The 117,472-nt window shown below is 37.2% G+C and overlaps 3 protein-coding genes across 6 annotated transcripts; 1 reads left to right on the plus strand and 2 right to left on the minus strand.

The window, feature by feature from the left end:
- Nucleotides 1–4,583: 4,583 nt before the first annotated feature.
- On the minus strand, nucleotides 4,584–7,323 carry LOC102231459 (interleukin-1 beta). The gene is made up of 5 exons (XM_023343260.1): nucleotides 7,240–7,323; nucleotides 6,853–7,099; nucleotides 6,051–6,215; nucleotides 5,248–5,384; nucleotides 4,584–5,140 (listed from the first exon to the last, which is right to left on the minus strand). Exons 2-5 carry the CDS (start codon nucleotides 7,070–7,072, stop codon nucleotides 4,919–4,921), a joined length of 744 nt encoding a protein of 247 aa, XP_023199028.1. The 5' UTR covers nucleotides 7,073–7,099; nucleotides 7,240–7,323; the 3' UTR covers nucleotides 4,584–4,918.
- Nucleotides 7,324–24,602: 17,279 nt separating this feature from the next.
- LOC102233020 (metal transporter CNNM4-like) lies at nucleotides 24,603–63,641 on the minus strand. Of its 4 annotated transcripts, XM_023343695.1 has the most exons (8): nucleotides 62,230–63,641; nucleotides 46,782–46,925; nucleotides 46,515–46,649; nucleotides 43,661–43,830; nucleotides 34,183–34,279; nucleotides 33,167–33,229; nucleotides 26,253–26,443; nucleotides 24,603–25,616 (listed from the first exon to the last, which is right to left on the minus strand). In XM_023343695.1, the coding sequence occupies exons 1-8, from the start codon at nucleotides 63,611–63,613 to the stop codon at nucleotides 25,362–25,364; spliced, it is 2,439 nt and encodes an 812-aa protein (XP_023199463.1). In that variant the 5' UTR covers nucleotides 63,614–63,641; the 3' UTR covers nucleotides 24,603–25,361. The 4 variants fall into 4 exon arrangements, with proteins under 4 accessions (XP_023199463.1, XP_023199465.1, XP_023199464.1 ...); XM_023343697.1 differs by lacking the exon at nucleotides 33,167–33,229; XM_023343696.1 differs by lacking the exon at nucleotides 33,167–33,229 and having other exon boundaries at nucleotides 26,253–26,446.
- A 3,926-nt stretch (nucleotides 63,642–67,567) lies between these two features.
- On the plus strand, nucleotides 67,568–114,408 carry LOC102231291 (phospholipid-transporting ATPase ID-like). Its single transcript, XM_023344153.1, has 28 exons — nucleotides 67,568–67,738; nucleotides 82,051–82,131; nucleotides 83,860–83,921; nucleotides 84,825–84,938; nucleotides 87,095–87,193; nucleotides 91,665–91,726; nucleotides 93,834–93,906; nucleotides 94,927–94,997; nucleotides 95,106–95,188; nucleotides 95,736–95,894; nucleotides 95,979–96,067; nucleotides 97,083–97,270; nucleotides 97,349–97,557; nucleotides 97,722–97,765; nucleotides 98,482–98,647; nucleotides 98,715–98,903; nucleotides 99,131–99,246; nucleotides 100,142–100,306; nucleotides 100,398–100,509; nucleotides 101,298–101,403; nucleotides 101,491–101,623; nucleotides 101,708–101,891; nucleotides 102,363–102,586; nucleotides 102,674–102,757; nucleotides 103,183–103,428; nucleotides 103,519–103,657; nucleotides 104,420–104,550; nucleotides 113,610–114,408. Exons 2-28 carry the CDS (start codon nucleotides 82,089–82,091, stop codon nucleotides 113,937–113,939), a joined length of 3,621 nt encoding a protein of 1,206 aa, XP_023199921.1. The 5' UTR covers nucleotides 67,568–67,738; nucleotides 82,051–82,088; the 3' UTR covers nucleotides 113,940–114,408.
- The last annotated feature ends 3,064 nt before the right edge of the window (nucleotides 114,409–117,472 follow it).

Genomic DNA, 117,472 nt, shown 5'->3' on the forward strand with positions numbered 1-117,472 from the left:
ATGATTAGAATAAAATCTTAATAATATGGGAATAAATTCATTATTTCAAGAATAATGTTGCAATATTACAACTTTAATCTTGTCATATTGTTTTATTGTAGTAATATTAATATTATGACTTTATTCTCATATTAGAAGTTTGATCTCATTATTTCGACTTTATTCTCATACTTTAATCTTATAATTTTATTACTTCTTCTCATAATTTAAAGCTTAATTTCTTAGCGTGGCCTTAGCCTAATTACCCATGGAGTGTTGTAGAAGATTTTCTTGGTTATTTTCTCGTGTGTGTGTGGTAATGTGGCCTTGTTTTCTTTTTCTTTTTTTCGTTAATTAATTTCTTAGTTAATTTCTTGTTTCTTACATTGATATTTGGATTGCTTGTTATATTTTGAAGTAATTTACTTTTCTTATTAGATTTAGTTTGGGTTAACTTCTGTTGCATCTTTTTCTGATCTTGTGTTGCTTTTGAGGTGACATTACCACTCATACCCAGAAATTTCTGTGCTGCCCACTGCAGCAGCACAGGTGTTCTCCATTAGCTAAGCAGCGTGCAGACATGGAAGCCGGTAATAAAGAGGTAGCTGTGCAGTTGAAGCAAGAGACGGAACCGGACAGATCACAGGTGTAGGAGCAGCAGGGCAGCGGGACTGGTGGACTGGTTGCCGCAGTGATTCATCCAACTGGTCGCCGTCGAGAAACGGACGACCGGGTGTTGGAGCACGAGTGGCCGGATCGCCGCCGAGATGTGCTGCTGTGAACCGTCAGGATGTGAAGTCTTTTCACCAGACATTATTCATTTTAAATATGCAACCAGCATGTTAGTTATCTATATTTGATAGTTATTATTGTTGTTGGGGCTGCATGATTATAGAAAATATTGCGATTGCAATATCAGTTTCAAAATTTCAATATTTGCTTCTTCTCTTACTCATACCTCATACCACCATATGCAGAGGACAGTCATCTGCATATGGTGTGAGCATCTCCTGTTATGAGACTGTCCAGCTGGATAAATGTTACATAAACATGAAAAAAATAAGTTCATAACACTTGAAACATACTAGCCAACAATTATTGCATTCCCAACAGTCTTGCAATATGAATATTGCACACTGATAATGTGACGACTATATGTTGGTGTCATATTATTGTGCAGTCCTATTTTAAATCAAAACTTCAGAATGTTTGAGTTTATTGACACTCCATTCTGAGTAAAAGTATAGTTAGTTTTCCTGATTGATAATAGCTTTGAGTTAATAATAGCACTTACGCACAAACACGCCCTACCTTCAGAGAGGTTTTAACAGCAGTCTGATTGTGAGATTCCCCATGGAGGGATTGCCTGAAGAGAAAAACAGCAATTAAAGAATCTTGGTCCACAAAACACATAGTTGATGAAGTTATGGGTCAGAAAATTAGAATAAGAACCGAATGTGTGAAGAAAACATAATCAAAAAGTCACTGAAAGTATAAAAAGCAGCATGAACCTACAAGAGAAGAAAATACATTTTTCAATGACATCAAAAGATTATATTGTACAAACATGATAATATTGCATAAACTGATAAACATGATCAATAAATCACATATCCATAAAAAATAATAAGTGGGTTCTGATGTGGAATAAATGCAAACCCTACAGTGTAGTTGTCTTTGTTATGCATTTCCACCAGCAGATTAGGGCCACAAAAACATAAAAATATTTTATGAATATTTATGATGCATAAAATAATCCAGGTCAAGTTTGATCATTCATAAAGTTGCCGTTTTCAAAACAGGACCAACTTCAATTGTTTTTAAAGACTTAATCCACTTTGTGACGTTCAAATAAACAGCGAACTAGTCCTTTACTCTAATGCTCACATAAAAGCTAACAGTGAATTGCTAGGTTAAGCATTGTCCTAGCTTGTTTATTTCAGTATTAGTCTGGAACAAACTCACATCTAAAAAGAACCGTCGTTTTAGACTTTGAGTGAATCCAAACAAACACACAGAAAACAAGAAGGTAACGTGTCAGTTATTTCAGCTAACGTTCACTAGCTATCTACTAGCCAAAACAAGCCGAAACAGATACATAAATTAGCAGTTTGAACAAATTAAACCTGCCGACCTTTTCTGGAAAGCAACGCTGCCGACTCACTCGCTTCCATATTTACTAAAGTTAACTTCCTTATTTCCACTTTACTAAAACTTTTAAGAGTTTAGTTTCAGAAGTGCTAAATAATCAGACGTTAAACTGAGTCCATAAGAACTGAGCTCGCGCATCCGCATTTGAAACTACCGCGAGTGTTCTCCTCCTCTTCACTGATTGGACAGTCTGAACGTTTGAATAAAAAAATTGTTCCAAGGACAATACGCTTGCGCACAATTATTGTGCTGATTGGGGGAAAGATGTAAACAAACCACGAAAAGAGGACAGACGTTTCTGGGATTCTGCATTTTTGCTCCGGAATAAAAAAATGAACAAATACATACTTTATATTTAGTTAACATGTTAAAAAAGGCAATTACGATGAAAAACATTTTGTGCAAAATTTGGGCGTCTTTGTTAGAATAAACTCTATATGCTTCAAGCCTATGATAGATAATATTTGTCAAGGTTCATGAAATAAAAATCTGATTAAAATGAGACACATACAAAGCAAGATCTACAGAGTTCAATTAAATTGTATTTTATGGATATGTCAGTTGAATAATTAAACAAATGTGATTCAACATACAAAAATATATACAAATACAAAATATAAAGTAATGTAGAGTAATGATCATGTAAAATGGATGAGGATTATTTAACCATTTTTGGTTGTGTATGAACTGATGCTGCTGTATATAAAGTGCAATGCAAAAGTACTCATACTTTTGCATTTTTTAATTTGTATTAAATTGGTCATCTAAAAAGTGTGCATTTGTATAATTAGTGGATTAATTGTTTTCTAATAGTACATTGAGATGTTGCGTGACTTCATTATATCTCTGCCACTATGTTTAAGTCAGCTGTAGTGCTAGTGATCCTGCAGTAACAACTTTCTCTAATTAAAGACTAATTATTCATCTTTTCACTTTTTGTCACATTACCTTTTCACAGACACTAACTTGGTTGTGTATGAACTGATGCTGCTGTATTGTGCAAAACACAATGTCCAGTTTACATTTTATTTTTTTATGTATGGAACCTCAAGTGAATCCAGCAGCTCCAGGCATTGCATCATAAACACAGAGAAAAGTCAGGAAAAGCCTTAGAATGAGGCATGAGAGACAGAACCAGGCAGAACCACAAGTAAACCTGTATGGTTCTGATAGGAACATCTGGACCAATCTGATCTCTGATTTATGATGGAGTTTGATTATGAAGGGCTTTATATGCGAGAAAGAGAATTTTAGATTCTGTTCTGAATTTATGAAGAGAAGTAAGTAAGGACCTGGTGGATGATACGAAACAACAAACTAAAATAGTTCTTTGCATCTAGGATAATGGAAACAAAGGTTTTTAAAAGTTTGGGAATCTCTGCTTTACCAGACCAGTCAATCCAGACCACATGATTGAAATCTGCTGCCATCTAGCGGCAGCTTCCTGACATGCACAATAACTGATCACCATCTGTTACACAGATTAATATCCTGATTTTAATTCATTGATATTAAAATTTAAAAGATTCTTGAACAAATATTTCAATTCCTTTATAAAGAAGAACATAAAACATTTTATTGCCTAAAGTAGCTTTCCTTTAGCGACCGCTTGATTAGCTGTAGCAAAGGATGAATCTGTAGCTAAAAAAATACCGCTAACATTTTAGGATGATCGTCCAGTGATCTGTGGGTCGCCGGTTCGAATCCCCACTTCGACTCTCTGTTGTGTCTGTGGGCAAACACTTCAAAGGCCTGCTCCTGGGGCCACCAGCAGGTGGCGCTGGAGCATGACATCAATAAGGTGTAGAGCTTATCTGTTGATTATTTTTCTTGCATTAACTGATCATTAATTGGATGCAAATGGTCCTTAATGGGGCATTTTTACTTCTTTTTCTTTCTTTTTTTATTTTTACATAATTTAATCAGGTGAACCTAAAACTGACACTTGAGAATTTCTGGGTAGAACATTATGACATTACACCCAAAGTAGATTTTACTTCTTAGATGCAAATATGACTAATTTTTGAACAGTTTTGGCTTAATTACTGCTCTGACTATGTTGTTTGTTCAGTAAATGGCCATTTTTGTTGAGTCTGTATACTGAGTTGATTGTCTGGGTAATAAATTCATCTCGGTTAATAATTGATTCAGCTCTACCGTTGTTACTCTGTAGCCTTTCTACAACTGAAAAACAAAAGTCAGGTAAATCATACTGGATTAGCTGACCTTTCTTTACGGGAAATCAGTACCGCTAAAATGTATGGCAGGTTCAAAAGTTTAAAGCTGTTGGAGGTTGATCCAAATATATCTATATATTGTTTCTCATTTAAGTTAAGGAGAATAAACACATTATATGTATGTTTTAAATGACAAGTTGTGCTCACTCTGTAGAGCAACTACATGTTGTACTGTAAATAATACACATAATACATAAATAATATATATATTTTGGATCTTTATTTAATACATTTGCATGTTTTCTAAACAGTGATTAACAAGCGGATTTCCAGATCATGAATATAAAATTACCAGTTTTGCATAAATACATAAATAAATATTAAAAATCAAGTCATAAATATTAAGCCAAACATATTCACACAGTAATGCTTCTTGGACGGCACAATGGCGCCACCTTGTGTAGAAATTTGACAAAGTCAATACATTAGGCAGTATCCTTTCTGTACTTGGTACATACAGTGAAATACTACGTTGAACACACACGTCCATCCAGCAGAGTGTGGTTGTCCTGTTAGCGATCCAACTGATGAGCGCCTCCTTCAGGCCGGGTTCAGCTCTGCCGCTGGATGGAGAAGGTTCTGTAGCGGGAGGCAGACTCCTGGCACATGGCCACAGGTCGGTTGTTGTCGGTGGCGGTGCTGATGTACCAGTTTGGGAAGAGAGCGGACATCAGAGTGCTGATGTTCACCGCCATGTCCCGTTTGTAGAACAGGAAGCGCCTCATGTCGCTCTCTACGCTGATCTCAGAGAGGCTCGCTTTGTCCTCCACTTCCTGGAAATAAACAACAAAAAAGATCAGTCAGAAAGTTTTTCACTGGAACTTTCAGATGATTTAATGTCTGCAGATCGCTGGCGGTGGGATTAGAGGGAGGAGCTTACCTCCAGATGCAGCGTTGGTTTGTCGCCATCCTTGTGGCAGGACAGGTAGAAGTCAGTGTCTCTGATGCCCAGAACCACAGGCTGGCCCAGCCCAGTGTCGGGAGTCAGGTGAACGTAAGTCGCCATGTTCAGGTAAACTGAGGAAAAAATCAATAAAATATGTTAATAAATGAAGAGAAGTCATAGTCACTGCAAAAATACAAAATATTAAAAAATTATTTTCTGGTCTAGTTTCTAGTGCAAGTATATTAGTGGACTTGAAATTTAAAAGAATAACTTACAAGTAATGTTTCAGCAAGAATTAGAAGATTTTTTTTAATTAAGTAATTCTACAATATTGTTTAAAAAAGTTGCAGATTAATTTGATGAAGTATTAGTATCAACCTGTAAAAAGATTTCCATTATTACTTTATTTGAAGAAATACTCATCAAAATAATCTGCCAATGAAGCTGATACTTTTTCATCAATATTAAGGAATTATTAACTTAAAACAAGCTCCTATATGTTGCTTAAAAGTTACTTTTATTTAGTTTTGACTCATATCTCAAATGTACTATGATAACTGCACTAGAAACTACATCAAAATACTTGGTAAGATTTGGGGTTTTGCAGTGCTCTCTATATTTTCTGTAAGTTTATTTGAAATTATAAATGTCTAAGCAACACAAACTATCAATTTAGTTGCATCTTAACTTCTTTTTTCTTCAGTTTATTCTTAAAATTAAAAACTGAGGTTATGCAAAGTCTAAATATCTGATCTGACAGGAAGAGGGAAGTTTGCAGAATTAAAATCCGGTTTTACCTTTGCGGCTGTCGTTGCCTCCCTGCAGCATCACTGCCAGAAGCTCCATGTTGTTCCGGACCAGAACCAGGCTTCTTTTCTGTCCGTCTGTCACAGAGCAGGGATGTTCTTCCCTCCTGCTGAACTGACCCGGTCCAGCTGAAGTCCTCTCAAAGATGAATCTCTCTAAATGAAGAAGTACGCCTGGTTAGTTTGCTATTATACTTTTTAAAAATGGACCAATTCCTAATTGCACTTTCTGAATCATTTGAAAGAAGGTTTGCTGCGGTTTATTTTTTGCATGTTTGACCATCGTAGTCACATAATTGTTTTAGTCAGAGTCAGTTTCTTTATTATTTATTTTACATTGGCTGTTCTGACTGAACAAATTAAAGTTGTATTTACATGTTTGACCAAGATTGTGAAGCTGTTAATTGCATTTAAAGGTGCTGTATTGGTGCAGAGTTTTTTTCAATCAATAAATTGAGAAAAAAAAAACATTCTATAAAGAATTGCAATTTCTTGTCCTGGAAATTTAGAATCGATTCAAAATGTTCAAAAGTCAATTTTAGTCTGCTTAATTTTGAATAATATTTAGAAATTTTCTTTTTATTTAAGATAAAGGAAGGCAGCTAGGCTAACATTACACTGGTAATAGAAGGTACAGAATTTTATGCATAAACTTATTTTGTTTAAAGTGTGAAATCGTAGGGTATCAAATCAGTAAGCAAATGTTTATTTCAAACAATTGGCTTAAAATGAATGTCCTATTTGTTTGCACTATCTTTTCTCTTGTCAGTCAAATAATAGAATCTGAGCTTACCTTCCACCACGCTCTCCAGCATGATGCTGAGCAGGCTTTCGTCGCTGAAGTCGGGGCTCAGGACCGACTCTGACATGCCGGCCTTCAGCCTCTCCATGGCGATGATCAGGTTGGCGACGCACCTCATGGATGGGGGCTGATGGGAAATCTCCAAATCTACTCCTTTGGGCATCTTCTTGGTCCACATCTGGCTGATGCTGCAGTTCTTCTTGGACTCCATCTGGATTGTGATTTGAAAACAAAAGTTCTGTAGGGAGAAAAAAGACCAAAAATTAAATGTTGGTTAAATTCAAGCTTGTAGAAACCAGCAGAAGCTAAATCAATACCCTACTTTAGCTTTCTAGGAATATTTGCAGCTGAAGCTCCAACAAGTAAAGGCCAGTTTACCTGAAGAAGGCGACTGAAGAGAAGCTGTGCTGCTGGGTTTGCTTTGTTATCAGTGGTGCTGATGTTCTGCCTGTCTGAGCTGACCTGCTGGCCTTTTAAAGACACGGAGAGGGAAGTTTTCTCAGAGCGGATGTGGGACGGCTCACTGCTGCGCTCACTGGTGATGCAACCTTGTACTTACTGAGGATGATTGCAAAATAAAGTGCAAAATAGTTAAGAGCAACAATAAAACCTGCTCTGACACGTAGGACTCGTCACACGACAACATGCGAACCTTCAGGGCCGGTTTCTGTTTTACAGCTCAGAGTAAATAATACCTCGATCTTCCACTTCATGGGCTTCCACTGTTTTATAACCAGCTGGCAAAGCAGCAGGAGTTGGTACTAGAAGTGAATCTAAAAAAAGAAATAATTTCCCATTTTTAGAACAAATTTTAGCAGCAGCTTCCCTCCAAAAGAAAGTTTACATAAATGTAAAACCCAATAAATTAAAATTAAAATCTGTGTATATGATATAGAGCTAGGTAACTAGATAGATGGACCACATCACAGTTCATTCTATAATGTGTGTAAAAATGTATACATAATTTAAAATGCATATACATTATATTGTATATACATTATATCTATAGTACATAATGATAACTCCAAAATCATCTTGAAATTATGATCTTGTGATCTCACTCCAATGGCTGAATAACTTTAAAATCCATCCAATATTCATTTGGTAAACAGAGCGCTGCTGTGTGACGTCAACCATCTTCTTCTGCGCATGCCGGTCGCTTTGGGGTCTGATTGGATGTGGAGTCGGACCAGGACTGGTGGGATTGGGATGTGATGCGCTTTGCTAGCGTTACCATTAACCATATCATTGCACAATTTGATATTTCAAGCATAAATTCGCTTAATGGAAAATCGACCAATTAAAAAAAAAAAACGTTTTTCAATAAAAAAAGTTTTGAGGTGATTGTTTTTGGCTCCATCAAATTATGTTCACTTCACAAAATTGCAATGGAAACAATTGTTTCGGCGTCATTTAAGTCATATGATTAACAACCGGACGCTGCCTTTAATGAAAACCACGAAGAAGAAATCAACCGGAAGTATTTGGAGGATCTTGGTCCTGCATGTTTTTTACATTAATTTATCTCGTGAACAAACTTATTTACATGTCATTTTAATTATTTTTCTTATTTAGTAGAAACACCGCAATTGTGAAATTGTGCTTAACGAAGTACTGGCATCGTTTTGTGCACATTTGTAATGGAACAGACTGCTTTCATAAGCTCATATTTATAATTTTCAGCCGTTGTTTACATCCAGATTCAGAAGGTCTGGCTTCTTCTGGGGCAGAATTAGGACCCATGTAAAAGACGATATTAAATGACTGGTTAATGTTTTAACAAAATAAACTTGAAGTACCTGCGACATCCTCTTGCTGCTAAGCTAACTGCGACTTCACAAGGAAAAGTCATTTCTTCTTATTATTATTATTATTAATGGCGGTTGGCAAGCAGCTTTTAGATGTGCATTAGCGCCATCTACTGGAATGGAGTATGAAACGGGATGCTAAATGTAATACCATAGACATGAATATCTATATTACACAGATTTTAAGGATACTTCCGGCTGAACATATCAAAATAAAAGCACTAACCGTTCTGTTCATTGAGAAGTTTAGCATTTATTTACTTACTAAAACGTGCCTCATTATGTTATAATCTACTTGCTAAATTTGAACAACTTTACTATTAAGAATTGAGAATAAAGGTAAAATGTTTCCCAATACTCTTAAAAAATCCAGTTCAGTGTGAGAAGAAAACCCTCTTCTCACTTAGACTCTCCCTTGACTTAGACTTGGATAACTGACATGTACCAAGTTGGTTTAGATCTTTTTTCTCCCCTTTGTAGATAGAATCTCCATTTGAGACTGATATTAATTATTTAACCTCCATATCAAAATATATTCATGAAACAGACCTGCAAATGTTTAAAATCTTAATTTTATACATATATTCATGTAAAAAAAGTACTAATTATGCAGCAATACTGTCTGGCCAGCATGTTTTACAGGAAACCTGATCCCAGTTTGTAACTGGAAAACCTTTGTCAAGTTAAGATTTAGTTTTTTAGTTTTTCACTGTGGTAAATTACAACTTGACCTGCCAAGGTTTGGTTTTAGGATGTGTTCACACCAGGAAAATCCTTTGGTCCGCTCGTTTGGGCCGAACCAAACGGACTTTATTTTATTCGTTTGGTGCAGTTTGCTTTCATATTGTGCTGTTTGGAATCAGACTATAATTTGTAAATAATATTAAAGGTGACAATCTTTGCTCCTACTGGACGGAGCACAGACCCAAAGAAAACAAACTTTGGAAGTTGTGGGTTTCAGTACAGTCAGTACGTGCAGTGGTAGTGTCAGCGACAACGAAGAGCTTATTTTTACTATGCTGCCAGGCAACGGTGGCTGGTGAAGTCCAAAAAGACTTGGATGGGATCGATTCTGGTCTGTATTTGTTCACACCCAAGGCGAACAACACCAGGAGTCATTTTGAAGTGGACCGAGACCAAATCAAAAAGTGGGTCTCAGTCTGGTTGTTTGGTCGGCATTAGAGCTGGTTTGAGTGTTTTCACACCTGCACAAAATGTCTGGACCAACGAGGGAAATGAACTCTGGTCCTGTTCAAGCAAAGTAAATGTGTTATTATTATTATTATTATTATTATTATTATTATTATTATTATTTATTATTATTATTATTATTATTATTATTATTATTAGTAGTAGTAATAATAATAATAAATTCCTGCGTAGACTGTTGGTCTGCTACGCCTCCAAACTTCTGCTCTTAAACATTTCTGCTGAAATTTTCTTATTTACTGGACACATTTGCTCTGTAAGTTTCCAGATTGGTTCTCGTGTTCCAGTTTGGTGTTTTATGTAAAGCTTCATGGGTTTTTAGCAGAGCTCAGGTCTGTTTGCTACCTATATTTTCTCTCCATACTTGGAACTGTAAAAAAACTCATAAAAATGATGATATATGCCCTTCAAGTTTATTTATAATGTGACTAAAGACCATGAGAGTTTGGTTGAAATGTTGTCAGATGACTTCTGAAGAAGGAAGAAAATAAAGTGAAAACTTTCTGCTATTAAAATATATCTCAGGAAAAGTTCATCAAGTGCAATTACAAATTTTCTCCAGTTTCATTTTCTAATTGTTCTACGTCTTTGAGTGTCTCTGTGTGACTTTGTGGTTCTGTAAATTTGAATAAGAGAATTTCCAGCGGTTTTCCTGACCCTGTTCATTGTTTAGAGTTGCTTAACATCGGCTGCCTCTTTATTTCCTCATCTGGTGTCAGACAGAGGAACTGCGTCACTTCACAGGCTGAAAACCAGCTGGCTCCGGTCCAGCAGGATTCCCACCGCAGAGCTGCATGAACCGTCACCCTGGGGGTTTAGCTTTCATGTAGAGAGCAAAATAAACATTTAAATAAACAACAACAACACAACAGCCAAGCTAGTAATTTACATTTTTATATTCCAGAATTCACATATGAGAGAAGAAAACCGCTAACAAAATCATTTATTTTCTTTCGTGGAGTGAGTTCCTAAAAACGAACAACAACTAATATGAGGGTCATAAATACTGGCAGAGAAAACAACAACAACTAAACCTGCAAATTATAGCCACTGTTAAAGCTAAGTAGTCATAAAATACAAGCTATTGCATCATTATCAAATATTAACATGAGTAAATTATTAAACTTTTACAAAAGATAAGAATGTCTGACCCCAGTTTTGACCAAAACCAATTTAGTATTATGACTTTATGACTGTTGCGTCAGTATTTCCTGTCACTGGTGAAACATCTCAGCTGTTGGGACGCGGACCTGATCTCCACCTCTGGGGCTTCAGCTCTGTGACAACAGGACTTCATATAAGAATGTGTTAAACTGCTAAACGTACTCATAAAGATGATCTAAAAACTGCTTTTCATATAAATATCCATTCAGTATTTGTAGGTGCAACAGATAAAAACTAATTATTAAGATCAGCAGACTGTTTATGGAGAATAAAAAACGGTTTACTGTGGAGATATTCACTGATTTAAAAACCACCAGAGAAATCTGAACTGTTTTTCCCATTAATGAAGGTTTGGTAGATTAAACTAAAGCTTAAACCTTTGTGGTTGTTTCTGTGGTTCTGGTTGTATGTTTGAAATAAATAATACATTTAATTTAGTTGTATGTTTTGTCAATATCGACTTTTTATATTTTGGATATTCATCCTGTGTTATTCTATTTTCCCCCTTTTGCTCGTTTTTTCTTCTCTTTCCTTCATTTTTTCCTGTATTCCTCTTCTCTTCTTTTTGCTACTTTCTATTTTTCTATTAATTAGTTACATTATTGTAACTTTTTGTTGGTTCCATAAGAAGTTCTCCATGTTTCATATCTGATAAAGAAGTTGTATCCAAACAGAGTTTCAGGATATCGACGTTGTCATCAAAGGCCTGAGAGGCGTTTCCTGGGAAACGCTGCTGTAAGTGAGTCAGATCAGAAACAAATGATAAGGCTGAATGTGTTTCAGGTGACGCATGGAGGGGAAAGAGTTGAAATGCTTTTAGTGACAAACCTGCAGAAAAGAGAAAAACGTCACAGTGCTGCAGGGTGGGTGACAGAGTCCACAGAGGTCGGAAGGTCAGTAGGGGTCAAACTGATGACGCTCTGAATAATCACTGCGCTCGTTTTATAAACCCAACACAGAAACAAGCTGCAGCCTGAAAACCAGCAGAGCCGCAGCGAACCGGCGCTTCATGTGAAGCGAAACGCTGAAGACACAAACAGGATCATCAGTCGGACATTTTTCTGTAATATTCAGACTTTCTGAATTTGAGGTTTCCATGAGCGATGAGGCCTGTCGCAACAAATCAGTTAACTGCAGGAATAATTTATTTATGATGATAACATCTTCAGTTTGATGCTTCGGTCTCAACTGGCCATTTTTTAAGGACATTGTTTTGTTTACAGAGACTTCATAATTCATTTTCTTTGTTGTTTCATTTATTTATTTTGAATATTTAAAATGTCTCCCAGTTCCAGTCTTAAATGTTCATTAGAATTTAAAGTTTATTGATCTTTGAGAATCTGTTCTTTATTATTAGGACATTATATTACTTGTAAATTGTCTAAAAACAGAAATATTATCATCTATCACAATAACGTCTGGGCCAATTTATCATCCAGTAAAATGTGTAATAGCGACAGATCTGTATATGAGTCATAATAAAAAAAACAACAGACATAAATGCTCTGAACAGATCACTGCGTGTGATAAATCAATATGTTTGACATTCACTTTTTGACCTGAATTACTGAGTGACATGAGTGTCACCAGCAATAAAACACGCCGAGTAATTATCTAATCATTTTATGCAGTTTCAGTTAAAAACTTTAAAATTCAAAAATATCTGCCGTCATGTGTCAAACTCAAGGTTTGAGGGCCAAATCCGGCCCGCCGTAGCTTTTTATATGGCCCTCTTGACTACATCAATAAGTCCCTCCAGTTTTTAACAGATCAACAGAAAAACAAAATCAACAAATCCCCACTTTATTTCTGATTTTATTGAAAGTTTTTCTCAAAATTGGTCTAATACGTTGGGTTTAAATAATTGCTGCCTCGGCCTGATATGGCGATGAATAAAAAGTCACATTTAACATCACATTTTAGCGGAAATGTTGTAAATTATTTTTTTACAAATATTAGTAAATTACCACCACAAAATCTATGATTTTGATTACCAGAAAACACAAAAACAATCATGAAATCCTGGAGGGACAACTATTTATTGATATTTTAACAGTTTAATGGAAGCATCAATGCATTCTGGCACAACCGGCCATTTAAGAACTGTCAGGTTTGTTATTTGGCCCAAAATGAAACAGAGTTTGACACGCCCGCCATAGAACATAAACTGTCTAAGACTTTAATCTTATATAAAATGAACCAGACAGAGAGAGACGCAAACGTTCAGTCTGACGTCTCGTTTGAGAAGAAAACCTGGAAAATCTGGACTGTCAACATCAAATCAAACAAAAGCAGTGGAAATTTCTGATTTGTCTCAAGCCAACATAATTTGAGGATGTGTCTGCAGCAGGTATAATGATCCGGGCGTGGTGCCACCGCCTGCTGCGGTTGATCCTGCATGAATCACTCACATTTAATTGCTGCTGTGTAATGTAACAGATCGGGTTGGCACTGGGAAATTTGTTTCTACGCAGCAGTTTCACACTTTCACATCTCCCTCAAAGTTCAGGACAAATAAGGAAGCAAGTATTCGCAGAGGTGACGCAAAGCAGCTGCTGAAGGTTTAAAATCTGTGAAGTCACACATGGCAAAGCGTGTGAGCAACAACGAGGGATTTTTTCAGCTATTCACACATCTTCAAACTCCTGATACTAAATAAAGAAACAGCTTTGACTAATAAGTCTGCCTACAGTGGAATATACAATGGTTATAAATACTATAATACACAAAAAGTGAGAAATTCTTAGATTATGTTTGGACCTCCTGTTGTTACTCATCTAGTTACTTCAACGTGGCGTACTGCTGCGTCTCTGCGTCACTAAATGAGTAACACTCATCAAAAACAGAAGTTGAGTAAGAAAAAGGAAAAAATAAACAATTTGGTCAAAAACATCAAAGATAAATGACGAGTAAACAGTTGGATGATGAAAGAATCTGAACTTTATACCACAAGAACAATATGGGCCAGGACCGCGGGTTGTTTTGGTTTTTATGTTTGCTTTCTTACTTCCTTATTTATTCATAATTAGCCTTGGTTTCTGTTTTTACGTTTGACCAGCCTTTCTTAATATTTGTGTATTTTTTTAGGTTCATTCAGACCTCTCCCTCAGCCTGCCTTCTGCTCTCTCCTCACAGCTGCACCCTGTTATGCCACCGATCTGATCGCCCCATGACAGTCTGAGCAACACAGATCAGATTTTTACAAATGTGACCCAATTCTCTGGATTGGGTCACATTCCAATCCAGATAAACTTGATTGGTTCATTAATTGATTGAAGCAAATTCACAAACATATAGAGAAAAATATCTCAGGTTTAATAGTCCAGAGAATTGGATGTGGTTCTAAATCCGATCTTTTTAAACATAATCTGTACGGCCAGGTTGCAAACATCCGACCTGAACGTCTTTGACACTCGACAAACGTCACTATTCTGCATCCTGATACGTGGAAACTGGAAGAAAAACAACAACCATGGCGGACGGGTAATCCAGATTAATTTGTTAATGTGCTGCTTTTAAAATCGCAAGATACGCTCCATCGTTAGCATCCATAATTGTGACATGACAGTGACGTGACAGCGCCCCCTACTGCACATGTTTGACACTTTCAGGTCGTTTCCTGTTCACATTAGGAGATCATATACAAGTAGCTTATGTTTGGAAATGTGAACAACCACAGAAAAAAGCATGAAGGCCTGCAGAGTGAACGCAGCTGAAGTAAATGATACATGAACATGAAGACAGGTTGTGCTTCATAACAGAGCAGCAAAGCGTATGAGGTCACAACATGCCTCCACTCGTTTTCGCATCCTGACATTTTATAATGTCAGTGGAGTTTAAAAGATGGAAAAGGAGCGGTGACTGGAAGGAAAAGAGTAAAGCTCCGGAAACAGACGCAGGTAAATGTGCAAAATTTGGCAACTTTTTCACAAAAATGAGCTTAGGATGTCAAATGAGGATGATGAAAACTGGAACAGCAAATTCAATTGTGGGCCGTTGCATCATTTAAATATTTTTATGATGCTACATAACTGTCTTCTAGTCAGAAGAAAGATGCCACAGGTCCAGAGGTAGGATTACTCACTGACTGAACATTATTAGAAATAATATAATGATTTTTAATGAAACGTTCCCTGAACCGCCAGATGATTACAACTGAACTGAAATGGATCTCTCAGCTCCTCTGGTTCTGGTTCTGCTCTGCACCCAGAACCAGAACCAGAACCAGAACCAAACATGGAGAAAGCAGCATTCTGGGAGTTTGTACCACGAATCTGGAACAAACTTCCAGAAAACTGCAAAACAGCTGAAACACTGACTTTCTTTAGATCCAGACAAAACCCTCCTGGTTAGAAGCTGCGTTTGAAACATAAAACATGAAACACTAACCAACATGTTTGATGTAACGATGACTTTGATTTTGGCTCTTGACAAAATGTAATTTGTTTGTTACTAGTTTTATAATTGGTAAAGTACTTTGAACCAGCTTGTTGCTGAAATGTGCTATAAATCAACTTGATTGATTGATTGAGAGGATTAGGATTTTCACAATGTGACTTATTGTCCTGGCTTTACACTACAAAAATGCAAAATTTTACCAAGTATTTTGGTCGAGTTTCTAGTGCAAATATCTTAGTACACTTGAAATAAGACAAAACGGACATACAAGTCACTTTTTACTGAGATACATCAGTTTGTTTTCAGTCTAAAATTCCTCATTATGGATTAAAATGGACTAATTCCATTGGCAGATTATTACACTTCTAACAAGGCATTTTTACCCTTTTATAAAAGAAATAATCTGCCTGGCAATTTTTCATCAATATTAAGGAATTATTGATTTCTTGTTGAAAAGTTACTGAGTTTGTAATCCGAGCCGGATGTGGAGGGCAGAGGTTCTTGTGAGGGAAGTTTCTTACGACAGCAGTCATGTAACGGCACATGTCCAAACTAACAGCGGTCGTGATAATGGTTGGTTTCAGTCGTGGCATCATAAAGGTGGTTTCATCACATCCTGTTTACACACATTCCTTTGCTGCTCTCTTTGTTTTGCGTCTGGAGTCAAACTGGTGGAGTTGCTTTCGCAGAAAAAATTCCCAGTGATGACACAAGTTTCACCTCACCTCTGGGAGTTTTATGGGCTCTTATTTCACCCACTTCCCAGAGCAGCTGCATTTCCTCTTCTACAGGTGAGGTGTGTCTGGAGGCTGAATTATCTCTTGATACTACAGTTACCATCAGTGTGAAGCAAAAACAGGAAATATTATCATTTTATACTTGCTGGTGTCTTAGCAAGAACTCATACAGTGAAATAGGTTGAAAAATGTCAAAGAAAACAAGAATAAAAACTTTCAAACATTTGTAGCGAGGGCTGAAACAAGAAGGTAACAAGTCAGTTCAAAGTGTTTTAAAGTTTTTTTAAATTAAAAGTTTGGTGATTTAGAAACTAACTAAAGTATTTTAAAGTTTCTTATTCAACTTTTTTTTGTCTGTTAAATGTTTTAGTTAATTTCCAGGAACAAAAATGAGACATTTCTTCTAAAAATGAAAAATTTTTCTGTGTTTATCCAAGTATAAAGGACAGATGTCACTGGATGTTTGTCACATGGCTTACTAAGAAAAATAACAGAAAAACTCTTTGTGCTGTACTTAACATTTACTGTTTAAGAAAATATAAACTGGCCATACGACTACTAAAAGTATTCATCTGCACCACAAATGGCCCTCGGGCCGCACTTTGAGCACACCTGATTTAGAGTTACCAATTAAATGATGGCTCTGGACTGAGGAAGGAAGTCAGAGTACCAGGAAAGAACCCAAACATGCACAAGGAGAACATGCAGAAAAACCCCAAGCTGGGATTTGAACCCAGGACCTTCTATCTGCAAGGCAGCAGCAACATTTTTAAATAGAAAATAAAAACAAAACCCTCTAAAATTCTAATTTACATCTATGGGTGTCGGGGTGTGTAGGCGTGTGTGTGTGTGTGTAACAGGTTTTTATATCCTTATGGGAACCTACTTCTGTCTACAATGTGGGGTTGTGGGGACCATTGCTCTTTGTGGGGACATTTTCTTTGTCCCCATGAGGGAAATTGTTGTTTTTGGGTTAGTGATTAGGTCTGATGGTTAGGTATAGGGTTAGGATTATGGTAAGGGTTAGTCTGTAGAAATTAATGGAAGTCAATGTGAAGTCTCCACAAGTGATGAAAACATGACTGTGTGTGTTTTCTAAAAAATAAATGATATAATCATCAAACTGGTATTTTGCGGTTAGGTTTTAGTGATTAAAGTAAAACTGGAGATCATACAATAAAATATGTTTCTGTCTCAAATTGGTGACTGATATTTTTATGATGTAAAGCACTTTGAACTCTTTTTGCTGAAATGTAAAGATAAACTTGATTGGTTCATTAATTGATTGAAGCAAAATCACAAACATATAGAGAAAAATATCTCAGGTTTAATAGTAATGCTCTTCATCCTCAAACTCAGTAAGACATAAATTATAAAACAATATTTAGACACTTCTCTCTCTTTTTTAACAGAAAGTATAAAGCATAACCAGTTTCCTCAAATATCAGCTGTTTCATTTACATGAAAAATAAATTCAACATAATTACAGACATTCTTAAAAAAACAACCACTTATGAATACATTCACAGATTAAAATAAAGCCAGAATCTGAAGCAGGTGTGGTGACAAAGGGAAATCAGGTCCCAGCAGTCTGTTGGATTGAGTTTGATGAATTCACCATGAAAACCTTCCAGCAGCTTCCAGCGCTGAGGCCAAAACACAGAGTCATGGTGCGGCATCAGAGCGGCGCTGATGAAATCCCAGCCAGTAACTGGCTGTAGTTTTGTAAGCGTGTTGCAACTGCAGCTGAGCAAGGCAGTTTGGTAAATTCCTCAAATCTTTGAAAATACTGCATTGATTGCTAAAGTGCTTTTATTTTTAACAACGGAAAAGGATTGTTTTTTTGCTTTTCTTGCTCAGATTTTCTAAGAAGCGCACAAACTGAAACGTGACTGGATGAGGCCGGTTTGTACTGCTTCTTCCAATTATATATATAACTTACCGGTTTGTACTGCTTCATCCAGTTATATATATAACTGGATGAAGCAGTACAAACCGGCCTCATATATATACTGTATATATATACAGTATGTATATATATTTATATATAAAATCAGTGACGTGTGGTCAGGGGAGGCAGAGCCTCACCTGTTATCATGAAGAATAATTTAATGATATATAGCTATTTTCATCCTGTGTTTTGTAGTATAAAGTATTTTTTTTATTTAGCTTTACCAATTATGATTATTTTTTCTTCAAAATCACTGAATTTTCACATTTTTCCATTCAAATGCTCGGAAGCTGGTGAGACAGCAGCGAGTTGAGCCTCACCTGGGATTGCGCAACCTCTCGCTAACTGCCCTTCTGAGAGCATGCTCCTCCTGTCTGAACGTCGCCAATAAAATGGTTAAAAAGCATATAATATGCTTTTTAGCCATTTTCCACCATTTAGCTAATTTATATATTGTATAGTGTTTTATGTCACCAACTGTGTGTGTAACGTGATTCTTGTGCTGAGCAGCGATCAGAAACCAGAGAACAGATTCGAGGTGAGGCAGGCAGTTCTCTGGCCTCATGGCAGGGGGCGCTCATGATCCCAGACATTGTGACTCCACAACTGCAGAGTAAGAGACAGTAACAGCGAGTTAGAAATACAGTAAATAAGTGAAGCTACACGCTTGGCTGCTCATAAAGATGATCTTGAGTTGTACTTCAACGGGTTTTCCGTTTGCTGTGCAGCATAGCACTAAATTAAGAATATCTGCATTTCCAACTTTCATTGAGTTTACAGAATTATTCTACCATACAGCACGGCTATGGATGGCATGTGAAATAGTCACTTCAATGTTGTCCGCATGTGTGAAATTTCCATATGTTAACAACAACATGCAGGAGTTTAATTAAGTCAGTGCCTCACTAGCCATGACCTCACCGCACATCACTGATATATATATATATATATATATATATGTATTGTTATATATACTGTATATTATTTCTACAATTGTACAAGCAATTATTTTAAAGCTTTATTCACTTCAACCCAGAAGAGGAGAACGTTTTGACTCTTTATGTTGACATGAAGTCAAATAGTTTCATAAAATTTTTAAAACTATGCTTCTAAACAGCAATAAAACACATTCAACAATGCAATTGTACAGATTTTCAACAAGTTTCACAAACTCAAAAATAAATGCACAGTTACCAAATTTAATCACTGCTGTATCAATACACAGCAGAAAAAGCAAAAATATACAGCTTAGTTTCTGAAATCAACTTGAATAGAACATTACAAAGTTACTTGAGGAACACAAACTGATTTACAAAATTATAAAGACTTCAGTTTAGAAAGAAACTCAGAAATATAAATCACAAAAGATGCAAATAACTATTCTCAGACTGGAGCTAGAAAGCAAACAAAGGTTTCTTAAGGCACAGGAATCTAAAACTCCTGAACAGCAAAGTCAACAACAAGCAAAAAGCAGCTGCCAGAAAAGCTTTACAGAGCAGGAATTCATAATGTGCTGAGTCATGTTTTAATGCTGCGAAAAGCAGCATTTCTATCTGAAATAAAGGGAAGACCAAAGTTACTGCAATTTATCAACTGTACAAGCAATTATTTTAAAGATATTTTTAATGTAAATACGATTTTTATATTGTAATAATATTTACATTTATCAGCCACCACTATGACTTGAACTTCAGAAGCTAACTGTAAACATCAGGAGGAAAAAGCAGCTGATTAAAAAATGTGATCCGTCTGCCATGCTGAGCAACGTTAGCTTAATGATTCCTTCTGCTGATCTTCTCATTCATTCATGTCTCTTTTCTAGTTCTAATTCTCACTCAGCAAAAATATAGTGAAAACATGTCTGATGGAGAAAGAACTGTTGGTTACACAGACAAAACAACAACTAGAGAGCTAAGCTAACATTAGCAGGCAGTATATATGGTTAGCTCAACGTGTGTTTAGCTAAGAGTTGAGAACGCTCATGCAAACATGAAAACTCTTGAATTGCTATAAAAATTGTGTGTGAGATATTTTAGGTGATTAAAATTCTCTTTAACAGAGTCTGTGCAAAGCAGCTGTTAGCACAGCTTGATAGTTAAGCAGTTAGCTTAAAAGCTGCAGCTTGAGTCTCAAAACCAACATAATGTTGCTTCTGATGTGGGAATGAAAAGACATCAGAACAGAACATTCTAGTTGTAAATTAGAAAACCAGCTGGATTTGCTAATTGTTGTGGTGCTAATTGAATTTAGCAAGATAAAGTAATAATATATTTCTCTCCCTCTTATGCATTCAAACACAAAAGGACCGTACTAATGTTTCATAGTATTATGTGTGCTTCTGGTTTAATGAGATAAAGTAAAAAAGTGGTAGTAAATATAAGGTTGTTTCTGTTATTTAATTTTTAGTTCAGCTTTTTGTGGCAGGTTGGTTTTGGGAAACTAAACAAATACATATATTTTTTTTTCGCATAGTATCCATATTAAGATGATAGCCAGCAGCAGCTCTGGGAAAATAATTTGCAGCTGATTTTAGAAACTGTTTTCTGAAACAAACATTTTGAGTCACACTAGCTAAAACAGGAAGGCACTACCATATAAGGATGATGGCAAAGAATTTGGAAATCTCTCAGGGAAATCACAGAATGATTTGTTTTCTTGACAAAATAAGCAAAGAAAATGTGGAAATAATTCAATTGGGTGTGGTGGCTAATCAGCCACAAAGGAAAAAGGTTAGAGAAAGCTCTTTGTTACGAAATGATCTACGACTGTGAGCTTCACGGAGATAAACACAGAAAAGCCAGATTTCTCTTCACCTCCATAGAAAAACAACTTTTGTCCCAGGATAATAAAATGATTTGAATCTGTGACTTAAGAAAAAGAACAATAAAAACACAGTGAACACAACACAACATGGTTCATGTCATGGCTAAGACTGATTGCTTGAGCAAAGTCAAGCTATGGAGGCGGAAATGGGTGTTGCTTGTAAGAATGTTTTGACACCTTGGTTCGATTGGGGACCAAAGACTGCAACATTTGTTCAATTTCCAGCTGCTGTGGTTTTCTTTCTCACTGCTCTGAGTCAAACCAACTAAACCCTTTGAGCAAGCTGTTCCCCTCCTGGCCTGTGGGGGCGCTGCACCACGAACCACTGAAGGAAACAACACACAAACCGCTGAAGACACTGAGCACAACTTCCTTTTTCACGAAATGTAAACAAAAATGGAGTGGCGTAAGATTTTAGCGGTTAGAGGATTTCTTTTGTCTTTGGTAAAAAACCATGAGTTATTTCTTCTGTTAGCGCTACACTCGCGTGTTTGCTTTGGTTGTATTTACCCAGAATGCCCTGCTCTGTAGTCTGCTTCCTGCTTTTGGATCGGTATCCGGTCTGATTGGCGTTCACTTATGCATTCGAACCGCACCAGAGTTCACTTCAACCAAACTGAGAACACGGTTTGAAGGCAAACCAGAGTTTATGTGGAGAAATGTGAGACTTGCAGAATCACACACACATAAAGTCGTAAAAGAACTTTGACTGCTGATACCCACAGGCAACAACACAGGCCAGACTGGAGAATCTGCACAACAGGAGCTAATTTCAGTGCCCTGATTTAGTTTTTGTTAAAAGGGATCAAAATGGCACCTTTACTCTATGTGGGGCAGGTTTGCTGGGTTTTCAAGCTAAGGTAAACACCACCTTAGTTCTGATTGTACAATAATGATTATGTTTAGAAGAGTGTGACTTTTAGCTGCTTCCATTCACCACTGCATTTTTTTTACAGTACATAAAGCGGGAAATTCTGGTGACAGCAGTTCGTGGAAAAGGTAAAACTGCTGAACACGTCAGGGCCGCAAAGATAACGAAAACCAGATAAGAAATTACATTTTAGCATTTCAGCTCAGAATGCTTTTAAATTCCTAGACAGGGTGTCGGTCGGTTAGGTCTCCAGGTTTTTTCATCTTCAATAAACTAATAACCCTTCGGTTTATGTGTAAAGATTCAAACTGGAGACTTTAACGCTTCTTTTGTCTTGGGTAGAAAGTGTGATCTGTATTGATCTAAACACATAATTCAAAATCTGCATTTTTCCCTTTTTTACATATTTCTTCAACTTTGGACGTAAACATTTACTGTACTGTCTGATCTGAACACAGTTAAAAATGAAAAGTTATTAAAATGCCCTTTAGCAGGCAGCTCAGGTCCAGATTATGTTGATGAAAATCACTTTGAACTTTCACAGAAATCAATTTCAGAATGAAACTGGTGACATAAAAGGGACTCAAACAATTTCTTCACGTAAACTCCAGCCAGCTCCTCAGCACTGTGTCATGTGTTTTCATGTATTGCTGCAGCAGCGGAGCCTGACGTCTACTCAGTTACCAAGTACAGTAAGGAATTTTTTCTGTTCCTACCACAAAAATCCAAATGTAAACAAAATTAGACACAGGAAGTTTTAAAAACACAAAACATCCCACTGAACTCAAAAAGGAGAAATGATTCCATCATTTTCTTATAGCTTGGTTTCAGATACGAACTGAAAATGCAAGGAAAAGTGATCTTCAGTTCCTCTTTTGGGGCAGAAAGAAGTAAAGTTTTGTTTGACTTTACATTCATGAGGTTTAAGAGGAAAATTTTCACTTGACAGTGGGAAAATAAAACGGAGCAAAAAGGAACAAAGATCAGGGAAAAAAAGCAAAAACTTCTTTAACAGCAGAAAATGTGAAACTGTCTTTATGTTCCTAAACATAAATAATGTTTAGAAAAACTCTTCAGTTTTATAAAACATCACAGAAAAAAAACATCACAAGAAAGGTAATTATATCAGTTTTATGATTGATTCTCCTCTCAAAATCTCTTTGAAAGTTACAGCAAAATATAACTGGAGTGTACGCAGCTCAAATTGAAAAAAAAAAAAAAAAAGCACTGATAATAAATGTACAGAACAGTTGAACATGAAAGTGACACAATGCAGCTGAGTGTTTCAACTTCGTGGTTTCATATAGTCATCCCACAGTCCTCGATTTAAAAACAAAAAAATTCCAAACAATAAATGCAAATAATTGCAAAAAAATTACATTTGTTGCGCCTCAACGGCAAAAATATATACAAGTATTAAAGTAAATAAATAAAGTCTCTGATTTCTTTAAAGTATTTTCTTAGGAGGTGACACAGCATCCCTCTTTTGGTTTCTGATCCCACCGAGCGATCCCCGTTTTTGGTCACACACACACACGCGCACACACGCTTTCTCACTCACACACACACGTACACAAAAATCAAAAGAAAAGTCCCGGCCTCTTTCCAAAAGAAGGAGTGGGTTCGATAAGTCTCTTAGCTCTCAGGTCGACTCCTCTCTGCGAAAACCGGCACCTGATTTCTGTGGATTTGGCCTGAATTCAGCGTTAAAACAAAATGAAAGATTTCACAGAGACAAGAGCAGCCACGGTTAACGTACCCTACACATTTCTTAAAACATTCATTTCGTTTATGTTGATTGTCTTAATCAAAATACAGACTGGCTGTCAATCAGTGTGAATTTCTTCACAACTTCAGGATATAAAGGCTCTTGGTTAGTCACTGGAAACAAAAAAAACTAAACGAGGATGAAACTGCCATCGCAGTTCATCCGGAGTTGCAGAGAAAACAAAAAGTTTATCAATAAATATGCAATAAGAAATCTTTATGGAACATATATTACTTTGTCTGAACTCCGACGGATCCTCTCTGTCTTCTGGAAGCTGATTGGAGGAGGTGGATCAGACTGCTACAAATGCTGCGACGCCATTGGTTCACTGCTCTTCGATACGGGATTGGTGGAGGCAGGAGGGCGGAGTCTCCCTGAGTCTCTGAACTGGAAGCAACACGGAAACCGGGGGCGGCCATTACGGCGGCCGTGACGGGATAAAAAGGTCAACTTCCTGGTTTCCACAGACGGCCGCTGGGTGTTCAGCCTGCTTGCATGGTGGATCAAAATACACTTTTGGTGGGTTTTCTTCACGATGAGCCAAAACTTTACAGCAGAAATCCACAAAACTAATTTATTCCAAACCGATCGGCTAAAACCGCAATAAAACAGGGAAATTTACGTTCTATTCAAGGTGCTTCATAGAAAAATGACTTTTTGAGGAGATTACAGACTTCAACTGCATCCACACTGAAAAATAAACTAAATATTATCAAGTATTTTTTAGTGGAAATATCTTAGCATTCATAAAATACAATACATTAACTTACAAATAACTTTTCAGCAAGAAATAGGAGCGTGCTTTTTGTTTATAAATACTTAATATTGATGAAAAATTACAAGTTCCACTGGTAGAATATTTCACTTAAAATTTGGGGAAAATATTTTGTTATAAGTGAAATAATCTGCCAATGGAACAAGTACTTTTTAAAAATAAATATTAAGGAATTATGAACTTAAAATAAGCTCCTATATTATGCTGAAAAGTTACTTGCAAGTTAATTTATTTTATTTCAGGTGTACTAAGATATTTTCACTAGAAAATAGACTAAAAAAATACTTAGTATAAGTTTGTTTTTGCAGTGCAAATAAACCCTGATGCTGATTTGATGGATATTACAGTTTTAGATATGAAATCACACAATTTCACTGATATTAGTTCAGCATAAAATAACTCAAGAGATCCAGATATTTTATCTTAGTTCCCATGAAAAGAGACAAAAATAACTTTTCAGCAAGAAACAGGAACTTATTTTTAGTAAATAATCCCAATAAAAAAAAAAAGAAGAACTCGTTCCACTGGCAGATTGTTTTATTTATGGGAGAAACGTCTTGTTTTAAGTCAAAACAATATACCAGTAGAACTACTATTTTTCATAAATATTAAGGAATTATTAACTAATAATAGCCTCCTTTATATTCAAATCTACATAAGATAAGTAACTTTTTGTGTTTTTGAGAGCAAATAAATTCTGATGCAGATTTACAGCATTAAATATAAAATCTGACAGGTATTTTAGGTTTCTGGGTGTGTCTTGCTTCTCTTTCTTGCTGAATTATTGATATGAAACTCTTCTATTTTCAGTCTGAAAGAACTAAAATGATCCAGGTCAACAGTTTTAAGTGGCTGTAATGTTTTGGCTCATCAGTGTTTGGTATTTTGAATTCCCGCATATTTACATCATATGCGTGCATGGCTTGTCTCTTTGGGACTTTAAGGTGTGTTTGGTGCTGACAGCGCCCCCCCCTGGAGGGGAGGGGAAGCTCGGGGTCAGACACTGTTGTCCAGGTGGTTGTGATGATGGTTCGCCGTCGGCGGCGGCGGCGTCTGCTCGTTCAGCAGCAGCAGCAGCGTCTTCTCGTCGGTGCCGTTCTCCATGATGGCGGAGTCTGCTCCCAGGTCCGTGATGGTGATGGCTGCCGGGGGCGTGATCTCCTCCGGGTTGTAGAGAGAGCTCTCTGGGGACTGAGGCGTGCTGTCCAGGCGAGACGCAATCAGGCCATTCTGGTACTGCGAGCGTGTGATCTGAGGGAGATTTAGAAAAATGTCAGGGAAGAACACATGAATGTTTTAGTAAATGCACCAGGATGAGCCAAAAGGATATTTTTCATCTGCTTTAAAGTTTAACTTTGTCAAAAAATTTAATAAAAACTAGGAATGCACCGATCCACTTTTTCTCTTCGGATACCAATACAGATATCTGATAAATCAATCAATCAATTAGGTTTATTAGTATAGCACATTTCAGCAACAACGTAATAAAAAACACATTACTATACAGTCAACAATTACGAAAACCAGAAAACATTTCATAGTTTGTCACGTGTCATCGTTACACATCAAATATGTTTCATTTATTATGACTTTTTATGGTTGAAAAGCCAAAATAAATGTTTTTAAACCATTTATTATTGATCAAAAGCAACTCTAACCAGGTGGTTTTTAGCCCTCATTTAAAGGAACTCAGTGTTTTGGCTGTTTTGCAGTTTTCTGGAAGTTTGTTTCAGATTTGTGGTGAATAGAAGCTGCCTCTTCTCCATGTTTGGTTCTGGGGATGCAGAGCAGAACCTGAACCAGATTTGGGTCGGAGAACGTAGATATTTACTGACAGATCAGTAAAGATGTAGCCTTCCTCTGATTTGTTGGCCGTTCTGGACCCACCTTGACGAACTGCAGGTCGGTGAGCGCCCGGACGTTGAAGTCGGGGGTGTAGTGCTGCGAAGCCACGCTGCTGTTGAGCTGGCTGTTGAGCTGGCTGTTGCTCCCGCTGACGGCCAGGGAGTCGGTCCGGTCCGTTCCGCTCAGAGACGCCGTCCGGTTCAACCCGCTGAGGTGGGACGGCGAGCGAAACTCTACTAACAACACAACAGAAACTCAGTCAAATCAGCTCCGGATCAACATTTCAACACAGAAACATTTAATTTGACCTGCAGACACTTTAAAACCGGTGCAGACTGGGTTCATAACTACTGCACTGCAAAAACACTAAATCTTACCAAGTATCTTTAGTCTGTAGTGCAAATATCCATGTTCACTAGAAATAACACAAAATTAACTTTTCCGCAAGATGCAGGAGTTTGTTTTGAGTCAATTGTTCCTTAACCTTGATGAAAAAGATCTAGTTCCACTGGCAGATTATTTCACTTATTACAAGACATTTTTCCCATGTTAGAAGTGAAATAATCTGCCAATAGAGCGAGTACTTTTAAATCAAAACAAGCTCCCATTATTTGCTGAAATGTTGCTTGTGAGTTAGTTTTGTCTTATTTCCACAGTGTACTAAGATATGTTTATTAGAAACTGGACCAAAAATACTTGGTGAGATTTTGAGTTTTTTCAGTGTGGTTCAAAGATGCAGTGCAGGTTAGGACTGATGAGGAAACAAGGTGTGGAGAATGCAGGAAACGGCAACAGAAACCGTCAAACCAACCATAAACGCATCAGGATGAGGGGTGCAGTGGAAGCAAACGTTTATTTACTCAAACTTTATGCCACCAGTCAGTGACGCAGAAAACGTTCCATCTAAAGTGACTCTAAAGTCAGGATCTCACATCAGCCACACGTTACAATTTCTTCAAAGTAAAGCAGATTAAAGCTGTTTTTAATTCATCATGTTAGGATTTATCTGCGATGACACAAAGATAAGTTACAGAGTTTTAGATTCCAAACTTCAAACCAAATAAAAATATGAAATAAATGCATCAGGCAGCAGAAATTTCATTAATATTCCGTAACACATTAATGATTAAATAAACCTTTAATCCTTAAAATGGGACATAATCCCCACTCTGCTCCAGGTAACGACAGGTAAAAAAGAATTAAGACATTCATTTTATATTGCAGTTTAGTCATTAAATTAAAAACAAAAAGGTAGGCAGAAAAAATCTGTTGTGAAGAAATCCCAACAACACTGGACTTTTACCGGCTAGTTTCAGTTTGCACAATCCGTCCAGCTGATCCTGGATCTACTTTATACACACTAAGCTGGCTCTACACACGCTAAACTAGTTTTACACACACTAAGCTGGCTCTACACACGCTAAACTAGTTTTACACACACTAAGCTGGCTCTACACACGCTAAACTAGTTTTACACACACTAAGCTGGCTCTACACACGCTAAACTAGTTTTACACACGCTAAGCTGGCTCTACACACGCTAAACTAGTTTTAAACACCCTAAGCTGGCTCTACACACGCTAAACTAGTTTTACACACACTAAGCTGGCTCTACACACGCTAAACTAGTTTTACACACACTAAGCTGGCTCTACACACGCTAAACTAGTTTTACACACACTAAGCTGGCTCTACACACGCTAAACTAGTTTTACACACACTAAGCTGGCTCTACACACGCTAAACTAGTTTTAAACACACTAAGCTGGCTCTACACATGCTAAACTAGTTTTACACACACTAAGCTGGCTCTACACACGCTAAACTAGTTTTAAACACACTAAGCTGGCTCTACACATGCTAAACTAGTTTTAAACACACTAAGCTGGCTCTACACACGCTAAACTAGTTTTATACACACTAAGCTGGCTCTACACACGCTAAACTAGTTTTACACACACTAAGCTGGCTCTACACACGCTAAACTAGTTTTACACACACTAAGCTGGCTCTACACACGCTACACTAGTTTTACACACACTAAGCTGGCTCTACACACGCTAAACTAGTTTTACACATGCTAAGCTGGCTCTACACACGCTAAACTAGTTTTACACACACTAAGCTGGCTCTACACATGCTAAACTAGTTTTACACACACTAAGCTGGCTCTACACACGCTAAACTAGTTTTAAACACACTAAGCTGGCTCTACACATGCTAAACTAGTTTTAAACACACTAAGCTGGCTCTACACACGCTAAACTAGTTTTATACACACTAAGCTGGCTCTACACACGCTAAACTAGTTTTACACACACTAAGCTGGCTCTACACACGCTACACTAGTTTTACACACACTAAGCTGGCTCTACACACGCTAAACTAGTTTTACACATGCTAAGCTGGCTCTACACACGCTAAACTAGTTTTACACATGCTAAGCTGGCTCTACACACGCTAAACTAGTTTTACACACACTAAGCTGGCTCTACACACGCTAAACTAGTTTTACACATGCTAAGCTGGCTCTACACACGCTAAACTAGTTTTACACACGCTAAGCTGGCTCTACACACGCTAAACTAGTTTTATACACACTAAGCTGGCTCTACACACGCTAAACTAGTTTTACACATGCTAAGCTGGCTCTACACACGCTAAACTAGTTTTACACACACTAAGCTGGCTCTACACACGCTAAACTAGTTTTACACATGCTAAATTAGCCTTTAGAGCTTCCTGGAAAAGGAGTGTAGCTTCCTGCCAGAGCCCATCAGGTTTTTATTTAGATATGAGATATTTAAGATTTGACTGGTGCAAGTTCTATTGACGATATTTTGAAAGTAAATACACAAGAAATAAGACAAAACTAACTTTTCAGCAGATGTAGGCGCTTGTTTTAAGTTAATAATTCCTCAATGTTGATGAAAAAGTTCTAGTTCCTCTGGCAGATAAATGTATTTATAACAGCAAAATTTCCCCATGTAACAAGTCAAATAATCTGCCTGTAGAACTAGAACTTTTTTTATCAATACTGAGAAATTATTTACTTAAAACAAGCTCCTATATCTCGCTGATAAAACTAACTTACACGCAACTTTTCTTAATTCAAATCTAACTAGAGAATTTCTAGAAGTGTCTTTTGACGAGCCAAAATTTCTTGTAAGATGAATGATGGAGATTTCTTGAACATTTTTTAATCTGCACAACTATTCTAGCTCAGATATCTTTCGTGTTGTGCCATTTTCTAATCATTTTGTCCAGAACAGCCACTGACTGTCAGCCCAGCAGCATCACGAGGGAGATTTATGTGCTATTTCTTAATTCAGATAAATAAAAATGTCCTTTTGAAGATATCTTAAATTGTAAGTGCAGACAAGTACAAAATGTCACACAGAAAATTTTCAGTTTGCTTTTATAGTCATCAGAAATCACAGATTCTATCCAACATTGAATGATGCTTGAAACCCATTCTCCTAAATGTGTCTTACACACACACACGCACGCACGCACGCACGCACGCACACGCACGCACGCACGCACGCACACACGCGCACGCACACACACACACACACACACACACACACACACACACACACACACACACACACACACACACACACACACACACCCAACCTTACCCTTACCTTTACCCTAACCATTACAAACCTAACTCTAACCCTAACCAAAACTCAATTCACACCTTAGCCCTAAATGTGACCCCTGACCCCAAAACAGCGATTCCCCTTATGGGGCCCAGGCTTCGGTCCCCATAAGGAGCAGTGGGTCCCCACAACGTAGTATCTGTCAGGAAAATGGTCCCCACAAGGTATTAGAAACAAACGCACTTCACACACACACACACACCCACGCCCACACTTCACACACATGTCCGTTCACCCAGTGCATTATTATTATGATTACCGGTTGATGTGTGTCGTCCAGCAGGGGGCCTCAGTGAGTCATAGGAAACTGTTTTACCTGGACACGTCAACCAAGTTAGTTTCCCAGGAATGAACCGGGACGTTCATCCTGGTTTTCCACAGCTAGTTTCACAGTTAGTGGTTAGATTAGACTGGATTAGCAAACTCATCTTATTGGGAGGAGATTTTGGTAATCCAGCAGGAGATTTTTCTTTCTGGTTAAATCAGAAAACTGCTTTTATAACTCAAAGTAATGACAGAAAAATCATAAATATTCTCTTTAGAAGTTTTAAATTAGCCTCCCTTTCAGAGAGTAAAAGTGACAAAAATCATCATGGATTTTTATTTTAGTAATGGAAGGCTGGAAGGTTTTCTTCCTAATTTTCTTGAAAATGCTTAAAAATACTAAACTTATCTTGAAAAAGTTATTTTTTTTAATTAAAACAAGTATAATAAAAATTTAAAGTTCAATTCAAGATCAATTTACCAGCAGTTTAAATTTAAAAGGCCACTTGTGATTTTAAAATATTTATGTTAATTAGCAGCAAAAAAATATAGCATTTTTATTTGATCTTTAAACACAAAATAAAATAGAAATTTAAAAAACTACTGGTTATTTAAAAAAGGTCAAACATTTTTACATTATTAATATTAATTGCTGTTATTGATTATTAGCCTATTAAATGTATTAAAGGTACAAATTCAGATTTGTTTCAGAAGTCTTACTGCATTGGTTGATTTAGCTTTTTTTTTTTTACGTTTTCAAATTTATTTTGTACAAATGAAAAAAATTTAAAAAGAACTACAATATAGGTGAAGACTTCTCTGAGTTCTGAAAAACCAAATGAATAAAAAGGTCCTTTCCTCAGGAAAGATGAAATTAAACAAAATCTTTGATTAATTGGTGGGAAAAAAATGCATATTTTCTGAATTATTTTGACAAATTAACTATTTTTACAAACATTTTTTGCATGTATTTAACTTTTGTATGAACCTAAAGTTGAACAGTGACATTCAGCAAACAGAATCATGGATTAGGAAGGAAAGAAAAACATTTCTGATGTTATTTTGTCATTCTTGCTCATTTCCAGCTCATCTGGTGTTAAAACCTGCTGAAAAATCTCCAACTGGATCTCTAAGAGTTACAGTGAATAACATCAGGAAACTAGTTTCTGTTTGAGTTAGTGTTTTTAAAATGGAGCGATCGCAGAATTGACCCAATTCCAAATAAAAACGTTTCAACAAACCATCTTCTTTCATAACTACAGCACTTATGTGGGAATACATTTGGAACTGGGTGGAGCTTTAGAGACAAAAACTAAATCCTACAGCAGCAGTCCTGAAAGTATCTAAACTATCATTAAATGAATAAACGAAACAAACATGTTGATGCTTCATTCATAGAGAAATAATCAGTCAACTAGAAGAAGATCCATCTAGAAGCGGCTCGACGGTTTTATTCCTGGAGGGAAATCAGTCATCATGTCGTCCCTCTAAAACAAAGCTGATATTTTGGCAAACAATTTGACCAACAGTCCTGAAAACTGAGGAACTCTTCATGTGAATTATTCACATTATACACAATACAGTTGGTTTTTAAGTGTTGTAAAGTGAGATGGTGCTGTTGGGTTTGTGTATTGGTAAATGTTTGGGATGTTCACTCCATGAAAGACAATTGTTTTATTATTTCTAAATCATCTTTCTCACTGCAGCGTGACGGAGTTCAGATTGGCGGGCAGCAATAACCGCTCACTGCTGATGTTTTTGAGTTCAGACGAGTGTCGGGACTTTACCGGGACAATTTTAATTCATTCATTACATCGATTTTAACATGCTAAAACCTTTAGTACACTTACATTTTTTTGTTTGTTTTTTAACAGTGGGAACCTTTGTATTGGCACGTTTCTGGTACGCCCATAAATCCGACGCACAACCAACATCTACAAGCACAAAATAGGATGGACACAAAGTTGCTTCTCTTGAGCAACTAGGCGTTAATTTTTGCTGAACAAATGTTCTACACTACCACCTACTACACTGCAAAAACACTAAATCTTACAAAGCAATTTTGGTCTAATTTCTCCTGCAAATATCTTTGTTTTGTCTTATTTCAGGTGTACCACCTTAAAAGTGGCTTTTCAGCAAGAAATAGGAACTTATTTTAAGTTATTAATTTCTTAATATTGCTGAAAAAGCTCTGGTTCCACTGACAGGTTATTTCACTTATAACAAGGGAAAATCTTTTGTTATAAGTTTAATTATCTGCCAGATGAACAAGTAATTATTTTTCCATCAATATTAAGAAATTATTAACTTAAATAAAAGTCCTATTTCTACCTGAAACGTTACTCGTAAGTTAGTTTAGTCAAGTGTACTCAGATATCTGCACAAGAAACGAGACCAGAAATAAAATTTTGTGTTTTTGTGCAACTAAATCCTGAAGCTGATTTGATGGGTAACAGCCTTAAATATAAAATAATAATTTAACTGGTATTAGTTTGGATTTCTGGGTTTAGTTTACTTCTCATTCTTGCTGCATTAATGAGATAAAACTCTTCTTAGCGTAGATTTTCATCCTAGATTTTGTGTTTTTGAGAGAAATCTCCAAACACTGACACTGATCTTCTGAAGAGCGATGTTTGTTTTTCCAACACGCGGCTTCAGAATTATGGTTTAAATTTTGCAAAATATATTGTTTCATTTTATTTTGAATCCTAAAACCAATAAACCTTCAATTAAGGAGAGTTGTTAGAAAGTATAATCACTGTTACGGGACAAATAATTGTTTGCCAAAATGCAGCTTTTATGCAATCCTTAAAGATTAAACCTACAGTCAGTCGCATGAGAGACAGAGCAGGAACTGTGGGTTAAAACCTAAAAGAAGTGACAATAATCAGCTTTTTCTACAGACTCTATGGGTTAAAACCTAAAGAAATGACAATAATCAGGTCTTTCTACCGACTTTGTGCCCTTTGACCCCCCACCCAACCTGAGCTCGGTGTTAGGCCACCCAGACATGCCGGCTTTTACCTGGCAACCGAGAGAACAGAGAAAACCTCTTAAAGGAGAGGAGGCGAGGGCGCGGCGCGGCCACTGAGAGGATAGCAGAGAGGGGAGGTGAAAGGGAGGGTCAAAGGTCAGGGAGACAGGTCTGCACAGAGTACAGGGGACATGCAGAACCCTGGAGACGCTCTGCTGATCCCACAGAAACCCAGAGAGCCCACAGCATGATGCTGCTGCTGCAGAGCTGGAATAAAAGCGTGGGTGTCGATCAGGGGTGTCCAAAGAGTGGCGCGGGGGCCATTTGTGGCCCACAGCTGCAGTTCAAGAATAAATCAAATCTGACTTTGCTGCATCCAAATCAGCTTTTATTAAATTCATTAAACTCGGTTAAATTAGCAAACATTTTTGAAGGATAGTGACCCAAATCCGGTTTTTAAAACAATTGTTCAATTGAGCCCAAAAGAAATTGAAAACTAGACGCCTTTCTTTTAATAAAGCAAACGTGCAAAAAAAATAATTTTACTTTTAGATTTACAATGAAAATGCCCCACAAACAAATTAGGCTACATTATTTGCTTGATTTTATTTTACTTTTTATTTTTCTTGGCATGGAATAACTTCTGACCCAACATGAGAAAAAGTTTGGACACCCCTGATGTAGATGCTGAAGAGGGAAGAAAGATTACAAAACAAAAACTAAAATAATTCTTCATTTTTGGCTTTTTTTCCTTATAAAGCTCCTGAAACAGAGAATAACTGCAAATTATATGGAAAATATGGAAGTGAGGAAATCAGAACATTAATGCCTTTAAATTTATGTTCCAGTTTTTGCTTTTAAAACACTTTTTAGCATCTTGTGAACCCATCCAATGTTTTGCTGAACCAAATAAAAAGAATTGATGAAATTTCAAGAATTGAACAACTCTTTCATGTTGCCACAGGGTGGCAGTAGAGAGCCATTTTTTAAATAACTCTCTCAGGTGTACGTGAAGTGGGCCAGGAGCCGGTTGTCAGGTTAAAGCAGAGGAGGTTTGTGGACTCACCCAGAGTGGAAGCATTGAGTGCCATGACGCCATAATACGAAAAAGCTCCGGCTTCAAACTTCATGTTCTCGTTTCCGGCCTCCACCTCCACTCGACCCTGTGGATTTAACACAGAGATGCTGTTTTCAAAACAGAAACGCCAAAAACAGCAAACGATTCCTCTCAAAACTGAACAATATGAGGGGAAATTGTATGTTTTTCCAAGAGGGTGTTTGAGTTTTGATGAAAATACACCATTTGGCCTCTAGATGGCGCCACATCTCTAAGTAAATCCCAATGTTTATCACTCCGGAAACCGTTCAGAGGGATGCTGGATAAAAATATGAGGAAAATAATGAATTTAGTGGGTGACAGAGGACAGACTGGGGGTTAAAGAAGCTGATGTACTGGTACAGAGCGTTGGCCCAGTTCAACCAGCTGGAATGTGTGACTGCAGCAACAACGCAGCACAGTTAATCCATCCAACCGTCCCCTCCTTCCTTTCATCGCCTATGAAAGCAGGACAGGTGGGAAAATTAAAAAAACACAAATTTATTTTAAACATCATCTTTCTACACATTATTTCTCTCGATATTTAGATTATATTCCTAATTCTTTGGACTGTATTGACTAAAGTTTTGAACTAATCACAGTCCATCAATCAATCAATCAAATTTTATTCGTATAGCACATTTCAGCAGCAAGGCATTTCAAAGTGCTTGACATCATTACAAACACAGAATCACAATGCAATATAGAATCAATCATTAAGTCAAGTTCCATCAATAAATTTGTAATTGATTACATTTCAAATGCAATTCTAAACAGGTGGGTTTTCAGTTGAGATTTAAAAGAAGTCAGTGTTTCAGCTGTTTTACAGTTTTCTGGAAGTTTGTTCCAAATTTGTGGTGCATAGATCCATCACATCATCTGCTAATATTTAAACTCTATAAAACTTCAGACGGTTTTAAGTGAGGAAAAAAAAAACCCCACTATGCTACAGCAATTTAAAGGGAGATATGAAGACTCCACACACTGGAGATAAAAGTTAATAATTCATCAAAATGATCATAAAGTAGCCATATTACATAAGAACATTTTTCCTCCAGTAAAACATAAAAGGCTGAAAATAACCTCCAGCTATTTTAGGATGTTAACTCTGCTGTTACAAAGTAACAGGAGGGAAGCTGTTCATGCTGTAAACACTGCTAACATCAAGCTAAAGCTAAAGCTACAGCTACAGCTACATTACAGCACAGAACCGAGCCAAACCCACTCAGTGGACAAGTTCTGCTCCTCCAATTATCAGATCAGTTCTTTCTAAACTACAAATGAGAAAAATGGAAACATGTTCTGGAGTTGCTCTTATTGTGGGGAATTATCAGCTTTGACATCCATCCACATATGCATTTTAAAGCTGCATCTAACGTTATCTTAGTAATTACTCTGGTTAATCAATTAATCTAATAAAACGTTTATGCAGATTTTTCACTTAAGCCCTTTTTAGACAATATCAGAAATACTTTAAACGATGCAAATAAACCCATAACTCAATTCCTTTTTTGTAGAAAATAAACATTTTAATAACATCATTCCTTTGGTGAATCACTTGTGGCGAAGGAGGAATCTGCAGCTGAAAAGTATTTCTAACATCAACATGTAAAATAAAATCCTTTTCTGCTCGACATCAGAGCAGCGCAGGGCTGATCTGGTGATTATTGGATTAACGGATTAATAATTGGACAAATGGTGACTAATAGATCAATCATTAATCACGATTAATCCAAATAAATGGTTCAGCATTAATGCATTTATAATATATATATATATATATATATATATATATATATATATATATATATATATATATATATATATATACTGTATACACCCACAATACATATATTATGGGTGAATATATTAGTCCATTTTATTAGCTTTAAATGGACTAATATTCACCCATTGGTCCATTTAAAGCATATTATTATTATTATTATTATTATTGTTGTTATTATGTAGAGATGAAGTGTGCAGTTCAGGGCTTTCTGCATGAAGGATTCAAATAGGTTTTCTGATGTAGTTTAAAAAGTATTTTGTGAAGTTTTTACATTCTTAATTACAACATTTTTATTTATTTTAAATGTATTTCCTACATTTTTTATTGTCCATCTTTATACTTTATTAAGTTTATTCATAGTACCTTCTTTTTTTTGGATACTTGCTGCGTAAACATTTTAGTCATTTGAAGCTCAAACCAACAAACTGTCATCCTGGTAATCTGGTGTTAGACTTTTGTTTCCACTCTGACCTCGTTAACAGAGTTGAACTCTGACCTGCTTCGGATGCTTTGGTGGCTTTTATTTACGGCGTTGGATCATGTTTGTCCAGGTAAAAATGTAGCAAATGTGACATTTCTAAGCTAACCTAAAAGCAGACACATCCTAATCTAAATGTTTTTAATCCTCATCAACTGAAACTTAAAGTGCAAAAAATTAGAATAATCGGTGTTATACGTCCAAACTGATTAGGGTTACACCTCCTGCAGAGAAGATTTGTCATCTGAAAGCCACTGAGTCATCAAGAGGAAAACATGAGCAGATGTTCTCTGGCTGCAATGATTTATTATTAAATCAACCAGAAGCACCGAAAATAAAAACATCCACATTCCTCTGCTGCTTCCAGCTCCTCAGAGCTCCTGAAACATGACTTAATGTTTGACATGCGGCTAACAGTGAGAGCTGAGGTCATGTTTTCACTGCAACACGTGGACAGGACTGGCACCAGCCATGCAGGCGTGCCATAAAACGACTCCCACTCCGCTGTTTACTGGGAGCAGAAACAGAGGCGCTCCAGTAAAACCAGTTCCTCCAGGGTTTATCCCGTCTGCAGGTGTTTTAATCCAGAATAAAGTCTCATTCGTCTGTGAGATTTGAACACAGAAAGCCAGTAGGCATTTTTTAAAATAGTCTAACCTTTATCAATTATTCACACACATCAGGAGTGACTCTCCAGCACTCAGTGGCCAAATGTTCAAAGATCAATAATTCCTGCCTTTATTCACCTGACAACCTTTACATCAAAATCACATGATAAATTGAAACAAGCTCAATAATTTCCATTTGCATTATTTATTGCTTTCCTTTCTTTTTTCTCTTTTTCTACCAAAAACTGGCAGATGAAAGTATTCAGTCTGGTGCTTTGATCTGAACTAGACCTTTAAGGACAATTTTGTTTTAAGAAATGTCTAAATTCATTTAATTTGCTTTTTATGTTTATTTATTTGGGATATTTAAAATGTCTTCCAGCCAATCCAGGAGCTCCACTCATTTTCCTTGGCGCTGATTGGCTGAACCCCCCAAGGATAAGATAAACCTTAGACATTACTGTCTGCTAGTGCTGATACAGTTTAATATGAGTGTATTGAGGCATATTAAAGTAGTTTTAAAGTTTGAACTTGAACGCTTTAATTTAGATTAATTTATTACAGATTTTAACGCGTTAAAAATCTCAATGCAATAAATCACATTTTTAATTTTGATTTTTAAATATTTGCATTGTCATGTTTCTGGTACGCCCGTAAATCTGACGCACAAGTGACATCCGCAAACAACAGTGATGCACAACGAAGCTGCTTCTCTCGGCTTCATTTCTGCTTCTAAAACGATTTGATTGGACGCTGGAAACTCTATTGTTGTGTTCAAGTTGTGCTAAAAGCAGCTAGCATGTTAGCGAAACTATTCAGGCCTAAAATAGCATCTGAATGCTAAACATGTAGCAGCAGCACAGATGCTAACGCTAACGTCAGCGTCCACAGTCCACATTTCTACAGAAGGTCCTGAAAGCTGATTGGCTAGAATAACACCTTGCTCCCATCTGATGGCTTAATAAACTAAATAATGGATTAAAAACTACAAATAACTTTTATGTTGAGTTTATTTGTCTATTTATTCAATAATGTAGACACTTAAATGGTTTTTGAATTGAAAATGTTGCTTATTGTCGATAAATTGTTTGATTAAAATGCGACTAATGAATTACAGACTTTGTAATTAACTTAATTAAAGCTTGTAATTGAGTCTCACCACCAGTTTGAACTATTAAAATACGAAGTTATAAGCATCTTTAGAAGGGCTCTAATTTATTCATGTACACCCTTTTCAATAGGCTGTAAACAGACTGACAGCCATGTTTATGTCAGGATTTGGATCAAATTAATCAACCATTAAGATGATCAAATCTTATTCAGGATTTGTTTGTGTTATTTTTCGATTGTCTAATGCGATGACAGACCTCTGATTGTTTGGTTATTAATTAATTTTCCACATTTACTCAAGGTCACAGCAAAACATCCAGTGGAACCGAAACAGACAAAATTACCAGCACTAACACAAAGCATGGTGAAATATTTGTCCATCTGCAAAATGGACAAATATTTGCAGATATTTGTCCATTAATATGGACAAATATATTTGTCCTTATATATCAAATCAACAAAAAAATCAACAAAGATATTGTTGATTTTTGTTGTCCCAAAAATCAACTTTTGGGACAACAACTTCCAACTTTGTAACTTTGGCACAAAACGTTCTGGTGCTAAACAAACCATTGGCTTCAGGAGGAATCACTATATGTTTTTAAGTATAAAAAAAGATGAATCACAAAAATAAAGTTCATCATGATATGTGCATCAATTAGCGCTAACGACAAATTCATACAATACTAAGAAAGGATGGGACCTGAGAAGGCAGCTCAACATGTTGAGGATATAAAAACATCCATCTTCCTGCCTCCATGCTGCCTAACATCACCTCCCTCCTTTAATAATCTGTTCTGTCGTCATGGTACGGATCTTATGATCACAAGATGATTTTCTTATGATCATCTATCATAAGATAAATGATCTTATGATGACTTTATAATCTGACACTATTTGTTTAGCTAAAAACTTGGTCAAAATGACTCAATCTGACTGTAAAGAGGAATAAAATGGAGAGTGACTAAAAAATAGAATAAAAAAACAAAACAAAGAAAACCTTGGTGAGGACAAGAGCTGCTTTCCGCTCACTCCAACAAGACGATTTTAGAGCTAAAACAGCAGGTTTGACCTTCCAACCGTAAATATTTAACCTTTATTTTACCAGAATAAAAACCAATTTTCCAAAACGTCCAGGCCAAGAGGCAGCAACAAATACAGCACAAGAACTAACACCAACCCAGTGCAGGTTCATTTCTAACAACAAACGCCCTTTACCTCCACTTCATCATGACCTCTAGTACTCTTTAGTCTCCAAGCCTCATGCAAAACAAATGACTAACAGCAGCTGTGGCAAATCTGAGGACCGGTCAAGTGAGCAGACACTCCCAGATCAGCCTTTCTTTCACAGCAACTAAACATGAAGATAACGTGTCTTTATGCACCAATTATTACTGTTACTTCATCAGCTGGAGGGTCACTGAGGCCTGTCTTCTGTCCCGCCCATCAAATGTTTACTCCAGCTCCAAGTTTAAGCTATTGTGACAAAAAGCATTTTAAGATCTGAAAACCAATGTTTTAATTTTTAATTTACCATTAATCACTTTATATTGTCAGGTTTTAGATTTTTATTCCCAACCTGGGAAAGTGTCAGAAGATTCTGAACCAAATGTCTAAAACTTACAGACAGAAAACTGTAAATTGGTTACAATTTATGCACATATATTATGAACTAAACTGTAAGAAATAATATTCCCATCTCTCCGGTGCAGTAATGCAGCTTCAGGTTCAAAGTGGAGGTCAGAGAGTCGTTTAAGAGCCCTGAACCTGCAGGTGGGTCATGGCTAAAGTTCAACATGCAGCATTATGAGTCATAAACGACCCGATGGAGAACTGTTTGTTCCTGTTCAGGTCCTTATCCACAACATGAGCAAACATAATAGCTGATGTCCTTGCAGGTTTACACCACTGGCCTCTTTGTGGCCCCGGGTGATCGATCATGATTAACAGAAAAGAAAGAAAATCTGCGACGGCAGGAAAGGTTTTAAAAAAAAGAATTGACTGTGAGAAAGTAGAGCTTGGGAAAGTTTAATAAAGTGTGAGCTGCAGGAGGGAAGCTCAATATGGCGTAAAAGAAAAGAGGTGAGGAGGTTCATAAAGTCCTCAAACAGCTTAAAATAAGCCTAATTCCACTAGATTACAACTTTATTTGTCTACAGATTACTCACCGTTTTAACATCTGAATCCTAAAATCTACAACTGAGAGCTCAAGAAACCACGAATAACCATCATGTTTAGAAATGAAGTTAAATATTAAGTAAAACTTTTTAAGCATTGCATTAGAAATGTTTAATGGAAACAACAAAATGTGAAATAATTCCCTCAAATCTGTAAAAATGTCTTTATGCTCGCTTGAACCGGCTTTTCCCAAAATGATTAAAAAACTTGAGGTGTTTTTTTCAGCCCTATTGAAATAGATGTATTTCACAAAACTGCAATGGGAACACTTTTTTGCATCATGAGTCATGTGATCAACAGTCAGATGTTACTACTGACGGAAACGACAAAGAAGGCGAGAGGAAGTGGTCGGAGGATGAAGGTTTATTTAGTTATTTTGAGATGAATCTGACCGTTGTTTAATTCAGGTACTAACACTGCCAACTTCAGGGTTTGTTTTGGCTGGAATAAGGTGAAACTGAAGGAGCTGAGTACTCTGGATGAGTAAGGTTTTCATCTTTACAATAACCAATGAGAGCACTGAATAGCAGCCGTCCTGAGGGAGCAGTTATTCAGTGTGTGAACTAATGCAGATAAAAACAGCACAAAGCAGGATGAGGTAATGTGGAACCAAGCTGTCTGAGGAAACTGTGTGTGTGTGTGTGTGTGTGTGTGTGTGTGTGTGTGTGTGTGTGTGTGTGTGTGTGTGTGTGTGTGCGTGTGTGTGTGTGTGTGTGTGTGTGTGTGTGCGTGCGTGTGTGTGTGTGTGTGTGGGTGTGTGTGTGTGTGTGTGAGGCTGAGAGATGAACCCCTGCAGTGACTGGAAGACTCTCTGCTGCAGCCTGTTAATAACTTATAACAAAGCCAGCGAGGGGTTTCTTCCTTGAACCACGCCGAAACACTCAGCCGGCGTTAAATCTGCGTTAACATGTGACTTAACCTCAGAGTTTAGTGGTTTGTAACAAACCAGTTTTAAAAATCAGTGATTCACTCTAACATCGGGACGTCACGCCATGACTCAGCAAACTGAATCTCAAGAGTGGAAATATCTCCTTTTTTGTCGAGGAATATTTCTTATCCTCCAAGGAATCAATTTTCCGTCTCTGGTTCACAACAGGAAGAACTAGCAGACGCACTTTATTTAAAAACACTCGTCCACATTTGCCTTTTTAAGGAATACTCAAAGAAAACATGTGAAGCAAAACGTTGACAGATGTAACAATAGATGGAGGTCCGTCGTCTTTGGAGTGGAAAAAGGAGCCTGCGTGTAATCCAGGGATTTTCCCGCGGAAGAGGAGAAAATTCCTTGAATGCAGCAGAAATGTGACTCTGAACAGAGCAGCTGCTTTGTGAGAACCTCAGAGCATCTTTATGGAGACATGAATCAGTGAGGTCATGAACAAACATCCAGTCTGCTGACGGTGATCATCCCTTCCCACAACACACACACACACACACACACACACACACACACACACACACACACACACAGACGCACACACACACACACACACACACACACAGACGCACACACACACACACACACACACACACACACACACACAGACGCACACACACACACACACACACACAGAAACTGTTCAGAAAGCCGATAAAAGAAGCTGAAGAAGAAGAAATGGGAACTAATTTACAGACTGGTGTTTCCATTTCTGTTTACATACAGTAATAGAAAAAATGAAGGATGCTCCAATAAATCAGAGATCGGTCGATACTTTAATGAGAAAATGATTTTTTCAGACTAAAAAATAAAAGCAAAAAAAATAATTTGCATTGGTCAAAATTTGAATCGGCTGGTCAAGCTCTTTAAAGATCGGTGATCGACCAGAAAACTGCAATCAGTGCACCCCTAAGAAAAATATATATCAACTAATGTTGATATTTAAGCTTAAAAGTGTTTTCACACCTGATAGTCCAGTAGACATTGCAGCATTTACTCCATTTTGACTGATTAAACAGGAATCTGGCCTTAAAACAGAAATCAGATCACTCACGCCTGTTAAATCGGCCTCGTTAGCTTTGGGAAACCAATAGAGTAAAATGAAGAAAGTATTTAAACTGAAGCAAACAGAAACTCCCAGAAAGGTGTTGGAGGATTACGCTACGTGTGCGGTCCATAATGACTGTTTAGGAGCAGAAAACCAAGACGAAGTGTGGGAAGCGACTCTGCTTGGAGCGCTGGGATTAAAGCGTTCACGCTCACAGACGCTGACTGGATCCAGAAGGACCGGAGGAGCAGCGGCAGAGTTTTCTGCTCAGTCCACCGGGTGGAAATGAGCAGAACATTTTCCATGTTTTGGGAAGATTCTCCCAAACCATGAATGACAGCAGGTATTTAAAGTGATAAGAGGTCAATTAGTGGACAGCAGCTACACCTAAAATTACATTCAGAGATAATAAGTGGTCATTATTTCAAACGGGAACACAATCCTCCGAGGTTACCGCAACCGTTTCTGCAATCCGACAACATTTTGACATGATATTCAGATTCCAGCTGCTTTGACTCACTCATTTTATCAAATTTACTTGTCAAAGTTGATTAAAAAATTCTCAAAGTATTTCTGGATCTACAGCATCAGACCACTGGGTCCTTTTTTACACAATAAAAAGCAGCATTCGGCCTCTGAGCACCACAAACTTGGAACAAACTTCCAGAAAACTGCAAAACAGCCGAAACACTGAGTTCCTTTAAATCTGTCTAGAGTTGATTAATAACTGCTATGTACTTGTCAATTTATTCTATTATGTTTTTGTCTTTGTGCAACACTTTGGTGAAGTTTTAACCTGTTTCTGAAATGTGCTCTATAAATAAACTTAAACACAAACAGGATTCCTGCTCATATCAGATTATTCTAACACTCTGAGTCGAATAAGCTTAATTTAAGATGCTTGTTTTTATCTGCATGAGACCTGGAAAATAACAGCATCTCTTTCCACATGCCAGGAACCCAACAACAAACAACTGCTTTGGGAAATGAGGAAAAAGTTGTTAAGGTTAGTGCATCATATTCTGTGACACATAAAGAGAAATCATCTTGTCGATTCCTCATTTGTAAATCATTTTACAACAATTGCTACTCGTGCTAACAAACATGCAACACCTTATAAAACAGAGAAAACTTGTAGTGCCAAATCAGACTTCAGAGGAAACAGGAGGACGGTGTCTGCCTGTAAAACTGACCGGTGTGTCTCAAGACAAAATCAGGCACAGAAAAGAAACAACAAAGAATCAGCAAGTAAAGCAGCATCTAAGTGAACGGTCTCCATTTCTCAACCCAAACAGCTCCCCACCTGCAGGATGAGGATGAAGTAGTCGACCGCCTTGCCTCTCTGATAGATGTAGTGACGATGCGATCGCTTGTCGTTGTCGTTGAACTTGATCTCCTGGATGACGTCAGGATGGCGGAGGATCCGCAGCAGAACCTTGTCAGAGATCTGAGCCGGACTGAACAAGCTCACTTCTGCAAAAAAACAAAAATATCAAGTTTAAGTCTCTTTTTTTTTTTTTAGGATGAAAAGATACTCAAACGATTTAATTAAGATGTTGCAGTGCCTTGCATGTGGAAGAACAGATGAGAACAAAATTCATTTTTAAGAAGTGAAGGGAATAAACACTGAACACACCAATTCTAAACAGCAGGATACTTTTAATAGTTTCTTTTTCTGCTTTGTGTTCAGGTGACATCTGTGCAGACATGTTAAATGTTATTGTTTACATCCAGAAATTTTGCGCATGCGCACATCTCTGCAGGGCAAAAAGACGGTTCTTTTACTCGTTGCATTAGAATAATTCTAACAAAATAAAACCGGGACATTTATGGATTATTAATTCAGTGCAGTGTGCCACAACAAAGGGGAAAATAACAGAAAAACTGTTGAAGAACAACTCAAACCACGTATTTTCTTCAATTTGTCTCGTTCTCTGTCGCGCTACACACAGCCTGGTTGTCATAGCAACTGACAACAACGGCACCAAATGCATCAGGATTCAACCGCAAAAAACTCGCAAACGTTTCCCATACAAGGAACAGAACATGCAGTCTGTTCCAGTTTTATGTTTTCATGTTTATTTTGTGATTATTAATAAGTGATCGCTGTCGTAACAGTGTCAGGTTAAAGTCCTTTATAATTTATAAAACTAATGGGGCTCAGTGCAACAAATCTGACATTCAGGCTTACAGCCAAAGCTCTCAGATTTCACCTTTAAGCTGTCTGATGTATTTATAGATTAAAAACATATTTTAGGATAACAGCTGAAGAGTTTTTATTTATTTTTTGTCATAAATCTCTAGCAGAAATTTAAAAGTAACTTTTCTTTTAAAACTAAGTCATTTAGTTGGTTTATTGTGTTACATTTATTTATTTCTGGTTTCCCTTCTGTCAATGTTTAGTATAATTTTCAACCCAAACTGCTCTCCTACTTAAATTTTTTATGCACCTTTGTTTGTTCTTTATGTTATTTGCAGATCAGAAATGTTTTCAGCTGACAGACGGACTGTTGCAATCGGCGTTCAGCCGTGAGGGCCGGGTCTCCGCCCAAGCTTGGAGCAAAGACGGAGTACAAAAGCCTTTTTCAAACAAATACTCCTCTTTCTGGTTTCACATGTTAGGCCACACCACCGAGTTTCTACAAATTCACACGACTGGGAAAAATTACATTTGTATATTTGCTCTTTCTATCATCTTATACAGAATGTAAAATTTCTAAAATCTGCCTTTAGTATTGTCTCTATACAAGAGTCATTAACATCACATTTTATTACAAGGAGATTTGAGACTGAAGATTATTACTGTTAAATTAAAATAAAAGACGAAAAAATAAAGCTAGTATTTTTGTTTTTAAGAGAAACTGTGAAGAAATTCAGTTTCCTCGCAACAAAGCAATCATCATGAGAGAAAAATCTGTGATGAAGTCACCAGAAGCTAATGTTATGCAACCTGCACAGGAACTCTGTGTGTGGAGGAAGTGCTAACTCATGCCATGTGCATGTAGCAGTTTGCGGCAGAGCATATCAGCTAACACACATGCTAACCCGACAGATTGCTACACGCTCAAGTGATTTGAGGCGGCAGAAGCAGAGCTGAGTTTGTGGTGAGCTGGTTGATAGAAACAAACATCTTTAGGTGTAAATATCTTCACTGCTCTCTGATTACAGCCAATCAATTAATGACGACCTAATTAAACAAGTTCTGCTGTTTAAAAACACAATTTACTGATACATGAGGGAGTAAAAGTCAATCAAATAAATGTGTTTTAATGTGGAATAATAACTGATATTAGAAATATTTAGAAAGATCCAAAATGTAATTAAAGTGTTAAAAAAACTAATGGGAAGAAATAGTTGTCTTTTATCTTAAGTTGTGACACTTTCTGTGGGCTGGTCTAATAATTCACCGTTTTCAGTTTTCTGGCAGAAGCTACTTTGTTTTTGTTTTTGTTAAACATACTGACACCATGAAGAGTTGATAAGATTCATGTGCTCTAACCAGAGATGCATTGATCTGATATTATCTGTATCAGTCCCAATATTTAAAAAAAATCTGGACTGGGTATCAGTGACAAAGTTCCCGATACATGAGGGCAGGTCTATTCAGTCTAATTCTATGCTGTATTATTTATTTTACATTATATTTAGAATTCTTAATTGCACTTTCAGAACCATTTGAAGATTTGTTGCAGTTTAGTTTTACATGTTTGACCAAGGTAATCAGTTTGTTTTTGTCAGTTTCAATTTATTATTATTATTATTATTTATTTTACATTAGCTGCAATACTCCTAATTGCACTGACTGAATAAATTAAAGTTGTTTTTACATGTCTGACCAAACTTCTGAAGCCAGTGGTGTTTAAGTGTTACAGAGTTATCAAATACATTTCTGATCCAGTGCATTTATGTCTGTATTTAAAAAATTAAACCTTTTAAGAAAATTTAGCAGAAGTTTTCTGTATCGGATCGGTGTTGGCCGATTCTAAACCTCAGATATCGATGCATACGTCATAAATGAACTCAAATTAGAGGTTGAATTTTTCCAAATTTTCCTGTGAGAATATGATACAGCAGTAAAAGAGCAGCTTGTTTTGTGGAGTGTGATGTAATGCTGTGTGAAAGCAGCATGGTGTCAGTTTCCTCGGTAAATCCCCCACCTGTGGCCAGGAAGCGATGCGCGGCCAGCAGCAGCTGAGGAGAGATCTTCACCTTCGATTCGCTCTCGTGTTTGAAGGCAGAAAAGTCTCTCTTGTTCTTATCAGGTGCAACTTTCCTCCTGGTGCGATTGTCAGCTGAGAAGTGATACAAACAAACAGTTTACAGATCTATAAAATATCCTCTTAAATATTCTACAAATCCAACAATTTATAGTAATTTGGCATTTAAATTTAAAACAACTGGTAGTGTTGACAACAAAAACCTACTGTAAAGGTCAGATTCATCCAGAATCTCTGATTTAATTATCTCCTCGATCACGTCTTCTAGAGTGACCAACCCCAACACTTCGTAGAACGGATCTCCCTCGCCCTCGTTGTTCACCTTCTGGACGATGGCAAGGTGGGACTTTCCTGAAGGACACAGAGACGCTCAACCAAATGAGGATGAAAAATATCTGAATACATATTCTTTTCACGCAAGTCATTAGAATTAGGAGTGAACTGATTGTAGGCTGATCACCGATTATTAAAATGTCTGGTACTGGTTTCTCTATAACTGGTCAAAATACACCTTCAATGTTTCAATATTATTTTCACCCAAAATTAAGGAAATGTAGAAAGATTCATCGGCCAACCGATCGGGGCTGAAACGACCAAACTAATTTAGTGATTTATTCATTATTAATTGAACTATAAGGACAATAAAGTCAACTAACCAAAACAATAACATACTCAGAGTAGTAACTGAGCGAAAAATATATATATATATATGTAGCGAAATATATATGTATGTAAAAAAACTACATACATTTTGCATTAAGACAAGGAAAACCTTCATAAGTGTCAAAATTTTAGTTTCATCTGGTTAAATTCTGAATAAGAAATTCGTCTATTAATCACCTTATGATATCCAATTATCAATCACTTATTTAAAAAAAACAATCACCAGATTAGTCTTACACTGCATTAATATAAAATCAAGCAGAAAGGACTGAGATTTTCATGTTAGAAGTATTTTTTAACTGCATCCTTTGCTACTAATGATCAAACGTTCACTAAAGCAAAGATATTATGTTGCATTACAGGAAATAAAATATGGATTTTCCTATTTAATAAAAAAAGGAAATTGAATTAATCTAATGCATTTCTAATATAGTGTAAAAAAGTTTAAATGAGAAGTCAGAATGTGACTTTTTCATCTTTTATTAATTGATTGTCAGAATAATCGATTACTGACAAATTAAGAGCTACAACCGAACAATTTATCTACTGAAAATGTAATGAAGATCTCAAAATATAAATTATATTTTAATTTTCTTAGCTTGTGAAGCGTCTCTTACTGTTGCCTTGCCTAGATCTATATCTAACAGATCTAGGTCTATGTATAATAGAAACCATCACACTGTGTGACTATGTAGATAAATCAAACACTGACTCACGCCGTTTATCAACCCACACATTTTTTGTTTCAACTACAGTGAAAACATTTTTATAAATTATATAACAACATAAAATACAATTAGATCTTTGGTTTTACTCACATAAAGTATAATTTTCCCTCCTTTAATACCATGATAATCAAAAATATGAACCTTCTGGTGAACGTCATGCAGCTTCCTGCAGTCATCGGGTCTGTTGCTACCAAACTGTCAGAGTCGGTTATGATATCAGGCTGATATACGATAACCTCTCTGTTCCAGCATGAACTCACTCCCTGCGCCCCAAATAGCCTGTTAATGTGAGCTCGGTGTTACAGTTGGGCTGAACTTTGACCTCATGTTCAACGCCACGCCGAGACGCTTTCCAGAGAGCAGATGGCAGCCGGCGGTGGTTACCGTTATATTACTTGAAAATGGTCTCAAAATAACAATATTATCATTTATCGTAATAACTTCTGGGGCCGTTTATCGTCAAGCAGCATTTGTTATTGTGACAGGTCTAATTAGTTCAGATAGTAAAGGATGAATCTGTAGAGAAAATCATATCACAGATGTAAAGCACCTGTCTGTGTTTCCAAAATAAAATCAGCAGATCAGTGGGATTTACAAAGAGCTTGTATGACCGGCAATTAGCCGAAGACCAAAGGCTCAGAGTGGTTTTGTTATGCCCTTGATGTCAAAGCGAGCGCCGCCGCGCCGGCACACAAACGGACTCCACACATGCTCAGCCTTGACCTCGCCGGGTTTCATACAGAAATAGACTTTAGGGACTTTGAGGAATCCGTTTCCCTCCAGGACGGATTCACAGTCTCGCTCTGGTCTACGACGGCATGACAGGCCGAGGATCAAGTGTTGAAAGTTTAGTTTGGAAATGTGTGGAGGAAGCTGGAGAGCAGCCTGTGTGAGGTTCTGACTAAAGCTGTGTTACTCTGATATGCAGGCCAATCACTGAGTGGTTCATTCTTCAAATTATGTAGAAATTTTTCACATTTTCTGGTCAGCATTTTGGCAGAATAAAGGATTTTCTATGCTGTTATTAGTAACTTAAAGTGTATTTTTTTATCAAAAGAATATAAATCTATTATTCTTTTAATGGATGCACGATATATCGGTATTAACATCGATACCGGCCAATGTTATGTTTTTAAGATATCGGTAATGCTCTATTTTATGGCAGCTGTTTTTATCCCCAAGTTCTCAAGGTTTTGATGCATCAAAAATGTGATTAATTTCTAATAATATAATAAATAATGATAATGATAAACAACGTTTTGATATAATTCACCAGTGTTGGTCTTTGTGTTTGGGACATTTGGGAAATGAATATCTTCCAAAACGGTTAAATCAACCTTGTGATTAACACACACATCCTATTGAACAGCACAGATATCTGAAACTTCCTTCATGGACACCGACTCCCTGCCTGACATCACATCAGGGAACGATGGAAAGAATCTGTCAAGAGAGTCCCACGAAGACAAACCCCCCAGGGAGCATTCATTAGCCCATCTTTGCTCGTCCCACAGAAAAATAGAACCAGACACATCATGTAATGGAAAAGGCCTTGCGTTAGTGTCTGTGTGTGACCTCTTCCTGTAGTGCTGAGTCAATATTTCAGAGGAAGTGGGACCCCAGGAGACGCTCCACTACCACTTGAGAGTCTATCGACTCCTTCACAGCAGACACGAATTAACAGACAAACAAACTTTGTGGAGAAACTTTATCTAAACACAGACTGATCACTCAGTCACTCACTCAGTCACCTCTGACCTGCGTGAGAAGATTCTGTCTGCGCTGATCTTCTGACGCAATATTCATTTACCACAAAACATGACTAAAATGAACAGATCCGTACACAACTGACACCTGAACAGAAACACACACAGTTTGTCCTGAATCTGAACCGTCAGAGGGTTTACCTTAAACAACAAGATGCTCAGGAAGCTTGTCTATGTGGAAACCAGAACCAAACAAGGAGAAGCAGCTTTCAGCATCTATGCACCACAAATTTGGAACAAATTTCCAGAAAACTGTAAAACAGCTGAAACACTGACTTCTTTTAAATCTCGACTAAAAACCCACCTGTTTAGAATTGTATTTGAAATGTAATCAATTACAAATTTATTGATGGAACTTGACTTAATGTCGTGTTTTGATTGTTGATTCTATGTTGCTTTGTGTTTCTGTGTTTGTAATGATATAAAGCACTTTGAAATGCCTTGCTGCTGAAATGTGCTATACAAATAAAATTTGATTGATTGATTGATTTCAAGTAACGTAATGGTAATAGGATAATAATTCACGAAGACATTCAATCTTAAAGACATTTTAAATACCCAAACAACATAAAAACAAAACAACAAATAAAATGAATTATAAAGTCTCTGTAAACAAAACTGTCCTGCAAAAAAGCATCTAGTTGAGACCAAAACACCTGGCAGACGTTTATCATCCAATTTTTGGTAGAAAGAGAAAAACAATAAATTGAATCACTGGCGTTAGACACATGTAAGTTTTTTTTCCTGTTTTGAGTTTTGCATAAAGATGTGGCAAGAAATCATCTGGTGACCAAAGTAGGATGATTTTTAGTTTTATCTGTGTGACCTGTGACCTCCCAGTCTGAAACTGAAAAATCTGATAATTTTCCCAATCAGTGAATGCACCAGAGTCCTAACAGGTTGCTCCAACAGCAACAGTCTTTGGTGTGGAAAATTTTAATGGCGACAAAAGACATTAGCAATTGTCAGTAGTACTGGTAAAATGTTCAAGAGGTTTCTACAGTTTTTCGTTTCCACCGTTACTAATGCAAAGTTTCTGTAAAAACAGTCAAAAAACATTGAGTTTAAGTGACACCAACTCCCACCAGCAGGTGGCAGAATATCTTGCTCCTAGTACTGCTCCCTCCACTTTACTTGATATCAAGCTATTGTCCATGATCAATAATCTATCTATAAATTATTTTCTCAATATTTTTTTTGTTTTAAAATAAATCTAACCATGTAGAGCAATCATTTCTCTCTCACACAGTGTGACGTCGCCTCTTCTCCTAGCATAAATAATGAATCAATATCTTAAACATGATTCTTACTTTCTAACTGAAGCTTCAATCTGCTCAAATGGGCCAAAGCTTTACAAAAATTTCACACAAAACTCTACATCTGTGCATCTCTATAAATATACATTTGTCCAGTAGGGCGGCGCCATACCTAGAACTGACATAACTGTGAAACTTTAGCTCAACGTTGAAGTTGGTTAGCCTGCATTTTGTAACTTTTTCGTCTTATTCTTGCAATATTGCAACCATTTCAATGTTTGACAGCTCTGCTGTCTAATCTTCAATCTAATTATTCTGATTGATTTTAATCCTGTTACATACAGTATCTTGTATTTGCAGGTTGGAAAAGCCCTTCAGAAAGCATCACATGGACTGAACTTTAAACTCTTCTTTTAAGGAAAATATAAAGGAACAGGGAGTGAATTTAATATGTACCTTCTAGAGTTAGAGATTTATTTTCTCTCTCAAAAAAGAAAGAAATGAAAAACAAAGATTGCAGAATAGCGGCTCCAACTAAAAACAGGAAGTGAGAACCAAACCGACCTTTATCGGAAATGTTAAACTCAGCTTCTCCTTTTCTTTCTGCAGCACTTCCATTATATTACAAGCAAATGAACAATAAAACTATTCACTGACACACTGCAAGTCAGTGAATAGTTTTCTGTGTGAGGCAGCATCGTGTTTCCTCCAGGAACTGCCAGCCACTGGTCTGCACACACAGACAAATTCCCGGCAGGTGATTTGACCTTGCAGTTAGGTTTCTCTGCCCTCTGGCTTTTCCATCACCAGCCAGTAAGCCGGCCTGTTTGTTGACACAAAACATCCACAACAAAGCTGCGAGGGGGAGAGCGATGAGTCTTTACAGGAGAGGAATGCCTCTCCTGCTGCCCACGGAGCAAAAAAACACAACCGGTCGGCTGCGTATCAGCAGCAATGACCGGCGGTTTCAAAACAAGCCTGCTGTGAGGGAAAGAAACAAAACCATGCAGCTGCAAAAACGCTCCTGTTGCGCTCACACACACACACACAGTTGTGTAATAACCGAGCAGAGATATGAGGGCCTGCAGTGTGGGACAGGTCAAGCTCTTTGAACCCGTTTTTCCAGTTAAAACCGGAGCTGCGTGCACCCAGGTCTGCTGTGATCCCGAGACGCGGCGCCGCAGATGAATTGGATCACAAACCGCCTCACTGTATTTCACGCCAACATCCTCAGCAGCTCCTGCTGCAGAGGCGGCTAAATGCTAAAGGTTCAGGCTGAGTTCTGCTTCTCCGCAGCGCAGGACAAAACTCAGAATCAAAGCAAATGTGTTGGCGCTGGAAAATTTGTTTGAGGTGGAAAACAAGGAAAAATATCTGTTCAAGTGTGGGGGTCAAAAGGTCAGCTGCTGCCCAAAATGAAAGAGTTTTATGCAAACTGGTAGTTTCTGCAGAACTTAAAGAACAGATTGGAACAAAAATCAATAAAAATACATCCTTGTACTCTGCTAAATAAGTAACAGTGAAATAAATGTTAATATTGTTATTGGTAGTATTTGTATAAATCATAGTGTAGTGTCTTCTTGATCAAATAATCTCTGTCAGGGATAAATTACAGCCTGAACAATCTGACCTGAAAGGACACTGACTGTACGCAGCTTTAATTAGCTTTATGATATTCAAAGTTCAGAACACTTCATGCCCTGATAAGGCTCTTATTGTGAAGGTTTGCTGTACTGCAGCTATAATTAGAGGCATACATCACCATATTATTTTGGTGGCTCTGCTGAGTGTCATCAGACTGTTAAAGTGACGCTAGCAGTCAAATAAATCAGTTAAACAGATAAACCTGGCCATCCAGCTAAATGTCGGCTAGCTCACCATTAGCTGCTAGGAAGCCATTAGCCAGTAATTTCCATCTGCATTTATTTTAGATATAACATCTCCAGAAAGCTTCTGTAAAGTCCAAAGAGCAGCTACATGTACCACTTCGAGGTGTTGGCTGGTTTAAAAGCTGCAACTTTTATAGAAATTTTGTTTTAACATATTTGTTGAAATATCAGGTGATGTTTGTCTATTTCTATCATATACTATGAGTCTGATAAGTAAAAATGGGACGACATTAACAACCGATGTTTGTTTCCAACTTGCTGCTGTTTGTGTTTAGCCCTCACCCGTTCAGGCAGAATTACTCAGTTTAGATCTCACTACCATCTACATGAGGCTGCAGCCTAATGAGTAAGCAAAAATATGAAGAGAGCGTTTTTGTGACAAATTTCTGCTGAGCTGCTCTTTCCTCATGCTGACAAACATTATTGCGGCACGGGGTCTAGATTTGGCAACCTAAATGAAGATGAGTGCAAAAAGACTCACCATGTTAAAGTGTTGAGTATGTTGAATGTGAGGGAATAAAAGCACAAGACGTCCAATAGGAGAACTGAGTAAGAAGCAAAATGCCTCAACAGCAAAACTCCAATTGCTTCAGTAAAGGACTAAAATTAATGACATTTGCAGTTAGAGTAAGGCAGCAAAGGCTCAGAATATCATTTTAAAATATTAATTAAAGTACAAATACTGTAATAAGAATATGAATGTGAGTGATTGTTTTTATTTGGTTTAAATAACTAACACGCCTGTGGAAGATTGGCCCCGCCCACAGAACATCTTTTAAATTAAAAGTTGGGCGGAGTCAATAGACTCAACTTCTTTTTGCCAATAAGCGACAAATCTCTGGACTATTTTCAAATTTACTGAAAAATGTCACAATTTGAACAGAAAAAGAAAAACCTCAACAACTAACTTCCACCGCTTGTCTGCCAAAAAGTTGATTTTGCGGTTTAGTTACTCATTAAATTCTTTAACGTTTTAAACCTTTTACATAACTAAAGAAAAAATACCTGCAAATGCACATTCTGACAAATATGACGACTATAAAATGTTTAACAGCCTAAAAGCAGAAACAAAATAGCAAAAATATTTAATAAACATTAATAATAATTATTTGAGGCTCTAATAATTGTGCTTTGATGATCAAATGCAGTGAAATCTCACCATCTTTAAGCTTAAGTTACTAAATGAAGCCATTACGTCTGTTGCAATAAGCAATAAAGCAATTAATTGGATGATAAACTAAAACGATCTCAATAATTTCCATTTGTATGATTTATCTTTTCTCTTTTTCTACCAAAAACTGGATGATAAAGTCTTTTGTCTGGTGTTTTGGTCTCAACTAAGTTTTTTTAAGGATAATTTTGTTTACAGAGTCTTCATATTTCATTTTATTTGTTATTTCTGATGTTTTTATTTACTTTAAATATTTAAAATATCTTCCGATCCCAGTGTTATTTGATCTTTGAGAATGCGTTTTGCATTATTTAGGCGTTACCATTACGTTACTTGAAATTGGTCTCAAATCAACAATATTATTGTTTATCGCAATAATTTCTGGGACAATTTATTGTCCAGCAAAATGTGCCATCATGACAGGCCAAGCAGCTCTCCGTACTCGTTAGGTTGTCAAAGTGAGACTCGCAGCAACGGTAACAACAGAGGTTTTATTTTCCGAGCCTTAAAGTTCAGACGCTGAAGAGAGAAACGCCATCTAACAAAAGTAAGAGTAAATTAATGAGGTTTACTGTCTGTTTATCGTCTCTGCAGAATCCCTGAATGTCGACAGACCCGTAGAAATATACCTGCCTGCAGCAGAACAACAGGTGCTCTGCAACTCCTGCATGCAGCCATGATCCAGCTCACCTGCATCAGACGCATGAATTTCTCCCTCAGCATGCTACTAGATTCTCTAGAGTCAAAGTCATAGTGTTACGGGAATAAAGTCGTACAGCAAAAAGTCTAAATAAAGCAAGAAAAAAAGTCACAACATTACAGGAATGAAGTACTAATTTTATAAGCCCAAAACAAAAAATCTTAAATTAAAATGAAAAATGTTGGCATAGGACATATTTAATCTTTTAACACCTCTGCACCAAATTATTGTCAGTAGAAGGACTTTGGGGTGACTGACTGAGTCCGTTTCACAGAAAGACGAGCTGTTCGTGCCACATCTCCATAACTGTGTCAAACAACTTTCTTCTGGTTTTATTCAAGGCTATTATAGTTAACTAAAACTAACAAAATGAAACTGAAATTGAGAAATTATTTTTTGTTAAGTAATTAATGGGGAAAAACTAACTGGAATTATATCATGAGTTCATAAAAACTAACTAAGATATACTGTAGATATCCAAACCTTCATTTTTGTGTTTATGAATCTGTTTATTAGCCTTTCAAATTGATGTAGAAGAATTATTTTTTTGCCTCCACACAAGTAATTTACATCAACTGTCGGCAAACTACAGTCATTTGTTTTTTTTTGTTTTTTTAACAATTTCTGAATACTGAATAAACTTTTGGAAAATTGCATCTTCTGTTGAGTATTAATTACCCAATCGATGTTAAAATGATCCAAACATAAAAATTACCCAAAATATAAAATAATTAAAACTACTACCACTAAACTATATTTAACAAAAAGTCACAACAATATTAAACTAAAATGTAATGAGGACCCCAAATTATAACCCTGGTGATGTTGCATCTTTATTCCATTAATATCACGAGTTTATTCTAGTAATTAAAAAAAAAATCTCTTTGTCTGATCCTACAGTCTGTAGGTGTGTCAGTGTAGCTGTATACGTCTGCACTTGTTACAAAACACAAAAGGTCATGAGGTTAGCAGGCCAGAACATTTGACTGAGATCAGATCTTTAGGCGTCTTAAATAAATATGTCACTGTGAAGCAAAGGGAGAGAAAAAGACAAGATGTTAGGAAGATGTAAAAATGTGAAGTAACTTTATGAGTAACTCAAGTCTGCATGAACCAAAGTGACTTAAATGAAAGGAGAGAAATCTTTGTGTGTGTGTGTGTGAACACCAACATGCCAGGAAAATTTGACATTAAAATGTTTGCAGAGGGAAATAAAGGCTGTCAGTCATCCAGGGACACTTTGTGTATTCATTCTTAGAGTTTTTCCTAAACTTGTTCTTTTCATACTATTCAAGGAAAATATATATATATTTTTTTTTCTTTAGGGAGACTATAAGTACTAATTATCATATGTGGTAAAAACATTAAAGTTTTTTAAAACACCATTTACACCAATGTTAAATAGGTAAAGTGTAAAAACAAATTTAATCTCAAAGTTTTAGAAAAGCCTATCCTGTAATTTAATACATTTATTCAGAAAAAAACAATCCATACAATATATCATACAAAACCAAAAATGACCGACTACAGGCTCCACTAACAATTCCTATCTAAATAAATTTAACTGCATCTGTTTATTACCATTCTACTTTTACATTTGGTCAAAGTTTTTGAGCAGATTGGAGTAGTTTTGTTATTTTGCTGGACATTTGTTCATAATTTCTTTTGGTTGAGTGGTATGTCTGAACAATTATTCCCTCTGGTCCTTTTTTTATTTTTTCACTTTCAGACACTTGTTATGATGCATAATTGTGGCAACATTTAACCTTATCAAAGCCTCATCAGTGTCAGGATGGTTTAAACAACTACAGCCGGCTGAATGAGAACTAACACATCATTTTTAAGAAAATGATCACTCCACAAATATGTTTGTATCAAACCACAGGACTCACACACAGTGAGTGACCAGAACAGGAGTCTGCTGGCTCGGGTTCCCAAACCCGGATAAAATGCCTTGACAACCACAAACAAAACGGAGGCTGAGTCATTTCCTCAAAGGCTTGAAAGCGTTCGAGTAAAAAGTGCTTCGTCTCATACTAAACCTGCTTATCCACTCAAAAGTCAATCTGTCCAATCAATAGAACATAAATAAAACTGAAACTGAGATACTTCACAGGGTTTCCCCCTGAAAACATCCTAAGTCTAGTGCTGGGTTGGCAAGGCGGTCATCCAGCGAATTACCAAACAAAATGTTTAAAGTCGACTGGAAATTTTAAAATATTGCTAGGTAATTACATATTAAAGGAAGAAATTATTTACAAAACCTAAACACCGACAACAAAGTCTTAAAAATGACAAACCTAAAAAATGGCACTATTAAAATAAATATTAACTTGTTGCACCTGAGTTGTTTCATCCTACAGTGTCTTTTTTATCTTTTATCCAAGACTTGTCACTTTATTTGCTGAAGTTGTTGGCGTGTAGAACAACTAAATCCAGTTAGTTGTGTGTTTATAAAACTAACTAAAACATACTGAAATTATAGATATGATATCTTTCATTTTTGTGTTTAACCTATTTAACTGCTGTGAAATACATTTTCAGCAGTTTGCAACAGCTTCAGTCTCCATAAGTTACGGGACTCCACTTATGCTAGTCTGCCAAAGTTGAGAGAAAACGCCAGAGTCAGTTCAACAATAATTAAAAGCATTTTTAGAAAATTGGATCTTCAAGTATTCATTACCCAATCGATGTGTACATAATCACAATAACATACTTTGGCCTTTTTGAATTCTGTATCTAAAAATACTTAAGTATGAAAAAACAAGAACTATTACTATAACAAATAAAAAACTAAACTAAAACTAAACTAATAAAAAAGATTTGCAAAGACTAATTAAAACTATCAACCGTTTATCCAAAGAGACTCTTTAACATGTAACACTGTTAATGATGTACATAAAAAACCTATAATAAATAAACAAACACTTAGCCTGGTGGGGACAGAAGTAAAACCTGGTGGCCCGCCAGGCTTAAATTACTCATACTCATTTAACCCAAATAACGTTTAATTTACCCACAGAAAAATAATGTTGCTTTATCAAATAGAGGCTTTGATGTCGGAGCAGTATAACTCAGAAGCAGAGGCTTCGTCATGTGACTGTTGACAGAGTTCCTCGTGCCTCCAGGACCTTCATGCTTCACTTGTCGTTGTTTACCTTTTGAATTTACGCCTCATGTTTCATATCCATAAACCCTCAAATGTTATAACGGTAAACACTTGTTTACCGTTTAAGCTGTCAATCAGCTTAAACAAATAATACTTATAACTTATAGGTTTACTTTCAGAATTTCCAGTGAGTGGAAAATCTTGCGCCATAAGCATGAGCTCACTCCTCCGTCCTTTGAAAAGGTAAACGGGAAACGCAGAGAAATCACAGCTGCGCATTGTACAAATTTACGAGGTAAAACCGTAAATCTGACATAACTGGAGCGCTGGACCATAAGGAGCTGTATGTGTGCACACACTGACGCCGCTGGATGCCTTCACTGTGGTAACCGATGCCAAGCAGCAGGTGAGAGGAACTCGAGATGCAGGCGGGGAGTCGGGTCACAGCAGGAGGTGAGTTTCTCTGTAGAATCACATCTATCCACTGACCGCAGCGCTACGGGTAAGAATAACATTCAGCAGCATCTCTGGCTTAAAGTTCTCAGTGACGCTCAAATCAAGATGGAGATTTTCAAATTTACTGGTTGATGTTCTGCTGAGATGATTTCAAAATGAAATGTTGCTCAAAACTAAAACTGATCAGTTAACAGGAGATCTGTTAGCAGATAAGAAAATGTTTGCTGCATGTTGACTTGCAGCAAACTGATAAGATCTGTTCTTACATGAACCACAGCAAACCATCACTCCCAGCAGTGACTTTAACAGTCCGCCATGAAGCCTCCCTTTGCTGCCAAGTCTTCAGCCTTCCAGTTAAAACGAGCATGAACGTTCCTCATTTAACACTTTATCAATCTGGAGATCTAAAAGTAGCATTCTGAAGCAAGTCTGCAGCTCCAAATTCCATAAATATGGATCATTTACTATAAATATAGGTGATTGTAGGGTGGTTATCGAAATGAAGTTACACCAAAGTTTTAAATAGATGTATGGAGCATAGATTACTGTGTTTCCACTCCTCGACATGCTGCTGAGCAGCACAAGGCTCTGTCTGAGGACCTGTTCTCTTGTTGACCATATTTAACAATTCCATGCATTTTTAGTTTAATAGCAAGGTATTCTCTAATCCCACTAATCTAATAAACATACTCACAGCTCTACTGAAAGGTCAGCTCTCCATCTAAGTTTTTCTTGACTGATTTTGCATTAAAAGTCTCCTTCCATGACATATTAACATCAAAATTACGTTTCAATTAAATTTACCAACAGCAAATGGTTGTGTAAAATATTGCTAATTGAAGATTAGCATTGAAGATCATATCATAAAGATATGATTCTTCTTGTAAAAGAAGTGAGGCACTGGGAATTCACACAAAGCAACTGCGTATTAATATTACAGCAACTTATCCTCTGCAGGCAGATTTATCAATGTTTATATAGAGAGACTGCAGCTTGTTACCAAAGCCTCCCACCTTCCTGGCCGAGCCCTCCTGGACAAGCTGCAGAGCTTTTCTTTTGCCAAATGTCACGCAGCACCATGCGTCGCTACAACAGCTCTAAACCTGATTTATGTCTGTTAATTAGGGACCTGAGACAAACAGAAACAACAGCGCATGAGAAGCAGACACAGATGCTTTGGTAAATGCATACAGCCGCTTCCCTTATAACCTCGTCTTGAATTAAGTCAAGCTTTTTGTGCCAACACACAGACATGACACCAAAGCCTCCTGGGGAGATTTTATGTCACACTGAGACCAAAGATTGGATGCACAAAAAACAAAAAGTTAATTTATGTAACCTGTGAAACCCGTCAAGCTGTTTTAAATAGTTTTAAATCTGTCTCCACACAGCTTTTGGTGAAAACAGCAACATTTTTGGGGGGATAATGACTGTTTATACTTCAAACAGACCTTCTGTTTAGTAATCCTCCCAGTTAAATTACTAAACACCTCAATACAGCAAACTAGCATTTCCTTCATGTTTCAGAGGCGGTCTCCAAACTCAGGGCTTCATGTTCGTACCCAGCAGTTACCATTTCCTGAGGTTGACTCATTACAGACTCGGTTCATCACTTATTCCTAAAATCAACCATAAACTGCTGCTGGACTGGAGAAACACAATGTATTACTAATTAAGTTGCTGTCTGATCTACATGCAGAGAGTACAAGAACAGTACTGTTCAAAAGTCTTGGGTCAGCACTTCTAACTTGTCTTTCTCAACCAATAAACCAGTTACTGATCAATATTTTGGGGGGTTTTCAGGGTCTTGCTACGTTTTTCTTGGTTCAGTGTTTTACCATGTTTGAGGAATATTTTTATTAGTCTTTTTGCTACATTATTATCCCTCATTCAGGTCAAAAAGTCTCCTGATCTTAAAGAATGGAGCACATGAGTGTAGGGTTGAAATGTTGATGCATTATTTTCACTTAATTAATTACATAGATGTTGATGAATTAAAAATTGTAATGCTATTAATTGCATTTTTAATTTTTTTTTTTAAATACAAATATATTTTCTGGTTCGACCGTAAATCTGACGCACAAGTTACATCCAAGCTCATTTCTGCTGCTAAACACAATCTGACGGGACGCTGGAAAAGACTACTGTTGTATTGAAGTTGTGCTAAAAGCAGTGAGTTTATCAGCAGAGCTATTCAAGGCTAAAATAGCATCTCAATGCTAACATGTAGCAGCTAACGCTAACACTTTGCTCCAATCTGATGGGTGAATAACCCGAATTACAGATTAAAATCTATAAATATTTTTGTTACTGGACTCATGTCTATTCAAAAAGGGTGTTTGAATTGAAAATGTTGCTTATTTTGTCAATATATAGTTTTCCATTAATTAATTACAGACTTTGCAGTTCTTGAAAAATTTTATCTAGTCCAACAATCACTTTAGACAAATTTAGCTTTAGTCAAAAAGGCTAAACTTTTCCCAATTTAGAAAAATTTTAAAAGACTTTCTGCTGAACTGGTGATCAAGATCACTGTAATATAAAAACAGAATAGTTTTAAATTTTGCACAAGCTTTAAACGAGACGAAGCAGATATTATCTGAATCCTAAACAATAAGCCTCCTTCAGGCATAACATTATGACCAGCAGGTCCTCCTGACAGGTCTGGGCTGTTCTGTTTGTTTCGACATGTTTCTGTTAAAACCAGCTTTGCCTTCTGACTTTGTGATTTAGATTTTGACTGATAAAGATTATTTTTCCTAATGACAATAACAAACAAATGAAGGAAAAAATTATTTTAGTTATCAATTAATCTCTTGATAATTCTTTCAGTTAATCAGATTTTAAAAGTGAGCACATTCTGCAGATTTCTCATTTAAGCCTTTTTTTTTTACACAATATTAGAGATACAATAAAAGATGCAAATAAGCAAATAATTCAATTCCTTTTTTGAATAACATAAAAAATTTTATTGTCCAAAATGTAAAAACGTAGTATTTCTTTAGTGAACATCGGATTATTTGTAGCAGCTAAAACATATTTCTCACACGGGAAAAGCTCAGCATTTCTGCTTGCCTGAACATCAGCATAGTGTAGGGCTGAGCTGGTGATTATTTTTTGGATTAACTGATTAATAACTGCAAACAAAAGGTGAGCTATGAGTATTTTTGAGCTGCAGATGCATCATTTGCTACAAATTATCAGGCGTTCACAAAAGAAAAGCTGTTATTGCATTTTAGTCCACAAAATTTACATTTTCTTATTGAAAATGTTTTTTATGCATTTCTAATATTGCATAAAAAGCGGTTGAGTGAAAAACCGGCAGATTAATCGCCAGAATAATCGATAACTACAATAAACGCAGAACTAGATATAATTGGTGTTAGTTGCATCAGCTGTCAGTAAATGATGAGACAGTTTTGTGTTTTTTATGTTAGTTTGAGTTAAAGGTTCTACAAAAATGTCAGTTTTGTTATTTTAAATTGGAATTGAATCATTTGTTTATTTGGATTTTTATATATTTCTGATATTGTATCAAAAAAGGTTTAAAGATTGATTGAAAAACCTGCATATTAATCCAATTAATGGACTATTGCAGTCATAGATATAATTAGTGTCAATCACTTCACCTGGCAGTTTATAGGGAATCTTAATCTTAATCCATCTTAATTTGGGGGGAAAGTTCTCCAAAAATGTTGTTTATTTTGATTTCTCATATATTTCTAATGTATAAAAACCAGTTTAAGGGATTGAATGAAAAATCTGCACATTACTCCGAATAATTGTGAAAATAATGGATAGCATAGTTGCAGCCTAAAATAGTTATTGTTAACCACCTGACCTGTCAGTGGATAATGAGTTAGTTTCTTGTTCTCCATCTTAATGTGGGGAAACAACAACATAAGATTCCCACAAACCTTTCTTAAACTCCTCCAACATGGCGTCCAGCTTGGTGTCATGGAAGACGAAGTGGACCGAGTGGTTGTAGAACTTGGTGATGGTCTTCAGGGTGGTGCAGTCGTCCGGGTCCACGAAGGCCAGGTCTTTGACGAAGAGGATGTCCACGATGTTGGACTGCTCGTGCTCGTAGACGGGTATTCGCGTGTATCCGCTCTCCATGATCTCCGACATGGTGTTGAAGTCCAGCACCGCGTCGCTGCTGATCATGAAGCAGTTGCCCAGAGGCGTCATGATGTCCTCCACCGTTTTGGTCCGGAGCTCCAGCGCGCCTTGGATCATGTTGAGCTCCTCTTTCACCAGGTCGTTGTAGGGTTCGGTTACTTTCAGCATTTCCACCAGCTTCTCCCGGTTATATACAGTTCCGATCTCCTGGCCCAAAACGCAGTCCAGGATCTTGCTGATGGGCCAAGACAAGGGGAAGGTGAGCAGCATGAAGAGCTTGGTGAGCAGGATGGTGTTGGCACCCACTGCCAGGCCGTGTCTGGAGCACAGCGCCTGGGGCACGATCTCTCCAAAGATCACGATGCCGACGGTGGAGGCGACCACAGCTCCGAGTCCGGACTTGGTGAGGTCGTCCAGGAGGATAGTGAGGGTAGTGTTCACCAGGACGTTCCCGAGCAGCAGCGAGCACAGCAGGTAGTTGCCCTTCCTGCGGATGGGCTCGATCCTCCGGGCATACTTCTTCTCCTTGTCCGTGCCGCAGCTTTGCACGATGCGGAGCTCCATGGGGTCCAGCGCCATCAGCCCCAGGTTGAGCCCGCTGAACATCCCGGACAGCACCAACAGGCAGCAGATGAGGATCACCTCCAGCCAAAGGGGCAGCAGGGACGTGCTCTCCTCCTCCACCACCAGAACTCTTAACTCCTTCTCTTCCAGAAGAAACCATTTGTTCTCCTGGGGGTCGAGGATGCACAATCCGAACACTTTCTTATCTTCGTTTTTTCGAAGCTTATTGACGGTGATGTTGACAACCCCGGCGTTGTTACGGTAGTTTACCTGCATGCGCCCTTTCACTAACATACCATTCGAGTGTTCGGGACAAGTCCTGTTAAGAGACCGGTGCTCGACTTCATCGAGTTCGGCGAACCTGATGAGCTCCGAGCTGTTGGGTAACAAGTGGGTACCGTAGAACCTGAAGAGGTTCTGGCTGCCCTCGGTCACCTGAATCATCCCCTCATTGGTCATCCCGGCCGGCTTGTCGCTCTTCTCCAGCCGCATCCCAAATATCTGAGTGCCGCCCTTGGACTCCCGAGTCGCTGCCTCGGCCTCCCTTCCCGCCAACACGCACAAAAACACGAATAAAGTCAGAGGAAAGCCCAGTCCACTCGAGTCTGTCGCCATGTTTGTTTCACTCTATGCCAACGTCCGACCTGACGTCAACTACTCCTTTCCTGGGGCCAGCCCACTAGTTAGCATAATCACACACAGCCAATCAGCGAACGATACGTCACGAGAAAACTTTGCTCGAGCTCGCTATGGTAAGCTGTTTTACCATAAAATCGGCTTACTTACCCTCCAGTTATAAGGAATAGGTTTATTTCGACATATTAGTTCATTGAGATATTTCTAATTACAATCTGACGACATTTGTGAAGACAATTGTAAAGTATAAGTTTTCCATTTATAAAATATGTTTTGAATCATGTATAATTTTCTTTCTACTTCTCAACTGTACACCACTTTGTGTTGGTCTTTCACATTAAATTCCAATCAAATGTATTTATATTTGTGGTTGTAATGTGACAAGATATGGAAAAAAATTCAAATGGTATCATTACTTTTGCAAGCCACCGTATTTCAGATAACAACAATTAAATTATGAGTGGTGAAAAAATAAATGTAAGATATCTCACTTTTTGTTCTGACTTGTCAAAATTCCAATTAAATAGAGCTTGAATTACACAAGAATTCAACATTTCTTACATGTATTTTTAAATAGGAGATTTGCAGGAGATTTGACAAGTAAAATTGAAATTCAATAAGGACTCGGCAAAACTAAGAGAATTTTGTCTAGTGAAAAGTTTTCTTAAGATAATATCTGAAAAGATTAGACATATTGAAAATGTTTTAATATAAACAGCTTTTCTGTTTCACATATCTCAAATTAATATTCTGACTAATGTAATTTTGACCAGCCATGGTTAAGTTTGAGATACATTAAATTTTAATTACGAGTTTGTGACTCTTCAAACCACGACTGATATCATTTGAGTGTCATAAAAGGACATCTCAAATGTAAATGTAGTCAAATTGTGTCAACACTCATTTTTAGACATCTGGAATGTAATCACAGATATTCAGGCAAAACCGATTTTATGTTAAAACGGCCTGCCGTACACTCAGTTTAGACTTTTTCAAACTGACTGATTGTTTTTGTTTCGCCTGAGCCGTTTTATTAATTCACCTCTTCATCAATTTGGCTGCTTTCTACTTAAATTTTGCACTAAGCTACTTAAGCCACAGCATTTCAGAATTTTCCAGTTTAATTTAGCTCAAAAATACTTCATTAATCCCAAAGAGAAATTAAATGCTGTTCTAGCTATTACCCAAGTTTCCTCAAACAGTTGTTGCAGATGCTGATATCTGTGGGAAGGAAGGATCTCCTGTAGCAGTCTGTATTACAGCAAATCTGAAGAAGCCTCTGACTGGAGATACCAAAATCTTAACTTCCATCAAAACTATTTTATTCAGGCAAGCCTTCAATGCTTAAAAATGCCGTGGCACTTCTGGTCTTATCTTCCTATTTACTCCATTTTGTTTAATCTATCTTGTTTTTAAGCCACTTTTTATGGTTTAATATGTTAATTGTATTAAGCACTTTGGTCACCAATGTTGTGAATCTGTAATATAAATGATTATATTTTTGATTTCCACTTTGTTTGAGGTCAACTGACTCAACTGACTCCAACAAAATCCAATTCAATCAAACAAATATCAAACAAAAATCACTTTTAATGACCTCCTGTTGGTAACTATTATTTATTGGAGTCAAAAAACAAATTTATTTAGACTGGGACTAAAAAATAGAAGCATCTATGAATCATTAGGTATGTAGAAAATGACTCAGGGTAGCTACAAATTGGTACAAAAAGTGCCACCCCCTATTTTCTATCTGAAAAAAGATGAAATGGCAGTGAAGATGATAGTTACAAGATTTCATCATTTTGTATCTCAGTATCTTTGACTGTTATGCATTCAACTTTTCTGGGTACAAAATTCAGCTTTGATGGATGCCAGTCATTTTGCCTCGTCACCATTTGTTTCTTCAGTTGTTTTGGTCATTTGGTCAAGGCACAAAATGGAACCTTCACTGAAACATACATGACAACACTCTGCACTGCTGTGCAAATGTTTTAAGCTTCTCTGTGTAAGTTGAAGAAGTCTTCAGCTGATTTATTTTGGTTTCACTTAGATTCAAGTAAATTCAATCAAAATGAAACAAAATAATTAAGTTTACTTGTGTCAGCAGACAAGTTTCAGAACAATAATATCACTGCTCTGTTAAATAACTAATAATTTTGAACCTATGTTCTTAAACCAAGTCGTTTTTGTTTTAATTTATGAACTGATTTAAGTGTTTAACAGTAGGTTGATGTATTTGGATAACATCTTTAAAAAATAGTAATGGTGGTTAATCGGTAAGTTTTCAAGATAGAGGTATCTTTAGTTTTGATTCTGATTACTAACTCATTAACAACAACATTATATAACAATAAAGCTATCAGCAGGTCAATCAGTTCAAATAATTGTCTTTGGTGCAGTTATAGCACCACCTTGTGGTCAAACCATGGACTTGGTTTTTAATCTGTTAATCTAGAGGTCTGGTGTTGCCCTCTGCTTTGTGTTTGGATATTTAAGCGGAAAATTACATGTCAAACATTTATTTGTTGTGCAAAGACATGGAAAAGTCCAGTCCTCACCTATAAAACGCACTAAAACAAAGATGTTTCACTTTGTGACTGAATAAACATCAGCTACAGGAGGAATGTGATTGGCTCACAGCGAGTCGCATCTGAAAGCCTGGTAGATAAACGTTCTGCTCTGCTTGTGTTGCCCAATGAGCAGAAATCCTGGAGAAACCAAAGATTTTCCACTAAACTGCAGATTTCTGTGGAATATTAAAGCTAAGAGATAAATCTATCAGGACGCCAAAACATTCCTGCTGAAACATTCACAAGTAAAGCAGCAGATAATACACTTTGCAAAAGTATTTAGGCCTCTTGAACTTTTCCAACAAAACAAAGTAACACATTGAAACCATATATTTACATACACCTAATAAAAGCACAAGTGCATTTTTTCTCACTGTGAAGTTAAATCAGATCAAACTTTTCTTGTTTTGAGTCGTTTAGAATCACAAAAATTATTAGGAGACTTAAAAGAACAAGTTACAGTTTTTCTCCTTCACTTTGGTTCATATCAGAACAGAACAGAACTTCTCAAAACTATTTGATCAAACTTCAAATTATTTTGTCATTTATGCAAATCATATTGAAGATGCCTTTATCCTAGAGATGATGTATAATTCTCCCCTGTTTCCTGAATTTTCATCTGATTTTGTTATGCAGATAAAGATGCATTACACAAGTTGAATTCTCTCAGCCTCCATAACATTTAAGAATAATTTCCTTGCTGGTTCATCTGAGCTCAGTGGCTTTGTGCTGCTGGACCAAGTCACAATTATTGTAAATCCAGTAAATCTGTTAATTGTAAGATGTTTACGCTTATTTATTTATTTTGCCTTAAATGCAGCAATACTATTCTATTGCTCAGATATCCCAGTTTTTCACCAGCCTTGAACACATCATACTTACTGTTTTACAAATGGTTCGAGAAAAACACCGAAGTGACTGAGGGACTGAGAAAACTTCTGAGTTTGACTTTTTGAACTCAGAAATCCCCAAGTTTCGTTTTTCTAGAAAATGCCTGAGATTAATCTCCTTTTTTCGTAGCTACAATGACCCTAATAAGTTTATGTTCAGATTCAGACCGAATGCAGTTCAATGTCCTTAAAAACACATAAATACAAAGTCGTAAAAGTCAACCAGTAACAAACATGACATTTTTATAAGTGCCGTCACCAAATTCATCGATACAAACCAAATAAGTTGGTCAATGATTCACTAATCATGGTTCAATAGTACAATTAAGACCCAGTTCGGTTGTCATGTTTCATGTTCGCCTACTAGAGGTCCGCACAGCTCCAAACATCTTCATCAAATCTCTGCGTCACGTGGCCTCGCCGTTAGGTTTCCTCCTGAAGCTCTGCGTAAATCTAAAGCCAAACATCGCAGGGAGGAGTGGAGGCTCCGGGAGGGAGGAGGAACCAACCGAGGGAGGAGAATGAAGCCGGGGCGAGTGGGAACATTTTAGACCACGACTTTACTCGCCTGGTTTTTTTTTTTTTGTTCTTTCTTTAATTTCTGTTTATTCACAGAAACCCGCAGGGAGACGCGCAGCTTTACGGTAAGAACCAGCCGCTCACCTTTTGTTTTGCTGGACTGTTCAGAGGTTGAGGTGGTTCGGTGCTGTGAGATGGATTTTTTTTAGAGTAAAAAGATGTAGAAAGAAAGTAGCTGTCTTCTAAAGTAAACCGAGAAAGTGACCGGTGGAGTGGAAAGGAAAAGTTTGGTTTTTGGGTTCAGAAACTTTGTTTCGCTTTGTTTTCTTTAACTTCTAGTAACGCGAAACTACACTCGACTGTACAACATCTGCTCACTTCTTACTGAGCTGAGTTTTGAGACGGGAAACATTCCTCTGCTGGGTAGATGCTTTGTTAAGTTTTGGGATTATTGATAAATGATGTAGAAAAGCAGTTTTTTCTACCTCGGTGTGAGAGTTTTTAAGCTGACTGTGATGTCACTGATGCGTCATCTGTACATCATCAAGAGGCTTTCAAAAGTTCATTCACATCCGGTAACATCTGCTTCTGTTATCAGGAGGCGATCAGAACTTATTTTAATATTAGAAATGCCCCCTGATCAATACATCTACAGTTTTTAATACAAAAACTCATCAACAAATCAGCCCTATTGACTGCATTGTTTTTCTTATTTTAATAAAGGAATTTATTTATTATTTATTTGCATATTTTAAAGTATAATATTGTATAACGCAGTGGTTCCCAAATATTTCCTGGGCAATAAAATCCCCCCTAAAAAAAATAAAAAAATAAAATCAACTGGACACACACATCGTTCAACCAGACATAAACCTAAACACATATTTTGTTTTCAAACTCCACTGAAGTTTATTTCACACTTCAGGTTGAAACAAAACAAACTATAAACCATCTTTACAGTGAAACACTTTTGTGTAACTGTTTTTGTGTTTGTTGTTTTTTTTCATTCATCCATACGCCTGCAATGGCACTGCGCCCCCCAGGGGTCGCGCCCCACACTTTGGGAACCACTGGTACAAAGAAAAGCTTAATTGAAAAATCTGCAGAAAATGCTCTTTTTTCTCAGATTAATCGATTAATCGCATTAGTTGCAGCCATATTATGTTTATGAACTTTTAGCCAGAAAACTGCGATCAGTGCACTCCTGTCTTTTACTATAATTATGCATTAGCAGGTGTTAGCTGGTATGAGATTCTTAGAACTTTAAATGAAATACCACAATGCACCGGCCACTTTATTAGGAACCCCTTTATGCCTTCAGAACTTCCTCAGGAGAGACTCAAAACATTTCTGAGTGTCATTTTGTCTTTTTGGTCCATTTGACATGTTGGCATCATGCAGTTGATGCTAATAGGTCGGCTGCATATTAGCTGTTTATTCTTTCTGTTCAGGAACAAACCCTGCAGTTAGCTACCATGTATTTACTCTCAGAAGAGTGACGGGTGATTTTCCCTTAGTTTCCACATCATGACTGGATTTTTTTTACTACTTTAACTATTTACTTATATATTTTACATATTTCTGATAGGCTTCCTTTTGCCAGCTGACTGGAAGTGCACAGCAAAGTAGCTTTCATTAAACAGACCAGGGGTTCCCAAAATGTGGGTCGGGGCCCCAGGAGAATCACGAGACGTCACAAAATCTTTCAGGACTATATGTAATGTAATGTATGTAGCCAAAAAGGACAAAATAAATACATCTTGAAATGTATCATTAAATAATGTGCAGTAAAATACTTTTTTATTAAGTTTTATAAAATAAATACTTTTAAAATATGTATATTTATTTGACTCTCTAAATTTATTTGAAATAAATACTTCAATATTTCAAGCAAGCAAGCAAAACAGCAACATGGTTTCAATTAGACATAATTATCAATGTTAATGTTTATCAAAAAGGCTCGAATACATAACCTTGGGGCACTCCATGTTTTTCTTTAGCTTCTTACAACATTTAAAAATGTGCTTTAGTAGAACAGATGAACCAGTTCAGTTACAACATTTCAGCTTCATTTGATACACAAAGTAATTAAAAATTATCTCCAAACTGTTAAAAAAGACAATGAAACAATTATAATATAATTTCTTAAAATAATTTGAGACTCATTTTTATTTGTTGTTTTGCTGGCAACCAACTGATGTATTTCCTGTGATTCAAAGAGAACATCCTAAAAAGCCAGATAGATAATCAGTGGTTGGTGGTGAAATCGTTTCTTCACAGCAACAAACTCCTCCAGTTTCCTGCCACAGACTAAAACGGTTCTCTTTAAGACTGAGTTCATTGTTGTTTGCTGTGAGTCTTTTTTTAGCCTTGTGGTAGCCGTCAGTTGGCAAGACGTTCCCAATTTCTGTTATCACCAACCAAATTTTAGGTGGATCCAAATGTGAAGAATTAATGCTCTGTTATTGGAACAATAAAGTAAAACAAAGCAACTAAACATGATAAAATTAGTCATTTTAAAGTAACGCTTAGCTTAGCCGAGTCTCTTCTGTTGGATAAAATGAGTGAACAGGAAATGTTGTCAGTTTATGAGGAATAAAACTGACAAACATTCACACCAGTCCTGTTTAATCTGCTTTATTCCAGCTCTAGTTTGCTTGTTCATTAAACCGGTTCATCTAAGCTGTGAAAGCCGGTTCACATCTAAACCGGTTCATCTAAGCTGTGAAAGCCGGTTCACATCTAAACCGGTTCATCTAAGCTGTGAAAGCGTACTCAAACTGAACTCTGAACTTTCTAAAAGCATAGGTCTCGGTTCAGCTGAAGGCAGTTTGAATGCCTATGTGAACACCAAGCGAAAAACTAGGAAGCAGACTACACCTCAGGGCATTCTGGGTAAATACAACCAAAATAAACGCGAGCATCTAGCGCTAGCGGGAGAAATGTCTCGCAGCCTTTTACCGAAGACAAACAACCACCAGAATCTGACGCCACTCCAGTTTACATTTTGTGAAGAAGGAAGTTGCCCTCAATGTCTTAGAGGTTTTCATGTCATTTCCTTTAGTGCAGCGCCCCCTCAGGTGAGGAGGGGAACAGCTTTTCAAAAGGTTTGGTTGGTTTGATGCAGTGCAATGAAAAATTAAAAAAAAAAGTGAAAATGTGATAAATTTTGCGATTTTCAAATTTAATCTAATGGAGTAGATCTGAAAACGCCCTTAAACACACTCTCTATGAGCGCCCCCAAGTGGTCAAATTAATAGTAACTGGATAATAAGTGAGTAAGTTCAGCTTTCCTGCCATGTCAGCCTCTTAAAAGGATTCTAGCTTAACTGAGGAGATGAGAAATGTTTGAAAATCAAAATTTACATATTTTCACCCAAATCAACTGTTAAGGATCTGATTGTTTGACATGAACAGAGAAAGTGGTATTATTAGTTTTAGGAGGTCAATCAAACTGTTAGCTTTTTATGGGGTAAGATGAGAAGAGGAGTGGCTTTTGTGACCTGAGAGGTCAGGTGAATAATTCAGAGGTTGATTGTTTTGGGTCTTTTTGTTCAGCGCTCGGTCTCAAAGCCTTCGTTCTGTCATAACAGCACCTCGTTTTCCAACTCCTGCTCTGCTAATTTCTGTCAGGCTCCTGTTCAGGTCACTGCTTTACTCTCTAGTTTTACTAACAAATTAAAACCTAAATCTGTGTGAGCATTTCTGGGCATCAGAGTCACAAATCAGCCCCGTTTCTGGAGAGTTTTCTAAACAAAATAATAAATATATGGTTTGGAGTTTCCAGGACATTTTAATTCTGTGTTTACTTATTTACTCCCAGTCGGAGGAGGACTGACATTAATCAGTAACACACAGAGACCTTGAAAAACCTTCACAAACAGCCCGATGTGATTCACAGAGTTTGTTAAGCCTCGGTCCCGGTGAGTTTGAATCAATTTGGGCTCTGATCTACACATAATGATTGACAGGTTCAAGAAACACAGAAATCTGAGAATCTCATAAACAATCATCATGCCTCAATTCAGTTCTGTTTCCTTCCTTATGTCCTTCACCTCTTTACCTTTAAATGTCAAAATATTCCAAGAACGGCATTTATTCAAAGTCTTGGTGAAAAAGAATATACAGTTTCATGTATTAGGACATAAGGAAAACTTTTCTTTCTAGGTTCCTACTCTACTTAAATTGAACTTCAGGTGCACAAAAACAGAACTTATTCCCACTTTCATTATTTATTAAATGAAAGCAAAAACAAAACATGAAAATATCGGAATATATCGGGAAAGTTTGTGTATTTGTGGATTTTTTCAATATACATCCTGGGAACAGATAATGATACTTGACATGCTAGTAATTGGTGTTTGGAAAGCAACCAATCAATGAGCAGCATTTATTTTCCTCAGCGCTGATTGGCTGAACCCTCAAACATGGAGATAATGAGGACTAGTTCAGATTCAGATTATCATCATTATCAACAACAACAACATTATCATCAGAAACTAAATGCATAAACTATAAAAAAGGATAAAATAATAAAATGGAACAAAATAAGAACCAGCTCAAAAAATGGGAGTCGCATAAATAAAGTACAAACTTTTGCAACTTGTGCAAGAAATGTATAAGAAATAATCTGTGCAATCAAAAATAAGTAGATAAAATAGTAATAAGATAAGGAAGACCATGGATGATTTTATTCATTTATTTGGTAATTTTAACCATTTCATAGACAAGTCAATAAATAAATAGAACTTCACACACAAAGCTGGTTAAAAACGTTGTGAAAGGGTTAATAGAGGAGCCGTGTTGTGATGACTTCCTGAAGTTTCAGAAAGAGCAGCAGCTTCTTAAAGAGACAGAGGCCCAATTTCAAAATGTTAAATTACAAAGTCAAAATTCTGTTAAGTCATATTTGACATATACAGCATTTCTATAGTAAGTGAAGTTATCAAACGCTTCAGGTTTAGAACTCAAGCCAGGTACAGATGATAGATGGAGGGAAAATCGATGGTAAAGATTGGTAAAAAATTAATGACCTACATCTGGATCATTAAGTCTAACACTGAAAACAAAACTCATGCCTGGATTTTCATCAATTGAATAATTAAATTTAAGCAAACAAAGATCCTACCTGGATCTAGTTTTACTTGTTTGTGTGCTTACTTTTTGCCTGTCCCACGCAGAAGAACTGCAAAACAAAACAGGCAAAACGTTGTTGGCCTTAGCTGGCAGTTAACAGAAGGTTATAGACTCTGTAGCATGGTCTGGAAATGTAAAATAAGCCCCAATTAATCAGGAAAAATGGCTTTCCATTGTAGAACAAACCACTTGACAAAGACAGAACATAATTAATAGAGTAGAACAACGAGTCTGCTGAGCCTCATTAGTGACGGATTCATGAGATTCTTCATCATAACTGAACTTGTTTCTGTGAGAAACAAAATTCCCAGCATCCTTCCTATTATCACATTTAGGATTTAATGACTTTTTCCTTTGATGCAGATGCAAAATGTCTCTGTCTTCTGTGACTGTGTGGGTGAGGTGTAAGAAAACATGGATTGAAAACTGAATTTTCAGTGGTGGTTTTCTTTCCAACTAAACACCAGAGTTTCTGGTTGAGTTGTAAAACTTTCTGTGGTTGAACCGCAACTGTAGGTGAAATCCAAAATGTTCTGCAGTTTGAACTTTTCACTCATTTCTGCACTTTCTCAGCTACTGCAAGTTTTCTGCAAAACAGAAAGTTGCACAGATCTGAAGTAAGCTAACGCTTTGTCTTCTGGCTTTTATGTAGGAAAAAAACTTCCCAGAAATCATCACGTTTCAGCTCAGCTAAAAAAAACAAAGACTTACTTATGCTATACACTCAGTGCTATTTGTTATGTCACATATTTGTATGACTAAAGCGCTACACCAACATGGTATTTAGCAGCAGCTAACGCTAAAGCACTATGCTAACATGCTATTTAGTTCTGCTAATGCTAAAATGCTATGCCAACATGCTGTTTAGTGAAAGCTGATGCTAAAGCATTAAGCCAAGACACTAATAGACCCTTTTCACATGACGTCACACAGCTTCCGTTTTGGCTCGAAGCTGTGTATCCTTAGTTCCGGTGTACATAGTAAGTAATGATAAAGTTGTCTATTTCATATATATATATATATATATATATATATATATATATATATATATATATATATATATATATATAGAGAGAGAGAGAGAGAGAGAGAGATGTATAAATCTGACAGCATATGTTGATCAGACAGATCACCGGAGCATGGAGTTTACACAGTCTCTAAAACATTTGCCTAAAATAAGATTTGAAGATATATCACGATTTGCAAACCAGTTCTCTCTGACAAAAAAATCTAAATTAGACAAAGGCTACAAATTCTTCACCGAACAATACCTGTTTGACTATGAAGGTAGGTATTTTTGTTTTGCGTAACCGTTAGCTTAGCATTAGTGAATTTTGTTAGCTAGCTAACTACGTGACATAACTGTTCCTTAACCAGAACTTTTTACTGTTTTTGAACTATAACGTTTTAGGCTCTAATCTTGATCAGATTATTAAATTATAGACTGGAGTTGCCACTCATCCCATAAAATAGGGATTTGTTTGTTATAAGCAGAGATGTCCGGTGCCGCCGCTGCTTTGTAATGCCTTTAATCGGACCACTTTTTCGGTAACGAATAATCTAACGAGTTCGTATTTCAAATCCAGTAATCAGATTAAAGTTATTTATCCAAATCATTGCACATTAATATTTTCTTGTGTATTTATTTTTATTCCTTCTTTGCGTCTTTGGGAGAGACTCTGTGACAGTTAGCAGTGACAGAAACATGAACAGTGCATGGAGATGCGCATTTTGTTGCTGGAAAAACAGAAATATCGTCAAGCCCAACTGTTATTTGTGGCTTTTGTCTTGTTTTTATTTTCCATTAATACAGAAAATGAACCTCTAAACGTTACATCACTGACAGGCGGCGGTGTATATGTTTCCTAACTGTGGCTAAAGCTGCTGCTAGCTGGTTTACTCATGATCAGAGGCTGGTTCCTTTGAATACAGTTGGAGAATGGTAAATTGACAATGACTGATAACGGTTATCTAGCACATAAACACTGTTTTATAAAATACAGAGAGTGAACCTCTAAACGTTACAGCGCTGACAGAGAGTATATTTTTCCTAAATGTGGCTAAAGCTGCTGCTAGGTGGTTTACTCTCCGATCGGAGGCTGTTTATTTTATACACAGATAGAGAATGGTGAATTTACAATGATTAGTAACAGCTATCTAACACTTAAATGCTGTTATTATTAAACTTACCTTTTATTATATCCTTAAGATTATGAGAATGCGGGAAGTTTTCAGCTTGGTTCCCAAGGCAAAATCACACCGGAAGTAAAGATACCCAGTTTTGAGTTATGGCGGCCATTGTCTGACGTCACTACACCAACATGGTGTTTAGTGGAAGCTGATGCTAAAGCATTAAGCCAAGACACTAATTTGTTCTGCTAATGCTAAAGCGCTACACCAACATGGTGTTTAGTGGAAGCTGATGCTAAAGCATTACTTTTAACTCAGATAATATCTGCCCCTGAAAGACTGTAAGCTGAGCACCAATTTAATTTTGACATTGTAAGTTACATATTTTATTATGCCCTTAAATCTTGTTTCATGTTTATATCTTGTTCTGTATTAACTGTATTTTCTTTTGTTCTTGTCTTGTCTGATTAAACAGAAGTGCTGCGCAAACAGTCTTCACCTACTTCAAAATAAGAGCATGAATATAAGAAAAATTTCAACTGAAAGTTTACAAAACAGCCAAGTAAATTAGCACTTTAGAATTTATCTGGTCGAATTAATTTAGGGGAAGCTAAGTGTGCTTAGCATCTTCATAGTTAGCAAAAAAATTAGCCACACTATCAGCACATCTAATAGGAAACAACGGACAGTGTTTCTGTTGGATCGCCAGGGTGAAAAACAATAAAACACTAATAATTAAAACACTAAATATGTCAAAGTACATTAAACAAATGCAGGAATGTGCATAACCTTAACAGTAGTTGAGATTTCAGTCGGAAAAATGAAACTATCAGGTTAACAGGAGGAACTTCTCCTGAGATAAAATCTGTGTTGAAGAGAACAACTGTGTTTTTCTGTGTACCTGATGTTCCCTCTTAACAGCTGCTGTGACAACGAACAGAAGATAATAAAAAAATTATCTGACGGTTGAAACAAAGCAGGAACTTTAACAGCACATTTGCTTAAACAGGACCAGTCAATTCAAACACTTCTCTGCTGAATCGTAACGTTAAACAGAACCCAACAAATTACAGAAACAAGTTCCACAGATTCTTTTCTGGTTTCCTTAAACACCACCTCTAGTCTTTAATACTAAACCAACATGATTTATTATTATTATTATGGATAAATACATTTATAACAAACAGAAACATGAAAAACAAAGGAGCAACCGTGTAAGATGAAGGATGATTTAGATTGGAGGAGAAAAATTAAACAAATTTGTGATTAGTTCATATTTTATCAGATGTTTACCTTTATTTTTACTGTTTATGACTAAAACTTCACCTTTCTTTGCTCAAAGTTTAACTAAAGTTATCAGAAATGTTGCGATTAAAGCTGGAGAAAGAAATGTTTCCTTGGGAGCTTGAAAGTGGTTGGATGATTTATTTAGTTGGGAATTCATCAGAATTGGCTCCTTTTTTAAAAACAACTTCCCCCTTTTCTTGCCAAACTATCGCTAAAAGGAAGTTCTCCCTTTCATCACTTCTTCCTGCTATTGTCCTCTTACTGTAACAGATTTATGGAGGAACGCATGCAAACGCTGAACTTCCAGGTTGAATCAGGCTTTTATGCTACTGTGTTAGGATATTAATTCAACCGTTTAAACTAAACAGAAAATATGCAGGAAGAAAGAGTTTGGTTATTTAAGTTAACACTTTTTCTGCTCATCTGCTGAATTTTTAGTCATTTAGAGTTTGAGTCCAGACAGCAGTATTAGGCTCAAAGATAAAGCGGAAACATAGAGAATACAGCTAAAATTAGATTTAAAAAAATTGAGAATGAAGTGGAAATAATATCCATAAAAACTGGTGTAGTACTCCCAAACAGCCTTATTAAAGCCAGTCCAAAGCGGCAGTGTAAAAACCAAATAACAGGAGTCTGAAGGTTGCTGTTGGAGTTCATTGTCCTGCTGATCAACTATTTAAATAATCGTGTCGTTTCTGATCCTTCCTACAAACCAAACGGCTCAGAGAGTTTCAGCATGGCTGCTGCTATTTTTGGAAAAAACTCTGATAAATGAAGTACTTGTTGACGGAGACGCAGCAGAAAATCCAAGCAAGAGGCTGAACACGTTTCACATTTCCAAAGCAAGATTTGTTCCAGTTATGAATGAAATCATCCACGTTTGAAACATTTAAATCTCCTACCGCTGTTATCGCATGAATCTTCACTTTCCCCAAACGGGAAGATTCATGTTTAAAGTTATTGTTAATAAATGTTCTGACAGGAGTTCAACTTTAAACATGGCAAACGTAAACAGAAGAAATGTTTCTAATGTGACAGGAAAATCTGTAAGAAGATTAAAATTGACCACAGAAAGACAAACAATAAGTAAAATGATAAATCAAAAATTAAAAACAGCAAAAATTTAAAAACTCCTACTTTTATTTTGGACTCTAAATGCATCACCAAACAGCAGGATCTTCAATGCATGTTTAGATTGTCTTTTATTTAAAATAACATTAAAGTTAAGATCATGCGCTTTTGTAATCCTTTGTTTTTCTGTTTGACGTGGATCAGGGAACCTGTTGCACGTTTTATTTATTTTATGGCTAATTTCACGTTTAGTCGTTCCACTGAAACAAAACAACTTCATTTGTTGCAGTTCTTACATCCTGGAGAAGCAAATAATTAAATGTAGAAAAACTGCACAAACTCAAATTTCTTATATGAAGCCTGATGTTTGAAATCAACGTTTGAAGTTGTGAAATCAGAACCACAGTAAAAAAAATTAAATAAAAATAAACTGGTTTTCCAGTAGAGGATGGAAACCTTGAACATGTCCAGTGGTCCACTGTTTACTGGAACCATTTCCAACCCATCAACACCAGTTTCTCACTTCTCGCCTTGTTGCACCTTCCTAAAAAACAGATTTCTGTTTGCTGTCAGGAAGCAACACAGAGGGAACATGCTGGAAACGCTGCAGCTGTCCTACTGCGGCTCGCTCTCTGATTGGTCCTCTGATGGAAAATACCTTCAAACAACTTCTGTTCCACTTCACTTTGATCAGGAAGTTAAATGCATTTATGACCAGCTTTGCCTGGAGAGGCGGAAGAAGGATTTTTTTTAAATTACTCAAACAAACTTTAGTACAGAGTGCAAAACCAAAAAACAATGAAATTATAAAACAAAAATCAGAACAAACAAAATTGTTTTCAAAATTTGTTGGTACATTTTGATTAATATTCAAATCAAAGCAGAAATATTTTTCTTTGGAGGTTATTTTTATTTTTGGTTAATGCTGCCCTGACGTTTGCGTTCAGGAAAGTCCTGCCAAAAATTAAAATCAGCATCTCCAAGACGTCCAGATTTTAGCAGTTATAGGAATTTTCTTCTGCTTTTGGTAAAAAAACGAAACAAAAAACACGAGCCATCTCTCCTGCTAGCGCTAGCCTCACATGGTTGTTTTGGCTGTGTTTACCCAGAATGCCCTGTGCTGATGTCCATTTCCTGGTTGTACGGTTGGTGTAAGATTTTGAATCAAATCATTTCATTTGAGCTCATTTGAACCAAACTAAGACCTAGAATTATAGAGAGACCACAGTTGACTTTTTTGGTCCACATCAGAATTTGATTACACATTCACACATCTCCATGTAAACTGGACTCTCAAAACAAAACAAACGGACTGGAGTTGGATTAAAGCGGAATACACGGAGCTGCAGTGAGTGCGCCCTAGAAAAGATCATTTGTGAGTTTTATTGCTCTGGACATTTTCTGTTAGCTCAATTTACCCAATAAGAGAATTGGCTAAGCTAAGCTAAGTTTTATAAAATGTAAACAAAATTGGAGTAGCATCAGATTTTAGCTACTGTAGGATTTATCTTTTATCTTTGGTAAAAGACCGCGAGTCATTTCTCCTTCTAGCAACAGACTCATACGTTTGCTTGGCTGTATTTACCCAAAATGCTGTGCGTTGTAGTCTACTTCCTGCTTTTGGAGCAGTCTCTGGTCCACTTGGCGTTCATATATGCATTCAAACCAAACCAGAGTTCACTTCAACCGAACAGAGGCTGGGGTTTGCGTCAGAGTTTGATTACCCATCCACGCCTCCCCAAAGCGGAGTGGAGTTGGATTAAAGCGGACTAAACCGAGCTGGTGTGAATAGTTTGTTAGTTCGTTAGTTTGTTTGAAGCTGAAAGACATTTTGGTCGTGAACCTGCTGTGTTTACCTGAAACTAAACCACCATCACTTTCAGACTGACTCAGGAGCATCAGTCAAATCAGAACAATAGGCCTCATTGATTTTAGCTTCTCAGAAGCAAGTCAAAGGAAATCTGATAACCTTCAGGAAGAAAAGTGGCACACAGATGCTGCGAACGACAGAAACCTGTGGTATCTGTTGTTTTTGCTCAGTTTATCTGGAAGAAGCCCTTTCTTTCAACGTCTTAGCAGCTAATGACTCTTCAGTGCTCACACACTTAGAAGAAAACTGCTTTCCAGTCGGTTTTGATAAAGGAGCCTGTGTGCAGCGTAGAAACAGGAGATCAGCGATGGGACAACACCGCCATTCATGAGCGTGACCTCTGACCTGTGAAGCCAGTCACAGGTGACTCTGACTTGGCGATACTGTTACGCACCTTTGTGTGCCGACTCAGAAAGTGCTCAAAAAATAAAATAGGTTATTTTTGTTTAGTTCTTTTATATATATATATTCAAATCTGCATGTCTGAAATTAAAGGTTAGGACTTTCCAAAGTAAGAGGCGTAATGTAGGATAATTACAACTACATCTTAGGTAAGACATATGAAATGATGATAAACACATCTAGAAGAAAACACTCATTTCTGGGCTTAAATCACAAGAAAACTGCATTTAGTTTCATATTAATCACCATTTTCTTGGCCGTTCGTTTGGCTTTAATATGGACGTTCCTGTAAAGGAGAGATAAAACGCCACATTATGACAAACTAAATTATGATCTAGTTTGAGTTCCTGACTCATAAATCTGGTTTCCTCCAGTCCAGCATCTTCTTCATTCCTTTAAATCAGGTTGTGATTATAAAACGTTTTAATCAATTCATGTTTTCATGCCAGCAGAAATCCCTGCAGGAAAAACAAATTTAAAGCCTAAACTTTAAATTCAAAGTCACTTTAGTTTGTCTTTAGCCTCATATTAACCCTATTCATTAAATTCACATGAATCATAAGAGATATATTTGTTTTTAGTGCAGCTACACAAGAGCTACAAATGTTTCATTACCTTAAATTACATTTTTGATTAATATCCATCATATTTTTTTTATAAATTTGTTATCATTTTAGAGAACTCTATTTTATTTCTGTTTTTAGGTTTTAAAATAAAGATTAATGTAAATTTTTTGTAGAAAATAAGATGGCTGAGTTTCCTTCTGTGTGAGATTTATGGAAATGAAAAAAAAATCAGTTTCCAACTAAATGACAAAAAATAGATCTAAAACAATATAATTGATATTTTTTGTGTCATTCTGTTGTGAAAAATCAATTTATTATATGAAAACAAATTCTTAAACCAGCATTTGTTATACATTTCTGTTTTAAATATGCAGGTTGCAGACCCTGATTTAGACTAACGTTGGTTTAATTAAAGGATCCGTTTTGTTTCTTTCTTCCTGTTGTTCCTCACATCAGGGATGATTTTATCAACCTACTTTAAACTCCATTTACTGACGTTTCTGGGCTTTTCCAGTCATTTTTTTTCCTAGTTCTATGTGACATTTTTAAAAAGCCTCGTTTCCCACATTGACTCCTGCCCAGCGTCTCGTTTCCAACCTGCTGAAACACCCACATTCTTCTGCAAACTAACACGGCCGATATTTATAGCTCACTTTCTGACATCATCCTGGAAAGTAAAAGCGAATTTCCTAAAGACCTGAAAGTTTGTTTCCTCACTTCTGGACTCGTTTGTCTCTTTTATTCTGAGTTTTATAGTTTCTGTTTTTCCTCGTTGCTCTGGTTTATTTGATTAGAAACAGTTTAGCTGAGGAAACACGTTAAAGTTGTTCACTTTTAACAACTTTGAGTTTATTAACAAGTCGTTATCACAGTGGCAGAGGTGGGTTATATTTTATTTACTTCAGTAACTTTGTGAAAGATCATTACTTCTTGAAGTTCTTCTGCACTTTTACTTCTACATGTGTAAGAATATTTTGAAGTAATTCTACTCTTAGGTTTTAGTTCTGGCTGCTGATCCGCCTCTTGTTACTCCGAAACAATAAACGTGTTTTTGATTAACATTTTTTATATTTTTTTCATACAGAATAAAGGTGTTTACAAATGTCTGGATGATATAATGTTAACTTCAAAATGCATAAAAAAAAATAAATAAAATAAGAGTCTAAAAAAATAAACAATCTAATAAAACCAAAATAAATAATAAAAATATAAATATACTGTATATACTAATATAAATACAAAAATAAGTTAAATTAAAAAAAAGAAAATAGAAAAGTGGGCGTTTACATCAACAAACATGTTTTTATCAAAAATGCACAAGGCACAGATATGTTTCTTAAACATTAATAAACTTTAAATTATAATGAATATCTAACACTGGAACTGGAAGACATTTAAATATCCAAAATAAATAAACAAAACAGAAACAGCAAATAAAATGAATTAGAAAGTCTCTGTAATAAAAATTATTCTTCAAAAAAGAGGCAAATTGAGACCAAAACATCAGACTGAAGACATTTATCAAAATAGAAAAACAATAAATAAAAAACTTTAAATCATGCAAATGGAAATTATTGAACTCTTTTTAATTTATCATGTGATTAATTGACTTGTTGCTTCTCGATTAAACCAGCGTAAACTGGGGTTGTGCTGCATTTACTCCCTTTGACAAAAACGTTGACATTTCAACGTCTAGACCTTTAACGGTTTGTTTAGGTCTGAAACGAGGCTGCAGATTGGAAAATTTAAAGGTTCCCTCTTGGAAACTGTTACCTCATGAAGCACATTATGGAAAAGGTTGTAAAGACGGAGCAGCTGGCAAACGGGAGCATCAACATCAGAGCAAACGATGGTTTAAAGCTGCAGTAACATTTTTAATAGAGGTTATATGCATTTAAACAGAATTAAGATGAATTCCTATCATTTAAATGAATGTAATTAATGAAATTTTATTTGATGTCTGTTTCCTCCTCAGATTATGATGGAGAGATAACAGAGGAAGAGGAAGAGAAGATGTCGTTCTTTGGATTGGATTGTTTCCCAAAGACTGAGGGAGGTAAGAACAACAGTTTCTACAGATATTTCAATAATTTAGCCTTTTTTCTTTGATATGGAGTTCATTTGCTGTGGACTTTAGTATCATTATTGTTTCACAGATACATATAAATAAATGTCTAGGATCAGTTTACACATGTTCCTAAACAACTCCTAAAAAGGTGTTTGTTTTTTGCCACATTTAATCTTCACATTATGTACTGACACTGTTAGTCTAACAAAATAAAACAACTTTAAGTTCATAAATCTTTTAAAACCTTTGAAATCTAGTTTCTGTAAAATGTTCAATTCTTAAAACAAACAAAAATGGATTCATAAAATATTTCTAAACATTAAAGAATTACCGACACCAAGAAGAATCCATCAATCCAAGAAACAACAAAAGCCTTAGAAATCTTGCCTGTTATTATGAAACTAAAATTAAAGCATTTGGCCATAATAATCCTTAAATAAGGTGGAATAAAAATGAAATCCCAATCCTGAAAGCTCCGATCTCCACGGTGAAGTTTGGGTGTGGCAGCGTCGTGCTGTTTGGGTGTTTTTGCTGCCAAAGGGAGAAAAATTATGTGGAAATATTGAAGCATCATCTCAAGAAACCTGCTGGTTAGTCTAATCTTGGGCTTACATGGGTATTTAAAACAGACAATGATCCAAAGTGTGTCAACAAATTAGCTTCCATGTGGCTTAGCAACAACAAAGTCAATGTTTTGTAGTTGCCATAGCAAAGCCCTGATCTCATTACTGTAGGTTTGTGGGGAGAGCTGGAAAAGTCCAAATAAATCCCAATTATGACTCTTGGGCCAAATGAATCCTGTTATTATTACTTCTTAATGAAATTCAGATGAAGTACGTATTACATAAAGTTACACCAACTGGTCTTCTCTCACTTGGCACAATTCGATGTGGAGTCAAACAGACCCTTCAAAGTAAAACATTACACTTCCTGTTGTCAGGGGGCGGGGCTTGGGTGATGTCAGCAATGGATCCGTTTGTTTTGCCAGGGATCTGATGAGAACCAATCACAGCAGGTTTCAAACCTCTGGGACCTTTATTGTAGGAGTTATAGCAGTTATTATTATTTTTATGGTGTCTAGTCAAAGTTTGAGGCCTGGCCACGCCTCTTCACCATGCACAAAAAATCTGAACTTTAATCATTTTGGATTTCATGTAACATTTGAGCAAACTCACCCAATTTCAAGCAGATCAATCAAAACCTCTGAGGAGGAAAAAACATCAAAATCCATCAGAATCACACTTCCATCCAAGATGGCCGACTTCCTGTTTGTTTTAGAGCATGAGTTCAACAGAGTTTTGTGTAGGTTTTCGGAAATTCTTCAAGCGTACCGATTTCCATACCTCTACGATAAAGTATTGTAAATAAGTAGCTGTTGGCCTGTATCTGATGTGATTTGCATAAATCCTTAAAATCTGTAGATTTCACACAAGTTTGTAAAATATGGTGAGTTTTTTTATACTTTCAGGCCTCCAAAGAGCCAATTCATTTAGGAAGAATAAAAAACATTTGAAATATTTGGGTTTGACTGCTTTTTTTCTAACTGCTTGACCAACATGAATACTCTATTATCTTTAAAGTCCCAGGAGGGCTGGACTTAAACGTTATGTTACTGTTTGTGTTGAAGAGTTTCCTTCCTTTTATACATCTGTTCTGCATTAAACATCGTTCTATAAATGATGATCCTACAATAATAGTCTCTTTGTCTTTTTAAAGCGGAGCTGGAGAGGAAACTCAGAGCCAACGACCGAGAGTACAACCGCTCCTTTAAATACGCAGTAAGTGGCCTGCAGTCCCTGCATGTTCACAGTGTTTGTTCTGTTGTTTTCCACTTTTGTGACTCCAGCAGTGTGGACTGTCAAGACAAAAGTGATTATTTTGTTTGTATGCAGAGAAAAAAGCCATTTCAGGCGTGTCTTGATTTGTTTGTGTCTGGTTCTGGTTGTTATCAGGAGACTGGATGTCAGCCAAAGAGCTGAAGGTAGAAACTTCTTCTGTAGTCAGCGGCAAATCCTGCATTTCTTTAGAGGAGCAGCCGAGGATACGATCAAACAAACCTCTAGTTTTCTATAAACCGGCAGAACTCTGGATAAACCCATCCTCCATACTGCTTCACTGTGGAATAAACACTCACTTCCCCTCATTTACGGACCGAGCTGTGCTGTGTGTAGGTGGTGTTGTTAGCGTGAAGATCCAGTGATAATGTGATGGCTAGTAAACCTTTCAGCTGCCTGACATGAGCCACCTGCTGCAAAGCAACATGTTTAGACCCTAAATTACTTCTTTAGGTCTCTGATTTAAGGACAAACTTTGAATGGTGTGAGAAAAATAGATGTAGCCTCTCAGTGAACAGAAAAACATTAAATCAAGAAGTAATCAAAAAATAGAATGTTACTTGGTGAAATAAGAAACAGATTTATTATTAAACTCTCAGGAAGTCAGAATACTTGTGGAAAAACATCTCAACAAAAATTTGGCAAAGTCCTAAATGCAGACTTGCTGAATTTCTTTACAAACTTTCCATCACATTTAAATATAATATCTTTATTATCATTTCAAAGCTCCTTCAATGTTAATTTACTTTCTAATTTTAACTATCATTTTAAAATGATAGCTATGACTCTCCAAACATATCTGGCGTCTTTCTAATTTTAATTTTCTTGAACTTTATCTTTTTGCAGACAAACGCCATCAAGACGTCCAAGTACAATTTCTTCACCTTCCTTCCTCTCAACCTGTTCGAACAGTTCCAGAGGATTGCTAACGCCTACTTTCTGGTTCTGCTGGTGCTGCAGGTAAGAGCCAACAAGAAGCTCAAACATCCCTGGCGTAACTAAACATGTATTAAAAGATCACCACATATCTAAACATCACTTATCATTCATTTCATTTTTGTTTTTAGTAAAGAGGAACAAACTTCAGTCAGTTCAACTTAATTTCAGCAAAAATATGTTTCAGTTCAGTTTATTTATAAATGTAATAAAATGGATAGTTGTAAATTTAATTTCCAATACATGCAGATTGAAAACTTAACTTATTCAAGTGATTATTGTTTTTTCTTTGCCTTGGCTAACTTAAAGGTAAGTTAGCTAATAATCTAACTTCTGGGTTACAAGTTAGCTAATTATTAAAAATGTAATAATTTTACTGTTACATTTCTGATAGTACAAAATTTTAATAGTTAAAATGTAAAATTTCTGACTGTTTTTACTACTAAAATTACTGGATATTTGTCATAAACTGGTGATATAAATGAACCAAACTGCTCTTAGTTGAAGTAAAATGAACTGAATTGATCTCTTTGAGGTTTAAAGGCATATTTTTCATCAAAGTTTGCTGTAATCCAACCGCTGTCTAAGAAAAGCACAACATCACAAAGGACACTTCTCACCCCGGACCTTCTCTGTTCACACTGCTGCCTTCAGGCAGAAGATACAGAGCAACCAGAACCAGAACCAACCGTCTCAGACAGTTTCTACCCGATAGCAATAACAAAACTAAATGCAATCAAAAACAACCATTAATCATCATAAATGATGTATGTGAGAATGTGGCTGTTCTTATTTATTAGTTGTTGTTTTTTTTTTACCAGTTATTTGTTAATTCTTACATTGTGTGTGAATTGTGAGACAGTTATTTTTTGTTTTTAAGCATATGCACTGACTGATGGCACCTTTTAAATTTCGTTGTCCTTGTGACAATGACAATAAAGATTTATCTCTATCTATCTGTAATGCAGAGGCTTTTCTAAATATTACAGATGTGGTTGTGGCTTCCTGACTTGCTAGCTTACCACAGCGTTACGTGTTGCAGCTCAGTAGCACGAATCCTGCTTCTGTTGTTAAAGATCTGCAGTTTGATTCCTCATCCTGACTTATTACAACGGAATATAAAGTTTATTCACAGAAAGTTGAATGGAAGGAAAAAGTGCGCACCGGCAACAGGGATAACCAAAGGATATCAAAATAGTTTGAGCTCCATTTGTGTACAGTTATGTTCAATAAATTCAGATTAATTAAGAATATTGTTGAAAAGCTGAAACACATTCTATAGACTAATTATACACAGCATTTGATTAAGCAAGTTATTCTGATTCAGATAATAAAAACCCAACATTTAAGATTGCATATTATATCAGACTAATAAAAAATACATATTTTAATACTGAAACCTAGCCTTAGTGAAATATATGTTTACTATGTGCTTAAAAGGTGTTATTGAATATGGCCGCTTAGTGGGAGGAGTGAAAATAAAGAAAGACAAACAGAAAAAGTCTCAGAGATCCTGACGTTACGTCGCTGTAAAAGGTTTTTCACCAAGCAACTTGAAATCAAACAGAAACTCGAAGCAGTCGCAGCTTTTACATATCGACTCTCAGTTTCAGAGACAGAAGTTTCTCAGGCTGACGCTGCAAACAAACCACACAGAAAATTAAGGAAGTGTGATATCCAGCACAGGAAGTGACCTCATCGTGAGCAAAGCAGCAACTTTGCTCCAGCTACGACGGATAATAAACATGATAAACCGCTCTGTTAGGAGTTCATCAAGCAGCTTTTAAACGTTATTCTTACTGGATTAATTATAACATTAAAGTTACCACTTTATTTTGAAAGCTCTTTCACAGGAAATCAGAGTTTCAAAATTACATTTGTTGTGAATATTTGTAGTCTTATCTATAATAAATATGCAGAAATGGTGAATTAAGGTGCAGGCATGTAGTTTTGTAAGTTTTTTGGATTATTGCTGCCTCTGTCAAAAAAAGTCTTGTATCTGAGCAACAAGACCTAATTATTTATGATTTGATTTACTATTAACTTAATGAGAAAGCAAAAGGTGTGGCTAATAAGAGAAATACTGGGTGTGAATTTTTCATTCTTCTTGAACTGAGATTTCTGTTGAGTTTTGCACAAATGAACAGGAACGAACCGTGAACTGTTGTCTGCTGTTCCAGTTGATTCCTGAGATCTCCTCCCTGTCCTGGTTCACCACCGTCGTTCCTCTCGCCCTCGTGCTGACGGTCACCGCTGCTAAGGACGCAACTGACGACATCGTAAGCAGATTTTCAAATATTTCCTTTTTCTTTTCCCTTTGAAGGAGTATGAGAGTCTGCCCTCTCTGCAGGGACATAGTCACTACCTTTCTTAGATCAAATATTCGACATTTTGAGCTGCGTTTCCATTGGCCTGATAGTTGTTAGGCCTTACTATTAGGCCCAAAGCCCTTTACACATACCCGAAGGCACCATATTTAGTAGTAAAGAAAATAAGACATTTAGTTTCCATTACGCTTTTTTTATTGTTAAATAAAGTAGAAGAAAGAAATGTGATAAAAATCACCATTTTATAGTCAAATTTAGCTTAGCTGATTCTGTTTTTAGGTAAAATGAGGAAACATAAAAAGTCCAGAGAAAGAAAACTGATCAATTATCATCCTCAGGCTGCATTCACACCAGCCTGTTTGTTCCGCTTCAATCCAACTCCAGTCCGTTTGTCTAGAAAGTCCGGTTCAGTTGGGGAGGTGTGAATGCGTAGTCAAAGCCTGATGTGGACCAGAAAAGTGAACTGAGGTCTGCAGCCTAGATCTCAGTTTGGTTGAAGTGAACTCTGGTGAGGTTCGAATGGATATGTGAACACCAAGCAGATTAGAGACCACTCCAAACGCAGGAAGTGGGCTACAGCGCAGGGCATTCTGGGTAAACGCCAGAATGCCCTGTTACCTCAGCGGGAGAAATGGCTTGTGGTTTTGTACCAAAAACAAAAAAGAAATCCTACAACCAATAAAATCTGACGCCACTCCATTTTTGTTTCCGTTTTGTAAAGAAGAAAGTTGCCCTCAGTGTCGTTTTCAGACGTTTTTGTGTCGTTTCCTTCAGTGGTTCTTGGTGCAGCGCCCCCACAGGCCAGGAGGGGAATAGGTTTTTCAAAGGGTTTGGTTGGTTTGACTCAGTGCAGTGAGAAGAAAAAACACAGCACCTAAAAATGTAACAGATGTTGCAGTTTTGGTCCCTAATTAAACCAAGTCTACTGGACCGTCAGGTGTGAAAACACCCTTAACTCACCTGTCTTATGGACACACACTCTGAAAGAAACAACCTAAACTGCCATTTTACGCTTCTATCATGAACACCATTTTACATCTCAACAAAACTTTGCGATCTTTGAATTACTTTTAGTTTCTGCAACTTGACAGACGTTGTATCCTGAACCTCTCTCTCTTCGGAGGTTCTCCTTGGACAAACATCGTAGCGCAAACAGGAAGCGACGTCTCTCCTCATTTTGAAAGGTCTCAGGACTGGAGTGTCTCTGGACATCGGTTGACTTCCTGAAACTCTGTCTTGGATTAACGAAGGACAAACGGACAGAACTGGTACCTGTTGCTTGTCGTTGACACACCCAGTGAATCGTGCAGTGAAATGACCACCAATGGTGGTGAAACAAATGTCACTGACTGTCTGGTGTTTGCGTAAGAGTCTGAACTTCTTCGTCACGATTTTCCCGCAGCTCCTCTTACAGAGTTTTCCCATCCGTTCAGTTAGTCATGTGACCACAAAGTAAGACGAGAAATTAGAGGCATTTACTTTAGACGTGACTTGAGTAATGTTGATAACTGCTTAATGAAACAACCTCTAAACACAAACAGGTGTCATCCCAACATTTAATGCTATTTACTGTGACACTTGGCAACCAGTTTTTGTTCTCATTTTCTCCCTAAAAAGTATAAAACTTTCTTTCAGTGCTTCAAATTGAAATTGTTTGTCATGAGACTTTGTGTAAATGTTTCATCAAACTCGTCTTTTCCGAGTTTCACTTCTCCTTTGCTACTTCAATTATGTCATTTGGGAGTTGAAACTTATTAGGAAATAGTTACAGTTCCTCTTCTTTCAGGGTTGTAACCTCCAAAAGCGATTATTAGAAAGGCAGAACAGAACAGAACGGACCTCTGCAGCGCCGGTTGATCGGTTTTCCTTTAATGTGTTTGAGATTGGGTGTGTGAGAGGGAGTAACGGAGAGATGAGGCAGCACTCAGGAGGAAATAGCTCATGTCATGGGTTGAACGTTAGCTCAGCAGACAGAAACAAAAAGGAGTTGACGGCCAAAAATAATGTTATTTTACCAACTCACCCATAAACTGAGCTGGATAAACGTTAGGTAAACAAATAAAGTTAGCAGATCTGTGGCCAAAACTTTTAAAAAGGCTCTGCAAGTTTACCTTATTGAAAGTAATTTTGCAAAGTTTCTAGGTATTAATAGGAAAAAAATAATCAAACAATTTAGCAAAAGTGAAAGTAACTAGAGAATAAAAAATGCTTGGTAATTTAAAGACAAATATTTTCTATTGTAAGAAGATTTTATTTTGTCCTCTTTAAAAATAGAAATATCTGTGTTGGGACCCAAATTAGTGTCATTCTTGAACTGAAGTCATGGGCCGCACATAATCAGTCCATGGACCACAAAACGGCCCCTGCGCCTCACTTTGGACCCCCGGACCTAAACAAACACTGAAGGAATATTTGGATGTTCATGAAAAGTTTTACAAGCTTCATTTGACTTAAATTTAACAAATGTTCACATTGGATGAACAGATTATGAAAGATATTTTTATAAACTTTTAGGACAATGAAGGACTTTGATCTTTTTGTCGTCGTCGTCATGGTGATTGAGATAAGATCTGGAAGATATTATGTACCAACACATTAAACCAATTAAACACTGGCCAGTTATTTTGGGTCAAGCCTTGTCAAAACGGACTCTATCGATGGTTTGGTTCCCTTTATTTCACAATAAGTCAACTTGAGCTTGTGCAACGAAACTGATCGTATCAAACTTCCTCTAAATATTTGTTCTGACGCACCGATCAGGTTTTACCTGCGCTAAACTAATGTCCTGTTTTCTTTCATACAACAAAGTGCATCAAAAATATTTTATTTCCTATGATTGTTTTTCAGTTTTGGTGCATTTCATAACAGAAAAAACATAAAAATCGTTCAGAACCAATCAAAGAGAAATCGGACGAATCAATTTTAAGTATTTTCTTCCCAAGCAATGAGATTTATTTAGAGTTTTTCAAATCTTGACCAATTCCAAACTTTAACAAGGGAAACTCAGATTTTAGTTTGGACTTTTGCTCATTTTTAGTAAAGTCTTATTTTATTTATTGTATTTCCTCTTTTATAATGTTGTAACTTTACCAAAACAAAGATACTCTGAAAGCATCTGAACATTTTCAGAGGGCTGTTGTTTTGGTTTTGATAAACCATTTAACTCTGTTCTACGAATCATTCAAACCAAAAAGCTTGAAAACTTTAGGGCCAAAATGGATTTAAATATTAATATTTAAGTATATAAATTTAATGCTCGAGCAAACAAAGTAAAATGAATAAAATTTAACAATGGTTAGTGTAATAGTAGGGTTTAAGTGAGAATAAGACTTATTTTTGTGCTATTTTCATGTTTCATTTAGAAACTATTAAAAGATTTGACATTTCAGAGGAAACTGATGCATATAATTTTTTTTCTGTGAGAAAGATTCATTAGGAGGATTTAACTAAAGCTGAAAATCCTCAAAGTGTGCAGAATGTCCTCAGATTAAGTTACATATTGTCTTATCTTAACAGACTGTATCACTTTTATCCAAAGTAACTCATTTTTTAAGCTGGACAGAAGTAACAGACTAAACATGGAGTCATTTCGCATGACTTTGTTGTTTTTGTATTTATAATACTTCATATGTTTCATTTGTTCAAAGCAGTTTAGTGTTGCTTTATTAGTGGATAATTACATGTAAAATGACGCTTTGATCATTTTTCTTTGTCTACAACAGTAAAATAATTACATTGTTTCTCTCCCTCTTTCATGCAGGAGATTAATCTTTGTCTTGAATAAATATCTTACTGCTGTCAGAGTTGTTTTGGAAGTTATTAACTTCTTAAGAGGAAAAACTAATTCAACTGGTTTCCACTAAAACCAGACCTTTCCTCACACTGGGCTTCTTAGAAATCCTTCAACAATTAATTTCTCCTAATAAAAAACATTTTAAAAAAGCTTAAGAAAGGTCAGAAAAGTTCAATACCAACTTCTCCTCAATGTCACCAGTTATTAACAATATTCATATATTTCTCATATTATTTCATTCTGTTACTTTATTTAAATTACAGATCTGTGTTTCTGTTATGGTAAATAAACTGACTCATATGTATATTTAAAGACTAAATTTAAAAAGTGAAGGAAGGAAACCGCCTTTGTTGGCGCCTTTGTCTTCAGACGGACCTGAAACCAGACGATCAATACGGGCCTCATCGCTGCTGTAATCATCCGAGGTTTTAAAAAAGGAAGATGTCTGTCAGCAGGTTTCCTCCCGGGTTCTTTACAGAAACATATCTGCTCCCAGATGCGATAAAAGCCCCTGATGCCGCCTGTTAGTCGGTGATGATGGGTCTGTCTGATCAGAAAGTTGATTCAATAAACAAATTTCATTTCCTGTAACCTGACTGCCGTCACTTTCTGCTCCTTTCTGTCTTCTAGAATCGCCACAGGAGCGACAATCAAGTAAACAACAGAAAAGTTGAAGTACTAATTGACAGGAAGTAAGTTTATTTTATTAAAATGTAAATTTTGTCCCATTTGCCGTCTGTGGCACCGTGTTTGTTGTTTGTTCACAGGTGAAATACGCATCAGATAAACCTTTAAATTATCCAGGAGGATTTCAGTACCTGAACTACCTTAGATGTGAAAATCAACTCACTCACTTCACATATTTGGGATTTCAGACAGGAAACAGAGGAATGCTGGTCATCGTCCTGCTGCTGATTCCTGGACAGAGATAAAAATAATAATAATAATAAAGAAAACATAAGGATCTGCGACTTCGCTCACAGCAGGAAAATGTGATTCAAATCTGATTTTTTCACGGCAACGTCGACATATGGAGTCGAATGGGTTCAGTTAGCAGGTTTAACATGATGACAAATGTGGATGGATGATAAATTTCCCCGGAAGTTATTGTGATAAATAATAATATTTTTGTTTTGACGCCATATTTAAGTAACAAATGGCATAATAATGCAAGAACATATTGTTAAAGATCATTGAACTTTACATTCTAACGAACATTAAACACTGGAGCTGGAAGACATTTTAAATATACAAAATTAATAAAACAACAGAAACAACAAATAAAATTGACTATAAATTCTCTGTAAACAAAATTAAATGGCTAGTAAAGGGCTAGTTGAGACCAAAACACCAGACTGAAGACTTTTATCATCCAGTTTTTGGGTAGAAAGAGAAAAACAATAAATTATGGAAATGGAAATAATTGAGTTTGTTTTAAATGATCATGCAATTAATTTATTGCTTAATGAATAAAGTGAACGGTTATGTCACGTTTCGTCCAACATCGACATCATTGACGAAAACGATGATTGAATTGCTGAATAAATAATAAAATCCGTTAATCCGTTGTTACTTCAGCAAGCAGAGCGCTGCTTTGTGACGTCTGCGTTCTTCTTCTTCTGTGAATTCGGGTCGATTTGGGGTCGTAATCCGTTCACTCAGACGTCTGAATGCAGTCGCATTTAATCCGTAATATGAACGACCTCGCAAAGAAAACCAGAACTCAGAAAAACATCTGAATTGGGAATCAAGACCTGCTGTGTGAACGCAGCCGAACAAAACACAGGAATGAACTTGTATGGCAACACCTTAGTAACAATAATGGACACAGAGAAATTAACTAAGTATGGCAAGACCTAACGAACATAAACGAAGAAAATGATAAAAACACAACAGAAGCCCAAATATCCATAAATATTTAACTAATTTATTTTGTGAAAAACGTTGAAATGCTGAACTCTGAGAGATGAAAACAGAAATATTTTGGTGAATGTTGTTCCTCCACAGCTTTAGGACTGAGGAGGAGACATTCACTTCCAGTTGACATGTTGTCTTCTATTCACAAAAATACAGAGATTTACTTAGATTTGTCTCTTCTTGAACCCATCCAGGTGTGCTGCTTAGTCTAGAACCTGCTTTTTCTTTCTGTTTTAGGGAAACCCAGCCTGTGTTTCGTCACAGTGCTTATCTTTCAGGCCGGCTTGTGTTGTAAATAATTTACTTCCTGTGATTAAACTCTTGCCAGAGGGAGTTAGAGCAAAGAAAGTTCAACAAGAATAAATGAATAAAAAGGACTTTGCATTTGTTTGGAAAGCCGATGTACTAATATCTGAGAAATAAAAAACAACGCAGAAATGTGAAGATGACTCACGAAACAAAAATGGAGCAAACAAAACTAAATATTTCCCAGTTTTATGCTGCCAGGATTTTTCTCTCTACCTACAGAGAAAAAGACAAACATTTGTCTCCAAACAGACGAGTTGAACTGCATTTTCAGAATCACGTCCATTTTAATCCCTGCTGCTTTGATGAACTCTCCTATTTCCTCCGTCCAAGATCGGAAAACGTTCCGAGTTTCTGGCAGACGGACAAACAGAATCATACAGGAAACCAGCAGGAACCAGCAGGGGGAAAGTGGCTTGTATCAGTGTGACCTTTAGGGTCAGACTGGGCTTGTTTATGATCCCTCAGATGGTTTCTTTCCTGGCATAAAAATAGAAAAACTCTTGTTTCCAGCCGACAGCGAACCTCCCACTGTGACTTTCCGAAGCTAAATTTAACTTTGTGATTTGTTCTCAGGCTGCGGAGCGAGAAATGGATGGACGTCCAGGTAGGAGACATCATCAAGCTAGAAAACAACCAGTTTGTAACCGTAAGTAAACCTTTTATTTCATATTTAGCATTATACGTTTGGATTACACGCCTTCACTTTACTGTGTTTTTCCCCATCGTTATAGTTTCAGCTCGTAACTGTGTCATTTCTCCATATAAGCTGGTGTACCTCTGGGTTGTGTACTTGGTCCTCTGCATTTTGCCTTGTTTTCTAATGACTAAGTGTTTTTAAACCTTTTAGTCATTAGACTAACACTATTAGTCAACAGTGAATAAAAAATAACACAAAAGATTTTTTCCTCTTTTGTCAGGCATTAAATAAAACAAAACTTGTCCTGTTTTATGTTAGTTAGGGTCACTGAAATAAAACACAGCATTGTGTCGACTAGGAAATGATTAAAATATTGTTTCTGTTGAAGCTTCATGCTTTAAATATTAGCACCTGTTAGCTACTGTCGCTTTAAAATTAGATGGTTTTTTTGTTTGTTGTTTATTTTTAGGCGTAACAATTGATTCACAATTCAAATTTAAAATGTTATTTAAATAGATATTTCAAAGCATAAAAAGGTTGATATTGGATAATACTGGATCTCACATTTCTGTTTTCTGTCTGCAATGATCACCTCACTGTTGCCAAGTTAGAAACTTTACAGACAAAAAAATAAAAAACGTTTATCAGAATCAGACTTTTCAAAAGTTATCGGCCAGAAAACTGCAATTGGTGCAGCTCTAAATTTTACTTTTCATACATTGTAAACAGTCTGTTGTCTTTTTATTACACATAAACTTTATTTACATGTTATTTAAGGTGATGCTAGTTACACAGTATTTCTATGATGTAATCATGTCTTTTCTCTGCAGAACTTGGTTTTTATATATTTTTAAAATATATTTTTAACACTTTTTGATTTTGTGTGAACTTGAAGACCTCAGTCCTGCTGTTTTGCCTGAATTTTATTCAGAAATAAAATGAGCGGTTTAAAGCTGAACACAATAATTTCCTCTTATGTGATAAAAACAAACGTTGGAAACATTTAACTGGAAAGTGTTTTTACTTCAGGCCGACCTCCTGCTGCTCTCCAGCAGCGAACCTCTGAACCTTGTGTACATAGAGACGGCAGAACTGGACGGGTTCGTTAACTTTAACATTTAAAAGTAACTCATAAGTGTGCCAACTGAAAATAATTCACTTATTTCTTCATTCACTTTTCCCTCCATCTGTTTTCTCCTCTTCCCCAGAGAGACGAACCTGAAGGTCAAGCAGGCCCTTCCTGTCACCGGAGACCTGGGAGGCGATATCGAAAAACTGGCCGATTTTAATGGTAAAAATCAGAGCTGGGTACTAACTAGTTACATTTACTCCATTACAGTTTTATTAGAAACTTTTTAGGGGGAAAAATAAACTTTTAAGAAGTACTTTTACTACGCTGTAGTACTAGAGTAACTTTATAATAAAGTGTTTCTACTCTTACTAGAGTAAAACTTCTGGATTTTCTACCCACTGAATGAAAAACAAACATGTTGTAATAAAAGATTCACCAGACACATCTGCAGTTTTTGTTAAAGTTAATTTTGTTATTTTTTGTCACTTATATGAATTATTGTCATTTTTGTCCTCAAAATACCAAATTTTCCCCTTAACTTTATATTTTGGTCCACCTGATAATGTAACTCAGTAATTTCTACCAAATACTTTTTTACCTTTACTTGAGGAAAAATTTGTATAAGTTGTTATTCTTACATTAGTAAAATCTTTTGTTAAAATCTACTTCACAAGGCTAGAAAAAGTGACAGAAAGGGTCTAAAAAGGCTGAAAGTCATAAATATTTCAGTTCTTTACTATTTACTGCGGCTGTGTCTCGTTTGAAGGCGAAGTTCTCTGCGAACCCCCCAACAATCGTCTCGACCGCTTCAACGGGACGCTGGCGTTCGCCGGTCAGAAATACCCGCTGGACAACGAGAAGATCCTGCTGCGCGGCTGCACCCTGAGGAACACCGACTGGTGCTTCGGCCTGGTGCTGTTCGGGGGTCAGCGAGTCGCTTCGCTCAGGTTTTTAATCTAAAATACCAAAAGAAATGAAAATCTTATTAGTTGTTTTGTCTGTTCTGCAGGTCAGGAGACGAAGCTGATGCAGAACAGTGGGAAGAGCATCTTTAAGAGAACCAGCATCGACCGTCTGATGAACGTTCTGGTTCTATGTGTGAGTTTTAAACTTCTTTAAAACCCCAAGTGTTTTTTAGACGGTATCCTGACATAGTTATGCAACATTGTTTGTTTAATTCAGATATTTAATATGAGTGTTTGCCCAGGGCGGCATTAGAAAGGGGCAGGACGCACAAGAACCAGAAAATTGGTTAGAACAACAAATTTTGCTGGATGACAAATTGTCCCAGTAATTGCATAAGTAATAAAATGACAAACAATGATAAACAAAACAAACTTCCTCTCTTATAGACCAATAAACTTTTATTTTGTAAAGAAATTTTAACACTGGAACTGGAAGACATTTTAAATAACCAAAAAACAACAAACTTGTGGCCCAATTTTCCCAAGAGACTAGACTACCTGCTTCCTGCTGGATTCAAATAATAATAATAATAATAATAATAATAATAATAATAATAATAATAACTACATTTTAATTAAATTAAGGGCATCATTGCTGCAAGAACCACCGCTGATTTTATTGAATTTGCCAATAAATTTGGTGGTTAAACATGAATTTAATAGGGAATAATTAGAACAACCTAAATGGAAAATAAAATAATCAGTTTGGCTTATTTAACAAGACATTAAATTACATAATGACTTATTTTCTGATTGCCTGGCCTTAAACTAAACTATATAGCACTAAAATTATAAAAGTAAAACGTGGAGACGGGTTTTCTCAGCTCCTCTGGTTCTGGTCCTGCTCTGCATCCAGAACCAGAACCAAACATAGAGAAACAGCATTCACAAATCTGGAACAAACTTCCAGAAAACTGAAAAACATCTGAAACACTGAGTTCCTTTAGATCCAGACTAAAACCCAGCTGGTTAAACATAATAAATGAAACACTAACCAACGCAAAATGCAACGTTTCAATTATTGATGACTTTGTATTTTTGTGTTTTTATGATGTAAAGCACCTTGAACTGCCTTGTTGCTGAAATGTACAAATAAACTTAAACTTGGATCCCTGACAATGAAGAAGCTTTTTGCTCTTATTCTGTAGATCTTTGGTTTCCTGGTGTTTATGTGCACAATCCTGGCGATCGGGAACTACATCTGGGAGGTAAACAACGGCTCCAACTTCACCGTCTTCCTGCCCAGGAAAGACAACGCTGGCTTCTCGGCCTTCCTCACCTTCTGGTCCTACATCATCATCCTCAACACCGTGGTGCCCATCTCGCTTTACGTTAGGTGACCTGTCCGAGCACTTTTACATCACTTAACACAAAAAAAAGCGCCAAATATTATATCGGCTGCGTCTTTTTGCAGTGTGGAAATCATTCGGCTGGGGAACAGCTTCTACATCGACTGGGACAGGAAGATGTATTATTCCCACAGCGACACGCCGGCCGAGGCGCGCACCACCACGCTGAACGAGGAGCTCGGTCAGATCAAGTACGTCTTCAGCGACAAGACGGGGACGCTCACCCAGAACATCATGATCTTCAACAAATGCTCCATCAACGGGAAATCCTACGGTGAGTTAAAACGCCTTATTCTGCTGGTTTCAAACTGACAACAACAAAAAACTTCTGCAGCATACAAGGCTTTAGTTCACTCCTTCGATCTGTTATTATTATTATTCTGTATTTTATTTATTTGTTGAAATTTTTTAAGTGTGTATATTTATTTGCTTTTGCAGGAGATGTTTATGACTACACAGGTCAGAGACTTGATATTTCTGAGGTAAGTTCATCAAATTAAATTTACTTCTGTTTACCTGAGTAGTTTTAGGGAAAGGCTAAGAAAAAACTATTTGTTTGAAAGTCTTGGCATGAAAATAAAAGCTTCACAATAGAATTAAAATGTAATAACAAGAGAATAAAGAATTACGAAACTTAAATCGTAATAATAGGAGGATAATCATATTACCAGACTAAAGTCATAAAGTCAGAATAATATGGAAATGAAGTCGTAAAATATAAAAATAGTTTTAAACATTCGAGAATAAAGTAATAATAAAAAAATAAAGTTGTAACTTTATGGGAGGTAAATAAATTAATAAATAAGGAAATACTTTTAACACATCAGTATCAAATTATTTTGAAGTGATTGCGGAAACATCTGAGTTTATTTTGAATAAAAAACATCATAGACTTACCAAGTTGGTCACATCAGAGCTTTATAACTCTTCTCAAGCATTTTTCACATTAAAGCGACTTAATTTTATGTATTTTTTCTAGTAATGTTACATTTTTATTCAGCGAGGACAATAACTTAATTTAAAAAATGTAATTTTTAGTCTGAGATGATTCTCCACCAACATTTTGAAATACAAAACTCAAAAACAGCAGCTGTGATGTTGTGTAGGAGTTTTGAGCTTCATTTTAAGTCAGAAGCTGCTGTTGGGACGCGTTCATCCTGACGTCAGATTACAGGTCCGTTTACTTCCTGATCTGCAGCACAAAGACCCGGTGGACTTCTCCTTCAATGCGCTGGCCGACCCGCGGTTCGTTTTCTACGACCACGCGCTGGTGGAGGCGGTGAAGCTGGAGAACCCGGAGGTCCACGCCTTCTTCAGGCTGCTGGCGCTCTGCCACACCGTCATGGCCGAGGAGAAGAAGGAAGGTGGGTGGAGAAGGTGCCAGCGTTTCTCCCTGGTTTGGAACAGGAAGTCAGCCTGTTTCTCCTGCAGGAGAGCTTCTCTATCAGGCCCAGTCTCCAGACGAAGGCGCACTCGTGACTGCGGCCAGAAACTTCGGATTCGTCTTCCGCTCGCGAACGCCTGACAGCATTTCCATCGTGGAAATGGGAAATCAACGCAGCTACGAACTGCTGGCGATCCTCGACTTCAACAACGTCCGCAAGAGGATGTCCGTCATCGGTGAGAAGCCCGGGTTTTTCTGAGCTGCTTGCCATTTAGTTTCTGTTTCCTGCTAAATGAAACACAGACTTTGGTGTGTGTGTGTGTGTGTGTGCGCGTGTGTGTGTGTGTGTGTGTGTGTGTGTGTGTGTGTGTGTGCGTGTGTGTGTGTGTGTGTGTGTGTGTGTGTGTGTGTGTGTGTGTGTGTGTGTGTGTGTGTGTGTGTGTGTGTGTGTGTGTGTAAACAGTGCGCAGTCCGGAGGGGAAGCTCTCGCTCTACTGCAAAGGCGCCGACACGATCATCTACGAGAGGCTGCACCAGTCCTGCAGCAAGCTGATGGACGTCACCACGGAGCACCTCAACGTCAGTGAAGCTACTTTTCCTCCTCATGCTTTGGTTTCCACTTGTTTGCACGAGTCCAGTCCCTCCACCTGGTCAGGCTGGTCAGGCTGGGCAATAAATCAATCAATCAATAACAATATACAGACACATGATCAATATCAATACATAACACATCTGATAGAATATTCAAGACATACATAGTTCTCATGTGACCTCACACTTTCAGGATCTTTGTAACTGGCAGCCATCTTGGTAGGCAGTTGCTATGACAACAACAAACAAGCTGCAAGCTTAGAAGTAGCTCTCGCCTCGTTCCTACATAACTTTTAAACAATTAAAGTACATTATGACTATTTTTTGATTATCGTTTTTGATCACTCTACCCACCTCTGTGTGACACTAAGATAAATCTCATCAATATTTACTTTAGTGCTTACTGCCGAACTAGCATATTTAGCTTAGCTAACCTAGCTTTTATCTGCTAGCTAAAACGGGCATGTAGCCTACGTGTTTGTTACTACATGTACTCACTCTGCGGGTCACCAGAACCTTCTTATTCACACCAAGAGTTTGTTTGTTCTTTACAAAGGTCACGTTTAGTTGAAGAAGTTTGGATTCTTTACATGCTTTCCCTCTTCTGTCTGTTCACTTGATGTCTGCTAGCTTAGATCCTGTTTATAACAGAAAAAACACTCAGAACCAAAACGATCAGTTTTTTCTCCGGCTGTGTAAATCATAAAGATTCCCATCTAATAAAACTAGCAAGTTTTATTAGATGGGAATCTTTATGATTTACACAGCCGGATGCTTAAGTTTGACTTTGTTTATATCTTCAGATGGTATCACTGCTGCGTTCGCTGCAGAGACGCATGTTTTCACGGTTCATCCTTATAAGTATGTTCGTGCTGATCTGCAGGAATTTGCCGGGGAGGGACTGCGGACGCTCGCTCTAGCCTACAAAGATTTGGACGAGGAGTATTTCAACCAGTGGAGACAGCGCCACCATGAGGCGAGCACCTCGCTGGAAGACAAGGACAGCAAACTGGATGAGCTGTACGAGGAGATAGAGAAGGACCTGCTGGTAGGAAGATAAATAAATATCTGGTTTAAAACAGATAAAAACAGGAAACTAACTGGATTTAATGCATGTTGCTGTTTGTGTTGGTCTGCAGCTGCTGGGAGCAACAGCCATCGAAGACAAGCTACAGGACGGAGTACCTCAGACCATTGAGCAGCTGGCCAAAGCGGACATCAAAATCTGGGTTCTGACTGGCGACAAGCAAGGTATTTAAAGGAAAACTTTGTTTGAAATGAACAACTTAAGCTAAAAAGCAGCCAATATGCTCAATATTTCCTGCATGCAGTGGCGGAGCTAGACTTTTACCCCCGGGGGGCCACGGGGTCTGGAGGGCTCATGGATCAGAACAACAACTAACATATTTATTTATCATATTTATAGGAAACCCAAAAGGTCTGACCCAAGTCACACAGTTTAAAAGGCAACTTTCAAATTCAAGGAAGGTTTCAGAAAAATCTATTTAAAAAAAATTCTAGCTAAGTTTTATGGCATTTAGGGAATATAAATTATTTTGGTAATTTTAACTGACCTGAAACAAGAAGAGTTTGACCAGATTTAACTTCAGACTCCGAGAAAAAAAAGAGAGGTTGCGTCTTTTGTAAATATCTGGTTAAAACTTTATATTTAAATCATTTTAATTGTCCCAGATTCTCATCTGGGAAGGAAGAGCGCCCCCTGTAGCTCTGCCCCTGCCTTCACTCCTTGAAATAACGGAGGGTCGTTAATTCACCTTTCATCCAGGTGTCCAGTCGTCCAATCAAAATGTCTTAAAATGTTAAAATGAATGAAATGTAAGTTGGCCTTAAATACAGTAATCACAGGTCTTCATTTTTTTAGTTTTTTTCTGTCGGGCAAAACTTCAAGGTGGCAATAAAAGGTCTGAAAAGATCTTAAATGTGACATTTCATGCTCTGTGTGTGAAGGGATTCTTTACTTTGACCTGGACTGAGACTTTGTCCAGTCTTGTTTGTTACAGTTTTAGTTTGTCTTTTAGAAACGGCAGAAAACATCGGCTACTCGTGCAACCTGCTGCGGGAGGAAATGAAAGACGTCTTCATCGTCTCGGGTCACTCGCCTGAGGATGTCAGACAAGAACTGAGGTCAGAGGAACATTTCTAAAGTCTTTATGAAGCCAAGTCATTTTTAAGCTCTAATTTAACCAGCTGTAGTTTTGATTTTTGGAGCAGAAATGCACAAAACTCCATGAAACCAGATGGAGCACCAAACAGCCTGCTTTTGCCAGAGGAGAAGAGTAAAAATTTGATTAAAGACGAGGAGGCCAATGGGGAGTATGGACTTGTTATCAACGGACACAGTCTGGTACGTTACAACAGCTCCCTCTACTGGCCAATGAATCAATGAACCTGGATATTTATGAGTAATGCTCCTGTTTTTGTGGGACAGGCGTACGCCCTGGAGAGCAGCATGGAGCTGGAGTTCCTCAGGACGGCGTGTTTGTGTAAAGCGGTGATCTGCTGCAGGGTGACGCCGCTGCAGAAGGCCCACGTGGTGGAGCTGGTCAAGAAGTACAAGAAGGCGGTAACTCTGGCTATAGGTGATGGAGCCAACGACGTCAGCATGATCAAAGGTACCACCAAGGTTTTGGTTTTAGTCAGTTCGGTAAACAGAATAACGTCACGCTTCATATTTTCTGAAATAAATGCTGAAATTTGTTTTTTTCTATGGTGAGTTTTGTATTTAAAAGGCGATTATAATGAAACAACAGTGTGGAATAACAAAAGAAAGTCATAACTTCCTCAGTTCTGTCCTTCATGTTGACAGAAACAGCATCTAGTATTAAGCTGCTGCTGAATACAGACAGTTTGATTTTACACACAAAACTGTGATACTCCACGATTTTTGTGTTTTTCTGCCACCTACTGGACAATAAAAGGACGACAGCTTAGAGTCTGAGGCGTTTTATTGGAATTAAGATCATCTATCCGTCTGTACATCCATCCATTCATCCAATTGTTTTACTTTAAGCATATTTCTGCAAATGTCCCTCTGTTTTTAAATCATCTTTAAATAAATCATTCCTCTCTCTGTCTCCTCCAAGCGGCTCATATTGGTGTTGGCATCTCAGGACAGGAGGGCATGCAGGCCGTCCTGTCCAGCGACTACTCCTTCGCCCAGTTCCGCTTCCTGCAGCGCCTCCTGCTGGTGCACGGACGCTGGTCCTACCTGCGCATGTGCAAATTCCTGCGCTACTTCTTCTACAAGAACTTCACCTTCACCTTTGTCCACTTCTGGTTTGCCTTCTTCTGCGGATTCTCGGCGCAGGTGAGACAGCCAAAGATGAGTCCTGACATTTAAACGTCAGTTTTTCACCACTCAGAAAAATAAGAAATTTGAACTTTGCTCTTTCAGACGGTGTATGACGAGTGGTTCATCACGCTCTACAACCTGATGTACACAGCGCTGCCTGTTCTGGGAATGAGCCTGTTTGATCAGGTAATAATGTGAACAAGTAATCCAATCATCATTAATTGTTATGTTTTCTTAGAATAAAATTTGTTCCAATCCACAAACTTTTAATGAAACCGTTTCAGGCCTTCTTTTATTGTTGTAATTTTGCCTCCATCCAGCAGAGGGCGCCGCTGGCCATCAGCGCCATCTGATATATAAACAAAGATGATGGCCATTTTATAATGTGAAAAGAGAAACAGTCCCTAAAACACACATGCAGTTCTGATTTGAAATATAAACACTCAACAAGTGGCGAAAGTTTCACCTTAATTAATAGCTTAATAACTGATTCATAGCTTTTTGATCCATGTTCCAAAAGATTAAACAACATTTTTAATTGTGCAAAAGTAGGAGTTTCTACCTAAAATTTGGATTCACAGTCTTCACCTTTGTCTCCCTCTGCTGGTCAGGATGTGAACGACGCGTGGAGTTTCCAGCACCCACAGCTCTACATTCCCGGCCAACTCAGCCTGTACTTCAGCAAGACGACCTTCTTCAAATGTGCCGTCCACAGCTGGTACTGCTCCCTGGTGCTGTTCTTCATCCCGTACGCCGCGCTGCAGGACACGGTGAGGGACGACGGGAAGGACGTGGCCGACTACCAGTCCTTCGCCCTGCTCACGCAGACCTGCCTGCTGTTTGCAGTCAGCATCCAGGTGCGGAGGAACAACCTGCTGTCTAGTGTTTTTCAGGAATGTACAGAGTGAAGTGAACATTTTGAAGATGGTCTGTCTGCTTGTCGGTAGCTGGGGTTGGAGATGTCCTACTGGACGGCGGTGAACACCTTCTTCGTTTTGGGAAGTCTGGCCATGTACTTCGCCGTCACCTTCACCATGTACAGCAACGGCACGTTCCTCATCGTTCCATCAGCTTTTCCCTTCATAGGTGAGGATCCGTCAGCTTCAAGCGAGGCTGACTGGACTTGGATCGCATTAAAAACAAAATACATCTACTCTCTCTATAGACTGTCGCAATAATTCAATTAATCACATAATAAATTAAAATAAGCCCAATAACTTCCACTTGGATGATTTATGTTTTTCTCTATTCTCTCTCTTTCCACCAAAAACTGGATGATAAAAGTCTCCAGTCTGGTGCTTTGGTCTCTCAACCAGCTCCTTTTTAGAGGAACAGTTTGGTTTGGAAAGACTTTCTAATCCATTTGTTTTTTCTGTTGTTTTTGTTTATTTATTTTGTGTATTTAAATGTCTTCCAGTTTTAAATATTCATTAAAATTTAAAGTTTATTGATCTTAGAGAATGTGTTCTTGCACTATTATGCCATTATTAATTTTATATTACTGGAAAATTGTCTCAAAATAACAATTTTACCATTTATCACAATAACTTAGATCTAAATCTAATAAAAATTAAAGTTTTCATATTTAGACCTTTTGGTATTTTCTGTTTATAAGATAAACAAATTATTTTTAGAATATTTTATTCATTATTGAGCCTTGAGAACATTGCCTTTTAGTTATTATTATTATTATTATTATTATTCCTTTATTTCTCCCATATTTGGTTGAGATATATCAGTTTTGTTGTCAATAAATGTGATTTAAAAAAACAAGTTTCATCCATGTCTGACTGAACCTGATGACCTTTTTAAAAAGCTAATTTTATTTTATTTTGTTTGTTTCTTTAGGAACGGCTCGAAACTCTCTGAACCAGCCCAACGTTTGGCTGACGATCATCCTGACCTCCATCCTGTGCGTACTTCCTGTGGTTACCTGCCGCTTCCTGTTGATTCAGCTCTGCCCCACCATCAACGACAAGGTGCAGGAAACACCAGGAGCCGCTTTGCATGTTCACCAATGCACAGCGGCGTTCCTGGAATGTCATTTGCCTGTAGCGTGTCCCTCGTTCTTTTAAAGAAAGCAACATGCTATTCAATGCTAAATTATTGAATAAGTAAATATGAGCTCAATAACAAATATATTTATTGTTTTATATCTGTTATTTAGGTCTGAAAGTGTTATTCTACCCTTTCAGCTTTCCAGAGTTTCAGGAACTTCTTTAGAAATGTGAACTGTGGACGGCGACATTAGCGTCTGTTCTGCTACATGTTTAGCATTGAGATGCTATTTTAGGCCTGAATTGCTTCGTTATAAGCTAAACCAGGGAGAGAACTAAAACATGCAGGATGCCGGTGTTCTGACTATCGGTGCTACCTCGTCAGATTTTCCTACCTTAGCACGGATAGATAGCTGTCGTGGAAAAAAATACTATTTCCAAGCACTGTTCAGGTGAAATCACTCAGTCAGGTGTATTCATATATTGTGCACAATACAGAGAGCTTGTAGGTGAGGCTCAGCTCTCTGCTGCCTCACCAGCTGCGCTTCCGAGCATTTGAATGGAAAAATGCAAAAATTCAGCGATTTTGAAGACAAAAGAATCAAGATTGGTCAAGCTAAATAAAAAATAAATACTTTACAGTACAAACCACATGGAGAAAATAGCAATCTAAATTATTTTTTCATTATATTTTTCCATTATGACAGGTGAGGCTCTGCCTCACTTGCCTCCCGTGACTGCACCTCACTGGTAACTATGGCAACCAGTGACAGTTTAAAAGCCCACTGACTCTTTCTGTAGCCAGGTTGCGCGCGCATCCGTCCTGTTAATAAAAAATCCATCAGACAAGCCCGCTCTGAATATCAAACGGAACTGTGACATCACAATGTGAAATCACAATATAACTCCAAAGGCAGAATTCTGACATCACCAGCGATGATATAAACTCCTCACACTGATCTACTTTCATCACAGCCGTTTAGCCGCCGTTGTTGATACATTTCTCTTGAGAATTTATTTAGCAGTTCGTAGTAAGATTTTCAACATTGTTTGGTGAACATTTCTTTTTCATCAAGCTTAACGTGAAAACTTAACTGAGTATCTAGAGAATTGATTTATCTTAGAACCTGAAACAAGCAAAGGTTACAATGCAGTCCAACCAACTTAGAGTTGAAGAGGTTGAATCCGACAACATTGTTGAAAGGGAGTTCCAGCCACCCACGCCACCCAAACGCAAGAAGAAGAAGGTGTCGTTTGCAGTCTGGTGGGAGCTGCACGCACCTGAGGAGCTTAAGATTTCTGCTGAAAGTATCGAACAGCAGGACGCTTCACTGGTGGTTGAAAATGAATCAATCACCAAAGCACTAGAGACTGTGGATCAAAAAGGGGACAGACAGCCACCTGAGAGCGAGTCCAATGAGAAGAACCAGGTACCATTTAAAACCTGGTCGGAGGAACACGTCCCCGTTGACCAAGAGATTTCGGCAGGAAATACTGAGAAGCAGAACGATTCACTGGTCAGTGAAGAAGAGTCCACCGCTGGAGTGCAGGAGACAATCGATGTAGCAGAGAAGGAACAGCCCTCTAAGTCTAAGAAACAGCCACCAACAACGAGGCGCAACAGGAAGAAAATGATACCATTTCAAGTCTGGTTGGAGAAACATGCCCCTGCTGATCTAAGGATTTCAGCTGAAGGTACTGGAATGGAAAAGGATTCACTGGTTACCAAACAGGAATCGATCTCCGTACTGCAGGAGACACCAGAGAAGGAACAGCCCTCTACGTCTGGCACTGAAAATGTTAAAAAGCAGGACACTTCTCTGCCTGAAGAAGAAGGTAATCAGGAAGATTCCTTAAAGAAGATTTGCAAAGAGGAACCTGTGATTTCCACAACACAATTGGTTACCGAAAAGAACAACATCTCCAAATTACAGAAGAAAGAGGATCAGAAAGGGGAAAAACAGTTATCAAAGACTAAGCGCATCAAGAAGACGCCGCTGTTATGGAAAACTTTCCCCGAGTCAGACGCTTGCATAGATCTTGCGTTTTTTACCGACAACATTGACATCAATAACGGTCCTCTGCCAGAAAACCAAAGTTATCGGGCAGCTTTGCCCAGCAGCGGAAAGAAGACGTTTTGGAAAATGCTCCCAAAGTCAGACCCTCACATCGACGTAAGTTTTTTTGCTGAGAGTATTGAAACCCAAAGTGTTTCAATGCCGGCACAAGAACTTGATGAGGCAGCTTCCTTGAAAAAGGAAAGCTATTCCAAGAACCCTGTGATTCCTTCAACACAGCTGGTCACCAACCAGGAATCCGTCTTCAAACCGCAGCAGACACTGGATCAGAAAGGGGAGAAAAGTCCATCTATGGGTAAGCCCAAGGACAACATCCAAACCGAGAATTTAACTGAGGTTCCTGATAGTCAAACTGCAGAAAATGTTCAAGGAGAGAGTTTAACTGAAATTCAGAATTTGCCCCACTCTTCTGAAAAGGCAACAAGTCGAGCAAACTGTACATGTCTCGCCAAATTTAAGGAGTCTGAACTGGAATATATCGAAGTACAGAAGTACTTAATGGCACAACTTGATGAGATGTTCAATACCAATCAGAAACTAAATGCTAAACTTAAACAGCAGAAAGATCTGATGAGGAAAGGACTCTCAGAGAGAAGACAAGGCAAGAATTCAGTGGTTTCTGTTGAAATTCAGACAGATTCACAAGACCGGCCAGAGCAGAAAACAGTCCATTATTCATCTGCTTCAACACAAACTGAGATGGATGTTCAGGAAACCAGCTATCAGTTAAAACCAGTTTATCAGGCGATTTTAACACAAACTGAGCTCTATTCAGTGCCAAAACAACAGCCCTCTGAAACACGACTGAATGGGCATCAGGATCTGCAGGCCAGGCTATTCAAGAGATCTCCAGGTAAGAACAGGAAAAAGTCATCAATGAAAGCTGTTTCTGAACTGGAGACGCTCAGTAATGAAAATGTTTCAGGAGAAAACAGTGAACAAGACATTTCAGCACCAGAAACAGTTGGAGATCAGACAGCTACCATCAAAAACGAGATCCATACAAAAGAAACAGTGATCACTGAAGAAGAAACCATCTCTGAAACCCAACAAAATGGAGACCATCGAGACGAGAAGAAGCCATCAAAGAAATCTAAACGCAAGAACAAGAGAAAGTCATCATTGAAAGCTGTCAGTAATGAAAATATTTCTGGAGAAAACAGTGAACATCAAGATGTTTCTATATCAGAAACAGTTGAGGATCAGACAGCTACCATCAAAAACGAGAATCTCACAGATGAAATGGTCATCAGTAAAGTACAGCAAGCGATCGAAGAAGAATCTGTCTCCACAACACAACTAAATCTGGACCAGGAAGATGAGAAAAAGCCATCGAGGAAACTTAAACGTAAGAACAAGAGAAAGTCAGTAAAGAAAGCTGCCTCTGAATTGGAAAACCTCAATACTGAAAAGGCTTCTGGAGAAAACGGTGAACATCAAGTAGTTTCTGCACCAGAAACAGTTGAGGATCATAAAACCTCTGTTAAAAACGAAATTCGTACAAAAGAAGCAGTGATCTCTATAGAACAGCAGATCACTGAAGAAGAAACGGTCCCTGAAACACAACAAAATGGAGACCAGGAAGATGAGACAAAGCCATCGAGGAAACCTAAACGTAGGATCAGGAGAAAGGCAGCAATGAAAGCTGGATCTGAATTGGAAAACCTCAACAATGATCAAGTTTCTGGAGAAAACAGTGAACATCAAGATGTTTCTATATCAGAAACAGTTGAGGATCAGACAGCTACCATCAAAAACGAGAGTCACACAGATGAAATGATCATCAGTAAAGTACAGCAGGCGATCGAAGAACAAACTGTCTCTACAACACAACTAAATCTGGACCAGGAAGATGAGAAAAAGCCATCGAGGAAACCTAAACGTAGGATCAAGAGAAAGTCAGCAAAGAAAGCTGCCTCTGAACTGGAGACCCTCAATACTGAAAAGGCTTCTGGAGAAAACGGTGAACATCAAGTAGTTTCTACACCAGAAATAGTTGAGGATCATAAAACCTCTGTTAAAAACGAGATTTGTACAAAAGAAACAGTGATCTCTATAGAACAGCAGATCACTGAAGAAGAAACGGTCCCTGAAACACAACAAAATGGAGACCATGAAGATGAGAAAAAGCCATCGAGGAAACCTAAACGTAGGATCAGGAGAAAGGCAGCAATGAAAGCTGGATCTGAATTGGAAAACCTCAATACTGAAAAGGCTTCTGGAGAAAACGGTGAACAAATAGTTTCTATACTAGGAACAGTTGGGGACCATGCAGCTTCCATTAAAAACGAGATTCAGACAAAAGAAACAGTGATTTCTAAAGAAGAATCTGTCTCCACAACACAACAAAATGGAGACCAGCAAGATGAAAACAAGCCATCGAGGAAACCTAAACGTAGGATCAAGAGAAAGTCAGTAAAGAAAGCTGCCTCTGAACTGGAGACCCTCAATACTGAAAAGGCTTCTGGAGAAAACGGTGAACATCAAGTAGTTTCTACACCAGAAATAGTTGAGGATCATAAAACCTCTGTTAAAAACGACATTTGTACAAAAGAAACAGTGATCTCTATAGAACAGCAGATCACTGAAGAACAGCAGATTACCGAAGAACAGCAGATCACTGAAGAACAGCAGATCACCAAAGAACAGCAGATCACCAAAGAACAGCAGATTACCGAAGAACAGCAGATCACTGAAGAACAGCAGATCTCTGAAGAACAGCAGATCACTAAAGAACAGCAGATCTCTAAAGAACAGCAGATCTCTGAAGAAAAGCAGATCACTGAAGAACAGCAGATCTCTAAAGAACAGCAGATTACCGAAGAACAGCAGATCACTGAAGAACAACAGATCACCGAAGAACAGCAGATCACTGAAGAACAGCAGATCTCTGAAGAACAGCAGATCTCTGAAGAACAGCAGATCTCTGAAGAACAGCAGATCACTAAAGAACAGCAGATTACCGAAGAACAGCAGATCACTGAAGAACAACAGATCACCGAAGAACAGCAGATTACCGAAGAACAGCAGATCTCTAAAGAACAGCAGATCTCTGAAGAACAGCAGATCACCAAAGAACAGCAGATCTCTGAAGAACAGCAGATCTCTGAAGAACAGCAGATCACCAAAGAACAGCAGATCTCTGAAGAACAGCAGATCTCTGAAGAACAGCAGATTACCGAAGAACAGCAGATCTCTAAAGAACAGCAGATTACCGAAGAACAGCAGATCACCGAAGAACAGCAGATCTCTGAAGAACAGCAGATCTCTGAAGAACAGCAGATCTCTAAAGAACAGCAGATTACCGAAGAACAGCAGATCACTGAAGAACCGCAGATCTCTGAAGAACAGCAGATTACCGAAGAACAGCAGATCTCTGAAGAACAGCAGATCACTAAAGAACAGCAGATTACCGAAGAACAGCAGATCACTGAAGAACAGCAGATCTCTGAAGAACAGCAGATCTCTGAAGAACAGCAGATTACCGAAGAACAGCAGATCTCTGAAGAACAGCAGATCACTAAAGAACAGCAGATTACCGAAGAACAGCAGATCACTGAAGAACAGCAGATCTCTGAAGAACAGCAGATCACTAAAGAACAGCAGATCTCTAAAGAACAACAGATTACCGAAGAACAGCAGATCTCTGAAGAACAGCAGATCACTAAAGAACAGCAGATCTCTGAAGAACAGCAGATCTCTGAAGAAAAGCAGATCACTGAAGAACAGCAGATCTCTAAAGAACAGCAGATCTCTGAAGAACAGCAGATCTCTGAAGAACAGCAGATCTCTGAAGAACAGCAGATCACTAAAGAACAGCAGATTACCGAAGAACAGCAGATCACTGAAGAACAACAGATCACCGAAGAACAGCAGATTACCGAAGAACAGCAGATCTCTAAAGAACAGCAGATCTCTGAAGAACAGCAGATCACCAAAGAACAGCAGATCTCTGAAGAACAGCAGATCTCTGAAGAACAGCAGATCACCAAAGAACAGCAGATCTCTGAAGAACAGCAGATCTCTGAAGAACAGCAGATTACCGAAGAACAGCAGATCTCTAAAGAACAGCAGATTACCGAAGAACAGCAGATCACCGAAGAACAGCAGATCTCTGAAGAACAGCAGATCTCTGAAGAACAGCAGATCTCTAAAGAACAGCAGATTACCGAAGAACAGCAGATCACTGAAGAACCGCAGATCTCTGAAGAACAGCAGATTACCGAAGAACAGCAGATCTCTGAAGAACAGCAGATCACTAAAGAACAGCAGATTACCGAAGAACAGCAGATCACTGAAGAACAGCAGATCTCTGAAGAACAGCAGATCTCTGAAGAACAGCAGATTACCGAAGTACAGCAGATCTCTGAAGAACAGCAGATCACTGAAGAACAGCAGATCTCTGAAGAACAGCAGATCTCTGAAGAACAGCAGATCTCTGAAGAACAGCAGATCTCTGAAGAACAGCAGATTACCGAAGTACAGCAGATCTCTGAAGAACAGCAGATTCCTGTAGTTTCCACAGAAGGGGAGAGTGGTCTAATGGAAAAACTGAGAACATCCCCTCCACAGGTAAACGAAGATGTAATCCACACAACACCTCAAGAATCAGAGACTCAAGCAGCGGAAGAGTCAGCTGATCTGATCAATATCTCTGAAGAAGAAGAAGAAGAGAGACCCATGAAAAAGATTTCACTGTGGAAGCGTCTGAAAAAGGCTTTATCTCCAACATCTCTGCGCAAGTTCAAACGCAGATGTAAAGTCCATCCAGCGTAGACATCACTTTATGTCTACTAGACCTAAAAGGGGGTGGGGCCACGTGTGGGTTGGGTGATTGGTGGTAATTTCAAAAATGAGCCACTGTTGTTGTTAATTGGACATTTCAATATTAAAAAGCCAGGACTGCACGGTGGGAAACGTCTCTCCGTGCAGGTGTGGGTTCACTCCGGGTGCTCCGGCTTCCCCCACGTTCAACAACATCAGGACTCATGTTCACCCATTCTAAGATTTTTATTTCTAATTCTGAACAGAAAATAAGAAAACCACATTTATTAATTAAAGGGAGGTTTAGGAAAAGAAAATGTAAACACTGTGGAACAAAAGGAGCCTATTAGAAGTCTAAACCTATAAAATTGGGAAAATTTTGAAAACAGTTTATCTTTCTGGGCAAGATATATATATATTTTAGATATAGATACAGTATATCATCTATATCTAAATTATTTACCTTCTTCTAAATCTATCTATATATAGGTATCTATCTGTCCCTCTCACTATCAATATCAATCTATATATCTATCTATATACAGTATATATAGATATATAGATATAGATAGATATATCTACCCTCTCTCTCTGTATATAAATAAAAATAAATATATATATAGATATAAAATATATAGATATATATATAGATATATATATATATATATAGATATATATTTATTTATTATATAAATAAATAAATATTTATTTATTTATTTATTTATACAGAGAGAGAGGGGTAGATATATATATATATAGATAGATATATATATATATATATATAATATATATATATATATATATAGATATATATATATATATATATACGTATATATATATACGTATATATACAGCATATATATATATATATACATATACAGGGATATATATACCCCTGTACATATATATATATATATATATGTACCCCTCTCTCTCTCTGTATATAAATAAATAAATATACAGTATATATATATATATATAGTATATATAGATATATCTACCTCTCTCTCTCTGTATATAAATAAATAACTAAATAAATAAATAAATATACTATATATATATATATATATATATATATATATATATATATATATATATATATATATATATATATATATATATATATATATATATATATATATATATATATATACATATACTGCTCAAAAAAATAAAGGGAACACTTAAACAACACAATATAACTCCAAGTAAATCAAACTTCTGTAAAATCAAACTGTCCACTTAGGAAGCAAAACTGATTGACAATCAATTTCACCTCCTGTTGTGCAAATGGAACTTTGTACAGAACAAAATATTCAATGAGAATATTTCTTTCATTCAGATCTAGGATGTGTTATTTGAGTGTTCCCTTTATTTTTTTGAGCAGTGTATATTACAGACCAAAAGTTTGGACACACCTTCTCATTGAATTCAAATACATACAGTATATATAAGTAACATATTTACAAATGTAGACCACCTGCATGTTATTGTTTACATAAGGAAATTCCGTGCATGTTTACAATGCTGGAAGGAAACAGGATTTTTCTCTTCCATGCCATCCAGCCGCTCTGCCGCCGTATGAAACTCAGAAATGTAGATGTTATTAATTTCGTGCTGGGCTCCACAGCAAAAGAAAAACCGTTCAAGTGCAACTCAAAACCACGTCTGTCTCGCTCTCTGCATTATCCAGGGTACACGCAGACTTGTTGCCATAGCAACTGACAACAACGCCCCTAAAAAAACACTGAAATATTTCCCACACAAAGAGCAGGACATGCAGTGTGTTGCAGCAGGTCGATTTTAGACTTAATGTTCATTTTACGATTATTTATAAGTGATTGCTGTGGTACGAGGAGAAAACTATAAATTTATCGCTGCACCTGACTTTACTGCAGGGTTCCCATCCTGCATGTTTCAGTTCTCTCCCTGCTGGTAGTAACAACCTTTTCAGCAGGTCAGTGTTCTTTAGGCCTTCTAACGAGCCATCATTGGATCCAGGTGGGTTAAGTGTACAAAAAGAGTAAAAAGGATCATTTTCTGGCTGTATCAACAACCCAGCCGTAATAATAGTAGGTGAAGATTGAACACCTGACTCTGTAGTATTTCAGCTTTTACGTTTCTGATGATCCAAACATTCCTTCCAACTTCCACTCCAGACAGTTTTTCAATCTTTTCTTTTCCTCCTTTGACCTTCAGGTAATGTTCAAGGTGAGACAGGCCAGAGCTACTCCTCCTCCTCTGCCTCGCCGGGCCCGGATCCGCCGCACCAGCTCCCGCCGCTCGGGCTACGCCTTCTCCCACGCGCAGGGCTACGGCGACCTGGTGACGTCAGGCCGTTTCCTGAGGCGTCCCGCCTTGCCGCGGGCGTCGGGTTTCCCCCAGGTGGGCCGCGCCGCCACGGGGTTCAGCCCCATGGGCCGGTCGGCAGGCTACAGCCCGACGGGCCGTCCCCAGAACCTGAAGGTGCCGGACGTGGAGGTGACCTCGCTCCAGATGTACAGGACATTCAACGACGCTGCCCCATGAGAGAAGGAAGCTAATTAAACTTCTGGAGGGAAACAGAAACTCTGAGGCTTTTGTGGGAATTTTTTCGCTGACAGTTTCATTTAAAGGAACGGCAGATCTCATTTCTGAGAGGTAAACGGTTTACTGGCGTCAGATGTTTAAGTTTGAACCTGAAGGAACCAGCAGATGGGACGCTAACTGACGGAACTACTTGATAACAGACACAGAAACAGATCGCTGAGCTTCCAGGCAGCAACAAGCAGAGGATGGAAGTGATTTAACATGTTGGGAAACACAGAGTGTCATCATGTTTACAGACTGCCCAGACCTTCGTAATCCTGGGAGTCCAGAGGCAACGCAGAGCTTCGTAAAGAGGGAACAACCGGCAAAGACACGCTGCTGTCAGTACTTTACTCTTGTTTTTCTCTTCATTTGTGCTTCTTTTAGCAGGTTAGGATAGATCAATGGCCTATACAAAACATGTTCATTACATTTTTAACATAAAATCATTTTAGATAATGAGATTTTTTGTCAGAATGAGCTGCTTTAGGACCTCTTGTCACTTTAAATCCAAATAAGCTGCTGCTGGACACGCCCCCCAATTCAACGTTTACACTCACACGTGAAAATGGCTGCAGACACATGCACGATTATACAACCGTACATCTTTGAAAAGCAGAAGTGGAGCCTTCTGCACAATCAACCAAAATGCAGGAATTGGTTTCTGGATGCTAAATCAACAAGTAAACACTTGTCTTTTCCATCAGCCATTGTACAGCAATAAAACCAGCTGTATGGAGCTCCACTTTGGTTGCTAGGTGACGGCACAGTGTGACTCAACAATATGAAAGGTTTTGAAACGAGTCGTTTTCCAGACACAAAAAAACAACGTATTGCCTAAAAACGTCTTTTTAAGCCTGTAGGCTGTTTTAGAAGCAGTAGGGACTAAATTTAAGAACGAAGACATGGAAAAATGTGAATTTTGTTTGATAGGTTCCCTTTAACTGCCTCCTTCTTTTTCTTCTTGTGTGTAATAACAGCCCACCATCCAGTCGTGAGAGATAACAGCATGTTTAAAACATAAAAGTTATTCTCCTGCTCCTCTTTTTCTGTGGGATTTTGGTTCTTTTGGGGGATTTGTTAAACACGTTTGGATTTGAGTAGAATGTTTTTAAAATTATTTTCATTGTTCAAATAAATTTAAGGGACTTGATCAGTTCTTAAGGTGTTTATAAGCTGTAGCTAGTTGGCTATAGAACAACATATCAGCCGTTAATCCTGAAAAGTCTCTGTGTGAATTATAATTATGTACAAATAGCACATGCAGCCGTTCTAAACAAACATCGTATTTTCAGAGTTATTCAGGACGTGTTAAAAAATAATGTGATCTAACTTGAAATGTGCAAAAATGTTCAACAGTTTCCTATCTGTCGTTATTTCTAAAACAAAGATGAAGCAAAAGTGGAAAAGATTAAATAGTTTTTTATAAAATAACTAAGTACACCCTACAGCAGTGGTTTCCAGCCTGGGACCCCCTTATTATCCACCTCATTAGTTTTTGCTGCTCCTCTTTAAATCTCTATTTTCAAGGTTAGAATACCAAGCAGAAATGTTTTACCTTTTTATTCCCCATAATTCTATGTGTGATTTATTTATTATTCAAAACTGTAAAGGTTTTTAATTAACAAATGGATTAATCAAAATTCCCCAAATATTGGTTTTGTCTTTACAGAAATTAAACATTTTCCCTGCAGATGTTCATTAAAACTCAATATTGACTCTATTATTGTTGAAATCTGCCAGAAGGATTTTATTTTCTGGTTTTACTTCTTTATTTAATTTCTCTATTTGTGGATTTGATATTCTTCCGTTTTAAAGTGTGCCTTGTTACATATTGATCAGTAATATTTTGCACTGCAGCTCTAAGGAAGCATTTCCGTGGTTTTGTGGTTTTGAGTTCATCCATTTTGGTGGTTTCTGTCGAACTGTAGACACACTACAAACACGACCGTCCAGCTTTGACCTGCTCAGAGACGCTTCCTGGTCAGTTCGTCGTCTGCCTGGTTGTTGGTGCTTTCAAAGTTAGAGGTGACCATACCAAAAATAAAGAATGCTGAAATTATCGTTATGAACTTTATATTGTCAGAAAACTTTTCATCTTCTGATCAGAAATCATGTGAAGTCGTTTGTTTTTTGTCTTTATTTTGCAGCTGGATACTTTAACCAGTCACTTAAAATGCTGTTTAACTTGATCTGCACACCTTTGAATGCAAACCTTGAAATTAAAACAACATGGAGATGATAATAATATGTTAGTTTGGTCAAAACAGGGATGATTTCTGTCAATCAACAAATCTTAAGTAAATATTTTATACTATATATTTTAATATTTTAGTATTTACACAAATATTTAACAGAAAATTGTATATACATTTTTTAAATTGGTTAAAAGAAAGTGTTTTTGCTTGTTTGTTTTTTTGAAGTTTTAATTTTTGTTTTTGCCCCAAATCCAGATGAATATGTAAATTTTGTCCCTGGTGATGAACCAAAGAAATTTAAAGCTTACATGTTGTAGATGACTGTTTATGGTTATTTGATGCTGGAAATCAAAGTTGAACTTGGATCTGTTTTTATTTTAAATTCAAACAAGTCTAAAGGAAAAAGTTTTGTTGCGTTTTCTTGGTGTTTTCAGAAAAGATGACATTATTCTTGTACAACAGAACCTTTTCTGGATGCTGATAATTTGACATTTTGCACGGCAGCTAAAAGGTGCAATAATTCCTGTATACTTTTCATTTTAAAGAATGAATATATATATGGATAATGTCACAATCCCTTAAACTGTGGCAAAATGTCTTCTGAGTGCCTTTCTGCAGCGGGAACTTTATGTTTTCTGCTGTGCTGCTTAGCTGGGTCGTTGCTATGGTGATAGGATATATGATCACTTCCTCTGATTTACCACACTGCACTTCTGATTAATGTTTTGTATCTTTTTATACACTTCAGATGTTTTATTTGAAATAAAGATGCCTAAAAGATGAACATTTTCTCCATGACTCAATGAAAAATCTTCTTAGAGCACTTTAAACTGTTTAGTTTTATTTAGGATCATAATAACTCACGTAGAAAACCATTTCTGCATTTTAGATCTGCATGCTGTCAATGTTTTAAAAACATTTTCACATCCTTAAATTTGGGCATTTTGATAAAAAAATATTTCAAAATGTCTTTGAACCATTAATCCTCATGCAGAAAACTGTGAAAGTCATTTTGATTCTGTCACCCTTGGTGAATACAGTGAATAATTGAGGCCGTTATGCATTTTTCTATGCACCTGGTCAGACGTGTTGTTGCAGTACTCCTTCCACCCACTAGATGTCCTCAGTCTCCGCTGCATTCACTGCTCACCTGTGATCTGTTCCTGCTGCAGCCATGCAAATATATTCTTCTGAACTCTTTATTTTTTGTTTTTACCACATTTTTAAAACGGACCCATAAACTAAACCATGAAGTAATACAGCAGCTTAATGAAAGCCAGGTATAAAATAAATTAA

Source organism: Xiphophorus maculatus, chromosome 12 (assembly GCF_002775205.1).
Source record: "Xiphophorus maculatus strain JP 163 A chromosome 12, X_maculatus-5.0-male, whole genome shotgun sequence".
Lineage (NCBI taxonomy): Eukaryota > Metazoa > Chordata > Actinopteri > Cyprinodontiformes > Poeciliidae > Xiphophorus > Xiphophorus maculatus.

Coding starts and splice junctions, on each gene's coding strand:
- LOC102231459 (XM_023343260.1), bottom strand. CDS start 7,072: ATGGAGTCCAAGAAGAACTGCAGCATCAGCCAGATGTGGACCAAGAAG. Junction 6,216..6,852: donor GCTGGAGAGCGTGGTGGAAG/GTAAGCTCAGAT, acceptor TTCTTCATTTAG/AGAGATTCATCTTTGAGAGG. Junction 5,385..6,050: donor AGGCAACGACAGCCGCAAAG/GTAAAACCGGAT, acceptor TTTTTTCCTCAG/TTTACCTGAACATGGCGACT.
- LOC102233020 (XM_023343695.1), bottom strand. CDS start 63,613: ATGGCGACAGACTCGAGTGGACTGGGCTTTCCTCTGACTTTATTCGTG. Junction 46,926..62,229: donor GTTGGAGGAGTTTAAGAAAG/GTTTGTGGGAAT, acceptor TGTGTCCTTCAG/GAAAGTCCCACCTTGCCATC. Junction 33,230..34,182: donor ACTCAATGCTTCCACTCTGG/GTGAGTCCACAA, acceptor CTATCCTCTCAG/TGGCCGCGCCGCGCCCTCGC.
- LOC102231291 (XM_023344153.1), top strand. CDS start 82,089: ATGTCGTTCTTTGGATTGGATTGTTTCCCAAAGACTGAGGGAG. Junction 87,194..91,664: donor AGGACGCAACTGACGACATC/GTAAGCAGATTT, acceptor TCTGTCTTCTAG/AATCGCCACAGGAGCGACAA. Junction 99,247..100,141: donor TCACCACGGAGCACCTCAAC/GTCAGTGAAGCT, acceptor GCTGATCTGCAG/GAATTTGCCGGGGAGGGACT.